Consider the following 144,179-nt stretch of genomic DNA (forward strand, 5'->3'; position numbering starts at 1 on the left):
TTGAAAAATAGGAAATTATTTATTATAATAATCTTAAATAAACCGGTACTTATGGATTATCGCTCCCACATATATCTAAAGTTGGAAATTTTTCTTTATAAAATTGTTTTCATAATTTACTGTTGGAGTTATTTCATCACTTATCAAACTAATAGATTTTATTTTATAAATAATATCCTTCAGCAAATTAAGTAATCAATTCAATTTAGCTGATTTTAAAATGATAAAAATATGTGATGGGCGATTGGCAGTAACCTACAAGTACCAAATAACTTTTTACAAAACAATTTTTTTTTTCGCTAGCAGTGCATACCTTCTAATCAAATTTTTAAATATTGTTTTACGTACTTACTAAGTTAGTCTGTTTTTTAAACCCACCTTAGTTATTTTCGTGATTATTTTTTGCATTACCAAGACCACTCCATAATTCTGTCCGAAACGTTGATTAAAAAAGAGAAGCCCCACAAAACAAATTGGTGATAAATAAAAAAATAAAAGCTAACTTTTTAAAACATTAACTTTACCAGAAAGCCCCTATGGGAAATAAGTTCGGAGACACAAGACACAAAGATGGTAATTTTAGTAAAAAGTGGTCCCGGCAGTGGTATATTTATGGTCCCGGCTAGTTGCCAAAATAATAAACATTGAAGACACAGAACTCAGAAAAAGTCACATTTTTTTGTAAGCAGAAAATGTTTCTTGCGCAATAGTGGTATACTTACTACTTAGCCAGCAGCGGCTTGGGTGGGAATCCGACGCAATTGTAAATTCGGCTACTAGCCGGTTAAGTTGATATGTCTAAAGGTTTCCGTTTTAAACAATACCAAAATATTTCCGTTTAAAAATACTTAAATTTACATTTTTCACTAAATAAGTTAAGTTTTTGTATTATAGTTTATGCTTTCAATTGGGAATACTGAGTTTAAAATTAATATGTCTTAGAAATTTGTGACGAATTTTTTCGATTGAATCTGAATGTATTTTAAAATGGGGAGACCAGATCGAGGAGTTATATTCGACTTATTCAAACTGAAGATTTATACAAAATTTTCATGGCAATATTCCTGAAGCCTCTGGAGTTTTGAAGAATGAAGCCAAGCATTTTCATTTCCTTATTATTAATTGTGTTTATATGAGACATAAAGATTAATTTAGAGTCGAAAAAGTTGCCCAGGTCATTAATTTCTTCGACAGAGGTAAGGATTTAGTCATTAAGTTTATATGAATAAACAATTGGCTGAATTATTTTGTAAAATATTATTGAATGACACTTATTTATATTAAGATAAAGTTTATTTGAGTACACCAGTTAATTATCAAGTTTAGGTTATTTTGTAGAGAGATACAATCTTCAGCGGTTTTAATTTTTTTAAATATTTTGAAATCGTCTGCGAAAAGTAATGCATTTAAATCATTATCAAATAAATTAACAATATTGTTTATAAACAGTAAAAACAAAATTGGGCCTAAATGAGACCCTTGTGGTACACCACTTGTAGCTATAAATTGGTTGGGAAGGAACAAATTGATTTTTACTAGTAGAACTCTTTAGATAGTTTAATAGTTTAACTAGTATATCTCCAAATCACAATTAGGTGGCATAGCACTGTCTTGCATGAACCCCTTCAATAAAATTATTTTAAAAATGTGGTTTATTGTTTTCTGTAAGTTTACGGCTTTTAAGGGGGCCCCTAATCGTAAGACTTAGTATGCCCAGAGGCCCCTTTACGACTTAACAAAACCCCGAGCAACGCCGGGTACCCGTCAGCTTGTATGTAAATATTTTGAGTTTATTCTGACTACTTCCTTGTGAGAGGGTCGCAGAGGGCCTGGTAGGAGACAAATGTCTTGGCTGCGAAATATACGAGAGTGGATCGGCATTAGAAGTGTGGAGGAGCTATTCCGGGCAGCGCAAGACAAAGAGACATTTTCTAGAGTGATCGCCAACGTCGGGGGGACCTGATACGGCACATAAAGAAGAAGAACTTCCTTGTTCCTTCCCTGCAAGCTCTATAAAAAAATATGCTGCCCCCTTAGCTTGGAAACTGGCGAGGCCCTGTTTAGACTCCTGTGACTGCAGTGATGAAGAATTTTTTTTTTAGCATTATCTCCACACAGGAGGTCCTGAGGAAAATAATTTCCCTTAGGGTCTATGTCATCTCTGGGGATGCTATGTGTGGGGCTTGATCATTGATTGACTCCAAAGATATTAGATCTTTGATTGACTCGATCGACTTGATTGTCTTATCTGACAGATGTTACTTATTTTAATTTAACTTGCATGAAAACGCTCATTGTCAGTGAGTGGTACATCTACGTCGACTACATCGTTTTTAGATGGGATAAAAAAATAACAATTCAACACACCGTTAAAAAGTGATATGAAGTAATGGAAAACGATGAAAAATAATAATATTTAAACCTTACTTAGGCAACCTATTAAATCTAGTTTTTGTTTCATTATTTTTCATGACTTTTTAATTGTGTGTTGAATTGTCATTTTGATGAGTTATCCGGTCACCAAAAAACGATTTAAAATAATATACACGGTATTTTTTCAAATAAATTTTATTCACGTTGCAAAAATATATCCATCAAACAATAATTTAATTCAAATATTTGATTCACTGGGTGAAAGTTGATCGAGGGATTCGGCAGTGGATGCCGAGTGAACAGAGACCGAGGGGGGGCGGCACTCGCAGTCTCTTGGGGGCGGATCCTCGCCCTGGTCCGCCACCCCCTCCCGACCCAGCGTGGCCAGCACGCGGCGTAGACGGGCGTGCTCGGGGCGGTGCTGCAGCAGGGCAGTGGTGAGGGTGGCCAGCGCGCGCTGTACGTGCGCCTGGCGGTCAAGCTCGCTCGCGCCGCCCCCGGACCCGCTGCCTAACGCCCCCCGCCCTGCGCCCGCTGCCCCCCACCGTGCTGCTGTGCGTTGCCAGCTCACCAGCCGCTCCAGGTTCTGAAACAAGGGAGAGTTCATCAGGTTTTGCGGCTTCCTATGATTATCTCTGTCTGACATCGCTAAAACGATGGTTTAGAAGATTCTAAACTATGTTAGTAACAAACAACATATTCGATGAATGCTTCGGTTTTTTATACCATTTTACATATCAAAAACCCATAACTATTTAACTTAACACATTAATCAAATTACTGTTAATCATGAAGTCCCGAAATACAAAGTACAAACGGGAATCTGGTGGATCTACATCACATTTAGAGTCAAACTATTTTGATTTGCGCTTTCGTTTTGTCTAAAGTTTTAGGTCAAATTTGAAAAAAAAACGGTATATCAGCTGATTACTGTTTTTAAAATGCTGCGAAGCGTAAATCTGATTCCATTTTTTTAAAACCCTTTAGCTAGTAATTTGCTGAGAAGAAAGAAAAAAAATCACAATTTCATTTTTTTGGGTTCTCAGCGTGATGTAGATACACCAGTTACCCGTTTACACTGTGTGTTTCTGGTCACTGTTTAGAGATTATAAATTGTACGTATTATAAATTGTATGTATTAGTACTTTAACACATCACTAAATAATGACATTATGTTTAGGTAAAAGATACCACACGTCATGAAAGCCAGTGACGGGGGTGTGAGGCTAACCTTTTGCTTGGTAAGGTGTGCCTCATCCAGTTCAAGTTTGATTTGGCTGATGCGGCTGTCCAGATCTGCTATGGCCATCAACTTTGAGTTCAGCTCATTCTGCAAGAACTCTTCTTCCTTCGAGAGAGTCTCCAGCATGCTTTTGTTCATCTCTATTTCCTGCAAAGGTTATTGAAATTATTTTATGGACCATCTACCTATCAATCAAATGTAAGGAAATACATTGTGTGGATATATCTTTTTACCAAAAGCTCTCCTCTCACCTGGCATGGAACTACATATTTATTTTTGTCACTTTCAGATCATTTATTGTTGTATAATATACATGGTGTATCAGAATGTACGGGAAAAATATGAAGGTAGTGATTTCTGAGTTTATTTGAAGTAAAAAATATGGACATCATTTTGCGATCTGGTGATAGGTATTACATAAAAAAATCCATCACATGTCCCCAGTGAGTACATACTAGCGCATCACGTGATACAAAATCTATCTTGTTTCAGCAGCACTGTATAGTAGAGACATGGCGCGTATCATGTGATCCGTTTACAATCTACTTTTTCATTGGCCAAATAAGATGCAACTTATAGTTTGATGACTTTTTTCTTAACTCATCTCTATGAAACCTATTTCTAGACGTCTTCGAGGAGCATATTGGCACAATATTGAGGAATAAACTGTATAGGAATAAAAAAAGATTGACAGCTATTATGACCGCCAGGGCACTAGTGCCAATGGAAGATTTGAGCATTCCAAATTACCTACCTGTCATTTCATAATGATGAAACACAGTCTCGTATTGGAAATTCAAGATCCGATTTGCAAGACTTTTGGATCACGAAATAAGCTTGTGTCGCATTTCTCGTTTTCTTCTTTACTCTATGGATTTACCGGATTTGGTGTTTCCACCTGAATGGCATAAATCAACTGCTGTATGGTAGTATAATGTAAGTCTCTACAAGACGCAGGATCACCTTTCCCAGTAGTTCACTTTCCAACTAAATCCTCCACACAGTGTACCCGAAGATGACAATATATGATCCTCGGATTTTCTTCACCAACTCCTGTATGGAGTTATTCTTCACATTCATATTATAAGCCCGCTGTTCCACGGTCCGGTAAGTATTCGGCATAACCAAGTAACCAAGAGCTCTAAGATCCTGCGCATAAAAGTAAAGTTCTCTACGGTTTGCAGCGCAGCTATTACTTTTACTGCGCATGTTTTTGGTTTATGTCGATTCCTTACTGTTTCCTTCCCCTACCGACCCAATAAGATTTCAGAGTTAGATATTTGAAAGGGGACGAACCATGGAGGAAAGAAGCGAGTTCCATTTTTTAAAGAATAAGTGGATCCTCAAAACTGAATTTTTGTCACTTTCTTTCTTTCATATTTTATTTTAAAGCTAAATTCTTTTTATTTGATTATTATTTTGTCTGAGTTGATTTATCAACACCATAATACGGGCAGTGCCCAGTTTGGTGACCGAGAAAACATAAAATGATTGTAAAGGTAAAATAAATTATTATTATTATGTAATGAGCAGGGAGCATTCTGCTGATGCGCTTATATCTGATTTCACAACAAGTTTGACAGTAATTGAGTTGTTTTAAGTTTGAACTAATTCCTTTCTTCTCTCCAAATGTGAATCCAATAGAGCTTTGAATTGATTTATATTTGTTGCATCGATGACATGTTGTGGGAGTTTGTTCCAAGCATCCACTACTCTATTTGCAAGGAAGTGTTTTCTAGGATTAGATGCAAAAGGGGTTTTGGTAATTTTTTTGAGTGTCCACGGAGATTTATATTTTTATTATTAGTGAAGATTTCTTGGATGCTAGGGCAACTGTAATGTCCAGATAAAATTTTGAAAGTCTCGATCAAGTCACTCCTTTCTCTTCTTTCTTGTAAGGTTGGTAATCTTAGTTCCTTGAGTCTATCTTCGTATCGTAGATCTTTCAGAGCTCTTGGTATTTTAGTGAAACGTCTCTGTACTCTCTCTAACAGATTTATATCCTTTGCGAAGTAAGGACTCCATATTTGGAAAGCATACTCCAGGAGAGGTCGCACATATGTTTTATATATTTTTAACATCATGTCCGGTGTTAGGTCAAGGAAGGTTTTCCTGATTAGATATGTTAGTGAATTTGTTCTTTTCACAATTCCAGCGATGTGTGGTTCCCATTTCAAGTCCTGTGATATGGCAACTCCTAAGTCTTGTTGTAATGTCACTGCTTTTAGAGGTGTTCCATTAAGTTTGTAGGCAAGTGTAGGGTTAGTTTTTCCAACATGTAGGACAGTGCATTTTTCGACATTGAGTTTTAGAAGCCAATCATTTGTCCACTGATATATTTCGTTTAAATCGTTTTGCAGTTGGTTGTGATGAGTGTGTGGGTTGGCAAAGAATTTTGTATCATCTGCAAAGCAGCTGGAGTCTGATTTTATTATAGTATGGAGGTCCGTGATGTACAAAATAAACAGAACTGGACCCGCTCGGATGACAGAGGTTGCCAATTCGAACTTGTAATTTTCTCTCAGTGAGGAAGGATTTGATCCATTTGAGAAGTCGTCCTCTTACGCCTAGGAATTTAAGTTTAGCCAACAGTCTATTGGTTGGAATAGTATCGAAGGCTTTCTCGAAGTCGAGATAAATTACGTCAGTGGGAATCCGTTTGTCCCACTCGTTTGTTAATTATTGATGAATAAATGGGACAACGGCTGTTGGCGGGATGATGGGTTGGTGGGATGGTGGCCGGCTCACCTGCAGCTTGGCACGTATGTTGGCCTTGCGGTCACGCAGGGCGTGCGGAAGCGCGAGACGGCGGCGTCGTGGGTCTGCCAGCGCGCGCCCCGCGGCTGCCGCACGGCGCGAAACACCCTGCGCCATCTCCTCGGAGAGTCGTGTGGCTAGCCGTGACAGCTGCGCCTGTCGTACCTGCAACAAAACAAACGACGCTAACAAACTAGTAGTGACCTTTCGCATGGTGATGCTAATTCTGATTTTTTACTGTAACAGACCTGCATTCGATGAATTTCTAATTTCATCTTCTCTGTTTCGCTTCCGGAGCCCTTTTCATCGATGATCTTTTGCTTTGTTTCCATGGCTAGAATCACCTGCAAAAAAATGTTTTATTATTAGGAAACTGTCATACGTTCCATAGACTGGAAATGAATCTGATAGTGAAGCTCTGCTTTAACTCAACGGTTTTGTATTTCGTCTGCCAGTAAACTTGTTTGTACATTCTGTTTCCATTTCGATGGTGGCCGATTTAATGGTTCAGTAAAATTATTTTTTTTAAATGTGAAATCGTTGTTTTTATTTGAACTGTCTTATTCGTATTTTTTTCAATATTATGGCACCTACCTGCCTGAAGAAAGTTTAAAAAAAGAATTGTCATTGAAAAAGTGACGTTTCTTAATAAACATTACGGTTTATAATTAAGAAGGTAGGAGTTTATGTTCCTACTTACAAATATTATTATTTCAGAGAAAATTTTGGTTTTATTTAGAGACATACTTTTATGGATACAATGTCTACTATTCACAGAACTATGTACTAGTTTACAATGGGTACCATTTTCTGCCACGACAAGGCCTCCTTGCGAATGTGGTGCAGGTCCATCGCCAGTTGCTCCTTGTCCTCCTCCAGTTCTGTAATGCTGTCTTCTATCCCGGTGGTTTCTTCTTCAGCATCCTGTAATTATATTCAGTTTAACTTGGTTATAACGAGTATACTTCAGGATAAACCTAGTGTAATTAGATAAAGTATCAGTGACCTTGAGCTGCGCCATATAGTCCAGCGTGAGGTGGCTATAGGCCGCCTGTAACTGCTCGTTGTGCCGCTGGTCATTACTCCGCTGTTGGTAGAGCTGGTCCACACGAGCTTGTAGCACGTCTACCGAGCGCTGGATATCTGCCTCCTCGCGCGACAGTCGGCTGATCTCGTTCTCCAGCTTCATGTTCTTACCCTCTAGCACCTGGATCTCTGAAAAGGAAAATTAAAATGTTGGTCAAACGAGTGGGTTTCAAGCAGTAATAGGGACTAATGGTGAAGTCAGGGCAGTGATATGGACTGGTGGGGTTGGACAGAGTGACATTGGGGCATTGAGAGGGACTAATGGTGAGTGAGAAGGACTGATGGGATTGGACAGAATTTGGTCGGGGCAGTGAGTGGCATTGATGGGATTGGACAGAGTGGTGGAGAGAAAGGATATCTTACGCTTCCTGGTGAGGCTGATGTCCTGTGCCTGTTTCTGTCGCTGCTCGGAGAGGAGCACGACGCGGGCTTGCGCGCGCAGCCACTCTTGCTGCAGCTCCCGCACCTGCTGGCTCGTATCGGCTACGTTCTTCTCCAGTTCCTCCACCTTGCGCTGAGCGGCTGTCTTCTCCACACCCTACACATATAATACAAACACATGTACCATTTTACTTGGAAAATTACATTTTCCTGGCTAAAGAAGGACAAAATCGGAATAATTGCTTATTTATTATTATACGTATTTAAAAAAATTTCATCTGCATTGTGGTTCATGACTTTCATATGATTCACAATAATAATAATGGATGTTTATTTCAGCTGAACAGAGTGGTGAGTTCAATACTCTGTATAATATCATACATCTAAATAAATTATATGAAAAAAAAAAAAAAAAAATCCATCAATCATTTGTGTTGCAAAAGACCTTGAAACCAATTAAGGTTTCTTTAAAATATCAAATATACTAATTTCGGTTGTGACTGTGTGTGATGTAACTCTGATACAATCAAATCAGATTTATTTTGAATTTATGTGTCATTTTAAAAATTGGAACTGATGTGTCAAGAATTCAGACATAATTATTTATGTCTTCTACAGCTGATCTTTAAAAAGTATTCGCGAAAAATATTGTTATTTTTTATTTTTTTTTTTTACATTAACCTTACACGGGAGGCCCTGAGGAAAATAATTTTCTTCAAAGCCCATGTTATCTTTGGGGATGCTGCGTGGAGGGATAGACCCTCTTTTAAGAAAAGGAAGAACAGAAAGTTCTGATAAGAAAAAAGGTATGAGGGGTGGGTAGGAATCTAGGGATTAGTGTGTCCAGGAATGACGGATGTTTTAATATATCCCTCCCGCTGCGGCACAAGGCGATGGGTTGAAAGACCAGTTGGAGATATCAAAGGGTTTTTCATGCCACGCCACGTCTGGCACCACGCCACGTCTGCACCCACCTATCGATGAACCTGGGCACCCCTTGGGTAATACTAAAAGTTAAAAGCACCATTGAGGAGATATTGTTGAATAAATGGCGAGTATATAAATATATTAATGTGTTTGTCAGTATCACCTGCAGTTTCTCGAGCAGCGCATTGAACTTATTGGTGGCGCTTTCCAGGGCGTCTTGCTTGTGAATCACTTGCTGCAGCGTGTGGTCCATTGCGCTCTGCACGCCTCGCACAGCCGCCTCCTGCTGGTCCGCCTCTTCTCGCGCCTCGCTCACCAACCCCACTTGCCGCAAGTTCTTCTCCCGCTGCTGCTCAGACTGCAGTGCCAGGCGCGCCTGCTGGTTCTCACCGCTCAGCAGAGTAATCTCCTGTAGAGTGCGTATTCATTACTACCCATTATATTCTATTTCAAATAAATATCATTCATATATTCAAGTGTCATTTAATAACTTTTGAAACGTACTGTGCTATTTTTTTCTATCAATGGAATTTCGTATAATTACTTTTAGGCTTGGAAAATATATGGAGATTATCTTCAACTGCTTAATTAATAGCTTAAAAAATTTAAGTATTCAAGGGAAATATGTTATAAATAATCGGGGTGGAAGTCAAAGGTGGAATAAATTAGATGATGAAGATAATCACCGGGAACATAATTATGGACAATACATAGTAATTTTAAAAGAAAGGTGCCTTTTCGGTGCACAACAAAAGATTTAAAGTATGTTTCGTTACTCACCAGCTTCCTGGCGGTTTCCTTGAGCTTCCTGATGGCCGCTGCGGTGGCTTGTGTGGCTTTGTCACAGACCATGCGCGTCTGCAGCTGTTCGAGCGTCTCCCACTCCAGCTTCATCTTTGCTTCCGTCAGCCGCTCCATCTCGCGCACTATCACCTTCAGCGTGTTGGTCAGACCCACGTTCTCCTACAAAACATACAGCAGGCTACAAATCAGTCTTAAACAGTAAATGAACTTTGTTAGAAATGTGGGGGAACAAATCTAATTTAACTGATTATTGATATTGTATTGTATATAATATTGGTTTTGTGTATACAGGCTTTGTAAGATTACAAAAAATATAAAGCTTTAATGTATCTATTTAAAATTATACATGGAGGATAGTAATTTTACAGATTTTGACTACCCCTGTTGGAAACGGGACGGTTAACAAAGCGGAAGCAACTACGCAAGCGATCAATTTACGCGGAATTTTTTCAGCTTTTATTTTTCTATTTATAAACGTTTGTTAAAAATAACGACTGTTAAAAATAATGTTTGTCGTTAGATGTTTTATACAAAGATTTTACATAATGGACCATCGGTAAATTGAAATAAAAGTATTACCAATTTAGCTTGGTGTAATTCTTTGTCAGTTATCTCCAGAGCTCTGTTAGTCTCAGCCATGGCTGTCTCTAAGTGGTCTCTCTTTTTCTCCTCCATTTTTACTGAAAATAACAATTAAGATATTTAGTAATCTCTTTTGTATACCTCCCAATGACGACCAGTTTTCAAGGCGTGAGATGCCAACAGTTCCCAGAGGACTTATGCCCGAGGATACAAGGTCGAGCACGAGCATTCATGCGTTTTGACTGCTAGATAGTGGTGCAATTTCGGGAGATATTCTTCACAGACAGCAAACAACCGTAGAGTCTTTTTTGGAGATATATATTCCAGCCTCACACAGTCTCATAAAAGTTATGCTATCTCATTTTGTATTTTGGTGAGAAATATGACTTAATTGAGTGTTTGAAAGAGAGAAAACCGCTTTCAGTTTTAATAATAATCTGATAGTATTATTATCTTAATGACATATATAGTTGCAGTATGTAATAACAATAACAGACTATGTATAGTATAATGTTGCCCTAACTTGACCTCTGGCAGCTCGCCAGGTCGTAGGCCGTCCTCTCCCTCTGCACCGTCATGTCCTCGTGGCACTGCATGGCCTCGTCTATCTCCTTCTTGATTCCCTCCATGTTGGAGTTCAACACGCCGTAGTCGGACTGCAGGTCTCTGGAACAGTTTCAAAATTATGCTGTATCCATTATCTCATATCGCTGTATCCAGTGGGACAAAGACATCTCTATTCTCATCCAGGTTCTGTCTAATGGCAGTGAAAATATTTTAATTTTATTTATTTATTTCTATACTATAGTACTTACAGTTTAAAGATGTTTATTTATAATAAGTGCCAGTACCTAATACAAAAATGTTTCTAATATATAAAACATGGTAGTAGAGTGTAAAATAATCAGTAACTGTAAAGGGTTAAGTACTAATGTTTTTTGAACACCTCACTAGGAGAACCTGCATTGAGGTGAATAATAAACTATTATTCTACCGTCAAGTAAAAACACAGCATCGTCCTTTAGACTGTCAAGGAAGATACTGTGCTTCTACCCAGTAGCAGTTAAAGTACATCGTAATAGTGTATAGACATTAACGCTAGTGAAAAGAAAAGATAAGAATTCTATTTGAAGTGAACTTAATGAAGCAGTTAAGATAAAAGAGAACAAAATTCAAAATACAAAAAAGTAGTGGATAATTGAGAAGAAACAAAAGGACGGATTGTTTAATAGTATTTGAATAATTAATCAATTTTAAAGTTTTGCGAAAATTCTATTCAAGTTCTGTTATTATTTCAAGTATGTGAAACAACTGGCTAATAATGATATAATAACAGAATTTGAATATAAAGCTTTACAGAAGTTGAAAATTAACTTTGAAATTTGATGAATTGTTCAAATTTTGTGAAAAAAATGGCTCTAAGCATTTGAAAATATTACCAAATTATTTAATTTAGCCCTATGACCCAAAAAGAGTGTGTGCTGAAGTAGACATTTTCGTCGATAATTTATAATGATTATACTCATCTAAAATAGTTAATAATTTAAACACTGATTAAATTGTGTTATGTTTGGTGTGGGGTCTTGGAAAAATTGGGTACAATTCTCCCATTTCATACCTATATAACAATATATACGTGAAATGAATATGCTTAAATAGCCAGAAGAAGGATTTTCACTGACTAAGAATTTCTATATAAAATTCTAAGTGATGCATTTTATAGTCCAGAATTGCTTGCGATGATAAACTTTCAGATTCCACTACTTAATACTAAAAGTCGGGATTTATTTCAGTGCAGAAATTCTGGTACTAACTATCATATGTATTTTCACTGCCCAGAATACTTACGGAGGGAAATAATTATATAGTCTTTGATTTATTACTTGACAAATACAAAAAATTGTTACTGAGACAGTATAGTTATGTATAGTAAATATGTACTGTATTAATATATAATTTTTACTATTCATGTAAACACTCCTAAAAAGGGCGTGAATAAAATAATAAATTAATTTTTTATTTTTAAAGTAGATCTAAGGGTGCTTATAAACAGGACAAAATTTCCTCAAGACGAGCCGCGAATTACGCGGTTTGCAGAAATTTGGTCCTGTTTATAAGTAGCATAATATATTGATACTCATTTTTGTTCAAATTATAGACCTTGTCTACACCAGTCATAACCAACAAAGCACAGGGGAGAAGAAATGAGGAGACTCACGCATACTCCTGGCTGAGGTCCGTATAGAGCTGGTCGCGGTGCTGCACGAGCGTGATGACGGACCCCCAGGCCTGCAGCAGGCGGGAGTGCTCAGCCCGGAGCGCCTCGAGCGCCGCCCCCTGGTCCGCTAGCTTCTCGCTTAGTAGCTCGCGCTCCTCCCGCTTGATCTGGTCCTGCTCTGCCAACAGGGACAGCTTGCCCTCCAAACCCCACACCTCCGTCATCAACTTGTACATCATCAGGTCCTGCAACGATATTATCACACCTGAGATACCTCTTGAATGATTTGAGTCCTTTATCAGTCTTGATTGTTACATTACAACTTACGTAACATTTTTAATTTATAATTTAATAACTATCTATGCCTTCATTAATTAAATTATTTTTTGAAAATAAACTTTTTGCAATCTTAGCTTTAAAACATTAGAACAAATTATTTGTTTGCGCCTATACATATGCAATACGAATATATACTTTTATCCCCATAAAAACTCAGTGCTTTCAAGAAAGGCATATAAATACAATATTGGATTGAATCACTGATAAAACCCTTTAAATATATTTTCTAGGAACCTTGGCCAAAGTCTTTTGGTTCGCTCTACTGCCGCCAGAGGTGCGCTCTGTCGGCGAACAGGAAAACTACTCCAGCTGCCGAGCTGGCCGGTGAATCAATACTGTGGCGTCAATATTTAAATATGCAGCTAACAATACTTTATTGCTTGCCGGATATGACAAGTAGTTCCAATTTAGAATTTAAACTTCAATGAACTTGAATAATGTTATGCATTACGCAGGAATATTTCACATTACTAACCAACTTACTCAAGTCTCCAACAGTCAAAATTAGTATGTATAATTACTACATGGGTATGTACTGGATGTTTTGTACCCGTCTCTCCAGAAAACTCTGTGTTGCGAGCAGGCGTAGTTTACAACACAATATAACAATAAAAAATAAAAAGACAGTCAACATTGTACCATTGATATGTACAAACTCATGAGGAGGTTTAAAAAAATCATTACTGTTTGATCTGTCTTGGCTGGTGATACAAGACTTGGTGTTTTTATGTTTTGTCTAATGGGCAGTGGAAGTGCAATGTTTAGCTTAGTGGCTTATAAAATTTCTTTGGCCAAATGTTGTTTTAACGAAAGCAATAATTAAGGAATCATTTGAATATCGCAAGCAGTTTAGACATTATCAAGTAGAGTTCTGGTTTTGAAGAGTTATGCTAGCATATTTTTGGCGTAATGTTGCCTAATATCCAATATACAGATTCTCCTAAAGATGTCATCGAAACTGCTAGTGATCGGTAGTTTTAGAATAATCTTTATAATTGGTTTCTGATATTTAAAGATGGGACAATGGGCTTATGTTTCTGCCACTGAGACCTCAATTTATGTTACATGTATCGTTTGGGATAAAGAGGCTATAAAGCGTCTCTCAACTTTTTATGTACACAATCCTGTCCTTGTGCTATCAGTGTTTGCATATAGTGTGGCGTGTGTTTGCTGTCACGTCTGATGTCACGTCTGATGAGCGTCTGATGAGCGTCTGATGAGCGTCTGATGAGCATGGACTCTTGTCAATCACCAGGGCTATTATGGGGCTAAGGCAAGAAGACATAATGTGTAAAAGCATTGAAGAACCTTGATCATGTTGTCACGTCTGAAGGTGTTTTGAGAGTCCGCCAGCGGTGAGCAGGTTGCGCCGGGTAGAGATTCGTCGGATGGAGTGCGCGAGGCCATCCTCAATTAAACAGCATCCATTGAACGTTTAACGGAACAATGATGATTCATCTTTGTGTCACCTCGACAGCATGCTTGGTAATCCAGTGTAGTCTCCAAGGAATTACGCTTCACAAATAAAACCATTTTTTAATCCAAATAACCGATTGTATATTTTCATCTCTTCAAGCCACAACACTCGAACAAGCACAGGCCGATCTTACACAGGAGTCGAAACGTTGGTTATGTGTTTTGTAAATTTAAACGGAAAGTCTCCAAAGGATAAGTTCAAGGTATCCGCGCGATCTTTTTCTCAAAATTTCAATCTCCATTTTTTCTCGCCTAACGCCACGCGCACCGCGGAATCGTCCTCCCGCGTATTGTTCCCCAATCTACCTACCCGCGTAATTTTTTGCTCGCCCGTCAAACCGATCGCAGGGCAGCCACCCGAAAAACCGTCAACAAAACAATCATCAGGCACTACCGTGGCAATCCAAACTTGCACAATTCTTTGACGTTACATTGCAGCTAGTGCAGGAGTGTGTCTGAGAGGTAATATGAACCCACCAGCTGCTTCTGCTGCAGGGCCAGCTGTTGCTTATCCACTTGCATCTTGTCAGCCGTGCGCTGGTTGACTGCCAGCTCGCAGTCCGTCTCGTTCTGCCACGATTCGTATTGCTTGCTCAGCAGGTTCAGAGCGTCCAGCTCTCCCAGCAGCTCCATGTCTAGGGAACAAATCAAATACAAATCAAGGGAACACTTTCAATACGATGAACACTAACAATCTATTCAAATCACTGTGGAAACTGAAATCTCATACTCATATATACTCAATACTCCACATGAAACGGACACACAAGCCACTATGTAGCAATTGCTCAATAATAGCATGCTTTCGTACTAATAATGAGCATGTCTGTCCGTACCATCAAGGCTTAAGGGGAAGTATTGTGTTAATTAAGTTTGAACCTTCGGCCTTCTTGGCGGCGAGCTTCTCACTGCGCTTTTTGCAGATATCCCTGTTCTTCTTGACGGAGTTTTCCCTCTCTTCCCGAAGGCTCACCACACTTTCCAGCGTCTCCTCGTATTGCTGAATGGTATTCTGGAACATGAATTATTTGTTACAGTAGAGAACTGCTTATCTTTAACATACATTATCCAGAAAATAAGAATACGCAAGATGTTATTTTTAGAGTTACTGACCCTTTGCACTTGAACTTCCTGCTCTAGGGAGTACATCTCCTGGGACATTTGCGTTGCGTAGTCTCGCTTGTTCTGCTTCAAGTTGGCTTTCTAAAATACATTATTTCACACAGTTAAGTATAAACAACAAGCAGCAGATTCTAGGAGCCAATCAAATGGTGTTCCAAAACGAAAGGCATGTTATCCAATCTATTTTCCTCATAGACATTCATATTAATAGACAAGCCAATTAGGAAAACGGGAACAACCAACTTGCGCAGAGTGCGTGAGGCGAAGTGAACGTCCCACTTTCGGTGTCAACAAATGAATCTGACAGTATACAGGCAACTTGCATTATAATATCAACATTCGGTCCTCGAAAATAAAATCTGCTTATAAATTAACAGTGATTTTTACAATAGCGCGCAAACTGCTGGTTCGCAAAAAACTTGACCACAATCAATCAAATCACAAATCTGGTAAATATAAGTTTGTACTTGTTTTTAAAATTTAACATTTTATTGCATTGTTTAGCTAGACACTTTTACAAATGTGTTATAATTTACCGACCTCACTCAGTTTTAGCGTCACTAAGCCAGGCAATTCGTTTAAGAATGAATATTCAGATCCTCCGCAGAAAAATCCCACAATGGACACCGCTGCAATCCTTTGCAGAACTTTACTTCTCTGCGCATAGTCTGGTTATTTCAATGCGTACTCTTTGGTGGTCAATATACGGCCGATATCAAACTCAAACCTTCCTGATACCAAAAATATTGTCACATTGTTTAACTCCAGCTCGTCGAAATGATACCCAGATTTCATGTTAGCGTAAGTCTATTAAATTGGAAATCTATGATTTTCATCTAAAGACGATACCTATAATCTTCTTATGATATCACTAAGCACTGTATGTAAACTGAAAAACCTTTGTACTAATATAAAATAAGAGATTTGAAACATTTGTTTTGCTTGAACTGCAAAATTATAAATTATTTATTTATTTATAATATTGGATGTCCACAAGGGTGTTTTAAATATATTACTAATAATATAGTGCAACAATAATCATAGAGTTAATTTAGCTAATACAAATATTATGTAGAACCCACAAGTGATACAAAATAATGGTATGTTTATATTAGTAATTATATGCTATAATGCTATTATTATCATAGCCTTCTTGTAACTATATTCCGTATGGTTGAACACATCTACCATTTCTGTGAGTATTACCAACTGCCTGCAATCTAGGCACAAGCGAGTATTTAAATGACTCAGTCGTGATATTATTAATACAATTAAATAGATTTTTGTATAGAGTAGTTCTACTTCGTAAATGGAAGGCAATTATGCTAAGTAAACTAGGGCTGTATATAATACCAATAATGCAAAAGCATTGAATTCATTGTAGTAAGAAATGTGATTTTTTACCAACTCCAGGAGCTCAGTGTGGACCCTTGCATTTTCCTTCATCAAGTAGTCCTTGAGGGCCTCCTGGAAGCGCTGCATGAGGGGGTGTCCTGGCTGCAGCACGGTGGGCGGCTCTGGAGCCGAGGGCGCTGCCAACCATCTGCACATCACACAGTTCTTCATTAATCATTTTCATGTACATTTGTATAATTTATAATGGTACACCTCACAAGAGCGACCCGTCTGCATAGAGTAAAGATAGGGGAACTATGTCGCCATCCAGTTAGGCAGCGTTGTGGAGCGGGTTGAGGTAGGGAGTATAGGAAGAGATTTATTAATGTGTGTTCTAAAGAGGCCCGGATTATATAAAAGAAAAACAAATTCCGCTAGATCCTTTCGCGTGCGAGCCGACATACAAAAAACTAGTCGAAGAAACGACCCGTTCTCGTGAAGCCAACATCAGTTAGTCCTCAAAGCATCCACCAAGCATTTTTAGAACAAGGTTAACAATGTCAGAACAACTCGCCATTTTGAAAAATCACCATGTCGCCAATCGCTAACAAAACTTAATTTTTAATTTTCTTTCTTTTTAAAAAAAAAAAAAAAAAAATTATCAGAGAAAAACTTTGCTGACGTATTATTGCCAACACTACTAAATGCATGCTTCATTATCTATAGAGCCATTGGCATTTAAAATTTGAAACCCAGATGTCACCTGTATGTCCGTTTTTCGTTTTTAGGCCGACAGACTTCAGACCTGGTTTGAGTTAGAGACAAGGTTAACAACAGAATCTCAATCAGACGACCGCCCCCCTTTGTTAAGTTTGAAGGTTAGGAAATATGCATTAATTATTAAAATAACCCAAACTAAACCCTGAAAAGATATTTTGTGTTTACATAAACCCCCGACTTAAATAGTTGTCTCCATTAGATATTTAAGTTAAAATTAAGTGTTGTTTTTTTAAAGAGCCTTTGCATGCAGCGGAATTCGACACCTTTACCCATTCGACGAGTTGTTTTGAGCTGCCACCAGCAGGGGTGTAGGGTGGAGATTGCCCTGATGAAAGCCAACCCTCCAATAGGAGAGGGCGTCAGACGAAGAAGAATGTGGAGCTTCTTTGAGAATGTTGGGTTTCGTAAAGGAATCTAAAGATACTCGGGATTCCTACAAGATAAGACCTTACCTTGTAGTGGAAGTATTAATGATGGCAGCGTCTCCCTCTCCAGCTGTGGTACGCTGCAAGATCTCCTCCAGGAGGCTGGACACGTAGCGCCCCTCACTCCTCCTCGGGCCCACCGTGTCCTCTGGGCCCACCTGGTCCCCCCCATCCTCGGACTCCAGGTCTGACATACTTCAGTCAGTGTTCAGTCAGAGGAGCTGGATTGTATTTTTATGTTATTGTTGAAGTTTTCTTTGACAGAGTAAACAGAATGAGGCTAAAAAACCATGGCAACAAGTCACTGAACCATTTCATTGATTTACTGATCTAACAACTGGGTAACTAGGGGACGACTCTGCGACAACCTCGGAGTAATATGACATGTATTCCTCCAACATCAAAGCGATGCACAGATAAGTACCTACTTACAGTGTATAAAAATAATTTATAAATTTAATAAAATGGAACTAAAATTATCTATTACAGTAAAAAAAACTTTGATTTTACTCGTTGATTTTTTTGTATATTTTATTTTGACAAACTATTTGTACTTGTTGTATATCTGTACATATTGTAAACCGTGTACAGAAACTTTTAGTACAAGCGGGAAACTGGTGAATCTACATCACATGGAGAATCGAAATATAACTATTTACCGACATGACCATTGAAATGGTACGACCAAGTTATTCAAATATTTAAGTAGTATAATGTCAAGAGTCAGAATAACAGAAGAGGATACATATGTTATAAATGTGAATGAAGCAAGGAAGATGTGTCGAGACAGAGTTATGTGGCGGTGTGATGGTTAGTGAGTTTGTTACAAAATATTTACTTATTTGTAAGCGTGTACAGGCAAAACTTCCTAGATCACAAGGCGTCCTAACTTGTATGAGATTCAACAAAAAATTTCGTTTTGATTATTTTCCAATTAATTCTTATTTATTAAAACATTTTAAAATGTTTCAGTTCATTTAAAAAAAAAATTCTTTGGAGGTCCTCATACAAGTTAGAAGGCCGATTTTATTCAGTGTCCGGCCTTGTGATCTAGGAGGTCTTGGTACAGGTGATCAATAAAACATGGCGTTTTTTGCGGTTTGTTGGTGTTTTTAGAGCAGCTGTGTTTCCATGGCAACCGATTGGAAATGACAAACAAAACAAAGTGACAGTGGTTTGATTGCAACAAACAGTACATCTCTGCAATGGTAAGTTGCTTTACCTATTTATTATAATTAAAAAAACCCATGGCTACAAATGTCAATCAATCAAAACATAATTGTGAATATTCCATCAAACTATGATGACATTATACGACAGTGTCGTATATTTTAAAAACCAAATTATTAGCTATAAAGTGATATATTGTGTCGTCGTAAATAGTAGTGCTTGAACATAATATTTTTCAAGTAGTTACAGCCCGTGAAGCCCTCTATGAAGCTAATTGGCTCAACGTTGTTGGCCATATTTCGAACGCTGATATTTATTCTATATTTTATAATACCTCAATGACTCTTAAAAGAATTTAAGTTATTATTTTTTAAGATAATCTCTATTCAGTTGCCGAGTTGAATCCTTACATGAAATACCTTTGTTATTTATTATATATTAGCGTGCTCCCTCTATCATTTGTATTTAGATTATCGTCCTTTCGAACTATCTCCACAAATCTTCTTCTTTTTGAACACTTATAACAAAGCCGTGTTTTCAGATTCTATCTCGCTCGAAGCCCGCAACAGACGGTCTACAGGCGGCCGGGCCGGGCAGGCTCCAGGCTAAGAGGAATGCCGTCCCACTCTTCCAGGACTTCATCGAGAACCGAGATTACACCGGGGCTCTCACCTATCTGGAGGTGAGTGGTCAGCAACCAGCATCCAGTGGTCAGTGGCGGTTTGTGGTCACTGTTACACATCTCATTGGGAGTTCTGTCGGAGATTAAAAAAGGGAGAAAAAAATTTCTCTCACATATGTGAAAAAATCCTATGATGCTCATCAGTGTACATTGTACATCGATGTATGTTGGTCTTTTCCGTATATGTTTTACCCTAGATTAAAAAAATTTCATCACATCATGCAAAGTACTAGGGATTAACCACCAATACATATACCCACAATTCGGGGATTCATTAAAACATATAATGATAATAAGTATATAATTTCGTTATAAAAAATGGTATTAAATCCGAAAACCACAATTTACACAATAAACTGTACGTTTTTAATATAAAAAAAGAACATCTTCAGTAATTAAACAATTTTATTTAAAAACTTAAACAATCTCTTGATGCTCGCAAAATACTATTTCGCAGAAATTTGGTGTAAACGATTCTTATAGGTGCTGTGCACTCAGGCAGCTAATAGATTCCTAAGGTTTGCAGGTCTATAACTCTGGCGCCTCAAGTATGTTTTGTGTAACCTTAAGAAATATGAAGGAAAATCCCATTGGTGCTGATATTCATAACGCACCTATGGGATTTGGGATTCGTTTCAGAGTCGTTTGGGTAGTACAAGTATCTTCGGACGGGTGGGTTTTTAGCACGGAATTTGAATGGCATGCTGTTAAATTTGGTAAAATTATAATACAAATTTGTCTTATTTCCCTAAATATTTTTAAGGACTTCAGAGAATACAGCCACTTGGTCTAACCTAAGCCCTTCTAATTGCAGTTTCTGCAAAATGAGCACGGGCATGAGCACGAGCAGTCGAGCAGGGAGTGGGCGCTGGTTTGGAGCGGCTATTGCGCCTTTCACCTCGGGGACTACCGACGCGCGCTGGAGGCCTACCGCCGCCTGCCCGAACTGGAGGATGCGTCCCTCAACATGGCTGTCTGCTACTTCTATCTAGGTTGGTACATCAGTTGCCTCTGGTAATGACACCTACATAGGAAGGAGAAATTTGATTTTTTAAGTATATAAACCACTCAAGTAGTAGCAAAACAGTTTTAAAGCGATGCAATGCAAAGTAATGCAAAAAATTGTATTTGGTTTGAAAATTAGTTCACTTAGAAATATTACAGATCCTTCAATTATATACTACAAGTAGAACACATCTTGACCTTTGCTACCATCGAGTAAATATATTATAAACATAGTAAAAATAATGTACCAGGCCTATTAAAATGCTTTAAAGTGCAAAATACTTTACTTACTTATTAATTAAGTTTTTTAGGTGACTATAGGAAAATATTTTAAGTCAAAAAGACGGCCGGTTTTAAGCGGGCATTTCAACCTTATTGCCATCTGCATAAGGAGTAAAATATTTCACCCAATTTCGATTGTCCAGAAGAGCCCTTAATATTACTTTTTTCTGCTTTCCAGGAATGTACAATGAATCCCAGGAGTCTGCAATGAAGACTCCGGACAGCCCTTTGAAGGTATGTTGTAAGCTCTTTGATTTTTTGCCTAAGCTGCTTGTTGAATATGGATGAGGCATAGAAGGGATGTGTCAGATGTGCGCCAACTAAGGTCAGTTTTCCAGGAATGTACAGCGAATCCCAGGAGTTTGCAATGAAGACTCCGGACAGTCCTTCGCAGGTACTTTGTAAGCTCTTTGATGTTTAGCCTAAGCTGCTTGTTGACTATGGATGAGGCATTAAAGAGATGTGTCAGATGTGCGCCAACTAAGGTTAATTTTCCGTTAAAGTCCGTTAAGATCAATTTTCAATTAAGCATCAAAATTCTTTCCTGATCAGATAATCAATTCCGATGTGTCAGATGTGCGTCAACTAAGGTCAGTTTTCCAGGAATGTACAGCGAATCCCAGGAGTTTGCAATGAAGACTCCGGACAGTCCTTCGCAAGCTCTTTGATGTTTAGCCTAAGCTGCTTGTTGACTATGGATGAGGCATTGAAGAGATGTGTCAAATGTGCGCCAACTAAGGTCAGTTTTCCAGGAATGTACAATGAATCCCAGGAGTCTGCAATGAAGACTCCCGACAGTCCTTCGCAGGTACGTTGTAAGCTCTTTGATGTTTAGCCTAAGCTGCTTGTTGACTATGGATGAGGCATTGAAGAGATGTGTCAGATGTGCGCCAACTAAGGTCAGTTTTCCAGGAATGTACAGCGAATCCCAGGAGTTTGCAATGAAGACTCCCGACAGTCCTTCGCAGGTACGTTGTAAGCTCTTTGATGTTTTGCCTAAGCTGCTTGTTGACTATGGATGAGGCATTAAAGAGATGTGTCAGATGTGCGCCAACTAAGGTTAATTTTCCGTTAAAGTCCGTTAAGGTCAATTTTCAATTAAGCATCAAAATTCTTTCCTGATCAGATAATCAATTCCATAGACTGTTTGGGGCCTGGGAGTCTTGTGTGAAGTGACTACATACATCAGTTTTCCATTACAGCGATGATGTAAGCTATTTTATGAAATTTCTACACTTCGTAAATTTAAAACTTGACATCCTTTAGTGCACATAAATTACCTATCGTTGATGAATATTTTAAATATTCCAAGTGTAGAAAGCATATTAACAATCTAGTCTTTTTAAAACTCTAAATTCGATTGTTGTGAACTCCTGCATTTAATAAATATGTATTAAATATATTTTTATTATTGTTATTTTGTGTTACTTATTTATTTTTTATATTTTGTTAACTTATCATTTTCATTGTAATTAATAAAAGATGTACTGCATTGAATGTAAAAGCTCTTTGAATGTATAAAAAAAATGTAAATGTTCATTTGTTCAAAATCTTAAATCTCCAAAAGTTCTTCACCGATTGCTTTGAAGTTTTGATAAAACGTTGCATTCGAATATGCGTGTGTTTTCAGATACCTATATTATATGGATGTCACCTGTGACAGGTAAAAACAAGCTTCAAAAACAGCCGCATCTGTTGGACTTGTTGGAAAAGCAACACTCGCTATTGTTTCTTTGTTTGCACAGACAGACGGAACCACAGCAATGCGTGGCGGGTTACAGCTAGTATAAAATAAAAATAGAAATTACTTGGAGAACCTAGCACAGTACATGTAACTTATTGAGTAAATGCGATTAAGGTATGCTGGCAAGGTAGACCGGCATGCCTGAAGCATAAATATTAACATTTGAGGAGTAATGAATATTACAATAATATTAATATTACATCAACAATGTTATTAAATATTGTTCCGCTACTACTTTCATAGTACCTGAAGTACCTATCTTGTACTCTTATATTGTCTGTACTTGGCCTATTATGCTATGTAATGTACACTCATTATTGTACTCCTGATCAGCTTACCTTAAACATTGTAAACATGTAAAAGCCTTTATGGGGTGAATAAATAAATAAATAAATGAATTACTATTCTGAGGAAGCTCACTACTCATGTGTGTTGCAGAACCGGCTGCTGTTCCACCTGGCGCACAAGCTGGGGGACGAGACGCTGCTGATGGAGCGGCACCGCGCACTGCGTGACGTGCGCGAGGACCAACTATGTTTGGCCTCCATACACTACCTGCGCGCGCACTACCAGGAGGCCATACACATCTACAAGAAGCTGCTCTTGGACAACAGGTATACTTCTAATCCAACCAACCGGATAATATCCACTCGAGCCATTGTTTGTATTTATTAATTAATGAATTAATTAATTAATGTTTCAAAGACCCAATCCTGTCTGATTACGTCTAAAAGGGATCCAAATGATAATCTAGTCTCCTTCAACGGAAGCAATCTTCCGAACAGGCCTTCCATTGATATGCTTGGTATAACTATAAGTGACCAGCTCAGGTACGGGAGCTTCATCGAAGCCAGAGTAAAGTTGGCCTCTCAGAAGCTGGGCGTACTGTACAGGGCCCGCAGATACTTTAATAGTACACAACTGCTGACCCTGTACAAATCGCAAGTGCGCCCTACTGTCGAATTTGGCAGCCATCTCTGGTCCGGAGCCCCTAAATACCTGAAAAAAACCCTTGACTCTGTGCAAAAACGGGCGGTCCGTTTGATAGATTCCCCAATCTTAACAAACGGACTGCAATCTTTAGAGCACAGGCGTCAGGTAGGTATGCTGTCCTTGTTCTATCGGTATTACAATGGAAGATGCTCTGAGGAACTAGCGTCATTGATCCCTTCGGCACCGGTGCGTAGTCAGGATACACGCCAAACGCGCGCCCAACATTTGTACACAGTTGACATTTGTCACATGAGAACGGGTCGCTTCTACGATTCGTTCTTAAGTTCAACAGCTCGGCTGTGGAACGAACTGCCGGCCTCTGTGTTTCCTCCCTCCTACAACATGGGACTCTTCAAGACCCATGTTCACTCCTTCCTCTCCACAAAAAGACCCCCCACACAGCATCCCCAAAGATGACATAGGCCCTGAGGGAAATTATTTTCTTCAGGGTCTCCTGTGTGGAGTTAATATAAAAAAAAAAAAAAATTAATATGAACTATTTGCTGAGTTTTAAAGCCAACGAATCCACCTCAATTTTGCCATTTATTCTATATATTTAGGTTCTATAAATTTGGCATTTTATGACAAGCTATCGCTCAAAAAATTTTGCAAACGTGCCATAATGTGCCAAAAATAGCTTGAGTGAATATCCTACTGAATTTCTCTTGGATATGCTCGGAATGAACCATGTACGGGTCAGGAGGGATGTAAACATTGCTACACATTTCTTCAGCCTGATTCGTGGATGGTTTGAAAACTCGGTTATCGTGGACAGCATTTATTTCTTTGTTCCCGATGGTTATCTCCGTCACTGACAGAATTTATTTTTTTATCTTCCAACCTATCCAATGGTCATGTCGGTGGGGAGGGCAATCTTGCTGTTGAACAGAATTTATTTATTTTTTTTTTATTTATTTTTATTTATTTGCAAAAACAGTACAAAAACCAATACATTGCAAAAGCGGTAAACAAATTATTGAAGAAAATTTTATACATAAGTATACAGTTAAAACATATGCAAAAGCGGTAAACAAAATATGGAAAAAAAATTATACATAAGTATACAGTTAAAACAAATACAATATTTCGCGCTTAAAGTCGTTGTAGGACATATGGAAAATATCCAAGTTAGCTGGAAGGGAGTTAATTAACCTAGTGAGTCTTCCCAGGGGCATCACCATTGGTAAGTTAGTTCTGGACCTGGGAAGAATTAAAAGCCTGTGTTGGCGGCCTCTTGTGAAATTATCCGGGACATAAAGTCCTATTTTTGACAGAATGTCTGGAATTGATACTAAACCATTCAGAAGCTTGTAAGCCATCATCAATAATGCGACGTCCCGTCTGGAACTAAGGCTGCAGATATTCAGCATTCCCGAGATAAATGCTGTTGGAAACAGCCATGGGTAAAAACCAAACTCTCTCATATAGAGGTATCGTAAAAATTTCTTTTGAATTTTCTCGACCATTAGTACATAGACAGTGTCCTCTGGCCCCCATACCTGAGATCCACTCTCGAGAATGCTACGCACTAAGCTAAAGTAAAGCAGCCTAATGACTGCAAGGTTTGTCAGTTCCTTTGAATTGTGTATGACAAAACCTAACATTCTTGTAGCTGATTTACAGATCTTTTCAATGTGAGCGTGAAATGTTAAGCGAGCGTCATACACAATTCCTAAGTCCTTATAAGTCACCGTATGCTTTAGTGATGTATCTTTCATTTTGTAATTAAAATATACGATCTTTTGTGACCTCGTAAAACACATAACTGAGCATTTTTGGAAGTTGAAACCGAGTTTGCTGTCAATACTCCAGTCAATAATTGCATTTATATCTTCCTGGAGCTTTTTACAGTCTTCTAATGATCTTATTCTTAAGAACAGTTTAATATCATCTGCAAAAAGTAAAAAACGGACGAATTTGATTTTTCCCCGAATATTATTTATAAAAATTAGAAACAATAAGGGTCCTAAATTGGAACCCTGCGGCACACCAGAGTTTGTAGGATACGCGTTAGAGTTAAAACCACCATAGGAAACGAATTGTTCCCTTTCTTTTAAATAGTTAGCAACGAGTTTAATTAAGTTTTCGGAAAAACCAATTTCTTCAAGCCTACTTAAGAGCACTAAGTGATCAACCTTATCGAAAGCTTTCGCAAAGTCATGGTATGACGTGTCAACTTGCTCATTATTATCGAGCGCTCTCGCCACGTAATCAGTATATGCCATCAAGTTTGTAGTGGTTGATCGGCCACGTCGAAATCCGTGTTGTTGTTCGATCAAGAATGGTTCAACCTTGGCATATACATATTTATGAATAATTATTTCGAATAACTTGGCAGGTGCGGAAAGAATTGCTATAGGACGGTAATTGGTTGCCTGACACTTGTCACCATCTTTATGTAGAGGGGTAACTTTTGACAGCTTCCACAGTTTAGGAAAAATTCCGTTTTTAATCGTAAGATTAAATATATGTAGAAGTGGATTAGACAGTGGTTCAGAACAACCCTTAATGACGAAGGGTGGAATGAAATCAGGGCCAAATGATGTTTTTGGTTTCAATTTTCTTATTGCTAAACTGAAATCCATGTTATTAACGTTTTCTATAGATATGTTTTGAGCTTTTGTCAATCCAATCTGTCCTGGTACGTAAGAATCAAAATCAGCTTTTTCTGGATTATAGACAGATTGGAAATATTTTGCGAAAGCTTCCGGTACGTCAGTTCCTTTGTAAGTACAATCATTCAGAATAATATGATTTAAGAGGCCTCTGTCATTTTTTTTGTCAGAAACATATTTCCAAAATGACTTTGGATCGTGTTTAACATTATTCTCTACCTCCACAATATATTTTTTGTGTGCTATTGAAATGCTATGTTTAATTTTTGTACGATAGGATTTGAATAACTCGTGTTCACTATCCAAACCTGATCGTTTCCACCGTCGATGGTATACAAGCTTCGTCTTTATGTCCTTATGTCTTCGTCGTTATAATCAATTCAGATATTATAACGACGAACATAGCATCAATAAAGTTTGTTTTTAAACAGCAAGCTTTGTAGTTGCTGGTACAATTGATACTTATTTTATTTTATACTTTTGCTACAAATAATTAATTATATTATTATTAACCATTTAAAATTGACAACTTTGTTATATATATAATAAATTGAATTGAATTGATTTTTTTTTATTGAATGTTAATGAAATTGCTGTTGTAGTCATCCCTCAAAATCTTTCCAGTTACACGAAGTAACTAGTTCTTGTCTCCCAACCTTCCTCTATATTTTCATCTCATTCTCTCCTATTCAGGAAGATCTCATTGTCATGCAGACTTGCATTTAGTTCTTACTTTATATCTTATTTGCTTGCTTAAGTCATTTCTGTCTTCTTCTTCTGGTGTCGTCGCCTATTGGAGATTATCTACCATCAGGACATTTTTCACCGTGCAAGCTGCAACACAAATAACTCTGCGTAACTATACTCATTCCACGAAGTTACGTAGCCACGAAGTTCAATTAAAAAAATGTCTTTTTTGTATATATTTGCGGCCAGTAGGTATATTATTCATGTATAGGTACACCCAACTATTTATTTATTATTGGTAGTGGTAAGATGTTCTAGAATAAGACGTTTTTTCATGACCATTCCAGGAACCTGCTAGCCCTCAATGTGTACGTGGCTCTGTGCTACTACAAATTGGACTATTACGATGTGTCTCAGGAAGTGCTGGGCGTGTACCTCAACCAGCACCCCAATTCTACCGTCGCCATCAACTTGAAAGCTTGCAACATTTTCAGGTAAATTATGAACCTGATTTTTTGAACGTGTTAGTTCCTATTGAATCTGGTATAAATATTTTCACTGTCACCTTTATGTTTTTCAGACTGTACAACGGTAAAGCTGCAGAGAATGAGCTGAAGAACATATCTACGGATCAGCATACGCTGGGACATGACCTGGTGAAACATAATTTGGTGGTCTTTAAAAATGGAGAAGGCGCACTTAAGGTGAGGAAGATTTTTTTTTTAAATTTCTTCTTGCATCATTATTACTATTGGTCACTTTTGTAAAGCTCCTGATTCAAGAGTTAGGATGGGTTGTTTCAGAGAATTTGAACAATTCATCAATCTTCAAAGTTGATTTTCAAGTTCTGTGAAGGTTCTATTCAAGTTTTGTTATCATCTCAGTTTTGTGAAACAACTTATCAATAATGATATAACAACAGAACTTGAATAGAACCTTCAAAGAACTTGAAAATTAACCTCGAAATTTGATGAATTGTTCGAATTCTCTGAAACAACCCATCCTTAAACTCCATTCCTCATCTAAATATATAAAAATCACATGTCACTGTTTTCGTACATGCTAATCTCCGAAACCGCCCAACCCTTTTCAATGAAATTTTGTGAATGTGTATAGAAATATAGGACAGTTTTGGACCCGGTAGATGGCGCCGTTGTCAAGATCTAAAAAACATAATTTTTTCAGCCATTTTTGTTTTCTGATTTCTCATCCAAAAATACTTATAACCACAAATTTTAACTTCCCTACATAGTAGGCGTTCTGTGGCAGGACAACGTCTTATATTATAAAATGGGTTCCGATTGGTTTATTTAAATTCTAACTGGTTTCTAATCTTTATATATAAAAAAGCAGCCTGCGTATGTTTGTGGTTGCAAAACTCGAAAAGTAGTCTACCGAAATCGCTAAAAAAGTTTGTTGATATTAGTGCGAGTAGTGTTTAGAGATGTTTAAGTAGTAAAATAAGTCGAGTTAAGAGGAAGCTACAAGCCAAAAATGTGTATATTCTTGGCATACCTTATATTGTATGTAATAGGCATTCGAATCGCTTGACAGACGGAGTCTAGAAACTTTCGATTTCAAGCACAAAACTGGTTTTTAAATATTTTGCAAATAATTTTATAAGAAAGCAAAAAAGTTAATCAAGTGAAACTGTCACAGATAATCTTAGCTATAATACTGTATTTTTAAAAAGGTGTTTCCTTTACGCGTTCATACATTTCATTGAAAAAAAATTTTTTTTAGTAGCTTACATTTATATTTTTAATTGAGTAATTTATTATTTTATTTGTATTCTGTTCAAGCGAAACAAAAGGAAAACCTTCAATTTATCTAAAGCATATTTTTTTGGATTCATAATGTACACCAATTCGTTATAAAGATTAATCAAAATAGTGATTTGGGGACAAAAGCGGAACATTGCGGGGGATTCACTAGTAGTATGTAAATATATAAAAGTAAAACTTATGTAAGAATCGTGGCTCCCTTATCGGGCACAAGAACTCCTATTTTCTGACAAGGTATACATAATCAATGATGATCTAAAATGTAATAATGTTAAATATTTATGTATTTATATTCCTTATATTACAATAATAAAATAAAACAAGTAAAGGTATTATTAGTGACGCAAGGAGTACCACAAGGTTTCAAGTTAAGTAGCTTTTTCTCCTTTCATGATCCCTATCAATTCTTCATGTCTTGTAACAGTTTTATTTTTATATCGATGAAGTTTTCTGCTAGAACGACTTTCATATATTTTTTACAAATTTACCATAAAAATTAGAGAATGCTGAGGATATAACTTTCATTTTTAAAAAAGACCTAATAGTACCGAAGATGTAAGCCGTTAACCACTGGATTGCTTTTGGTAATATAAATGCCTCCGATTGCTTTATTGAAAAAAATTGTAAATTATCTCGTGATTCGGAAAAATATTTATTTTAAAATTTTGGCAATTCCCGCGTCTATTATTTTGCACTATAAAATGTTGATATTGCAGCCAGCCGAAAAGATTGTGATATCACAGTACATGTGCAGCGGTATTTCAGCACTACCATTCGAATTATGAATAATTGTGTTGAATCATGTCTCGTGTGATGTCGCAAAATACCATTGCATTCTTTATACCTTGTTCACATACCAAGTTTACTTTAAAAGCTCATAACTTATAAAACGACATAATTGTTATAAAACGTATAATTGTTTTGACTCTTTTACGTAAAGTAATATTTTTTGTTAGTTTATATAGTAAAAAAACAAAAACAGTAAATAGGTGATGACCTCACTGATACTAAAACTGATGTCGCCAGTTCAAACAAGAACTTTCGACTCCTGGTTTCCTAGCACGATCGACCGATAAAGGATTCATCAATAATGTCGGTAACTTGTTATCGTTTCCGAGCACGACTGCAGATCACTAACGAACAAACAACGGTTCATGTTGAATAAATTAAACATTTATTCGTTGTCAACGGTCATGCTCGGGAACGATGACAAGTTACCGACATTATTGATAAAATCTTTATCTATCAACCGTGCTAGATGCGATACTGTTCTACTTAACGATAAATAATTATAGCGCGTAACCTTAAAATTAACTTTCTTTAGGGGCGATTCCGGCTTTACTTAAAAAAAGGGATTATCATTAAACTTTAAAAAAATAACTAATTTTTCGTTAATCTTGTATGACAGTAAAAATGTTGTTAATTTTCAATTCCTTATCCGTAGATCAGGAACAGGCATCTGAGGGGTGGGCCTCGACACAGCAATGAACTTGATTAAGTGAGACGTGTGTTATGGTTACAGGTTCTGCCCGGGCTGGTGGATGTGGTGGGGGAGGCGCGCTTGAACCTGGTGGGGCGGCGGCTGCGCGGTGGCGAGAGCGCCGAGGCCCTCGCCCTTCTGGAGGGGCTGGAGCCCGCCGTGCCACTGCAGTACATCCTCAAGGGCGTGGTGCATGCTGCCCTGGGTCAGGAGACGGATTCGGTCAGTAGCTTTGCCAAGCTACCTAGAATATTAAGTATTTTTTTCATATTCTCCATAAAAAATGGAGACAGGAATGGATAATATATTATATGTATATAATCCCCCATATACAGGAAACGCATTAACCTATTTTGTACTCTTATTGAGTATTGGTTGTTTGGTTGGTTGCAGGAGGAGCACATCAGGACGGCGCAGCAGTGCCTGCAGCTGGTGGGCGGCTCTGCCAGCGAGTGTGACACCATCCCGGGCCGTCAGTGCATGGCCTCCTCTTACTTTCTCTACGGACAGTTCGAGGAGGTGCTCGTCTACCTCAACTCCATCAAGAGCTTTTTTGTCAATGACGACACTTTTAACTACAACTATGGCCAGGTAAGTTACCCATCTCCATTTCTCTGGAATTACTGGATGGTGGCCTATGTTTGGTAATGAATTTGACGTTTAATCTGGAAGTTATCATAATTTGCTTGTTTGCGTATTAATTTCAGGCGAAGTGCGCCACAGGCTACTACAAGGAAGGCGAGGAAGCCCTGCTGACCGTGCGGGATGAGATGACCAGGAGTTCCTTCACCTATCTGGCCTGCCTGTGTCGCTGCCACGTCATGAACAAACACGCGCACCTGGCCTGGGACCTGTGCCAGAAGGTGACCAACAGATTGCATTATATACCTGCGCTAGTGCAAGTGGCAGTAGTTTGGATGTCGTGAATAATTCCTTCCCTTGTTTCAGTCGGCCGGCAGTCCGGAGTACTTCAGCTTACTGCAGATAGTGGGAAATGATTCCTACAGGATGGGAGAGTTTTTGGTTGCTGCCAGGGCCTTTCATATGTTGGACAGGTATTCATTTTATTCATATGACTTCGCACCATTTGGCCAGGAGTGCTTTAACTTTGTAGATATGTAATTTATGAAATAATCAGAGTGATTGGACTATTTTATACTTAGAGTCAGTACTGACTTTGTAATTTTACGGTCACGTGCCCGGGTCTGTACTCTTGTCGGCTCTGTAACTTTGTATAATCACGTTACAATAAGCATTTTGGTGGGATTATTACAACGGGAGTTTTAACCTGTCTTCTGAAGTTTGAGCTTACCGCAGAAGTTCCTCTCTTTCTGTTAGAAGGGTTAGGTTAATGGTGTATGACTGTGTGTGTCGGTTACAGGTTGGAGCCGAACCCGGAGTTCTGGGAGGGAATGCGCGGGGCGTGCGCCGGGGTGTGCCAGCAGGTGTCTGCGGGGGGCGCTGGCGGAGGGGGCGGTGGTGCAGCGGGGGCTGTGTCTGAGGTGCTGGGGCTACTGCGCGCGTCCCCGCACCCGCCCGCTGCCACTCTGCACACCACGCTCTCTCACTGGGCGCACGATATGCACCTCATTCTCAACTAAAAACCATCACTTACATTCGTGAAATATAGCGATGAAAAAACAGCAACCAACAACTAATAATTGTTGAATGCAAAATGGCGTATATCAATGGACAAAGGATAGGCTTTTAAAACTTAATGTCGAGAATGCACTGTCCTACATTTTGGAAAACTAACCTTAAGTTTGTGTACAAACTTAATGGAACATTTCTGAAAGCAGTGACGTTACATCAAGACCTAGGAGTTACCACACTAGAAGTCTTGAAATGGGAACTGCATATCTCTGGGAACATATTTAATCAGGACACCCTTACTTGATCTAATACCGGACTTGATGTTAAAAATATATAAAACAAATGTGCGACCTCTCCTGGAATATTCTTTCCAAATATGGTGTCCATATTTTGCGAAAGATATACATACATATATCTAATAGAGAGAGTACAGAGACGATGTACACAAATATCAATAATTTAAAAGGTCTGCAATATGAAGATAGACTCAAAGAACTAAGATTACCCAATTTTAAAGGAATAAGAGGGAGGGGTGATTGATTGAGGCTTTAAAATTTTTATCTGGACATTATAGTTGTCCAGGGATCCAAGAAATCTTCACCACTAACAAAAATATAAATCTCCTTGGGCACTCAAAAAAAATGAATATAGCACCTTTTATATCCAATCCTTGGAAAAAAATCTTTGCAAATAGAGTAGTGAATGCATGGAACAAACTGCCACAACATGTCATCGATTCTACTAATGTAAACCAATGTATAGCTCGATTGGATTCTTATTTGTAGAGAAAAAATGATTAATTTATTTTATTTAAAAGAAAAAACTCAATTACTGTAAAACTTATTGTGATATCAGATATGAGCGCATCAGCAGAATGCAGCCTGCACATTAAATAATAATAATAAAATAATATGTAGTTATAAATATATACATAGTTATTTAGGGTGAATTGCCTAATACAAAAATATATATAGTTAAAGCTATAAATACCCCAAAGAGAGTTATAAAGTTTACTAACTTTACTACTGACGGGTGTTGCTGAGGGTTATTTTTAGGATATACAGTAGAACCTCGTTAATTCGAAATCCAGCGGACATAAAAAATCAAATTTCGAATTAACGAATTCCCACGTAATTCGAAATTTTATAAAAAAAAAAAAAAAAAAAAACGCCGAAAATCGATTTTCTCGGCCGCCTCTTCAAATCCGGGTGGTATTTTATTTGTAAATTCGTATTAATACCAATTATTTCTTTATTTTCGCGGTCGATTACCGTAGCGGCCGGCCCTTTAAATTCAGATATTCGCAATAAATTCGTAAAAATGCTATATATTTACGCGTAAATCGAGATTTTGCTGCGGATTTCGGTCGCGGCCTACCCTTTAAATTGAGATATTTGTAAAAATACGATATATTTCCGCGTAAATCGAGATTTCGCGGTAATTTTCCGTCGCGGCCGGCCCTTTATTTCAAATATCTGAATTTGAATTCGTAAAAATACGATATATTTCCGCGTAAAACGAGGATTCGCTGCCGTATTCCGTCGCGGCCGGCTCTTCAAATTCAGATATTCGAAATAAATTCATAAAAATGCTATATATTTACGCGTAAATCGAGATTTCGCTGCCGATTTCGGTCGCGGCCTAACCTTTAAATTGAGATATTCGTAAAAATACGATATATTTCCGCGTAAATCGAGATTTCGCGGTAATTTTCTGTCGCGGCCGGCCCTTTATTTCAAATATCTGAATTTGAATTCGTAAAAATACGATATATTTCCGCGTAAAACGAGAATTCGCGGCCGTATTCCGTCGCGACCGGCTCTTCAAATACAGATATTCGAAATAAATTCGTAAAAATATGATATATTTCCGCGTAAATCGAATTTTGTCGGCAGTTTTTCGTCGCGGCCGGCCTTTTAAGTTCAGATATTTGAAGTAAATTCGTAAAAATATGTCATATTTCGGCATGGATCAAAATTTTTCGGCCGATTTCCGTCGCGCCGTATTTTTTCAACTCGGATATTCGAAGTAAAGTTAGTAAAAATACGATATATTTCCGCGTAAATTGAAATTTCGCGTCCGATTTCCGTCGCGGTGATGAAATACGGTATATTTACGCGTAAATCGAAATTACGCGGCCGAGTTTCGTCGCGGCCGACCCTTTAAATTCAGATATTTGGCGTAAACTCGTAAAACTGCGACATATATCCGCGTAAAATGTATTTTCTCGGCCCTTTACTCGGATATTCGAAATAAATTTGAAAAAATACGACATTCCAGTGTAAATCGATTGAGATTTACAAAATAATAATACTAATTAGGACGATGTATAACCACGTAAAAATACATTTTTCGGCGTTTTACCTCCACGGCTGACTTTTAGATTCAGATTTACGAAATATTATGATTTATTTTCGCAAAAATCAAATTTTTTCGAATTACACGAACAAATTTTCGTGCGCGGACAAAAATAAATTTCGAATTACGAATTAACGAATTTCGAATTAAAAAAAATTTTGTATGAAAAAATTTTTCAGCGGAATTTTTTTTTGCGAAAATTTCGAATTACGCGTTTTTTCGAATTATCGGGGTTCGAATTAACGGGGTTCTACTGTATACATATACCATCGTGAACTTTTCTGTAAGCCTTTTCAAGATATACAATTCCGTTGTACATTATTTTGATGTATCTAACAAGGTTTAGATTTTCTCTAATTTCTATAAATATAATTTGCATATATGTGAACCTTCCGGAAGAAATGTTCTAAATTATAGTGAAAACCCTATCAAAATCCGTTGTGTAGTTTAGAAGAACTAAGCGAAACAGACGCTAATAGCAACTTATACTTTTTAGAGATTCATTACATTCTGTCCAAATCCAATCATATGACTGTGTCGGTTTGTCATTTATGATTAAAATCATGTTTTTATTTTAATGACCAATTCCCTGTTATATTAGTATAATTCAATGTATTTACTATTATTTGTATATTGTGAATAATATAGTTTCATCTTAACGGAAAAAGCGAGGATATTTCCTACTAATTATTTTGAATTGACTTTTACCGCAGGAATTTAATAAAACGTCAATGAAAGTGATGTTGTTTATTAACATAAATGCCTTAGGCATGTGTGGGTAAATACAAAGTTTAAAAAAAAACAATTTTTATATTGATAGTAAAATGTCTGATTTTTTGGTTATTCTCTGGGAATTGTTATTATAATATTTAATCATTTTTATTTGTGCGAACGAGATAAAAAATGAAGTGACCGTTAACTTGAAAAATCTTTAAATAAAAGGACTGTGTTATTTGAATTTTTAATTCTGTGAAATTTTTCGATGTTTAGATTAAAAAAAAATTTTTTCAACTTTTATCATGTTTAAAATTAAAATATTGCAATTTTCAAACATTAAAGTATATTGCAAATACAAAAATGAAAAATGTTATTTTATCTAGTTTCCAAAATAGTATTTTTTTTACGACATCTTTAAAATTATGAAAAATGTAGAACCTTTGAAAAAGCCAAAATTCAACAAGAAATTATTGTTATTTGAAGTTTATACAACAGCTAAACAACACTCTTTGACCGGATAAGCAATGTAAATATCTTATGTATCTTTCCATAAATTATTTAATGTCAGTTTCTTTTTTATCTTGCAATTAGTAAGGTTTTCACATACACGGCCGTTTATCAATTGAATAAAATGTTCACCACTTTTTTTAGTAATACGGTTAATGTTTACTATACTTTTTGATCAAAAAGTTAATTATGCAGTTTGGTTTGCTATTTTGGCCTCAAATTCAAATTTATATTTTGTATGAAGAATACCGCAGCTTCGGATAAAATTTGATCAAACTTTTCAAATATCGAATTCTTTCTTGAACAGGGAAAATCACTTTCATTGGCCTGTCTGGAGTATTTTTTCTTTTAATTCTGCATAAATCACATATCCATGAAATATGTATTTATTTGTTCCTTGTGAAAGATAGTGAATCCAATTACATTTCACAAAAATGACAATTAACAACATTACATTTATTACATTAGTCGAGACATAGAATTGTGTTAAAAATATATTTGTTGTAATCTTGAAGTCACTGAAGTTTAAATGAAACTGCCTACCTCAGAAGAAAATTGGTTTAAGAGGGTAGTCATTTTCTCCAAAGGTATGACTTTCATCAGGGCTGCCCCTGAGCCAAACGACATTTTGACACCCCTCGTCACAACCAGTTAACGCCCAGGTAGGTGATCACTGTAATCAATAATATTGGGGTGATTTATATTTTTGTGTAGCGCTGTTTTTGTGAAAAAAATCTCAGGGGCGATGTGTTAGGACTGTTAGGTGTTAATTATCAACTCCTCGGCGCCTTGGCAAAACGGCGCCCGGAGCGGACTGCTCCAATTGCGCCTGCATAGGGCCAGCCCTAACCATTGTTAAGTTTGTCCTGTCCCTTGAAAAAAAAACACATACCTGTGCTGCCGAACTCTGGTGAAGTAATGGGGGACACGTTCCAGAACATTGTTTGGTGATCAGATTTGAAAAGCCACGTTCTTTCCCACCTTCCACTTCCTCACCTCCTTCCCCTCACCGCTACCGTCACATACTCCAATTGGGGACGCAATAGTCTCACTGGCAGGGCCGACCCCAAGCGGGCGCAATTGGAGAAGTCCGCTCCGGGCCCCCAAATTGTCAATGCGGCAAGGCGCTGATAATATCTAACAGTTAACTGTCCTAACACATCTCCCTTGAGATTATTTTCATAAAAACGGCGCCACACAAAAATACAAATCATCAGGAATATTATTGATTAATGTAAGTTACTTTTCAAGGATATTCAACAATACGCTGTGATTCCTACAGTAGACACACAGGGGGAGCAATAATAATTATCAAAAAAGACATAATATTTGAAGTTATTTCTAACACAAAATACGAAAAGAACTGCTGGATACTAGCGATCAGGATAACTTCTGGATATAAGAAAGGAGTATACGGAGTAATTTACCATTCTCCAAATGCAAGTACAAAAGACTTTTTATCATTTATAGAGAACTGGTGCACCCAAAACCTAGAAGAGGAAGAAGATAATATCCTAACTGGTGACTTTAATATAAATTTCAAAAATTTGAATGATACATATACTAAAAGACTTAAAAAAATTATCCAAGCATCGGGAATGAAACAACTTGTTAAAAGTGAGACACGAATAACGGATAAATCCAGGACGTTAATTGACCTTGTCATATCCAACAGATTAGATTTGAATGTAAAAGTTCTAGATGAGCCAAAAATAACCGACCATAACCTTATCCACATTACAGATAACACAAAAAGAACTAATACGAAAACCAGCAAAGTAATAAAATACAGAAATTATAAAAAATATAACAGTGAAAGGTTAATTGAACTTCTGGGTGATATGAATGAACTTCATCAAATGGAATTTAATGAAAAGGCTAAATCATTAATAAATAACCTTCAAGAAGTAATCGATCAGTTAATACCAATCCAAACTACTAAAATAAGAGGAACAAATAAATGGTATAACATAGAACTACAATCAATACAATATGAAAGAGATAAACTGTACAAAATTGCAAAAATCTCAAGAAACTCACAAGACTGGAAAGCATTCAAAAATGCAAGAAATAAATACTCAAAACAACTGAAAGTTTGTAAGAACGATTACTTCAAAAATAAAATTATCTGTGAAAAAGGAGACACTAAAAAAATGTGGAAAACCATAAAAGGATTAATGCAAACTGAAGATAAAGGGATGAAACATGACATTGAATTTCCACATCAGATACAGGGTAGCATACAGAACTGCTTCAACAAATATTTTGTAAACAGCATAACGGAATTACATCAGAGTATACCAATACTGAAGGAAGACAACCGCGTGAGAAATGTTCCCCTAAACCGAGAAAAACTTGTGTTTAAAGAGATTGATGAAACATATCTTTTACAGATTCTAAACAGCACCAAATCAAAAGAGAGTCCAGATGGAATAAGCTTTACAGTTTTAAGGGATGCAATGCCAGTGATAGGACCTCATCTACTGAACATAATAAATGAATCGTTAAGAAGTGGAAAATTTCCAAACACATGGAAAACATCTATTGTGATCCCGATTCCGAAAGTTGTTAATACCAGAAAATGTGAAGAATTTAGACCTATAAATATGTTACCAAAATACGAACAGGTACTAGAAATTGTAATAAAGAAACAACTCGTTGAGTATTTGGAAAAACATCATATATTATGTGACGAACAATCAGGATTCCGTAATAATAACTCTTGTGAAGCTGCAATAAACATTGTGATTAATACATGGAAGAAAGAAACAGATAATAAAAAAATCACCATTGCAACATTTTTAGATTTTAAAAGAGCATTTGAAACGATAGAAAGGAAAAAACTTTTGGAAAAATTAGAAGATATAGGTCTTTCTGAAGTAGCTCTAAATCTTTTCAAAGAATATCTCCATGAAAGAAAACAGGTAACAAAAGTGGAAAGCTCAGAATCAGAACCGATAGAAAACAACCTCGGTGTTCCACAAGGGTCGGTATTAGGTCCAATTCTATTCATTATTTACATTAATGATATAATTAAAACCATAAAACATTGCAAAATTAGATTATTTGCAGACGATACATTAATCTATATTTCATGTGAAGAATACATAGATGCAATCAATAAATTAAATGAAGACCTACAAAATATAGCGAAATGGCTGAAATTAAACAAATTAAAACTGAATGTCAAAAAAACAAAATATATGGAAATAGGCAACAAAACGCATAACACAGAGTTAAAATTGACAATTAATGGCGAAAAAATTGAAAAAGTAAATGAAATTAAGTACCTGGGTGTGATACTAGATTCAAAACTAACTTTCGCAGCAAATTTTGAATATGTGCTAAAGAAGGTATCTAAAAAAGTCAATTTTCTTAGAAGATTAAGAAATAAACTAAATGGAAACACTACAGAGCTGATTTATAAAACTATAGTTGCTCCACATTTAGATTATTGCTCTACTATGTTGTATTTGGCCAATGAAGGAAACTTGAACAAGCTAGATGTTATACAGAATAGAGCTATGAGATGTATACTAGGAAAAGGAAAATACGCAAGCATAGATCAAATGAGAGAACAGCTAAATTGGATTTCTATAAAAAAGAGACTATTATTGTGTTAATTTTTGTACATAAAATCATGAACAACCAAATGCCAAAATATTTTAAGGATGAAATTGTTTTTAATAGAGATGTTCATAATTACGAAACCAGAAATGTAAATAGGATTAGATTGCCACATATGAAAAAAACAAAATCACAGAACTGCCTAATGTACAAAGGACTAAAAATGTATGATGAAATGCCTGAAAGTCTGAAGAATGAAGGAAGAATGAATGTATTTAAAAAGAAATGTTATATTTATTGTAAAAATATGTAAAATTACAAAATGAAATATGATCTTGTTTATATTAGTTTATATTCAAATGTATAAACTAACTCAATAAATAATAAAAATAAAAAAAAATTATGTACCTATATCGGCGTCTACTGGTTTTGACAAAGGGCGTAAAAAATTTACTTCGCTTGGCGCCGTTTGGCGCCGTTTGGCGCAGGGCCGGCCCTGCTTACTGGCTCCAGACGTTTGGGAGCAGCTGGAACTCTGGGAAAAAACTGTTTGGTCCTAGTAAGATTTTTAGATAAGTTGTTGTATTATTTTTCTTCTTTTGAGTACACAGGATTTAGGATATAAATAAAACTTGTCACTATTTTAAATTACATTTATTCCATGACAATGTATGTTTGATAAATTATAATATATTGACATCAATTATTCCGATAGATCCCTTTAGAAGGAAACCCTTAGTTATTTTAAAAGAGATTCTAATACGATTAGATACCCATTTGTACAACTATTTCCTGAACATAATAATATTTTGGCAGTTTGTAAAGAATTTATTCAATGTTCATTATATCTGATTAATAAAACATTTCATAATTATTATTTCACAACACCTTGTTCACTGTACACTTCCTAACTATAGATATTTGATGATTGAATGATTTTTTAAGTAATTGAGCATCTCTCTCGACTTGCGAATACATGTTTTAGCGAGTCATTATTACTAAAGCTGCCAGTAAACGTTGGGCCAACGTATTGGGCTAATGTTTGGCCAATGCGTTGGGCCAATTCTGCATTGGCCACTTGATCAAGATGGATGTGGCAACTATCGCAGCTGCAGCAATTTATTTGTACAGCACGTTTAATTATTACCTTAATTTGTACCAATGAAGAGTAATCTATAAAATGGGCCCAGAAGAAGATGGCGGATGCTGACTATGATGAGGCCGGTGACTGGATAAATCATCAAAATGATAATTCATCACATCTTTAAAAAGTTATATAAAGTCATGGAAAGTGATGAAACAAAAACTTTATTAACTGGGTTAAGTAGGTTAGGTTAGGTTAGGTTTAATTTTTTTTTATCGTTTCTAATGACTTTATATCACTTTTTAAAGGTGTGTTGAATTGTCACTGTGTTGAGTTATCATGGAACCAATGAGGCCAGCGTGTGAACTCTGATGGCGGGTTGGCGCAAAGATCCTTTGACGTGTTCACTAACAGCAGACACTAATAGGTTACAACAGCCAATATACTCCAAGTGGTCCTGTATACGTTGGCACAGCCCATTGGCCCAACATGTACTGGCAGCTAAACACTTTTTACGATTCTATTTATTACTATTATGAAGGTGTTACAAACACTCATTTATTCAACCGTTTTACAGTGTGACATCTATATAAAATTATAGTAAAAAATTCTTAAGTTTTATAGTATATCTCCCAACCCCTTTTAAATAAAAATGATTAATTGTTTACAGACTACAGAAAATGGGTTTATTTCTATAATTTGTCATTCCTAAGATCACATATTTTGTAATTATTATTGTTTAAAAATTTCTATCTATGCATATTAAATAATTTAAACATTTCATATTGTTATTTTGACATGCAGACTTTGAACACAGTTCAATATTTTAATATAATTATTAATTTAAGGTACGTTTAATTTTATACACAACTCGCTATAATTTCAAAAACATAACTACATATTTGATATGATATACATTTGTTGGTAAAAATATTTAACAATATGGGAAAAGATCATCGAAAAAGCTATTTTTAATAACCACTACAAAAATATGAGATATGCCATATCTTGCTCGATGAATGGAAGATCGTATTTCACGACACAAATTATACATTTAGTGGAAGCAATACCAATTGAGACAAAAAATATGTATGTATTCCACTGTGGAAACAAATCGACAGAAGTGTGTATCCTTATTCCCGAAGTAAGAGTCAATTTTTGCTTACATCTGGTGAAATTAAAACATTTTCAAATTTATTTATTTTTCTTTTCGGCCCGTCTTCCACATGGATACGCAAGTATCCGATACTCGACGATTCCAGTATCTTTACGATTACATCGTTACATTGCCACACATACATCTGCGCTGGGGTTCGTAACAGGCACACATTGCAGACATTTTGTAAACGCCGTTTTTGTAAAGCTGGTCGAAATCGTTGCCACGTCGTCGAGACTTTAAACATGGCGGAGCAATTAATAAATGTGATAGTATCGTCATATGCGTCAGATATTTTGTAACACATGTGCTTTAGATCAATGCTAGGAACAAAACAAACAGTCAACAAAAAACGACAGCTTCAGAGCTGCAGTTGCGAGTGAAGTTATGAAAGCTTGTTTTAACTATTCGAGAGGTGGTGGTGACGAGGGCCTTGTGATTTCAGTTGCTACGTGTACCTACGGATTGTGCGCCAAAAATTGTTTGCAATTGTATGGGATTCTTGCGTATTCCTGTGAAATAAGGGCCTAACAGATAATCAATTTTATTGGAATCTATGAGGCGTTGGTGTTGAAACAGGGCTGGCTCTGAGCCAAACGGCGCCTTGCGCTAATAAAAACCTCAAGGGCGATGGGTTAGGTGTTGCCTTGGCTCCTTGAAGCCTTGGATAGTCGGTGCCCGGAGCGGTCTGCTTCAATTACCTGCAGGGCCGTAGGTCGAAAATCCTTGTAAACTTTAAATAGGCTTCAATCGTTTTCTTTCGTCTCTAGCATACTTCTAAAGAGTACCTGATCAGTGATGTGTTTGAATTAGTTTGAAACTATTATTATTACTGTAAGGTCGACAGTGGTAAAAAATATTGTTTACATTACGGGAATTTTCATAATTTTGTATGTATTATACAGTAAAATTTTCTTGTAAGTTATAACGAGGGTCTAGAAAAAATCGAAGAAAACGTTTTAAGTTTTTTTAAATAAAAAAGAGAAGAAAGGATTAACTTATTTTAAATTTAAACTCAATTAATTTTACTTATTGTGAAATCAAATCTGAAGAAATCAGCAGAATGCTGCCTGTTCATCAAATAAAAAATAGTTAAAAAACACATATATTACGTGGAATAAATCGGGTCATTTTAAATTTATGTCTTCGAGAGACCGAAAAGAGAACTTCTTAACCATTAACATTTCTTATGCAGGAACTTATAAGAGGGTTTCACCATGTTTAAAATATTTGTTTAAATCTGGTTGGAAGAATTAAAAAGAAAACATTAGCATAAATTTATTTAAAAAAAGTAGAAGTTGCTTTGAACACAATGGATAGTACCACAATAAATCTGTGTTTACAAACTACTTTTCTCTTGCATTTTGTGAGAGTAGATTTGATATTAAATTATTTGGGCATACTATTGGCACTAACCAATGGCTATTGCCTACTACCCACTTGGTTCTGTTTCTCTATTATCCAATTTCCCTTTAGTTAATGTATGTTTTTTTTTATCTTCCATTCCCGATGCTACCGGCCGGTGCCACCGGACCTTCCTACGATAAGTAATGATTCAGTCTTACGATTTACAACATTATTAGAGCCAAGTTCATTCTTCTCCCAGCTTCCCGCCCTCCTCCTCCAACTACATCTCTGTATCTGAAAATACAACAATATTTACGCATTATAATAAATTTTCTTAATCTCATTGCGTGTCTCATAAAGATTTTTTTTTACAACCATTAAGTTAAAATATCAATTCAAAATAATTTATCAAAATTTTGCGTGGGTATAATTATAATAATTATTTTATTTTAAATTCTTTAAACAAGTAAGATAAAATATGACAAAGATGCATCAAATTTAAAATGATAAAAAAAATGCCGGTAGTGATCTACAATGAAATCTGGACAGTGAGGTAAAAATCAATGGGATTTCCCTATTGGGTTTCTTCTCGCTGATGCAAAATTTGTCCATATCCGAAAAGATTTTTTTTCATGGGTTATGCCTAAATACTTTAAAGATTACGTTTTAGATGTATTTTAAAGTGTCCTTAATGTAATAGAAATAATTTGTTAAAAGGTTTATGCTAGATATAAAAATGTATTTTTAAAATAAAAACATACAAAAAAGAAGCAATATACTCCTCTCTATCAAAAACATTGGCAGGTTAGTTCTGCGGGCAGGAAGATAGAATAATCTCTAATGGATGACTTCAGTAATGTCATTAATGAAAATAGAGAAGAGAAGTGGCCCCAGGGTTCACTCTTGGGGAACCCCATAAAAAAACGAAAAACTCAGCGGATTGGTAAATTCCATGTGTGACAATTGTTTTCTGTTTTCGAGGTGATTGTTAAAAAATAGATAGAGACCTGACGAAACTTTCAACGAAACAGGACTTCAATATTTTAAATTTAAATAATAAATTGATTCTACTTCTGTGTTTGATTAAATTGATTCTTCTACTGGAGTACGTGATGCACAAACGGGGCCCAAAGGAATCTGAATTGTGTGAATAAGTACAAACACAAACTAGAGAACACATTTTGCGAGACGAGGAGTGTTTCCTCCTGACGCGTCTGTGCTTTATTAAGTAACTCCCGATGCTGTTGACAGGCTGAACAACCTCAGGATTCTAATTCTGCTCTACCATACAAAGATGAACTTACATATGGAGGTGGCGACGTTTCTCCGGTGTGGGCAGTGCACGGGGGGCGGCGGGCTGCCCTCAGAGTCCTCAGAGCTGCCGCCACCGGGGGCGCCCCGCCCGCCGACCGGAGCCCCGCGGCCCCCGTTCGATGCGCCGCGAGCCCCCCGCCGCCCCCGCCGCGCCCCGCCCCTCTCTGCCGTACTCAGGGAGGACTCTTCTGGAACACACAACCAACAAATACTCAACATTAATATCTCACTGTAGTGTGGTTTTCCTTACAACTATTACTAGTACCTACTAGGAACCAGTATTACACAACGCACAGATAATCGAAATTAGTATTTTTGAGGATTTGTGTTAAATTCATTAGTTAGTACATTTGCGACCCGCTTCAGAGTTGAAAAGTCTTTTATTTATTTATTTATTTATTAACGCCGATTATAGCGGCTTTTACAAAAGAATAACATTTTTTTTTACTTATTAATCGAAATTAGTATTTTTGAGGATTTGTGTTAAATTCATTAGTTAGTACATTTGCGACCCGCTTCAGAGTTGAAAAGTCTTTTATTTATTTATTTATTTATTAACGCCGATTATAGCGGCTTTTACAAAAGAATAACATTTTTTTTTACTTATTATAAATACAGAATATACATAGATAAAAAAAATATAAATACAAAATACATAAAAGAGAACAATAGAAATGGTTATTATATATAAATACAATGCAACAATGTGTATATATAAATATATAAACAATTAATTTACAATAAATCCCGGATAAACTAATACTTTAAAACTGTATTTGGTTATATTCAATCAGAGAAGCGCTGACATTTAGTTTTAATTAAGTGGTGTTTGTATGAGGATAAACTAGCAATGTTTATAGATTCATCCAAAACATATTTATTACCAAGTACATGTAGGCGATTCATTATGGAATTGAGTTCAGCGTTAGATCCTGTATTGTTGCAGTGATAGGGTAATTTGAAACGAACTGATCGACTAGGTACACGGAAACATATTAGCGAAAGAAGTTCAGGGGAGTTCAACAGGTTGGTAACGATTTTAAATAAATAAAATAGGTCAAAACAAATTCTTCTTTCTTTTAATGTATCGAGTCCCAATAAATGTAACAGAGAGGGGTAATTAATGTTTTCGATAAGTATTCCCAATTTAAAATTAATATAACGTAAAAATTTATGTTGGACGCGCTCAAGGGAATTCTCATGTACACTGTAGTAAGGACTCCAAATGGTGGTGTTAAATTCTAGTTGGCTTCTAACAAGTGAAGTGTAAAGTAATTTGACAGTTTTTAAATTTTTAAAATCCTTTGAAATCCGTAAGACAAATCCTAACATTTGCATTGCTTTACTGGTTATATTATTAATATGTTTAATGAATGTTAATTTAGTGTCAAAGGTTATACCAAGGTCTCTTATTTCATCAACAGATAATAAAGTGTGATTATTGAGAAAGTAGGTGAACAACAATGGGTTTTTTTTTCTGTGGAATCTCATAAGTTGACATTTTTTTACATTAAGTGTTAATTTGTTTTTAAGACACCAATCGTTAAAGCTATTAATATTAGATTGAAGTGTTAGACAGTCCTCTATATTGTCAATAATTCTATATATCTTCATATCATCAGCGAACATTAGAATGAGAACACGGGTGAATATGTTTGTTACGTCGTTAATGAATAAATTAAAAAGTATAGGACCAAGATGCGAACCCTGGGGTACGCCACTGGTAGCTTCGAACATGTAGGATAAGTGATCATTAATAATTTTGATAATTTGTAAATACCACCATTCAGAACCGAAACGTTGCTATTCTTGTAGTAGGTGGGGGACAAGGGCGTAGCTATAGCATTCACATGGGGGAGGGGAGATTAACTGTGGGCTATACAAGATCTCTGGGGAGCAGTTCACGATGAGTTCACGACAGATAGGAGCGCAGAGCGGTTGAATGACGGATTCGCCGAGAATGGAACCAATAGCGATATGGCGACGCTAGCAGAACATTTACATGAGCATTTGGTTTTACCATTTTAATCTGAATTATACTTAGGTACTTGAAATATAGTAATGGTTTTATATTACCCACACTCAGGCAGTGCCTTCGTGGGTTTTCATTTCTTGTGTATACAATTTGGTAATATATATTATGTTATTATTTACTGTCTATTATTATGTATAATATATGTAAAGAAATGAAAATAAATAAAGTAAAAAAAAAAAAAAAATCATTATGTCCAAATGATATGGCGCCCTATGAAATCAATAATTTTTATTTTATATTCAATATTGACTTGAGGGAATTAAATTTATTAACTGACAAAATCTCTTTGAGTTTTGTCCACTCCCTAACTGATAAGAATAATTGAAAAGGATCTTCAATTCAATTCTACACCATAAGAAAAAGAACTTTGGAACTGTAACTTCGTATTTATGAATAAACTTTTAATACCATATGATCTACATTTTTTTATTTGATTACCAGTAGAATTTATACTCATGCCACATTTTGACGCCCAATGTGGTGATTGATGGTCATAAGTTACCGCTATCTACGCGGATAAATACTGGCACTGTCTGGATAAGGCATTGTTAGAGAAGAAACATGCTAATTGACTCACCCTGCTTCGGTCGGTAGGTGTACCCCCGGTGTGATGTGGACGCCTCGTTCTCCTGGTGGCCGAAGGTGCGGAACTGCAGAGTGTAGTCTAGCGTGGAGGCTGACACGCCACGCGCTCGTCCGCCCCCGCTGCTCGCACCACCCCCGCTCCCAACAACCGGGGGCGCGCCGCCCACGCTGAACGTGGCGTACGGGGATATCTCATACAGCTCTGCAAAATAACCTAATTGTTATGTAGGACTGTGCACTGGGAATGGGAGAACTAATCAGCCAATTATTATCCAAACAACTAAGCGATGCTAGTGAAGACGTTGCACTAGGACTTATGGTTTATGGAAAGCGGCCATTATGGCATCGGTATTTTCATCGAACAGGTGATGGGTATCTTAATTACCTGAAGAGTCGTCTATGATCTTGGTGGGTTTGTGAGGGAGAGGGGTATAGGCCTGCTGACAGTTCCTGCAGTTGTCTTCCTCAGACTTCTCCTCGTTTGGCAAATCTTGTCTGAAATCATTGGCACTTGGTAAATCTTAATATTTTGAGGGTAACAACCGTAGTGTTTAAAAATGCCCTTTTCGGACTTTTACGTACACAGAGTTTTGGTAAATGCTTAGAATCAGTAATATTAGGTTATAAGTTGTTTTAGAGTAAGGACGGGTTGTTTCGGTGAATTTGAACAATTCTTCAAATTTCAATGTTAATTTTCAAGTTTTGTAAAAGATTTTTACAACTTCTGTTTTTATTTCAGTTCTGTCAAGCAGCTAACCCATAATGATGTACTAACAGAACTTGAATGGGACTTTCACATAACCCGAATTTTGAAAATGGCAATTAAAATAATTTTCTGTTAAAACTTACAGGCATGTACTTATCGCTTCTCTGAATTCTCGAACTAACACTTTTGAATACTTAAAATATTGAAAATGATAAATAATAAAATTGAAAGTAAAATTTGTAGACTTCATTAAAATGGAGTTAGAGGCCGACAGATTGAGTCACAAATGAAATTAGTATTTTTATGATAATGTTAGGTTAGGTCAAGAGAGTTACGAGAGTTATGGACAATGAACCGACCTGCGTTTCCTCAGAAGCAAGTAAGCCAGGATGACAGCGAAGATGGTGATAGAGGCGCACAGTACAGACACAATGATGGAGTCCAGATAGTCCTCCTCCTGATCGTCTTCAGGGTAGTTGGAGGGAGCCGCGATACGAGCTGCAATCACGTTAAGGGAAACCATGTCAAAATCAAAGTGGTTTCAACAATTCCATTTTTCTAAAAAAGAAATATCCCCACTTATTCAAATGAGAATTGGACATTGTTCCATTTCCTTTTGTGCTTGACTCCCCTCATTGTACTTTTTGTCTTTAATCGGTAAGCAGGAACTTTAGATCACATATTTTTTGGCTCTCCCTCTCTAACCAAAAATCCTGTTTTCTATCAAGCCTTATCTAAAATTGCCTCCCCTTCGTTCAACACTTCATCTCTTCTAAGTCTGAACTCTAATCATCCCTTCCAATCTTCTATATAATTACGAAATTTGCCCATTTAAACAGAATTAAAATATGGGATAGTTAAATGATAACCCAGAACACCCTTGTAGGGTGAAAGCCAAAAACACTTGAAAAAAAGAACTCATAATCTGGTGTATTTATTTATTATTTATCAGGAAACCTTGCTCTAAAATTCTGTAACTGAAAAATATTTTAATCTGTCGGATATCATTGTAGAATAAATACATTTAGGGGAATAATTACTTTCTTATTGCACTTGCTGTTCCTGCACTGTCCTTAATTTATTATCCCCTATTGCTCTCCTTAAGACAACCAACTTCTCCAGGATTTATGCAGCGCCCCAAAAGGATGTGATATCGCGTACTTTGGAATTTGCTGTGCTAAGAAAATATTCTTATAATATTGACCTCCAGTGAGCGTAGTGGTGGCGAAATTGTATGTGACCGACGTGGTCCCCGCTTCGTTGGTAGCGCGCACTCGCACCTGGTACCACGTCGCAGGCGTCAGGCCTGCCAGCAGGGCGGCAGGGGCAGGCGGCGCGGGGACGGGCAGTGCCGCCCACGGCCCGCCGCCACCGCCCACGCCCCCACCCAGCCGCCGCCAGTGCAGCGCCACGGCCTGCAGGGGGCAGCCCACGTCCTCCCAGTCAGACAGTAGCACGCGCAACACCGACGAGTTGCTCTGTAGCATCTCGGATTCCGGGGGTACCCGGGGTTCTGCAATAAAAAACTTGGATCAGGCTACCTGGAAAGCATTGGACTATGTTATAGTTCGAGCTACGTAGCATAATATATATGGCTCTAGTGCTAGTAGCTCATAGAGTTTATATAGATTTCCAATAGGTGTCTCTAGTAGATAGGTTCGCCCCTCCAGTGGCAACGTTTGGGACTTCAGCTGGTAAATAAATAAGAGGATAAATTAACAACGTCTGGAATGAATGTATAGAATAGGGGTATTCAACCTGCTCCCTTGGTGGACACGGAGAGGACTTCACTAGGAGTGCCGGTCCCCACGCGATTGTAGGCGGACAGGTAGAGGTGGTACAGCGAGCCGCACCGCAGCTCCTTCAGCGTGTAGGAGCTGGCGTCCGCCAAGATCTCGATGGTCTGCCATTCCTCGGACTCGTGCTTGTAGTTCAGTATGTACCCTGGAGAAGACGGAAACAAACCTATTTTTTTAAACACGTCTGGTTTTTGGCTGCTTGGTAATGATTGACGATAACTATGATAAAAGACAACTCCCAAACCGACATGAGAGTTCACCAGATTCTTCTACTAATTAAAGTTTTAATTTTAAATTTATTTTTTGTTTAAAATCTGTATTCATGTCCTCCTCACTAGAGATTCTTGTTCCGAGACGGATGGTAGATTGTTGTTTTGATATATTTTTTGATTCATTTATTGGTTTGATATACTCTTCTTCATGTTTGTAGATCTATCTTTATATTTGTAAAATGTTGGTTGTTGTGTCATCCTCATGTTTATTTCCATCGTATTTTAATATATTTTGGAAGGGCATTATATAATTTTGTTGCATGGAATCTATGATTTTTCTGGACAAAAGACGTATTTAAAAGACTAGAATATTTTAAAATGCATGCCAAAAAATGTATAGTAATTAAACCAACAAAAGGTTTTTACTGATGTGTCTTAATTTTGTGAATACTAGCTGACGTGTACCCTGCGTTGGTCGACTTTCTCTACTTTCTATAAATATAATATGCATGTTGTTATTGCAAGGGCGAATCAAGAGTGGACTGTAAAAAATAATTGTGAACTTTGGAGTTGACACAACTATGGTTAGAGATGGTGAACATGGAGTAAGGAAGGAAGCCGACTTACCCCTTTAATGTTCTTCAACGATGTTGATGGTTGGTTTCACTCACAGGAGATATGAGATTTTCACTCACAAGCTTCCATAACATCCAGGTTGGATAAGAAACACACTGAGGGAACCGAATATGTTCACTGCACAGCCTTCTACCCCGAGTTGATATCAATAAAAAGCACTTATCACAAAAAGATGTTGATGAAACAGGCTTCATCAATAAACTGGTTTGATAGTTACGTTTAATTTTGTAAAATGTCACACAAACGTGGATATAGTCGGATAATGACAGGTACTTTTAGGAAGAATAGGATGGGAAAAATTGCAAGGACAATGTTAAAGGAAGATAGTTCAACACATGTGTTATATATAAAACTTTCCATTGAGTAGTTTAATAGAACTAAGTGCACAAACAGACCGACGCGGATAGCGACTTAGTTTTATACTATTTAAAGATTAAATATAATAGAGAAGAAAATAAAATAATTACATTGGCCTATAGGGATGGGATGGTGGGAGGGAGGGGAAGTCTAAACTAGTCTGTGTGAATGTATTGCATTGTGTATTTGTTATTTCGTTATTTGTTCATTTTACGTTTGAAAATGTGAGGTGCTGTGTTAAACAAGTTGAATTTACTGCATGAAGTATTAAAAATGTATGAAGCGCGGTGAAAGAATGTGTTTTGTTTTGAGTTATGTTGCATTGAGAGATGTTTAATGTGTGGTTTTGTCTAGTAACGTTAAGTATAGTTGATATTTTGGTCCTTGTGTGTAATAGGCATATCAGTTACTGACCGACACACCTCACAGAGGTATATTTTTTCTTTTAAAGTTGAGTAGAGCATTTTCTGAGTAACATTCTATAAAACTAATCTTCGTTATGTTTTAGTGTTTGACTTGTACCTTTTTCGGAAGCGGATAACGAAGTGAGTGGCTTAAATGTTTAATTATTTATTTATGTCTATTCTTGAATACACATTTTACAAATGATTACAGTGGTTTATATTGTAATACAGAAAAAAGGTACAAAAAATAAAGAAAATAGGTTGATATAGGTAAAACTGTGGGTGATATTGTATGTTACGTGAACACCTCACTAGGAGAACCTGTGCTGAGGTGTTAACGTATTTGTGATTAAGTGTGACAGGTATTTATGTGTTGTAGTAGAAAGTATTTTTTTTTCACAGACATGAAAAAAAAAAATTACTTTAATAATTAATTTAATTAATTCAAACATGAAAACACATATTTCTATGTGAATGTATGTATTTTTGAATAATTCTTGAAAAATTGAATAATACTTAATTTTACTTATTATATTTTGGTTATGTTTGGTTTGGAATTATAATCTTTTGAATACAGTAATTTATTCGTGCTTTTTTATCCAGGCTACGATATGTTTTTTGAGAAAGTTTGTAGATGTATTTACAGCCATTAATTGTTTCAAAGTAATGAGCATACTGTTAAAAAGTTTGGTTGCGTAGTATTGAAAGTGTCTTTGTCCGTGTGTGGTGTGTGTCATCGGAATGTTCAGTGTTTTATTTGTTGAGGATCTGGTTTTTATTATGGCTTTTGGTTGATTTGTAATATGAAGATTATTATGGATGAGGTGTAGGAGAGCAGTTTTGGCCTAAAGTTATTGACATGACATGTATGAGGTTTATTATTGCCTTGTGAATTCACAGTTTGAGTTTGCGAAAAAGAATTTGATATGAGGATACAAACCACGAATAGGCGATACGTCAGCCTTGTGGGGCGGTGGTTCGATCTGCAGTGCGAGGGAGTGCGCGGAGGACGAGGGCCGCAACAGCAGGCGGGGCGCACGCGGCGGCAGCAGCACGCGCACGCTGTACGTTACCGAATCCTCGCCGATGGAGTTGCGCGACACGCACGTGAAATTGTCCGCCATTGTGGGCTCCAATCCTGCAAAAGAAAAATATAAATTATTTAAAGAAGATAATTAGTAATTTATTCTGAATTCACAGAAAAGTATTATGGTTAAAAATGGGATGCAGTTGTTACGAATGAATCAATTTAAGCCACATCCAAATGTTATCAATAATATCAAGAATATGGCACAATATTATTATTATATATTAAGAACCACGCCAACATTACAGTTCTGTACAAATGAGACCCTAAAAAGATTTACATTTTATTGTTACTTTCATGACGTCATAAGTACCCAATTATATGCCTTTTGAATTGTGCAACTATCACGACATCATGTTAAATAAGCAGAGTGTCCGATAGCGTAGAATTATTTAATGTTTCAAGTTTGATTCGAAGAACTCCTTTTTTATTTGAAGTTTCTTTTTTATATATTCACTTGTGGATCTCCCGCAATGCTTCGCTATTACTAGTATCTTTCTCAGGCGCCTCCCACTTCTTCCACCATTTACTGCTGTATACCATAATGTTACTGTTAAAAAACTACATTACATTCACTTTAATTCAACTCCGTATATCATTACGGTGCGGAGATATTATGTTACGTATTCCTCGGGCGTACCCGACTTTTTATACCATTTAAATATTTCTAAACACTCCTGGCATTAATAAAAACATACCTTGAAATTTTCAGCGATATCGGTTAACTACTTTTCGAGTTTTGCGAGCACAAACATACGCAGCCTGAATTTTTATAAATTAAGATAAGAAACCAGTTAGAATTTAACTCGACCATTTGGAATATATTTTATAATGTAGTTCTCCTGCCACAGACCACCTTGTATGCAGGGAAGTTAAAATTTGTGGTTGTATGTTTTTGGATGAGAAACATGAAGAAAAAAAAATCAACCAAATTTTTTTGAGTCCTAATCTATCCTATATTTCAAGCTGGAACCAACGATACACATTTACAAAATTTCATTCAAAAGGTTTGGCGGTTTCGAAGATTAGCGTGTGACACGTTAACATTGACACGTGATTTTTATATGGAATAATAAAATGATTCAATTTACAAAAAAACAAAAGCAAACCTCCCGGAGGGAAAACAGTGGTCACACATAATCATAATTACACAATAGAACCTATTTATTTTTCTAAATTGAATGATAATATTATCGAAAATAAAAATAAAATAAACAAAAATATGGAATTATTATGACGTTGAACGGATACCATATAAGGAATTTGCAGAATACAATATTATCAGTCATAAAATTTTGTACGTATAATAATATTGTTTTTGTTTTGCATAGGTAATTTTTTTCGATCGTCAAAATATATTATTAAGACAAATCGATAAAACGTTTGAGTACTTTTTACTAACTCAAAATCTTCACAGTTTTTTTATGGGTATATGTTGGAATTGGGAGGGATATAAACAGTTCCAATAATAGTTTTCTTAAAATCACCACTTAACAATACGAACATTTGTTACACATCAGTATTTTTGACTTAAAGTATTTTCGAAGTAATATGTGTCCTCTTGTATTGGAGCTGGTATTCTGACTCCGGTCTGCTCAGTGGACATGGTAACTATGTAGTCCAAGCTCCGCTGAGAAGATTAATGATGTTAGCCAGGTTTAAGTGAGTATGCTAACATCGTTTGAGAAAGATGGAGCATTTACTCTGAACTCCTTTAGTTTTGTTCTGATGCGCCTGACGTTCTGGTAGTAGATGATACTTAATTAATGTTTTATCAATCAAGCCTGTTAATTTATCGATAAATAAAAATCGATTTCCTTCCGTTCACGCTCCATCCTGGGCTGAAAGAGCTAAAGGGCTAGAGCGATGTGGTGGGATTGTTGATGTTGACTGAAGATAAGCACTCACTCGGTATGAGCAGATCACCCTGCTGGGAGACGGTGAGGCCGTGCTGGTGCGTGACGGGGCTGCCCGAGGCTAGCCAGCGAGTGCGCGGGGGCGGTTGTCCGGTCACGCGGCAAGGCAGCTGCAGAGATGCGCCTGCGCCCGCAGATACCATACCGCCGAAAGAGGCTATTCGAGCCCCACCTTTAACACAATCAAACAGTCCTGTAATTAGTTAAGACGAGACAATACCCTAAAATAAAGTCAGAATCATAAGGACATCAGTGAAGCAGTCGTTCACAAAAATATGCGATCCGAGTGCCCTGTTGTATTGAACAGACCGGCGGTTGAATTTGCCCTGTCAAATCTCTAAAATAAAATGGGAATCTTAACCACATAAGTGATGAAGTTGCGTAAAAATAATATTCGGCTCAAGGCCCTGTGTAATGGATGTACTTACGGTCGACTTTGCCATAGCAGGCTCAGAAAATCGAATTTCCGCGGGGATTATTTTAAATATTTCTGGTGAAAGTATTACTAAAATCTCAAACATTTCTAGAGGATTCCTCCGGGAAGTTACTAATTCACCGTCTAGAAAAATAAATTCTGTTGCTTAAAGCTAATTTTATAGTTGAAAAACGTTTTATAAAATTTTAAAACCGTTTTATACAAAATATTTTAATCGTAAGGTCTCGTTTTATTAATATTAAATATAAATAACTTACATCCGAGTCGAGCAAACCCACGTTATTAGAGTCTTATGTCGCCTTAAGTTAACTTATAATATTAAATTGAATGTAGTGAGTGTTGAAATGGTGTGATGTACGGTAGGTGAAGGAGTTTTGCTGAGAATTAGTGTGGTATCGAGAGTGACTAAGATTTTGTCAGATTCGGTTCGTCTGTTGAGAACTAGTAGTTAGGTCCGTTGAAGGAGTTTCGCACAATGTACAATGTACTTGGAAAATTTTCTGCAGTAGTAAATCTGGAAGAATCGAATCATGGAGATTTACGTGGGGATACAAATATCTTAGTACAGTAGGAAACGATTTTGAATTACGTTCCAAATTGTAAGTTGTATTTATTTTTACAGAAAAATAGCCAACTCTCTGATAGATTGCCTTGAATTACTTCCCCCTTCAGAAATTGAAGGACTTATGTAACAGAACTTCTATTATAGTACTCTCTTGTATTTTCACTTTTTATATACTATGCCTGAAAATGCACTGTTTTTCTCCATCTTTTACACGCTACATACTTTATTAACACTTCTCCATCAATATTTATATAAATTTAACACTTCCTAAATCTGTCAAAAACATGGCAATTAAATTTTTTTACTGCACATTCCTCTCACTTACCTCAGAACAAAACAGGTTAAACCTAGTGAAGTAGATAATGTAAAGCATATAATTGAAAAATATATATCAATAAACGCCGATTTATCGGCACTGAACTGAAAAAAAACAGACAAAACCACACACAAAACATCCCTCAATTCAATAATAACTAAAAACAATTCACCGCTGCATTTGTAACATTTTATACAGTAAATTCGATCCATTTAGGAGGAAGCTACAAGCCAAAAATGTGTATATTCTTGATATAGCTTATATTGTAGGTAATAGGCATTAAAATCGCTTGACAAAAGGAGTCTAGAAACGTTCGATTTCAAGCACAAAACTGGTTTTTATTTATTTTGTATATAATTTTATAAGAAAGCAACAAAGTTAATCAAGTGAAACTGTCACAGATAATCTTAGCTATAGTACTATATTTTTTAAAGTTGTTTCCTTTACGCGTTCATACATTTCTATTGAAAAAATATTTTTTTTAGTAGTTTACATTTATATTTTTTATATTGAGTAATTTATTTTTTATTTGTATTCTGCTGAAGCGAAACGATAGGAAAACCTTCAATTTATCTAAAGCATATTTTTTGGTATTTATAATGTACACCAATTCGTTATAAAGATTAATCAAAATAGTGATTTAGCATTAAGCTTTGCCTTAAGTCAGCATCTCACCACTTCAAACCGAAAATCAATAAAAATCATTTACACAATATACATTACTCTACACAGACTACATGAATCCCGAATTTCCCTTCCTCCCACCATCTCAACCCCATATGCTATCATTATTTCTTTTATGATTAGTAATTAATTATTGAGAAACATCAGTGAAAATCTCTGATTGGTTCAATAATTATGATACATATTTTATCAGACTTTATAAAATATTGTAAACTATTGGATTTTCAAATAAAATATAAATAACATTTTGCGTTTTCCATATTTGCGACGTGTATTCTAGTGAGCAAGCAGACTGCAGAATTTTCATTATTTTAAAGTTATTGAAATTTTGTTGAAATGTGTTGAGAACGAATGATGTATGTCATTGTATATATTTTTTTACTTTTGGAGAATAACCCACAGTTTCAACAGTAAATGACTAATAGTGGAAAAACACGCACTCTTGGAAGAAGGCTCCTGCGTGAGAACGTCAGTAGCCTTGCCCTCTCCGAAGGCGGTGGTGGCGCTCAGCCAGAACTCATAGGGCAGCCCCTCGCGCAGTCCAGACACGGCGTGGCGCAGCTCCGGCCCGGCGCTCTCGTTGGCCGCCAGCGTGTAGGCCTGGTGCGCCCCGGCGTGCGAGGCCTCGCGCACGTACACTGTGTAGTGCTTGATGCGTCCGTTGGGCCGGGCGGGCGGCAGCCAGCTCACCAGCACGGAGGAGGCGGACAGTGGCGAGGCCTTGATGCCCGCGGGAGGCCCTGGGGCTGCGAACAAATAATCGGTACAAACTTATTTACAACAAATTAATGATAAATTTACTACATCCGTTACCATACCTACGAGTGCTTAAATTAATTAAAGCTTGGTTAAATAATTATTTAGGTACATCGTGAATCATATTACAACTTTGACCAGTAAAGGATTACAAATGCTTCGATTTATTACCAGAATCGCAAAAAACTTTAATAACCTAGAAAATATTAAATTATAATAAACATCTCTGATTGGAAGTCAGGTTGAATTGTACACATCTCTGGTTAGAAGTCAGGTTGAATTGTATAGATCCCTGTTAAAAGTCAGGTTGAATTTTATAGATCGCTGTTAAAAGTCAGGTTGAATTGTATAGATCCCTGTTAAAAGTCAGGTTGAATTTTATAGATCGCTGTTAAAAGTCAGGTTGAATTGTAGACATATCTATTAAAAGACAGGTTTAATTGTACACATCTCTGGTTAGAAGTCAGGTTGAATTGTATAGATCCCTAATAAAAGTCAGGTTGAATTGTACAGATCTCTGGTGAAAAATGTTTGATCTTCTTTTATTGTAAGTATAAAATTGTTAATTCTAGATTGGACTGCCCTGGTGCCATACATTTGTTGTCATTACATGTTTCACAACAATAACTTTGGGTTATTTATTTATTGCTGTTTTTAACTTACCTGTGTTAAGTTTAAGTTACTGCTGTTTAATTTAATTTAATTTAGTTGTAATTTAATTTATAATCTTTTTGTAAAATCCCATTAGGGCAAATAAATTAATTATGATCATCTTCATTTATTAAAATGGGATATTTTCACAAACTACGAATAGGTACATTTATATTTGTAATTATAATATTTTCATTCATAATAACTGTTGATTTTGAAAACTACATAAAACCGCACATTCAGGAACGGTTCCGACTTAATTATATATTTTCTTATTATAGTACTGTAACTTATTACAATTACTTTATTTTTATAGATTTTTTGATAAAGTTGGCTTCACTGACGTAAATGACTTTAGCCGGTGTTATGTCAACATTCACGAAAAAAATATCGTCTCGGCGTCAAATCAAAAATGGCACATTTTAAATGGTCATAGAAAAGTTATTTGTCAATATAAGAAATACATAAAAATGTCTCTATTATCGTATAACTTTAATTTGTCGAGAATTAAAAAGCAGCGAAAATAACACATTTTTGCATGTTGGATGGTTTCGATACCATATTTCAATTCATCATGACCAAAGTAAAACAGTTTATTGGCTGGTGAAGGAAGAATAAAACGTTCGACAGTAATGCACAAATAAGTAGTTCGTTTGTGGTGCTCACCGTCCTCGTGCGTGGTGCAGGAGAGCGGCGCGCTAGGCACGCCTTCGCCCGCGCCGGTGAGCGCTCGCACGCGCAGCACGTAGGTCGTGTGCGGCAACAAGCCCTGCAGCTGCGTCTCTAGACCCGCGGTGCGCTTCACGGACCCCGCGGCTGCCGCTGCCTGCTCCGCTACAAGGTCAAAGCATACTGTTAGAGGCAACCATTTATCATCAGAGTTACCGTCCAAAGATAATCCAACCCCTTACTTCCTCCAAATTCCATGACGCTTGATCCCGCGACAGTTCATCACCCGGGATTCCCCGAACAGTTGATACCTCGGACACTTAATCCCCCAAAGGTTTATTTATGTGGTATTTCCTCGCTGGAAAGTATGCGGAAAGGATATCCTATGTATATATACAAGGTTGATGAGTGGAAATCGGTCAAAAAAATATTTTTGCTAACCATAATGCCAAGTCCCACAAGTAGTATGCAAAGAGGATATACCTACAGCTGAATAGCAAAAGACAACATTATATAAATGTGCAAAATACGATACACCTCACAGCATATGTGATACATATAACTAAGTGTATGCAGAGAGGATAGAATATTCATAATTTCCTAGTTAGCGTTAAAAAAATTAAATTTTCAAAAAACTGAAAATTTCGAATCTTTTTATATCGTATTTTTCCTAAGACATCTGCACATATAAGAAAGTCGTCTTTTGTTATTCTGTGGTATATCCTTTCTGCATACCTACTACTGCGGCGTACATTTGATATATAGCCAGAAAGCAATGTGTTTGATAACGTCAGAGCAATGATGTATTTAAATAAAGTCATCTAATTTATAAATATGATTTTTCCACAGGGCTCTGATTAGAAAATAGAAAAGTACCGATTTAAAAGAAAAGTGATGTTATCAATTCGCATAAGACCTTTTGATTTCTAGGTCTCAAATTTCAATTAGCGGACAGGGCACACACTCCTTGTTTGAACCACAATCGGATTGTGAACAATCAGATTAGTCACATTTCCTTAGACATACTCGATCTCTCATTTCATTTACTTTCACGACGTACTATAACATATCATGACAACATTTTCTCCACAGTTTTACTTAACTTTTCCGGACCATCTGCATGCACTGAGAAAAGAAAAACTTATGGCTAATTTATCAGAAATCTCTTAACGAATGAATTGATAGGTTTCCTAATTAACTTTTTAGTAAGATACGAATGTATAATCACGATGTCGGAACACGTATTCATAAAAATCGATTTGCTTGTCGGTACATACCGTCATCAGGAAGATTATAAGGTTGGTAATGAAGGCGGTATCCTTGCAGCACACCGCCCAGCGAGGCAGGGGGCGGAGGTCTCCACGACACTCGCAGGCTCTGCGAGGACAGCGCGGAGCACACCACGTCTTCAGGAGGTGACTCCGGCACTGAAATACAACCAACCAGTTACTTATACGTCCAGTTTAGCGTAAAATTTAGAGGAAGCTACAAGCCAAAAATGTGTGTATTCTTGGTATACCTCATATTGTAGGTAATAGGCATGAAAATCGCTTGACAAACGGAGTCTAGAATCGTTCAATTTCAAGCACAAAACTGGTTTTTATTTATTTTGTAAAATAATTTATAAGAAAGCAAAAAGTTAATCAAGCGAAACTGTCACAGATAATCTTAGCTATAATACTGTATTTTTTAAAAGCTCTTTTCTTTACGCGTTCATACATTTCAATTGAAAAAATATTTTTTTTAGTAGTTTACATTTATATTTTTTGTAATTATTCGGAATCGCTGGACAAGGATTATATGAAATATTTTTAAATAAAACCTTCTGATTTACCTTAATTACTATTTGATTACGTAAATCGAAAATTAAAAATTAAAATGCTAAAATTAAAAATATCCCAAATGCAGTCAGATTCCTTTTATAGAAATTAAGGTAAATCAGAAGGTTTTATTAAAATATTTCGTATAATCCGTGTCTAGCGATTCCGAATATTTACCTGTATATATAATATAAATATAATATTTATTTGTATTCTACTCAAGCGAAGCGATAGAAAAACCTTCAATTTATCTAAAGTATATTTTTTGGTATTCATAATGTCCACCAATTCGTTTTAAAGATTAATCAAAATAGTGATTTAGCATTAGGCTCGATTTTAGGTAGGCGACACATTACGCTGTACGCATCATGGCTTAGCCCGTTTCAGCATACCGCTCGCCACACACTACCAATGGGAATGTATGGCGAGCGATATGCTGAAATAGGCCAAGTCACGAAAATATAATGCGCTTATAGCGTGGTCTGTAACACATTGCTACAGTAGCTCCCAAACAAGCAATAAATCGGGTGAAATGCAGATCACGCCAAACTCTGGGAATTGAATAAAAATGCACTTTCTAGATGAGAAAAGTGTGTAGAAACTCATTAAAAAAAGAATTAAGGCGCGGAAGAATAAATTGAGGGAGATACAGCCGATCAAAGTTTAATAAAATTGCACTTCGCGATCTGAGGGTAAAATTCGGTTTATGGGAGTATAACCGAAATTGAACTTGATTTAGACTAATTTAGGGCTGGGGAATCCGAATCTGAAAGAATTAGGTGGGGGTCGGCACTATTAACTGAGTTATAGGGTTTTGAAACTTCGTACGCGATACATAGAAACCATGTTTTATTTATCAATTATGACTTAAGAAAATCAAATTAACAACTATTTACTTTTGAAATTTCAGTAGTGCCAACCAAAAAAAGAAAAGTGTTGCCATATAATAATAATATTTTTTTACAAAATAGGTTAGGTTTTTAGTTTGGGTTAGAGTATAATATACATTTCACTTTCTTAACTTAAATAATATATAACATTAAATAAATAGTTTTCTAATATTGTTCTAATAACTTAAGATTAAAAAAGTTTTTTTTAAACACATTTATACTCTCCGTTTTAAGTTTATCTGGAAGGAGATTGTATATTTGTACACCCTCGTGGCCAATGCCTCTTTTGCCACTTTCAGTCCTTACAGCATGTGTGTACAATTTGTTTTGTTGCCTAGTATAATGTTCGTCTACTTGTGACGTTTGTTTAAATGTTGTGTTTGTGTGTATAAGTCCATTTTGGATTTTGTAGATTAGGAGGCATATGTTGTATTCGTACAATTTTCTTATTTTCAAGAGTTTCATTTCCTGATACAGTTTTTTTGTGGGAGTGTCCGGGTTATAATTGAAGGGTTTTTTTAATAACTTTGTTCTGTATTGTTTGTAAATCATTTATGTATGTAATGTATGTGTTACCTCATATTTCTATTAAATAATTTAGATGGGACTGGATTAAACTGAAGTATAAGCCAAGTATAAGTATTTAGTTGCTTTAAAATTTTATTTACTTTTGAATATCTATTCCGTGTTTGGTGACAAGACCTGAATAGACCGATACTAATCCTCACATTACTATTTCCCATCTTTTCGCCCCACTGCCTTTAGTCTCACAATATACTACAATTAAGGATGTCTTAGTCTCACTGGCTTCAGACGGTTGGGAGCAGTTGGGATTCATGTGCGGTTTCTAATAAAAAAAAATAAAAAAATAAAATAAGAAGAAGATAATTAACTTTGCAGGATGCGTCTTGCTTCCATTTTGTATAAATTACTACACAAAATGGAAGGAAGAAGCATTCTACAAAGTTAACTGACTTAAAAATTAAAGTTAATTCATTTTATTAAAAGGTGAACAACCAACCTGCCAGGTCAAATTAACAACTATTTACTTTTGAAATTTCAGTAGTGCCAACCAAAAAAAGAAAAGTGTTGCCATATAATAATAATATTTTTTTACAAAATAGGTTAGGTTTTTAGTTTGGGTTAGAGTAGGCAGAAGAACATGGGAAAAGGTATTAGAATTAAATCACAAACCAGTCTATACAAACCTAGCGTAGCCCACAAACTACTTGAAAACTGGGATATAACTCTAAAGGGGACGCGAGCAGGCGTTATTAAAGGGGCAATTTTGTGTAACAGGAAATAACATGGAAAAAAGGTATTAGTATTAAATCACAAACCGTCTATACAAACCTAGCGTAGCCCACAAACTACTTGAAAACTGGGATAAAACTCTAAAGGGGACGCGAGTGGGCGTTATTAAAGGGTCATTTTTTTGTTATAAAAAATCACAGTTAGGTTAGGTTATATATATACATAAATTAAGTATTTACAAGATTTTAAATAATAAACTACCAATCTGGCAAATGATATTTAATTTTCAGAATTTTCCATGCATTGATATTATTATATGGCAACACTTTTTATTTTTTGGATGGCACTACTGAAATTTCAAAAGTATTAAAAGTTTTTAATTTGATTTTCGTGACAAAATATGGCGGCGGACTGTCCGAATATGGTGATAATATCAGATCGCGAAGTGCAATTTATTAAACTTTGATCGGCTGTATCTCCCTCAATTTATTCTTCCGCGCCTTAATTCTTTTTTTAATGAATTTCTACACACTTTTTTCATCTAGAAAGTGCATTTTTATTCAATTCCCAGAGTTTGGCGTGATCTGCATTCCTCCCAATAAATCATTATTAATGAATGATATAATTACGTATTATCGGTCATCAACCAATAATTAATTTCGTTTGTGGTGCTGTCTGCGAGAGATTATAACTCTGGTTCAATAAACTCGGATTTGTTTTGTATTAAAGCGTCATTTTCAAAATTGGAACTAATTGTGTGAAAATTTTTGACAAAAAAAGTACCTAGGTACATATAAAATCATACTTTTTACAAGAAAACAATTTTACTCTTTATTTGAAATGTTTTTACTCTTTAGTCGAAATGTTTTTACTCTTTATTTGAAACATTGTTTTGGTGCATTAGTAGGTGTGTAGGAGTGAGTCAGAAGCTGGGGAACCTAGTTCTGCACGGTTTAAGTTAAGGACGCACTAGGCCCACGTACGCAACGTGTGCATTAGGTACTACGTTCCCAAGTCAACGTGCACACTTGTCCTAGGCACGTAATGCAAATTTGAATCACAGTATAGCTATACTAGCAGTTAAAAACCCGCTCCGCGGGTTTTTGCTGCTAGGCCCTGCGGGCGGCACTTGCTTGGGCTGCGCCCAGTTTAAGTGATATTAACAACAGTTACATTTAATAGATAGATATTAGGTCATTCACAGAGAGAGGGTGAGTATATATTGTTAAAACACGGAACAGGAAGGAGTTAATGAATAATAACATGCTCAATTTAGGCATAATAAGAATGACAGTTGTTTGAATAAATGAAATTTTACGTATTTGTGATGGATTATTTCAAATGAAACACTATTATTGACTACATGTCTACAACTGATATTAACTGTTATGGTACCTAATATAATTTGCTCATAGGAGACTTGCAGTGCTTAAATGTTGACTGAAATAATACATTATTACATATTGATTAATTGTACCCGTGTTTATGGATAAAAGGAGGGTAATTGTGCAATGTGATTAGCAGTCGGTTTAATTAAAAGGTGTGAATTTTACTCCAACTGGTGGTAATTCTTTTCCTAAAACTGTTACTGTATCTAATAAAGTTTAAAGTTAGATTATATATACACCTTCATCAGGAGAGTAAAAATCTATATATATATATAAAGGTAGATTATTACAATATAGCGCCCCTGAGGTGATATCTCACAAAAGCGGCGCCATGCAAATTGTCCAATTAATAAATAAATATAATGTTTACATTTTATTATGTACGTATGCATTGATATACAATGGAAATAGATAAAATAATGTTATCCGATTAAACTTTATTTTATTAAAAAACAAATAACTTTTTTAACTTCACTTTATTATATACAACCAATACATGTTTCATGAACAAAGTATACACCGAAGTCAAAAATTAAATATAGATTACAATTGGAAAAAAGAAGTGGAAGGAGGGGGGAGGGGTAAGAGTAGGCTGGGTTTATAAGAATTATGAATTACAATATGAAAGACCAGTTAAGTGGGAAAATATTTAAAAGAGAGTTTATAAAAAAAAATTCTTGTTAATTACATCTACTTTTATAAACATGTTCTCTTATTTCTAAAATTTCGAAATTATTTATTTGTGATGCTTTATATCCTGTGTGAAGTATTTTAAGACCTGAAATTTTTTTTTGCATATAACCATAAAACAATATATTCATAAGACAAATAACATTTAATAACGGTTATTCTAATAAATTGATAGTTGAAATACTAAATAAAATAATTAAACATATTATCTTCAAACGGTATTTTTACCCTAGTTCTTAAGATATAAATAAACAATGGCGTAGAATTCTGTTTGTGGATAACGACACTTCTAAAATAATATATGTATATAAACATTCCTGGTACTATTCAACCGGCGTTTTACACTAATAACAGAATGAATAAATATATTCTTAATAATATAGATTGCGAAAATCAAACAAAAAAATCAGGAGTTTATAAACTCAATTGGGCTGGATTGTAATTTATTTTACAAAGGTAGAACCAATAGAAACTTTGAAGTCAGAACTAAAAAACATCTCAGGGTTCTAAATGGAAATAGTGAATATGAGTTTGCAAATCATCTTTTGAATCACACTTTCGATAAAAATTCAGGTCTTAAAATACTTCACTCAGGATTAAAGCATCGCAAATAAATAATTTAGAAATTTTAGAAATTAGAAAACATGTCAATATAAAATCAGATGTAATTAGTAAGCAAAAAAAAAATTATAAATAATAATGAAAAATGCCATTGCAAAGTAGAACTAAACTTCCAGAAGAAATCTTATTATTAAACACTTGATGTTCAAGTAATTTTGCATATTTAAATATACGCGCCAGTCATTTGATTCGTTTCTTCACCGCCAGAGGGGCGCTCTGTCGGCCACCTAGCCGCGATGCGTATTCGGGTATCGGCCATATTGAATTAACGCGTGCTTTATTCGTCAAACGTCAAACGTAATCACGTAATTGTGGATAATTTTCACTGTAATGTAATTAATCCAATGGATTATGAACTTTCTAAGACATATTTTCTTCGATATTATCCAAAAATTGTATAAGCAGAAACGATATTTTTTAAGAAATATCGTATTACATGTGGCGATTCTATTTCAGTATGAAATGGTGTCTTAATCTTTAAAGTCTTATTTAAACACAATTTGAATTTGACCAATCACAGGGCCTACACCGTCCAGACGCTGGAGTAATAATATTATCAGATTCAATGGATTATACGTTATACTAATGTCAGTAAATGCCAGATAACAAAACAAACATATCCGCTGTTCAACGCTGATCTGGACAGCGCAGATCAAGTGTGTTTCTGAAGCATCTATTTATTGTCACAGAAAATGTATGGATACGTTGTCCAGATATCTTAATGCGATGCGCACATGGGCCCTGTGTGTCGTCACCTTTATCGTTCCTCTTAATGATTGATTGCATTTATTGTTGGTACTTGCAATGCAGACAGTTGTACGTAAAGCCACGCAGTCACTGCAGTGGGTGACTTATTTTATTTTATTTGTTTTTATTTTTGTTTATTGCAGAAACAAACAGTACATAATTACATAGATGACAAAAGTTACAAAGTTAGTACAATAATTGGTACCAATGACATGTCGCTGACATATATACATATGAGGTATATTATGCATTTTATGGTTAAGTTACATTTTTAAGTTAAGTTAATTAGTGTGCTGGGGAAGGAGAGAGGTGTGTGTGAGTGTTTGTGTGTGTTTACGTGTGCATGTGTGTCTGTGTGTGGTTGAATGTGTTATGTGGGCGAATTCACTGTGCTAAAAAAGTTTTTCTTAAATAGAGGGAGAGAATCAAAAAATATATCGGTATTTGTGCTTGTTTGAATTGAGTTGAATGTTTGAAGGATGCGAGAAATAGAGGAATTGGCTGCAGCGTTTGTATTATTACTAGTTGTGTAAAAAAGGTTGGTGTGTCGAGTTCTTTTAGATGGGGTGTTAAAATTTGTTTGTGATAGAAGTTCTGAGCAGTCTATTTCGTTGTGTATTATTTTATGGAGAAATGTCATGTCAGCTACCGTTCGCCGGATTTCAGGAATTGGAGAGTGCAGATATAATTATTGTTGTATTTATAACCTAGGTAAGTACTTAATAAATTTATTTATTTATTATTTATGAAGGCAAAAGAGAGTAAAGTCAAGTTCAGACTGACCTCCCTCGAGCGTGGTGGCGGCGATAGGCGCGCTGGGCGGCCCCTGCGCCGCGGAGTTGAACGCGGCTACGGTGAGCAGGAAGCGCGAGTGGCGGGGCAGCGCGCCCACCGTGAGCTGCAGGGCGGGCGGCACCACGCGCGCCTCGCCGCCCCCGCTAGCGCCGCCGCCCCCGCCCTCGCCCGCCCAGCGCACCGCGTAGCCCAGTAACTCGCCGTTCCATGTGTCGCGCGGCGGCGGCTAAACATACAAACACGATTAGAAGGAAGGAATCAAACCGATAAAAGAGAAAAATAATACGTTTGCTAGTAAAAAATATAAAATCATAGTATTTCATCCCTTTATATAGTATAATATTCTGAGTATTCGCCTTGTCCTTTTTTGGTAGCCTGATTTCATTGCACGTCCTTCTTTTATGTTTGTGTATGTCCTTGTTGTATACAATTCTATTTGAGAAATATTTGGGTAGCAGGTTGTTTACTATTTTATGTACAAATATCATTGTGTTCAAGGTCAGCATCTGTTTCACCGTTAGAATTCTTTTTTTGTTTTACATATTTTTATTTTATTTATTTTTTAAGTTAAAAGAAATATACATTTCACTTTCTTAACTTAAATAATATATAACATTAAATAAATAGTTTTCTAATATTGTTCTAATAACTTAAGATTAAAAAGTTTTTTTTAAAACACATTTATACTCTCCGTTTTAAGTTTATCTGGAAGGAGATTGTATATTTGTACACCCTCGTGGCCAATGCCTCTTTTGCCACTTTCAGTCCTTACAGCATGTGTGTACAATTTGTTTTGTTGCCTAGTATAATGTTCGTCTACTTGTGACGTTTGTTTAAATGTTGTGTTTGTGTGTATAAGTCCATTTTGGATTTTGTAGATTAGGAGGCATATGTTATATTCGTACAATTTTCTTATTTTCAAAAGTGTCATTTCCTGATACAGTTTTTTTGTGGGAGTGTCCGGGTTATAATTGAAGGGTTTTTTAATAACTTTGTTCTGTATTGTTTGTAAATTATTTAGGTATGTATTGTATGTGTTACCCCATATTTCTATTAAATAATTTAGATGGGACTGGATTAAACTGAAGTATAAGCCAAGTATAAGTATTTAGTTGCTTTAAAATTTTATTTACTTTTGAATATCTATTCCGTGTTTGGTGACAAGACCTGAATAGACAGATACTAATCCTCACATTACTATTTCCCATCTTTTCGCCCCACTGCCTTCAGTCTCACAATATACTACAATTGAGGATGTCTTAGTCTCACTGGCTTCAGACGGTTGGGAGCAGTTGGGATTCATGTGCGGTTTCAAATAAAAAATAAAAAAATAATAAAATAAGAAGAAGATAATTAACTTTGCAGGATGCGTCTTGCTTCCATTTTGTATAAATTACTACACAAAATGGAAGGAAGAAGCATTCTACAAAGTTAATTGACTTAAAAATTAAAGTTAATTCATTTTATTAAAAGGTGAACAACCAACCTGCCAGGTGACATGAAGTTCCCCTGGGCCAATCGCCTGCACCTGCACATTCCTTGGAGCTTCCAAGGGAGCTAAATGTGGACAAACACTCTAATTAAAGCGGCGTATATAAGGAAGGGGTAGGGGGGGGGGGGTTCCGTTTGAAAAAAATGTACTTATCCTTACTTAAATAGAATAATACAGGGTTTTCCAATAAGAGGTGTTATTTTGAATAGCCCGCTATTTCGGTAGATGTTACTTTTGAAGCTGTCATTTTTGACATTTGAAAAGTAGAAACTAAGCCATTTATAAAAATGGAACGATGCACACTTCATCAAAGCATTGAAATTATTAAAATTCACTTGAGTGAATCAAATGCAAATCATCTTGAGTGATGAGGCCCATTTCCACCATCCGGGGCTCGGAAAACCCAAGATTTATTGTTGAAAAGCCTCTCTATCCTCAACGTGTGACTGTTTGATGCGGTGTATTGTCCGGCGGAGTAATTGGACCTTACTTTTTCGAAAATGAGGCTAGAGAAACAGTTACGGTGAATGGATTGCGCTATCGAGAGATGATTAATGAATTTTTACGGCCGGAATTGGATGGTATTGATCTGGACAACGTTTACTTTCAACAAGACGGCGCTACGTGCCACGCGAGCAACGAAACCATTGATCTTTTACGATTGAATATCAAAATAACACCTCTTATTTAAAAACCCTGTATTATATGTGTTGTGACGATCCCTTTTGGTGATGTGATGTAAATAATAAAATGAGGCGAGTAGAGGTCCCAAAAAACTTTTATAAAAGGGTAATGAATGTTTGAATCATTCCTTTGAAAATCACTTTGAGGGTATTAAGACACACTCTTAAATACGTATTATTACCAAAAACAAGGAAATTTCAAGTGTAAGAAAAAATATTGAAAACAAGAAAAATGGAAGATAATACATATAAATAGCAAACAGTCTATTATAATAAATTATTTTCAGCTTTTATCTCCAATTCCGTTATATTTGGCAGTAACTGTAAAATGTAACTGAGAGTATATCATATTTCCAGATTTCAATATTCAAGATCCCTCACCCCCTCCCTCCTCCCCAGGCGGAAACCCTCCCCCCATATGAATGCTATAGCTACGCCATTGACTCTGGTAGATGCATATTTATAGAACATACTATTTATCAACGGTACATGTAACTTAATTTCAACAAACGGCAACAGGTTAAAATTTCCGGTAATAGTTGCTAGTACGTCACAGTCGAATAATGCACTAAATTGCATTAAGGTAAGAACGAGAGGAATTGAGTTTATTATATTTACTTAGATCGTACTAAGATAAGTAAAGTTTATTAACCTTCTTCCTGAGTCTTGGCCATGATGGAGTCGGAGAAAGGGCTGCGATCGATCTGGTTGATGGCGACCAGCCGGAACACGTAAGGGCTGGCTGGCTGCAGTCCCTCCACCAGCGCCTGTTCCTTTACCTCAGGGCGCGCGGGGTACTCACTAGAACAGGGAACATCACGCAAATACAATCAGAGAGGAAAGAATAATATTACACTTCGAAATTAGACTAATGGAGTCAATTGCTTTGTGTTATATACAGTAGTGTGAGTGGTACTACCTGTGGCCGTGTCCGTCCGGCTGCGAGGGCAGCACTGTGAGGTTGCGCGCGGTGTGGGCGGTCCAGTCCGGCGCGTGCAGCGGGCGGTACTGCAGCAGGTAGGCCTGCAGCGGGCTGTTGCCGGAGTAGGGCTCGCTCCAGCCCAGCCGCACGGAACGGGACCGCACCTCCATCAGCTCCAGACCGGAGGGTGCCGAGGGGCGCTCTGCATTAATTTTTATTATATTCAGCCTAGTAATAATAGTTTTTTTAATGAATTCAAAAGAAATACGGCAGAAGATAACATACATTATTGTCAATGGATATATAGTCCAAGCGAAGACCGTAAAAATCCCATCCCATAGGCCACATGAACCAAATTAGTACTGGGCTTTAACCGCAAATAAAATTAGTTAATTAAATTAGTAACCTCCAGAGGCAGCAAAATATCTCATCGGCCACAAAAATGAAACCGATGTCAGAATTTAGATAAAAATTGATATCGTCCTGATATCGTTTGGCCGAGGAGAACCTTGTGGTCTACGCGGGTAATTTAAAAATGTCTCTAGAAGAAAGGTATTTTTCGCTCCAATAATCGCGTAGACCACAAGGTTCTCCTCGGCCGAATTTCGGCCGAACGACATATTCGTAAACAGGGACATTTTATCTAAATTCTGACATCGATTTCATTCGTGTGGCCGATGAGATATTTTGCCGCATCTGGAGGATACCTACAATGTCATTTGTTAGGTACTTCTCCCCACACAAAAGTTGGCCGAACGATTTTTTTTTTCATAACAAATTTGCAATCAACTTTTGCCGTTAGTTTTGGTAATGTGGCACGTCGGATATTTTCATCCCAAAAATGACACCGGAAGTCGTCGCTTTCCAGGACTCCTCCCGGGCCGAAATCTGGATGAATGCGTTTTTTTAACTAATTTTATTTGGGATTAAAGCCCAGTACTAATTTGGTTCATGTGGCCTATGGGATGGGATTTTTACGGTCGTCGCTTGGACTAATAGCAAATCCTACAGCATTTCCAAAAAGGTAATAATATAATTAAGTTAAGTTAAATTAAGTTGATATGCTCGACTTAAATTATTGGTCATAGCACTACCCCGACAAGGCAGTGGTTCTGGGTTTAATTCCCAGATGCGACCATTTTTTTCTGTCTTTTCTGTTTCTCATTTTACGCTTGAAAGTCAATGGTTAATATATTATTCAATGATTGATTAAATATCTAGGTTTTTTTAAACTTATTGTTTGTGGTACCTTTAAGACTCTAAGCACTACTTTAATGGTGTATAAATGCTTTTTGAATTTGAATTTGCATCGATACGTCAAGCCTTATAAAAATGATTTTATTCTTCTTTTTTATTCATCCAAGAATAAAGTACAACATAATTTAATTTGAGTAAGTTACTTCGTTTATTTTATCTGTCTGCGAACTTCTGTGAAGTGAGCATTTTTAAGAAGTTCACATAAAAGTTAACAGTAAAATTTTTAAGAATCCGGTTTGGGGAAATTCTTAAAAAAACTGTAAAAACATTTTATGTTTACTGTACCTACCTAGAAAAAAGTTTTAATTTATTCACATTCAACTTTTTGGAATAAAAGTTTTCGTTGTTTGGATTTTATCGAGTGGAGACAGAAGGGCTGGAGTCTGGGGGTAGAGAGGTGTTTATTTCCGGGGAATTCGACAACACTTGTATATTTACAAAGTTTCGCTAACCTTATTAAGTGAGCACAACAATTCCAATAGACTTGACAAAGTTTTATTATGTTCAATTCGACTTTGACCTACATAATATACTGTGTGTACAGTGAATATGCACACAATTATCGGAAAGAATTTATTGGATAACCAACACTTATGCCATAGGTCACCTCAAGTGGTTCGCTACGTTCTATAGGGTTTTCCAATAAGAGGTGTTATTTTGATATTCAATCGTAAAAGATCAATGGTTTCGTTGCTTGTATGGCACGTAGCGCCGTCTTGTTGAAAGGAAACGTTGTGCAAATTAATACCATGCAATTCCGCCCATAAAAAATCATTAATCATCTCTCCATAGCGCAATTCATTCACCGTAACTGTTGCTCCAGCCTCATTTTCAAAAAAAGTAAGGTTCAATGACTCCGCCGGACCATAAACTGCAGCAAACAGTCACACGTTTTAAGAAAGAGAGGCTTTTCAACAACAAATCTTGGATTTTCCGAGCCCCAGATGCGACAATTTTGCTTGTTGACGAAGCCACAATGAAATGGGCCTCATCACTCAAGATCATTTGCATTTGATTCAATCAAGTGAATTTTAATAATTACAATGCATTGTTAAAGCGTGTATCGTTCCATTTTTATTAATGACGTAGTTTCTACTTGTCAAATGTCAAAAAATGACAGCTTCAAAAGAAACAACTACCGAAATAGCGGGCTATTCAAAATAACACCTCTTATTGGAAAACCCTGTATTATTATGCGTAAAATGTAGTGAAACCTAACTAACAAACCATCACGCCATTTTCCCGCAGATTTTTCCTAACATATTTTTTTATGTGGAACCAGTGAAACTCTGGCAACACTAATTGGGGTATTTTGCGAGATTGAAGATAATAAGGAAGGGAAGGAGATGGATAAGAGGAAAGTGGGTGGGAACTGGCTATTCTGCCCACTAAATACGGCTAAAGTCATTTCACGCAACTTTTCGATTTTGAATGGTGGTCATTCGTCGGGGCGATACTAAGAGTGTCTTCCACTCTGGAAATTTTACTCCAAACAAGCAGGAATCGCTGGTTAAGGTTTGTTAAGTATGTCTCTTAACACCCTGTAGACGATTAAAACAGCAGAGTGTATCATCACGTAACCAATGGATTTTAAACAAGCAATTAGTAAATGTGGAATAGCAAATGTTTTTTTTAAATTGATAAAAATGTACAGTTAGACAGCAAATAGATACCTACATTTTAACTACAACGTGCCAGGAATCGCTGGTTAAATTCCTACGTGTACGTGCTGTTACACCCTGTATATTCCAAGCTTCAAGTGTTTTTGTATTTTTACAGTGGCCAAATACTTTTTAAGGGTTGTGAACATTTAGTTTTTAGTTGCGTCCCCCGCGTGTAGTTTGTATTGCGAACAACTACAAAGTTTCTTATTGGGATAGTAGCAGTTGAAAGACTTCCCAAGAAACTTTACACAATGCTCAATTCGTGATAATATTGCTTAATATTATCTCATTGACATTCCGGGCAGGATCTGCAGTTGCTGTTGTCGGAACAAAGTACGAGTAGCAGTAGAAAGTTAGTATGAAAGAATTAAGAAGGCGTGTGACCTTGGACAGCCAGATAGATGAGCAGCTCGCTGCGGCCGAAGGAGTTGCTGGCTTGACATTTGTACAGCCCGGAGTCCTGACGCTCAGCCTGCCGCACGGATAACTGCGAACGCGCACCTCCTTCCGTCTTGGCCTCCGATATTATTAGTCTGCAATCATTCCTTCAATAATAATTAACTAGTGCTTCACAAGTATTACCTGTATGTGAGAGTCATCAATGTTTTCAAATAAGAGTTATAAATTAATGATATTTTATTACGATGGACCTACTGGTAATAAATAACTTCTGTGGGGTTCGTAAGCAATCAGAAAGATACTAAATTTGTAACAGTTTCAATTGCTACCCCAGGAATCTAATGTTGACACATCAGTAAGTAGGAACTGATGTTGACTTGCAATTGACCGCCTAGCATCTCGGTTGTATAGAATGTATAGCCGCTCGTTTTGGGGGAGAAGGGAACAGCGTCTTGCGGAGAACGAACGAACGAGTGCTCAACGGAAAGCTCGCGGGAGCGGTCTCTTAAAAGGATTTTGATGGGTGTATCTCCGGACGACATAGCTAGCGACGAGTTAGCTAGCTTGGCATTTTTGTATACGCCTTCTTCACTTACGTCGTTAAGAATCCCACTTTATTTTAGAGTATTTTCTAGGGAAAATTCGACAGTAGGTCGCTTACATGATTCAGATTCCGATATTATTTTAGTGTATTGTATCGTCTTTCGTTCACACGCGTTGTGTGTATCACACACCGTATGTATATTTCTCAGCGAGGTGTTATGCACTCGAGATAAGTCCACACAACAAGAGCCATTCATGCCTCGCTACATATGAACGAACCTATTAACGAATGTTTGGGTATATCAGTATTGTAAGGTTGTTTTTGACCTGTAGTTGTTGGCATCCAGCCGGTGGAGATTGTGTGTCCAGACAACCTGGATAGGGTCGTCTCCGAACACCTCGCACACTAGATTCACCGAGTCCCCTCGTCTGGTGGACACATTCCTGGAGCCGTGCTCGAAACGTGGGGGCTCTAAGGAAATACAATGCCTTGTTAATGCCACTTAAGTGCTCCGACAAAAATAAAATGATTTCAGTCAGTGACCTCTAACAACTGTAAGAGACTTTAGTGGAACTCCACACCATAGAGTTGATCTGTAAATATATAGCACCACGATTCCTTCGGATTTTAAGTTAAGGCACCTGCTAGTATTGTTACGTACCATTAACCCTGACGAAGATGGCCTTGCTGAGGCCAGGTCCGATGTTGTTGACGGCCTTGCACAAGTAGAAACCTTCATCCCGCGCGCTCAGTGCGCTCAGTGACAGGCTGCCGTTTTCGGCCACCGAGGCCGCCTCCAGCGCTTGGTAGTTCTGGGGCGATGGACCTGAAATATACTATGTTAAGACCGTCCAAAAAACTAAATAAAGAGGTAAGATTATATTTCGTTTTCACCGGATTATTGGGTAAATTCTATTCAAAAGACTATCAGAAACTCAGAGGCAAAGAAGAGGTGTATCTTATAGCTTATAGGCTATCGAAAAAAGTAAAATAAGTTAGCACCCACCTTGGCTTTTCATCCAAGTGACCTGCGGCTCCGGAAATCCCCTGGTAGAGCAAGGTAATGACAAAGAGCTCCCGACTAAGGCGGAGACGTCTTGAGGCTCCTGTATCCACTGTGGGGCCACTGGAACGGATAAGGTTTTTCACGATTAGTTCAACGTCGACTGATCTTTGGGATGTTTTTAGCCTGATACTCTTTCTAAAATCAGAGTTACACTATCCGATGTCATCTAACGCAATGATGTTCACTGCGAGGCAGTCTGAAACGTTTGATTCTAGGAGGAGAAAGCGACATCTTTTGGACCGTGCCAAACCCCGTAATCAGTAAACATTTCACAGAAAACATTGAAATTATCTTAAAGACTATTCCTATCCGTATGTATAAATATTTTGTGCATATATTTAAGAACAAGGCAGGTTGGTACTGTTATGTAAAACTTTAAATATTATACCTCTTACAACGAGGGGAGCTGAGTAGTTGGATTTAGCAGCGGCATTACTTGCTACGCAGCTGTAGGTGCCGCTGTGAAACGATAATACTTTCTTAATGATGAGGATGCTGAAAAATTCCAAGTTCTTCATTTCAACCTGTAAATTAGTAAAGACATTTTTTTTAAATATAATTACAATTTATTACAGAGTGTATTCAATTTACAGGGTGATTCCTGACTTTGTTTGGAGTGGAAAGTGTGAAAGAAATTTTGGAAACAAAACCAAACAAGCCAAAAAAAAAAAATTTACACATGTCGTCACTGGTCCTTTAGCAAAATAACTGACCAACTCATCACCCAGACCTTTACTGTCTGATCCTGTTTTTTTTAAATTTTAAGTTGAAAAAAAAAACACCATAAATGTCACCGGAGACCAAAAAAAGACTTTTTTACTCTGAGTTACGTTAGGAATCACTGGTTAAAGTAAGTCAAGTACGTTCCTTAACACCATGTGTAATTTTTTTTTCCGGCCCGCCTAGATTATTTTTTATTTTATCTGGCCTTTTCCTTAAAAAGTTTGCCCATCTCTGTCCTAGTTGAATTTTATGTGAAAAATTATGATTTATGTACATTGGAAAGTAGCATTGCAAATTATTATAAATAAAATAAAATAAATGTAAGATAATTTTGTCTTTACTTCACTCATTTATTATGTATGGGGTGGCCATGAGCTAAACAGCGCCTGGCGCTAGTAAAAACCTCAAGGGCACTGTGTTAGTTGTTATGTTACTATCAGTGCCTTGACCCTGTACCTACTTTTGTACCGTTATTATTATCATTTCGTGTTATATGTAGGTAATAATAATAATATATTTGACAAAAAATTATACAATAAAACATATGTGGAAACTTTGACTAGCCAACTAGGAATGGGTCCTGTTTTAGGCCAGTCAAATTGACAAATTTTAATCATAATTTCATATTACATTGTTTAATTATAAAACGTATTAATTTATAGAAGGAAAAAAGTGTTAAGATTGAATTCCTGTTAGAAGCTTTAGTTAAATATACAATTTTGTACTTATAAGAATAAGAGAAAAGATAAAATAATATATTATATAAGTATTTTATAATTTAAGAGTAGTCCGTTAAAAAAAAAATAAAGTGAGAAACGAGGAAATAAGCAAAAAATAACTCACATCAAGAGTGGTGGGGATGGGCAGATTGTTTTTAAACCAGGAGAAGTAGATCGGCTGGTCTCCGGACATGACGCTGCAAGTGGCCTGGATGTCACTGCCCTCCTCCACATTGGGCGGGAACTGGAACGGGGCCAGCTGGGGAGGCTCTGCAACGAAACATACCACAGTCTTCAGCAGGTCACCTTACTTCATGGAGTAAAATGTTGCACTGCAAGCCTTCCCACTTCCACAAGTATTATGTAAGCGGGAGAAAACTCACTAAGCACCATGAGCTGTAGCTCGCGGCGGGCCATCTCCCCCTGCGGGCTGCCGGCCGAGCAAGTGTAGGCCCCCGCGTCTGACGCCAGCACGCCCCACACGCGCAGCCCGCCCTGCGCGTCGCGCCCGTGCCGCGGGTCTGCGCCTAGCTGCACGCCTTGCCGTTCCCACTTCACGCCACTGGAACCACACACAACAAACAATGATGAATCAATCGATTTCACATGGCTTATGGGCATATTCACAATCTGTAGTAACATTAGTGAAGTAACATATTTTGCTACCCACCAAATGTTTAATTCCTTAGAACAGGCAATATTTCTGCCTAAGAATTAGAATTGACGGCAATTCAGGCAATTCGGCAATTGACGGCATTAAACTTGCATGTACTTCAATTTTATAATAAATACAAATGAAATGGTTTTGCAAATACAAATGAAATGTATATGTAACGTAAATGAAACGTAAATATAACGTAAATATGGCGCAAATGTACAGTAAATATAATGTTATTGTGTCGCAAATATAAAGTACATGTAACGAAAATATGAGGAAAATGTAATGATATAACGGTAATGTGACACAAATGTAACGTATATATAACGTAAAGGTGACGTAAATGTAATGTAAATTAAACGCAAATGTAACGTAAATATGGCTGGAAATGTTATGGAAGTGCAATTGTACGAGTAAATGTAAATGTAAATGGAAATGTTAATGTAAATGTATACGTAATCGTAAATGTAAATATGAATATAAATGAAAATGTCAATGCAAATATATTCGAAAATATCATTATTATTACCAGTGTAAATATCATTTGTAAATGATAATGTAATAGTCGATGTAAAAATTTCAATGTAAAAATCAATCTAAAGGTCAGTATAAATGTCAACGTAAATTTAAATGTAAATATTGATGTAAATGCCAATTTAAATGTCAAATTGTAACAACAAACGCAACGGTCGATGTAGATGTAAATATATGTGCCAACGTAAACAGCTTTTTAAATTTATTTGTAAATGTCAATATCAATGTAAAATTCAATGTTTATAATAATGTAAAAGCCAATGTAAATATCAATTCAACCATCGCCGTAAATAACAATGTAATTTTCACTGTAAATATAAATTTTGATAATAATGTCAATATTAATGTAAATTTTAATGTAAAAGCCAGTGTAAATATCAATATAAATATGGCCGTAAATAACAATGCAACTTTTAGTGTAAATAAAAATTAATATATAAATGTAAATGTCAATGTAAATATCAATGCTAATATCAAGGTACATAACAGAGTAAATATTATTTGTAAATATAAATGCGATAGTCGATTTGAATGTCAATGTAAAAGTCAATTTAATTTTAATTGTAAATACAAATGTAAATATCAATGTAAAATTGAATGTATGTTAAATGTAAATTTTAATGCAATAGTCGATGTACATGTCAATGTGAAATTAAATATAAATGTAAATTTCAATGTAAACATCAACTTAAATGTCAATGTACATATCAATATAAAAGTATATGTAATTATAATGTAAATGCCATTGTAAATGTTAATGCAATAGTAGATATAGATGTAATGTAAATGTCACTTTTAACGTCAATGTGAAAGTCAATAAAGTAATAATCATGTATTACATTTTTATAATTATACACAAATTTCGACTACCATAATACGGACATGTGTCTAGTGTGGTAGTCGGAAAGCATGTAAAAAATTGTATTCAATTATATTTTTTGAATAAAGAAAAAAAATGTAATTTACATATCGATATAAGTGTCCAGGTAAAAATAAATATCAATATAAATGTCGATGTATATATCAATGTAAATAAATAATTACACATTATATTTCTCAAACAGGACGCAGTAATTTATATCATGAGCAGAATTAAATTTTTTTATTTTATTTTAACCTAATTGCAAATGTGTTGTCAATAGGCAAGCCTATTTTAAGCCAAGGACTGCTATATTTTACGGTATTGTTTCATCCTCATAAAGTCGAGCTAGATGTATTTACACGGACCGCTAGATAGACTGCGTAGCAAAGGGTGTAATAAGTACTTACTTGATGGGATATCCAGAATACGGACAGTAGATTGTGATGTTATCACCAGCAACAGCGCGGATGGGAGATACGAAGCGAATATAAGGAGGACCTACAAAAGAAACTTGTATGAATTATTTAATTTAATTTAATTTTTATTGGACATGGCTTACACAATATACACGGTGTCTGGAGAGTCGTAGTATAAGCGGGAAACTGGCGAATCTACATCACATAAAAAATCCAAAAAACTTTTTTTAAATATTTTTATAAAAAACGTTTTTTTTTTTTGGAAAATGAAGAGTCAACAATCTTTTGCAGCCGAATCTACGCTTCGACGCATTTAAAAAAAACACATTAAACAGCTGATCCTTAACCCCCTAGCAACCGATTTTTTTTTGATTTTGATACAAAATTCCAACGATTTATTCGACAGTGAACGGTCAAATCAAAAAAGTACCGCAAAATCGAATCCAAATGTGATTGAGAGCAAAATCCTGTTTTGACTCCATCGCTTTGCATTTCATCTGTCTGTAAATTTATTTGTACGTTCCGTTTTCGTTTCAAGATGGTGGTCGTTTTAATGGCCATTAAAGATTATTTTATCAAATGTGAAATCGGCGTGTTTTTTTTATTTTATGGTACCTACCTACCTGCCGGAAGAAAGTTTGATAAAGAATTGTTATTGAGATAGTGACGTTTCTTTTAACAAAATGTAAAATTCAAAATTTGAAAAAAATAAATATTGGGATGTATTTAAGTATGACAATGGTATTTATTAGTCCTCCTCAATAGGGAGTCCTGTGCAGAGGCGGACTGAGGTACCTACTGACTTTGATATATAGATAATATACTTGGTCGATGCTTACAAATCTTATAATGATTTCGGTAAATTTTTGTTTTGATTTATTAAATGGAAAAATACTTTTTCGGATGTGAGGTCTACTGTTCACAGAATTTTTAGCGTAGATTCATTTTTCTACTTGTTCTACGAGTTTCTGAACACAATGTATGGATGTTATAAAGCAGAGAGAAGGGTGTTATGTGTTTACCATAGATGTTGAGTCGCGCTGTGTGTGTGGCCTGCCCTACCGAGTTGGCAGCAGTGCACGAGTAGAGGCCACCGTCCTCTGCGCGGCTAGTACTAAGGTTGAGGTGTGCAACCACCTCCCCGCGCTCGGTGTCCAGCGTCTGCCCCATGGCGTAGCGGTGCGAGGCCAGCAGCTCCTGCCCGTCCAGCTGCCATGAGAAGGCGGGCGCGGGGGACCCCGTTGCCGAGCAGCGTAGCGATACAGCGGGCCCGGGGCGCAGCGCCTGCTCGATGAACGTGTACTGTAGTTCGGGGGCGGTATCTAAAATTACGACAACGTCAATGTCAAACTGTCAATTTTAATGGTGACAATTTACCTACAGTCATTATTATGGACGCAATGAGTCATTGTCAAACATTATTCCCGTATCAGTTCTGTGGTATTAATTATATGGTTGAATTGTTATCTTTTATGCCATGCATAAAACCTTGTCTTTTAAACATTAGTTTATCATTAAAAATAATAATATTTGACAAGTCAAAATATTTCCCCAACAAATGTAGATATAATATGTCTCGACGCCATCTAGTGGGAAATTTAGCACTAGCAAAACCTTTCCTACAAAAATAAAGTTGGTTGTTTACAGGTGAAAAAAATATAATAAGCAGTAATTGTTGATTGAGATACTAGTTCATATTGAATTATTTGGCGGGTTGGAAATAAGCCGATATAGCTCAGTGGTTCAGAGCACCTGACCGGACATCAGAAGGTAAGGGTTCAATTCCCGTTGGCGGCATTTATTTTTACTCGGGAAATATTTTCAATTTGTATTGATATTTCAGGCGACTAATAATTTATTGCTTATAATTATTTGTCAAAAATACTGTGTTCCATTTAGATAAAAATTGACAAGTTTACCCCAAAAAGAGATCTTTCTGATTTTTTAAACTTATTTTCGTTGTTTATATTAAAGTTTTTGTTTATTTATTTATTGTTTGAAACATTTACAAAGTGTTAACAATTATTACATTTATATTATTTGGGTGGGAATGTGCACAGATATTAACACTCAAATTAAAAATGTTCACAGCATGCGTTAACAAGGTTTAGTTGATATTAGGCGGAGATGCTAGTAGTGAAAGAAAAAAAAACATATATAATAATAATTAAAAAGAAATATAAAACATGAATATTATATATGAAATATAGTAAATGTACAGATAAAGGATAAGGAAGAAAAGTAAAGAAAATAAAGTAGTAAATAATAAAGTAGTACAATAGTTTTCTGTCAGGTGCTCCAGAAGGGTTAACTGAGGTGAAAAAAAGGTAGGTACCTCCCAGACGCAGTTCAGCCACGGCCTGAGCGGAGTCCCCGCCCTCCACGCTGACCAGGCACTGGTAGAGGCCGGCGTCCTCGCGGCTGAAGTGCGGAAGGCGCAAGGAGGGCCCCCCGCCGCCGCTTGCGGCCCCCCCCGCACCCAGCCCGCCACGTAGCGCCAGCCCCTCGCGTACCCACTGTACGCTGAAGCCCGAGCCCGATACGCTGCAGTTCAGCGTGGCTGTGTCGCCTGAGTTCACCACCTTACAAAGAAGAATAAGGATTAAAACTTTACTGACATTCTCAGGAATCCCAACCATCTGGAGCCAGTGAAATTATGACATCTCCTATTCAGGTATGCTTTGAAGCTGAAGGTAGTGGGGAGGGTTTGAGATGGGAAGAAAAAGGCGGAGGGAAATATGTGTAATAACTTCATGACTGACTATTTACAATTCCCACTGGTCAATAGCGGAGAAATACATATGGGGCAGGTTAAATTAATGGAAGAAAAATAGCCAAGCTCTAACCATAGAAAAAAATAAAATAACGTTGCTGGTTTTTGTTGTTAGCTAGAACGTGTGACCTAGGAGTGAGGCTGACAGTATTCCTTGAACATGCGATCCAGGAGTGAGGCTGATGGTGTTTTTTGAATATTTTATCCAAGAATGAGGCTTTTTTACATTAGCTCCACACAGGATGCCCTGAGGAAACAATTTCCTTCAGAACCTTTGTCATCTTTGAGGATGCTGTGTGGAGGGATTTTAAGGAAAGAAGGGAGAGGAAATAATGGTATAAGAGATAGGAAAATGTGAATTCATCCCTTCCACGGCAGTGCAAGGAGGATGGATCGAGAGAGACCTGATGTAGAGGTAAAAAGATCTCCCTCAACCAGTTTCTCCAAATCCGGCCCGCTACACAGTAGGCGGGCAGAGGCATCCGCCGCAAGGACCCAGAAAACCCTCGCCCCATGAAGCCAGGCACCCCTACTAAGTTATCAAAACGCTTGAGATGACCTATGGAAGAAGTGTTGGTTATCCAATGAATGGTTCCCGGGACGGCGGTACCCATACCCGCCTCCTAAAGGGAGGCTGATTGTATATGTGTGTTTTTTTTAATATATATTCCCGAGACTGACAGTGTTTTTCGAAGAGTTACCTGTAATCTGGGAGTGAGATGGGCGGTGTTTAGGCAAGAGTTAACTGTGATCTAGGAGTGATATGGGCGGTGTTTTTGCAAGAGTTACCTGTGATCTAGGAGTGAGAGTGAGTTTGAGCGGCTCCAGCAGCGTGACGGTGGTGTGCGCCTCCACCTCGCCCAGCGGCGAGGCGAGGCGGCAGGCCCAGCGGCCCGCGTGCTCCGGACCCGCCTGTCTGGCCGTCAGCCGCGCGCCCGGCCGCTCGGGCCCCGCGCCCCTGCGCCACGAGACCGCGGGAGCGGGGGAGCCCTGCCCCGCGCACGTCACATCCAACGGCTGTCCGCGCACTACCGACACCTCTGCTGGGGGGCGCAGCACCAGGCGCGGGGGCACGCCGCCGTGGGACTCTACAACAACGTACATTAAATACACGTTAGAGTGCTTTTTAAGACCCCGCATTCCGAATTTCAACCGACGTACTATAAAACATACTTATGAACTCTTTAAAGTCTTAAAAAATACATGTTATTTAAAGATGTTCTATATTCAGATGCGAAGTTAAAAAAGTAAATTTATTAATAAATTGAAAAAAATCGTAATGTATGATCTGAAGATTATAAAAAACACACCTGATTCTGTTCTTTAACATGCTATAGGAATAAAAAAAAATCACAACGTTTCTTTAAATGGTACTTAACTCAGAGGTCAAGATTTTTTTTGCTTTTTCTTAAGTAAATTGGTTTATATTAAATATTTTCACAACAGCCTTACGTCCATAAAGACAAACATGCACAAGGAAAAATCATTGTAAAGCAAGCGAAGGCAACGATTTGTCCGTAATTTAAATAATTATTATAACGAAAGCAATCACAGATGTGATAAAATATATCGCTTTGTTACTGCTAGCTGATAGCGGCAAACCGCGGTAACAAGATAACTTTTAATTTGGAAGTACTAATAAATTAAAACTAATTGAAAGGAGTCGACACTAAACAGATCTATGATCACCTGTATGCTTAAGTTACGAATCAACATTATGTTACGTATTATTCGAATTAATCCGTGGTAAATTTACAAAAAAATAGTTAGAAACACTTACTGTGGTGTAATATGAATTTACAATAAAATATACCACAAACGATAGCGAATCTAGCTATTATGTCTTTCAAAATTTGAAACAATTTTATCGATAGCCTATTCCTCTTGGGATGCTATGATTTATATGTACCAGACCACTACAGCCGAAGTCGATACCATGACCTATTCAGAGTACCAAAAGGCAAAACCGACTTCCTAGTAAAGCATAGCATGACGAGGGGAGTGGTGCTATTGAACGAGCTAGCAAAGAATTTAGATGTCAGTGACTGTTCTCTAAATGACCTAAACAATTATTGAAGAGTCACTGATGTGATGTAAAATTATACTGTAACTGAAATAAATGTTCTGTTGTACAGTAAAAAAAATAAAAAAATGTAATTTAAAAAAAAATACATTAAAAAAAACTTGTTTTTTAATGTATTTTTGTCTAAGATGTTGACTTTTTGCAGATTCGCTACTGTACATGAGGGACATAAGCGCTCATGGCGAATAGCGAATTAATCGGTTTCAATTGCGTGTTCTAATTATTTATTGAATAGGGACAAAATCATATATTCTAATCTTGACGGCCTACCTGGTCAAGGGGTTGCGCTCTCAAATCAAAGCAAGCTCAAAACCGGCGTGTGCAATTTGATTAATTTATGTTATTTCACAGCTTACTAATTTGATTAATTTATGTTATTTCACAACTTACTCATTTGATTAATTAATGTTGTTTCACAGCTTACTAATTTGATTAATTTATGTTATTTCACAGCTTACTCATTTGATTCATATGTGGGATTGAATGTCTATAGCGGGATCGTCGGGAGAAGGAATCAGAAGGTATTTGAAGGAAAACACAAATGATTGTCGATCGATTTATTTACGTCTCAGGAGAAGCTCTGAGCGCCAAGTTAAGCTAAGTAAACTGTTGACCGCGGGACGGGTACGTGGCTTCTGGCGGCGTGGTACGCTGCGCGTTCTCTCCTCCTGGCGGCGCTGTCGTCGCAGTCACGTGATGGTTGGGGCCGTGTGCAAGACCTCCAGGGTTGTCGCAGAAAGGTAGGGTTGCCCCCTACAGTACTCCGCCCCCAGTAGCTGAGTCGGCTTGAGATTGAAGATTGAAGATTGAAGACGCAGCTGCGATACCTTTGAAGTCGGGCGTTGAGGTCGATCAGACAAGGTTATTGTTGAATCGGGTTGTTTGGTGCGCCTTCTTTCAGGATTTGTCTTCTAATCCTATTGCGGCACCATCTCCACGTGAGGTATACTATGCCGGCGGTTACCAAGATGCAGAGTATGACGAGTGTAGAAAACGAGAAGTGCTGTACGGTCGTATTCCCATCTTGGGTGACAAAGATCTCTTCCTTGGTCTGTTGTGAACCCATTGTTGGTTATTTTCGAACTGAAGATTGTTTGACTAATGCAAACTATATAGTACAGCCTAAGGTACCTACTCAGCGAATTTGTCGGCAGAAGCAATTTTTGCTAAATCTGCTTTTCGTTATACTCGTGTATATGAAGGGATTCTGCGAAATGCGCTGTGAATGTTTTGTTTATGTAAGCCGTTATCAGCATGATGTCATGCCGTCCATTGTTCTTGAGAATGTTTTGAAATTCCTGGCGTCAGCGCTTATCGGAATGTGGTTTGTACCCGTGTTGTTGATAATAAGTTCAATACAGGGGTAACCAATCGTTGGTTAGTGATCTGTAAAGATCGTAAACATCCTGCCTTCTACCATGTGCTTGAAGTGTTTGACGGCAAGGTATATTGCAAGAAGTTCTCTGTCGTACGCTCCATATTTTCGTTCGGCTGGGCTGAATTTCTTCGAGAAAAATCCAAGTGGCTCCCAGTTTCCGTTGACGCGCTGCTGAAGTGCGGCTCCAGCTGTGGTGTCAGAAGCGTCGCTAATGATGGATAGAGGAGCTTCGCACTTTGGGTGGGCGATTAAAGTTGCCTGAGCAAGGGCTTCTTTGCATTTGTCAAAAGCTTCTATGGTCTTCGGTGTCCAGGGAACGGGTTGTTTGCTTTTTAGGTTCCCTTGTAGGAAATCGTTGAGTGGTGACTGGTCCTCTGCAGCGTGGGGCAGAAATCTCCTGTAGAAATTTAGTGCTCCCAGAAAGCGTCGAAGATCTTTGATTGTTTGGGGTCGGTTGTAGCTCCTGATCGCTTCCACCTTCTCGGGAAGGGGTGTGGTACCCTTGCTGGACACCAAGTACCCCAGGAACTTGACCTCGTGTACACCGAAGTGGCATTTTGCGACGTTGATGACAACACCGTATTCCTGTAAGCGTTGGAATAATACTTCGAGGTGTGCCATGTGTTCCTCTTCTGATGATGAGGCTATGAGGATGTCATCAATGTAGGCGTAGCAGAAGTCGAGTCCACGCATGACTTCGTCGATGAAACGTTGGAAGGTTTGGGCTGCGTTGCGGAGGCCGAAGGACATCATGGGGAACTCAAACAGGCCAAACGGTGTGGATATGGCCGTTTTCGGGATATCTTCCTGTGCCACTGGAATTTGGTTGTACGCTCTCACGAGGTCGATGGTGGAGAATATTCGCGTGCCGCTCAACGACTGAGCAAAATCCTGAATGTGGCGAACAGGGTAGCGGTCTGGAATAGTCCTGGCGTTCAGGCTCCGATAATCTCCGCACGGTCGCCATTGGTCGTCTTTCTTGGGTACCATGTGTAGAGGCGATGCCCAACAACTCTCAGAAGGACGAGCTATTCCAAGGTATACCATTGTCTCAAACTCTTTTTTGGCCAGCTTCAACCTGTCGGGGGCAAGGCGGCGTGGTCGTTCGCTTACTGGAGGTCCTGGAGTGGTTCTGATGTGGTGCCTAGTCTCGTGTCGAACTTCCCTCCTGGTACCGTCCGGGCGCGTCAGGTCAGGAAATCGTTGCAACAGAATGTGGTAGGGTGACGTACCTGTAACTATCTTTATGGAAGGAGTGTTATCGTTGCTCCTGGTCCCTGTCGTGGTCAGGTTCGTCACTTGATCGAGTAGTTTTCCGTTGCGGACGTCAACCAGCAAGTTGAATTTTGCCAAGAAGTCCACACCGATGATAGGCTTGGAGACATCAGCGATGACGAAACTCCAGGTGAAGTCACGTCTAAGCCCCAAATTGAGGGTAAGTGTCAGGTTTCCGTAAGTGGCGATGGTGCTTCCGTTCGCGGCTGCCAGCTCGTAAGACTGTTTAGGAGGTCGTCCTCGTACTAAGGTCCGTGGGTATACGCACAGGTCCGCGCCCGTGTCCACGAGGAATTGTGTGCGTGTTACCCGGTCTGTGACGAAAAGGCGACTTAATTTCGGTGGGCTGCAGGTACTGGTCGCCATCAGTTGTAGCCCTGGGCGTTTCCCTGTGCGTATTTACAGGGCTCCCGGCACCGTTGGGCATTAGCTCCGAACGTTGCGTGGTACCAGCATACGTCAGATGGTTGCGTACCCCTGGCACGACTGCGGCTACGGAAAAGTCGTGACCTAGAGCGGTTATCGCGGCGAACTGGGCTCATATCCCTGGGTTGACGATCCCTGACTTCGAGAGCGGCGATTTTCCCGCGCAGTTCGTCTATCGCATCCATTAAATTTGCCTCCGTGATCGATCTTGGAGAGAAAACTTCGCTGGCGGAGGGCATTGTCGCAAGGTCGTCGATGGCATCGGCGAGGTTAGCCATTTTATCCAGCGGGGTGTCCTGTTGTGTGGCGAGGACCACCCGTGTGCTGTGAGGTAGTCGGCCCATCCACAGAGTCCTCAATACTTCGTCAGACACTGTGTTGCCGGCGAGGGTGCGCAGGTGCCGGAGGAACTGGGACGGCCGCCGATCTCCTCGTTCCTCGTGCTCCAGGAGTCTCCTCGTCTTCTGCTCTTGCGTGACACTGAGGCGTTTAATGAGCTCACTCTTGAGCAAAGCGTAGGCTCCGACATCCGGTGGTGCCACTATTATGTCTCGCACTTCCTGGGCGTAAGCTGGATCTAGGGCTCCCAGGACGAAACCGAACTTGGAGGCATCTACAGTCACCCTTGCCGCCTCGAAACTGCGCTCTACCATCGCGAACCACAGTTCCGGATCCGTTGGGCAAAAAGGCGGGATGCGAACCGCCACGCGATCCACTTCCGGCGCGGCGGTAGGTGCGGGCGTGGGTTTAGATGCGGCCGTGGCGGTCGGTGCGGGGGTGAGGGGATCTGTCGGCTCAGGCGGCACGCTGCCGCCTTGTTGCGTCATCTTTTTGCTGCACAAAATCACTCACTTAATCAATAAACAACTGATGTAAATGTTCGTCTGATACTCCTGACGCAGTGATCGTCTCTTTGGCACTCGGGAATGCGCCAGGAGGAAAGTTCAGATGATTACACTTCACTAGATCGCGTGTTCACTGTCGGAAGGTCACCAATGTGGGATTGAATGTCTATAGCGGGATCGTCGGGAGAAGGAATCAGAAGGTATTTGAAGGAAAACACAAATGATTGTCGATCGATTTATTTACGTCTCAGGAGAAGCTCTGAGCGCCAAGTTAAGCTAAGTAAACTGTTGACCGCGGGACGGGTACGTGGCTTCTGGCGGCGTGGTACGCTGCGCGTTCTCTCCTCCTGGCGGCGCTGTCGTCGCAGTCACGTGATGGTTGGGGCCGTGTGCAAGACCTCCAGGGTTATCGCAGAAAGGTAGGGTTGCCCCCTACACATATATGTTATTTCACAGCTTACTCATTTGATTAATTTATGCTATTTCACAACTTACTCATTTCAAATAATAAATGTCTAGTATACTCGCGGGACGTTCCATAGTGGAAGACGACACTATCAGTATAGCCCTGGTGTAAGACTATTATTCAGAATTGAAACGTTGCTTGAAATGGCTTTTACCAAGTTTGTTGATCAGACCTGAATAGTCTGATTCTTCCCCACCTTCTTCTTTCCCATCTCCTTCTCCTTGAGACTAAATTCAGCCTCACAACATACCCTAATTGGGTATGCAATAGTATCACTGGCTCCAGACGGTTTCACATAAAAAAATCCCTACGTTTAAAAATAAAACTTATTTGTGTTTTCATAAAAACACATATATGATCTGTGTTAGGGTGGTCCGTGTTATCGTTATGGTATTTTGTTGTTAGACAGGGTGGGGGGGAGTGGGTCGGTTGGCTTTAATGGCTAACCTCAGTGAGCTCATCAGACGGGATCTGTACCCCCCTCCTCCACCCCCCGACCCAGGCGGTCCCTGTACGGGATCAGATTTCAGACATTTCAGACAAATAATGGGGAAATAACTTTACCTAAATTTGACTGTTTTATAATGGTGAAAAGTCAAGCAATAAGCTTATGTACGCACACTGAAGACTTTGTATTATTTTATGTCAACTTAAAGTGTACTTTCGAAATGCTGTGTTGAGGGTATTTTTAATGAAAGTTAGGGATGTAAATCAGTAGAGAGCCGAGCTGTTGAGCTCAAGAAAGAGATGTTGGGTACGCTTACGAGTATCTGTTGAATGAACACCGTTACCGAAGACATCAAGCACTATCATTTATTGAACTGAATTTTTATGTTTGTTCTTTAGAACTTTAATAATAAAAACAATAATATTTTGATGATTTGTACAACGCCGCTTTTGTGCGAAATCACCTCAAGGGCGCCGTACAAATATATGAGACATTTTTATAATGATCTATGTTATTACTAACTGTAGAATAGTCAAACTATTATCAACTTATGTGTAACAGATTTCATCCACCGGTTCGTGATCCCTAATACAAAACTATATGTACAATGTCTTATTTATTTATATTTTTAAAGGCAGATAATTTACAGTACCATACTAACCTGGTATGTCACTTGAAATTAAAACTATTTATTGTTTATTAGAAAAATTTAGATACGGTTTGCATGCACAGAAAAAAAGTGGAAAATTGGACATAATTGGAGTTTCCGGTATTTATTTTAATAATATATATTTATGTTCTTTAAAGAGCGTTTTTAGGAAATGAAACGCAAATTTTATGCTGCTGTAGTACAGTGCAAGGTTTTGATCAGAATTCACTTTCCTAAATGTGATTCGTCCCTTGGTATAAGCCAAATTTCAAATAATGTAAATTTGCAATACAAGAAAGCTACTCTCAGGAATTGTATATTTAATTTAAGGGCATGACAGCTTAAATAGGTAAGTTTTTAGTTTAGACCTGAATTCTGTTGGACTTGTTATGAATCTTAGTTCCGGAGGGAGTTTATTCCAAGTATTTGGCCCAGATGCTCCAAAAACGCGATCACCAAACTTAGTATTTGGATTGCGCTTATGTTCCATCAGTCTACCTGTATAGCTGATGATGTTTCTGATCTAAGAGTTGACTGCCTCACATCTAATTATGAATTTGAAATATGAGATTGACAAAAACGACGTATAATAATTGGGTCCCAATAGTCGAGTGGTCAAATATGTTATCCTAGTAGGACAGAAATCATGGATTTGATTCCTAGTTGAGACCGTTATCTTTTTACTTGGCTGCGTCTTCTTCTGTATCATGTTTCTTTTAGGTTTATTAGTATCATCTTTTTCTTCAATGATATAATATATTTGACTGCCTCCGTGGCTAAGTGGTTACGATCCTCGGCCCAAAATCCGGTGTTTCAAATTTCGGTCTGCGCGAGTAAATTTTGTTTGATTAATCTTAGCTATTTAAAAATTATTTAACTAAAAATAATATATTTTTGGCACGTTCCAGAGCGTTGATACTTTCAGTATCTGCCCTTTAAAAATGAAACGTTGCTTGAAATGGCTTTAGCCGTGTTTGGTGACGAAATCTGAATAGCCAAAAAACACTTCCTCACATTCCTCTTGCACATATCCTTCCCCTTTCCCTACTTTCCGCCTAACAATGTACCCCGATATTGGGAATGTCATAGTCTCTTGGCTCTAGCAGTCGTGTACTCTGCTGTACTCACATTAAAACTAAAACAATAAAATGAAAATCGATAAATTATTTATTTGAGGCATTTTCTACTGTTTTAACCTGTTTGTGGAAATGGTTGTTTGAATCGTAGTTTTTAGAGAAAAAATAGCTTCTTCGTACTACAGTTGAATGAATATGAATCTAGAAGAAAAAATAAAATATAGTTCAACGTGAAAAAATAATCAAATTTTACCTATAAATGTTGTTAAAATCACAAAAATTAAGAACAGTGGTCTCTGCACAATAAATCGTTACCCCAGTTGCTCCAGCTAACTAACGAATAAATCAATCAATAAAGAGTACCTACCCAACAATCGGTACTTTTCTTTCCAAGTAATTCTTTTGGGGGTATTGAATGAAAAAGCTCTAACATTTTCTTATTTCTTTTATTTTCGCCACAAGGCATAAAGCACAAGCCACACAGAAGTAGTTTGACTTTCCCCGGTGTTAAATAATAAAAGCAGTAAATTGTCATCGAGGTGCGGGCGTGTGCGTGAGGCGGTTTCAGTGGCGGACTTAAATTTCAGGTGATACATTAAAGAACTCAATAAAAGATTGCGACAATCAAAATTATTTTTCTCAATTCAATAAGAACTACATATAGATCACAAGATAAAGATAGTAGCCAATAAAAATGTGCGGTGAGAAAATGTAGACAATGTTAGCAGTTCTTTTTAGGAAGTATGATAAAGTTTTTTTCCCATCAGCCCCACACAAGAGGCCCTGAAGAAAATAATTTCCTTTAGGTCCTATGTCATCTTTAGGGATGCTGTGTGAAGGGTATTTTTAAGGAAAGGAAGGAGGAAGGAGAGGTCAAAGGGACTCCTCAAACCAGCCTCTCCCGATCTGGCACGCCACGCAGTTGGTGGGCAGCCACATCCTGCACACACCTTACCCGATGAACCCGGGCACCCCTGCTAAATCGCCAAACGTAGCGGACCACTTGTGGTGACCTAGGCAGAGGTGTTGGTTATCCAATAAATGGTTCCCGGGGTAGCGGTTCCCAAACCCGCCTCCCAAATTGAATTAGTTAAATATGACCAAAGGGAATAGGGTCCTATCAGTTTAGTTGGTAGATAAGGGCCTGGGTTCACGTGCTAGATCAAAACCTCCTAGATCGAAGGCTTTGGCCATATGTGACAGTATTTTTTTTTCTGATTTAAAAAGAAAATCGTACTTAAATACTAAGAATCTCTTCAGATTTCCTCAAATCTTCGCTATTAAATGCAATCTAGAGAGTGTCTTGGAGACAAATATATCCTATTTTTATTTGAATGTGCGACATCTATTGACCTTATTTGGCCATTTAATATTTGTTGAAATTATTTAATGAGCTCCAGCGCATTGGAATCTTCAATTAATCACAAAGCTAAATTAATAGTTTCAAACTCTAATAAAAGATGTCTCGCATCTCTCCAACTTATTTGTTATTGCCATTCCGTGAACCGAAATTATTGATTGATTGTTTTTGAGTTTAATACGTAGACATCGTTTATTAAAAAAAATATTTAAATTAAATTTATTAATAATATTATTAAAGTTTTATGAAATTATTTAAATATTTTGTCTTACAAATCATTGAAAATGTGTTAACATATTTTTAAAAAAAATCATGTAAGAATTTAAATTTATGACAGTGCTTATTAACTAGGCCATAGACAACATACAGTAATAATATTTAATATTGCTCCAAGTAGGTAATACAGACGGCAATTTTAAAGTAAATAATGAGCAAAATTCACGCATTATAAATTTAAATTTTTTTTGATAATTATTTCATGAATCTAAAAAAATATGCGATAAGCAATCAAATATAGGAGCATTTAATGGCTCTCTAGCACTATAAGGACTTTATATGTCTTGATATTAAATTTCAGAGACATAATTTTTTGAAGAAGGACGGGAAATTCCCATATCAAGCACTTTAAAATTTACAAGCGCTCAGGGCTGAAATTGATTATATAGCAGTGGATAGACTAATACATTTAATGTGTAAATATGAATGAGTAAAATAGTTAAATGAATTACATGAAATTCGTTTACATTGAACTAGTTCATTCACCTCTTTCCCATGGAATAATTGGTTGGGGTGGAATCTACGATAATCACGTAAAACCCCTGGAAATTGCACAATAATTAACTATAAAATTATGTATAATAAAATCAAAACTTACGCCTTCAAGAAAGTAATATTTTGGACTTAAGACAAACCTATACCATTCATTGTCTAAAGTTTGTTTACACATGTGCAAACAATTTCACAACAAACTCAAACTGTTCTAGACAAAGATACCACAACCGGCACTTGTGTATATGCAGTACTTATTGCAAAACCAGAATTGTCCAGATACATTTTAATTTGATTGCCCCTTAAATGTACAAAACATTAACTATTATAAAAAATATCAAATCTTGACTAAAATACACCGAAATACTTACTAAAACTTCTTTTTATAAAATACATTATTTTTATGTCTGGTTTCCAATGATAATGTATTTATTTTTAATTTAATTTATTGTTTCTCTTTATAAAACTTTTTTTTTTAAAGAAAGTTAAACGTTCCAGATTACGAATAATCTTACAATATTTGAAAATGTCATGTTGCTTGCGTCATGATGGAGGCGATTGAGGAGCCGAGGAATTGGACATAATACGACTGGGTAGGACTCTGACTTGACCACTGACCGGTCCATGTTACGATATTTATGTTCAAAGAAAAGGTACACCTTAATTTTATGTTTTACTCTTACCGATAGAATTGTGATAATAATTACTATAATACCAACACAAGGCTTTTTACCTTTGTGGAATTTTGTTCTGCCCAATACACTGTAATTTTATTTGTATTTTATCCATTCGAGTGATGGGTGCTCGGTTTCCTATTTGTCCATTCGATTCAATTAATATGATTCCTAAAAATATTAATATCGAAAACAAATGCGGGTTAAAGACAATGAATCCATCTAGATTTCACAGTTCATTCCATATTTTTATTAGTTCTATAAATTTTGGCACATAGTGGTAAGCGCTCGCTCAAGACGTTTTGCAAACTTGCCATAGTATGGTATGGTAGGTACGTAAATGTATCAAGACCTTTAATAAAATTTTTGTACAGCGAAAACTTGAAAGCTTTTAATACTGTCTGTTGGAGTTCTTGAGAACAGCAACTTTCAAAATGATCTCAAGTATTAATTGGACATTATATTTATTTTAGTGCTGCAACGTACTCTAACACCTTAATAAGAGCCGTCCCTGAATGTGAGAGGTGTGTGAGGTGACGGCGAGGTGAGTAACTAGTGTGAGTGTGCGGAGTGTTTTATAGCCCGCCCGACCAGTCCCCGGAGAGTAGTTCGCGCCGATACCATCTCCACCCGTGCGGTGACATCCCCTCCCCCTCCTGGCTCTGATCCGTTACCGACATACACACATCTCCTCCGTCGTGCGGTCGGCCAGGGGTCTTGTGGTAAAACTTTTCAGGAAATCCAAGAAGCGTAGCAAAACCACTTGGTGCTCGCGCTAAGTGACACCTTTGTTAAATAATTTTGCACCATTGCGAGTATTTTGGTATTGGTTTCCATTAACACAGTTCGAAACAGTTTGTTGATATTGCAATGCGGTACTAAATTTTCTCAGGTTGTGGAATCAGATTTATATGTATTGTTGTAAGATACAAATAATATATGTCTTGTTTGTTATGTAATACCTCACAAGAGCACTCTTTTCTGTACAATATAAAGGCAGGGGAGCTATGTCGCCACCCGGTTGGGCAGCGTTGTGAGGCGGGTTGGTATAGGGGCTGTAGGAAGAGATTTATTATTGCGGGTTTTGAAGAGACCCGGATTATATGGTATGAGGAAAAACAGATGCTGGTAGCTCGTTTACCCAACCTTTCAAAGTTTAGTACATAATAGCTACACAAAATAGAGGTGTTTCTTATTGTGAGCGCTTTATTGTTTTATTTATTTTTCTTATATATATTTTTTTTAATTTTTCGTATTTCGTCTTATTAAAGGTAAAGTAATGAGTAGAAAATCCATGTCGGTTATATTTATACATGTAAATTAATATTTAGTATATTAATTAATATACTGATAAAATGTAAATTATTAATTTCCTGAAAATGTACAAATAAATAATGAAACGTTAAAAGAAAATCGTTTCAAGTGTTATTATTTCGTTGGTCATTTTAAAATATTTAATCTTACGCACTGTACATATTATGAAATATATGAAGAAGAAAATGCTTCGCATTATTGATGTTTATACATTGTGTGTAATTATTGCAGTTTAATAAGATTCTCGCTTTATTGGCGGTCACTTATAACTTTCTATAAACCCTCTAAAAGGTTTATTGAAAGCTATAATAGAAAATATTTCCCTATTGGTGAAGTGATTAGGTTGGTGATCTCTGAGCTGTACTTCGCCCGAGTAGGGTCACTGGACAACACTAAAGGGAGCCAGTAAAGGGACGCGCTAAAGAAAAGTGCCGAGGAAACAAACACTCTGCCGCAATAATTGATTTAGCCAGCACACTTTCACATCAAACATTTAACTAAACTGTTGTAAATCTGCGAGAGAAAGATCTAAATTATGCTCTACGGCTTAATTGAATCTTCAAGCTGCGGTTCTTGCGGAATATAAGTGTTGAAGTAAACAGTTAATTGAATCACAATTACATAACTATTCACTTAGTCCCGCCGCAGAAAGCCTGTCGCCACCTTGTCGCAGCAAGAGCAGTACTAAACGAATAGGGGTTTCAGTTCTCGCTTCTTACGAAACTGTCGGAAATGAGGGATGAACGGGGAAACTTTCAACAAATTGCTTTTAAATAAGTAAAAAAAAAACATTATCGAAACCAAATTGAATTGGCCGGGATAAAAGCGCTCGACGAATTATTCCGCGGCTCATTATTAGAGAAGAAAATAAATAAAGCTCGAGGAGAGGACGACCATAAAGGAAAATAAGGAGTAAACAGAGAAAAGAAGGGAAGAGCACTTAATGTGAGACGTTTCCCTCAAAGGGATTTACTCCGCCGTAAGACGAAGGAGCTCTCGACTTATCTACGCATCTAAAGTCCGCATTCGCTTTCCCGTATTGTGTTTGCTAAATATTAAAACCTTTCTTTTGTTCCGTGCTTTTTATTTTATTTAAAACATCAAACAAAGGACTAAAATGTTGATTCACCAAGGAATTATCTCAGGTGGTAGGTAAAATACTCAGTATTCAGGTACCTGCCAGAGAACTGAGCTCCTCCCAAGCAGCCGAATTCAGTCAGTCTGCTTTTATAATTATTTCAGATGCCTAAAATGATTTTATAGTGTTCAATATCAAGGGCTGATAAGTAGGAATTTCATAGTATTCGTGACGGTTGTACGCTTATTTAGATAGTTCTTTATCAGCAGCTCGCGCTTAAAATAATTTCCTGTTTCAAATCGGTATGCAGTAGGCAAAATTTTTTAGGAATTTTTTATGAATATGAACGGTAGGATGAAAGCTGTTGCTGTCACCGCGGTGTGACGTGTGAAGTTAGCAGTAAGCTGTTAATACACGGACTGTACGGTGGAGGCGGTAAGTAGGCAGGGCGTATGGAAATTAGGGCGTGAAATGGGGTAGCGGCAATCAACTGGGAAGTGCTAATTAATTAAATAATTTACCTTCCTTGGGCACTAAAATGTGCCCGACAATTCCCATCACTCGCGGGCGTACTCCCTAAGGGGGGGTATCACTCCCCGCCCCGCTACCATGAGGAGGTTCCCCCTCACTAGGAGGAGGACGGGGTGCACAGGGGAAACTCACTTTGCATATTTTGAGCAACAATATCCTCCCGCATGGTGGAGGTTCTACCTTCACTTTATGTGTAAAGTTGAAACGAATAATGCTTTATATCAGGCATCGCTTAATCCTTTGAAAAGCGTAAAAAATTCAGTTCATCTGACGACAGTAATTTTATTTATGAGGCAGTTATAGATTATCTGGAATTTTTCGTAAATAGGTATGTGCGCTACGGAAGCTTCGCTTAGCTTCAGAAGAAGAGAAATTATGGAATGGAGCGAAAAGACATTCTATTCCAGCCAATTTTGCTTTCCCCAAACTCTGATCATCGCGTATAATATTACAACATTATCAATCTATTCCTGTTTATTATATTTTTGTGGAAAGTCTACAAGAACTGCACATCAGATTACATGTGATAAGTTTTTATTGAACATATGGTTTTCCAATAAGAGGTGTTATTTTGAATATTAATTAAGGAATTAATGATTTTTTATGGCCGGAATTGGATGGTATTAATCTGGACAACGTTTACTTTCAACAAGGCGGCGCTACGTGCCATACAAGCAACGAAACCATTGATCTTACGAGAAAAGTTTCCGGACCGTGTTATCTCTCGAAGAGATGATCACAATTGGCCACCGAGATCTTGTGATTAAACACCTTGCGACTTCTTTCTTTGAGACCACGTGAAAGAAAAAGTCTACCTCAACAGCCCAGCGTCGATTCAAGACCTCAAAGATGGAATTCGTGAGGCTATTGAGGACATAAGGCAGCCACTTTACGATTTGGTTATGGAAAATTTCATGAAAAGGATATGGTCCTGTAGGCGTGGTCGTGGTGGTCATTTGACTGATGTTATTTTTCACTATTAACGGCATACCTTCTTCTTTATAATGAAATAAACATTCGATCATTTATATTAAAAAATGGTATTTTTCTTTGCATATAAAAATAACACCTCTTATTGGAAAACCGTGTAGTATATTAACGCGTTTCGACAAAAAACTTTATTTTCGAACGAATTATTTAAAATTTCGAACGCCGTTTTGCCCAGCGAACATGAACCATACGCAATAAATTTCAGAACATACTAAAACTCACTCACTACTAAGTACACAAACAAGGGTGTAGTAAAGGTAAAATGAATGTAAATAGGTCGACTGTAAGTGGCCGAAGAGAATTTGATAATGCTTCCAAAGGGTGAAGCGGCTGTCTGGCATATAAATAATATAAATCAACAGAACCTAAGTATAAATTTACGCCCAGTGAACCTTTTTTAATCGACCAGCCGTGTTTGAGAGATCTACGTTGTCAATTTTATTGCTACAAAAGTAATGTGAATTTAAAGATTATGACTTTTTTACGGATTAAAACACCTTTATAACTATCAACCGCTTTTTTATGAATGACCGGACCGGTTTCACCCTACGACGCGCATCTTTGGACTGGTAAAATTTTAACTAAATCTATGGTATTTACAGCATCTGTCAGGAATTAACGGTTTGGCTCTGCGCAATATTTCACATTAAAGACATATTTTGTTTCATTGTTGGCGGTTGCGACTTATTGCATTTAAACTTGTGGGTTTATTGCCTTTTTACATTACCACAGGAGGCCAAAATAGATTCCTTCAGGGCCTATGTCATCTCTGGAGATGCTGAGTGGAGTGGTATTTATGCGGAGAAGAAGGAATGAACATGTGGAAACACAGAGGCCGGCAAATATTTCCACAGCCAAGCTGTTGAAATCAAGAACGAGACGTAGAAGCGACCCGTTCTCACGTGACAAATGTCAACCATGCAGAAATGTTGAGCGCGCGTTTGGCATGTTTACCGATTATGCACCGGTGCTGAAGGGATTAATAACGCTAATTCCTCGGAGCATCTTCCATTGGAATACCGGTAGAACAAGGACAGCATTCCTACCTGTGTTCTAAAGATTGCAACCCGCTTGCTAAGATCTTATGAGAGATGGGTTCCATTGTGTTGGGTTGATTAAATTTATGTTTTTATTTTTTATTTTATGTAATACCGTTATAGTTTCAGCTTGGTTATTTTCTCAGAGCTCCCCGTCTTGTTTGCAAATGTATTTAATGGTTGTTTTGTCTTCTAGTTATAATATGAAGTTCAGTATGGCCAAGTATATTGAAAAAAACAGTCTGTAAAGCTCTAGTGGGTACCAAAGCCAACATTGCGTTCAACTTTAACGCTTAGTGTCAGTTTTTCTTTAAACAATATTTTAAGGATTTCGGAATTACGACTAATTCCCACTTGACGCAACACGGAATTAGTTTGCACTTGTTAATTTGTTTATTTACGCTTGTTCATGTACATTTACATACTTTAGGCAATATACTCATAAATAGTGCAGTATATTAGTATATGCCTGATGAAATTAAAAAACAAAACAAATTACAAGAACATAGTGGATAGTAATATAAAAGTGTCAATACAATTTGATACCTTCAGCCATCGAACCAACGCTTTTCGCTCATCCAAAGTTAAAAAATTTCACCAAATAAATCAAATGAAAAAAACCGTAGATATTAACACTCGAAAGACCGTAGCCGTCATTTTGACGGCTGCCCGATGTAACTTGACGAAATTGTACTCATTAGATTTTTTTTCTTGATTGACGACTGTGGTGAAAAATAGGTACCTACGTATCTTATTTACTTTTTGATAAATAATGATTTATACTTACTAAAACCGCAGCCGTAAGTGTGACGGTTAGGGCCATTGAGCTGAGTTTGTTTACAATTTTTTTCCTCCAAGTTTATAATATACCCATTTCACCTCTCTAAATGATAGTTATAATTTTTCTGTCTCTTTCTTTCGGTATCGCATATCAATTGCACTCGATCTGTATGCTGACTGGTTCCTGTATTTTGGTGTCAGTTATTAGTTGTCTTGTTATCTCATGTTGATCTCTCTGCACGTATTTAAAGTACCGAATATTCGTTTCATTTGAGTTTTTGTAGATTATATTCTACCGTTCTTTATTAAATAAAATAAGCAATTTCATTAATTATAGTTTTATCTATTTCATGTTATACCAAAAATTACACTCACGTGTGATCAGTCGTCAATATGACGGTCGAGGTCTTGATTGGAATGGAGCAGTACCCAGTCGTTAAATTAAGCCTCAATGATAACAAAACCCATTAGTTTACCTTCGGGAAAAAAAGATGACATTAGCATGAATATCATTCTTGGAAATGAAAAGTTCCAATATGTACAAGTAACGAAATATTTGTTGTTACTCATAGACTCTAATCTGTCATGGGACTTCAATGTTGAGTATGTGAAATCCCAAATTTCCACGATAACCGGTGTACTCATCACACATCTTTACTTCTTACAACATATTATCATATGAAGAAGAAAATATCTGAATTACAAGTCATCAAAAATAGAGCCGTAAGGAATATGAAATATATATATAAGATATGTACACACAGACAAAAATACTTGTTTTTACGATTCTACAAAAAATATTACATCACAACTGCCATTCTACAAATAATGCAATACTTCTCACATTAAAATCACACTCAACACTAAAACAGCCTTCAATCGATATATACACCAACACCAAATCAAATACACTTATTGTCGTCTACTCTAAATTTGGAATTAGCTCTTTGAAATACATCGCATATACGTAATACAAAGCATTACCTAGTAACCTAAAACTTCCAGTAACAAACAAAAAATTATTTTTTAGAAGCTTTTAAGAGATATTTCTTCAAAAGCTTTATTAACTGGTTAACCAGTGACACAATCTCTCTTTGAAACTCTCTTTCTTCTGTATATATTTCTAACTGTGTCAAAATCTATGTAAACTCTTCATTGAAATCTCTTTCAAATTCGTATTCTTATGTAAAAATAATTTTCTTTTATTTTATTATTGTTAATTACTGTTGTCTTTCCCAAAATGAGTTTCATTTAACTTACTGCAAAAAATATATTATATTTGTTATTATTTTGTAGTATATTATCAAAAAAGGCAGCTTCTATTGAAACATTAATGAACTAAATAATAATACAACAACATCGAAGTAAATATATATATATTTTTTTTATTTTATTTAGGAAACAAACAGTTATTTACATATTTAGCATAAACAGCAATTATTTAAAATATTAGAACAATAATGTTCCATTAATGATAATTAATGGAACATTAACATAATTTCCTCTTGCCCTTTCCTATTCCTTCTTCCTTCTAATATATTTAAATGATTTTTATTTTTTTTTGTTAATTTCATTTTCATTTTCAGTTAATGGTTATAACCAATTACAATCTTGTATTATATCACATTAACCAACATTAGCATAAGAAACTATTTTGGCTTACCTCATATGTAACCTCTTGTATAACTAATCCTGTAAAAAAATGCTGTTTGTTTCTTACAATAAATAAATAAATAAATAAATTAATTCTAGTCGTTGATTCAATATTTACACTTATCCAATATATTTATAAATGACGAAGAAATATAAAGAAAAAACATTATAAGGAATTACAAAATGTTATAAAAACAATTAAAGACAGTTAGTAGTAATACAGTTTTCGCATGATTATAATAAAAACAATAAAATAAACTAAGATGATAGGATTATTTCACAAAATAAAAAAAATGCATTTCATATATTTTCAAGTTACACTTGAAAATGTCTACATCTCGTATTGTGAGTTTTACAGATACGTCCTATTAAATATTAACAAATATTGAACTTGTCTCACATCATTGTATAATAATGCAATGTTGAAGAAGAAATGTTACAATAATATTAAAGTGACTATTATTAATTTATTGGACAATTTTTATAGCGCCGATTTTGTGAGATATCACCTCAGGGGCGCTTTACAGTTGATGCAGTTATTACAAAAAAATATATAAATATTACAAAAATAAAGTGAAGTTAAGTAGAACTTGAACAGGTGACTTTGGAGACTCTGCAGCAAGAATCCTAGGTGGTGAAGAAACTGGACCAGCGAGAGTCTACCGCGTCGACCAACAGTGCCAGCACGAGGTTCGTTATCCGTCCAGGTATGTTAATAAGCAGCAGACAAGTTTTTTTATTTTTTATTAAGCGCTGACACAATATCCTTACATAGATAAAAGACCTTGGCAGCACCGCTGTGACGTTTGACGAACATAGAACTTGTAATTGTCCTGTCGAGAACATGATACAAAAAGGAAATATAGCAATTCAGGGGTATTCAACATCAAATTAATAATTTAAAACATTCCATTAAAACATAAGTAGTTCTTCGTCCCGATAGTATAAAAAAAATTAAAGAAATGATTGAAATTGAAAAAAGAAGGTAGTCATAATCTCTATTTGACATTCTCTAAAAATACCTACTCTAAAAATAAGTATCTTAAGAATTCAATTTGAATTCTTAAGATACTAATTTTTATTTATTAATTGAATTTTTATTTTTAATTTAATTAATCGTGTGTGTGACAGATTGCTGTTGTTTTTTATTAATTCATAGCATTCCTGCCTTTTCACTCTGAATATCATTGAAATCATTCGCAATTATTAAGGTCTGTTTAAGATACCTACACGAATTCCTACAGTCTTTGCTAATATCCTTATTCCATTGATTACCTTCATTACATCCACCGGCCTTTTTTTCAGAGTGCCGGGTATTAGTAGACGTCCAAACGGAAGAAAACCCCCGTCTTAATAATATGCTAGGAAAAGTACCCGTTTACCTTAAGGTTCTTTATTCAGAGAGACGGCGAATATAATACTTACCATTGATAATACCTCTCGTATTGCTGAACGATTTTACCTGATTTCCGCATTTTCCACAAGAACGCAAATTTTAAAATGGTACCATGTATAAAAATGTCAGTACAAATAACATTTTATATAACGTTGGGGTTATATATAGTTGTCGTTTTCGTCTTTTTTTATTCTTTCCATAATTAAAAATACAAATATCGATTTTGTGTCTGTCTGTTATTTTTTTTAAATGAACTCTACACTGAGAAAAATGAGTATTGCTAATTAATTAAGAATATCTCCGAATGATTGGAAATCCGGTTAAAACGGGATTTACAGGGTGTTTTCTGAGAAAAAATTAATAAATTCCTTATATATCAGAACACGTGTTCCTGCAGCTGCATTTGCCTTAATAATATATAATGACGAAATGGGAACATATTAGGATTTTCACTATCGCACTATTCAATATGATATCTTTCTCCGTGCATTACTGATAAGATTGTATGTAACTTTGGGGTTATAGTTGTCGTTTTTGTATTTTTTTATTCTTTCATAATTACAAATACTAATTTCAATTATGTGTCTGTCCGTAACTCTGGTTTAATAACCTCTAGAACTCGGATGTGCCATGAATTTAAGTATCTTTCAAAATTGGAACTGATTTTAAAAAGCGATAAATCGATAGTACTTGTCTATAACATAATATTTTTTTCTCAAATTTCTTTTACCTTAACCTATTAAAAATTGTAGTATTTTTTAACAAAAAAATATTTTATTTAAAAATTACATTTATTTGAAATTTTTAATGTTAGTCTTATTTTTTTATTTTTTTATTTTTTATTGTTTATTTAGGAAAACCAACCGATTTTTTACATCCTTAAATTATCAACTTATAAAAAATACAAATAATATCTAATGATAGGTTTTCACTTAAAAAAATAATTATAATAACAAACTAAGGGTCCAGTACCCGTGGGCAAAAAATATTTACAGAAAATACAAAATACTAAATAAAGTAAACATAACATCGGATATAAGAACACAAGTAAATTACAAAATATCAATTTATCCTCACACAACACCAATAATCACCAATATATGTATATACCTACAACTAAACTGAACAGATGTTTATAAAATGAGTCACTTGTAACTGGACAGGGTTCATATCAACAACATGATAACTTGCAGTATGTTATTAATTATTATTTAATAATAGCTAAGGTATCTTTTTTAAATGTTCCTAAACTCCACGAAAATATGTCAATATAATTAAAATTCTTATTGTATAGGGTACAAGCTCTGAATATAAAAGCGTTTTTTCTGAGATTAGTAGAGCATTTTTGAAGATGAAAAAGTGACTTATCTCTAGTTCTAAAGCTTGGGACTCTAAAATTAATCTCAGACAAAAGGGGCGAACAATCAATAAGGCCACTGATAATTTTATAGCGATATATTATATCTGCGGAGTCTCTTCTAGTTTTTAATGGCATTAGTCCATAATATTCCATCGAGCTGTTAATCCCGTGGTTACCAATATTCATCTTAAAATTTAAATGATTAACAAATTTTTTTTGGATGGCTTCAATGCGCTTTACATAAATATTATATTGAGGATTCCATATCTGAGAAGCAAATTCAAGATGACTACGAACATAAGAAAAATACAATATTTTAAGTGTTTGAATATTATTGAATTCTTTTCCAATTCGGAATAAGAATCCTAACATTCTAAGGGCTTTCTTCACAATCATATCAACATGCGCCTCGAATGTAAGTTTACTGTCAAGCAGAACACCTAGGTCACGAATTTGTGTAACCTTTTTAAGTACTTGACTGGCTATGTAGTAGTTATGTTCAAATTTTATTTTGTTTCTAGTGAAGGTAATCACATAACATTTTGAGGTGTTCATGTTGAGATGATTGATAATGCAGTAGTCATCAAGTCTATATAGATCTTCTTGTAATTTATAACAGTCAATAATAGAATTAATAGGAAATAATATTTTCATATCGTCGGCGAAGAGTAGAATATTTGCATAATTAAAGCATTTTATAATGTCGTTGATGAAAATTGTGAACAGCAACGGTCCCAGGTGAGATCCTTGGGGCACACCTGAAGGTATATTTACAATCTCAGATATGAAGCCATTAATAGTTACTCCTTGAGTGCGTCCATTAAGATAGGAGACCAGCCATCGGTACAAATCCCCGTGAATTCCCAGAGCTAGTAGTTTAGATAAAAGAAGACTGTGATCAATTTTATCAAATGCTTTGGAGAAGTCTGTATAGATTACGTCAACTTGGATTTGATCATCCATAGATTTTGAAATATTTTCAGTAAAAATTGCAAGATTAGAGACAACTGATCTTTTTTTCATGAATCCATGTTGGTTAGCAATTGTTACAGACTGGACACAGTCATACAGTTGTTCATGAACAATTTTTTCAAATATCTTACTGAATATCGGTAATTTAGATATTGGACGATAGTTACGGACTTCATTTTTTGCCCCAGATTTAAATACTGGTGTAATATGAGCACACTTCCAGCGATCCGGAAAGACACCTTCTTTCAATGAGGATTGAAAGAGCAATAATAGGGGCTTCGAGATTACCTTGCTACACATTTTGATAAAGAATGCCGGAATTTTATCGCTACCTGCACCCAATGAGCAAGAAATAGTATCAATTATTTTTTCTATTTTTTCTTTGGAAACTGATACCGAAGATATGTTAACTTGATTGTCTACGTGATAATTGGTAGAATGAACATCGGAAACAGTTTTGTGATTAAAAGTTGAGACGAAGTGTTGTGAGAACAGGTTGCATATTGCGAAGGGATTCACGGCAGTTATGTCACCCAGTTTCATAATATGCGGTAAACCAGAATTATTTCTCTTTCCTTTAATATAGGTCCAGAAATGTTTCGGGTCACGGGATATATTAAGTTTGGCGTTTATAATAAATTGTTTAAGACATTCCCTAGACATTTTCTTTTGCCTTGATCGAAGAACACAAAATTCACGGTAGTCCAAAGGATTTGACCACTTTTTACACATTTTGAACACTTTATATTTTTCTTTAGTGAGTTTTATCAGGGCTGGATTAAACCAATAAGGATAAGAGTTGTTAATATGAACTTCCTTTGATGGGACGTTCAAACGAATAATTTCATTAAAAATAACATAAAAACGGTCAATGGCATTATTAGTTGATAGGTTTAAAAATTCTGCATCCCAATCAATATTATTGAGGATTTTATTGATCGTTTCAAAATTAGCATTCCTGAAGATATAGATTGTCCTTTTGTTGTCCACCATAGGGGTTTCCAGAGCTATATTGATGTCGAAAATAATGGTTTTATGATGTTTACATTCAGGTATGAGATAATCATCAGTATTAGACACATTAAAAGGGAAAAAACTAAAAACAAGGTCTAGGAATGTACGATTATTATTCGGGAAGGTGCAGTATTGCGAGAGATCAGTAAAAGAAAGGGTGTCTGATAGTTTGGAAATAATTTCAGATTGATAACCATTCATAATTTGCATACTGTTACCGTTACCAATAGACCAGTTAATTAGTGGTAAATTGAAATCACCTGATATGACGAAGTGATCGTCGTGGTAAAGTTCTCGAAGTGCACATAATTTATCCATGAATTTATTTATGCTTTGAGAGTGATTGACTCCTGGTGGTATATAAACACAACATAAATGAATATTTTTGAAATTCTCAATCGAAATAGTCACCCAGATGTCTTCAGCACTCGTATTCCAGTCATTTTGTTCGTGAGCTTTGAGGTGCTTTTTCAACGCAATCATTACTCCACCTCCTCGTTTTTGCTCATTGCGATCACGCCTAAATACCAGGTAACGGTTGTCAAATAGCTCTTCACTAGCAATACTGTCTACAAGCCAAGTTTCAGTTATCATAATAATATCATAGTTGTTATTGGTAACATTAAAATAAAATCTATCAGTTTTAGAACGCAGTCCAGTCACATTTTGATAATATACATTCAACATTTTAGTACATTTAGTTATATAAAATATAAGACTGATAAAATAGTTGTAAGCATGTTCTAGTAAATTATAAATATTAGAGTGGTGTTGTAGTAACGCAAGAAGAGTAATTGTAGGATAATTTGGATTAAAGTTGGTAGTATTAAAAGAGTTAGTTGTTAATATTATACAAATAAAGAAAAACCAGTACAAAGGATGATATTTTAAAGTAGGAAAAAAGATAAGGTAGATAGGAAAAATAAATTGATTATAGCTTATAGTCACACGAGACGAGACGATGCTAAATCTAAGAAGATTATCAGCAAAAAACCTGAGTCACGTCAGATTCCAATGTCACCTGAATAATGGGACTAGTTTCATTTTTGCGTATAAATATTTTTCCGTATTTGATCCATCTGATTTTAAAGTTTTTATCCTTGCTTAAGTCTCTCACTGTCTTGAAGAGCGCACGGGAAGCTTCAAATCACTTGAGTTGAGACTGCCTTTCTTCCTTATAGCAGCAAGAAAGTTATCTCTACTGCGGCTGGCTGTGAACTTTACTACAATTGGACGAGTAAATTTAGGATTTTCTCTGGGTAATTCCTTGACCCTTGTACGAGAGATTCCATCAATATCATTTGGGAGAACATCAACACCTGCCTTGGCTCCTAGCAATTTTATGATATCTATTAAATTTTCATTTCTTTTTTCCGGTATGCCAATAATTTCCACGTTGTTTTTTAATGAGGTTTGCTCAAGACGGTTTAATTTGGACAATACCAGATTATAATTAGTTTGAAGTTCATTGTTTTTGACTTCGAGGTTATTAATTTTGGAGTGACACTCTCTTAGCGTATCATTCATTGTTTTTAATTGCATGAACAATTTATTAATTTCTTCTTTAATTTCGTCCTTGAACGAAATTCGTAAATTACCAAAGTCTGGCTCTGAACCAGCCTCGGCAGTGGGGCTCTCCACGGCAACATTACGTTTTGACTTAGTACCCGCTTTAGTAGGTAGAACAGACATTATGAATAGGTACTGAACTGTCAAGGTTATGAAACAATGAATTGAAGCACTCTGTAGAGTCAACGAAATCACACGATCACTTACGATGTACAATATACAAGTGGAATAATTAATTGGGCAACAACTTTTTGTGGAATTGATCACTTTTATAAGCCCAAATAAACATTAAATTAACAACGATTTTACAGTCGACCACTTGGTTCAAGAGTATTGTTAAGATGACATGACTAATAAAGTCGGATTACGAAAATTAACGAGGGTCTACGCATTTTAGCTAACATGCGATTATTATTATCAATCGTGCAATTAAAATATCCCGTGATTTTTCTGGGTCATCGCGGGTTTGCGCTAATATATTATAAATACTACTAGTTAAGGTTTTGTGATTGTTTGTTACAAAATTTACTAAGAAGATTGAATGCTGTAGACATGAGATTTGTGAGGCGTATGTGTGGTAAATTGTTTTATCATGTTGAAAATGTGGAGATCCGAAAAAGATGCAAGGGTTATGTAAGCGTAGTGGTTAAAGCGGATAAACGATGAGAGGAGTATACGGAGACAATAATGAAGCGGAAGAGAATGGTAGAAAAGTTGGGGATGCCTAAGGAAGACATGACACGATTAACTGATTCAAATAATTGAGTCGGCTCATGACAAGAGTCAGAATAACAGAAGAGTTTATGCATGAGACAATATATGAATGTGAATGAAGCAAAAAGTGTGTCGAGTGTGTGATCGTTATCCGAAAGTTGCGAGTTAAAATATAAACATAGCGATGTTTTCGTGAGAAATCAACTCAAGGGTGCTGTACAAATATATGTATTTTTTTTTTTTTTTTTTTTAGTAACAAAATTTTTGATACATTTACAATTCAGGTACATACATAGTAATATAGAATGAAAGAGTAACAAAAAAATCCCACAAAGGCGAAGCCTGAGCGTGGGTATTATAGTGTAAGGATAAAACAGTGGTGTTTAAAATATATATTTTTTTAAACTTGTTAAATGTATCTATAGAGATCAATGTGATTGGTTTTTTTTTTTATAGAAGTTTTTATTTTTTCTTCTTTTTTTTTAAATTTACAAATATATACACACACACACACAGACACACAGCCACACGCACACACAGACACACGCACACACACTCACGCACACACACACACACACACACACCCACACACACACATAAGACATAGATGCATGTATATATTTCTTTGATTTAAAGAAATTAATCTTTAATTTACAGAAAGACATGTGGTTGTTTAGTTATTTAGAAACAGATGGCTTAAATTATAGAAAAAAGTTACTCGCTTCGAAATTATTTCTTATCCAACTTTTAACATTTTTCTTATATAAGTTCAGGTTTTGACACATGTTGATGGAATTGGGTAAAGAATTGAACAATTTTGGGGCAATATAGTTGATGTGCCTTTGGCCCAGCCTAGTTTTGCAGTGAGGGATTATATTATTGAATAATAAATACATCTGGCTTACGACTAGAAATCATAATAACTAATGAATTACATCTAATACATATTAATTTTTTATTTTTTTTATTTTTTTTTATTGAAACATATAAACAAGGTTACAATTTAATAACAATATAAACACCAATATTTCAATCACTCTCCTAATAAAGCAGCTGCTTGTGTTTAGGAGAGGACAACAAAATATTTATACATTTGTTTAAATTAAACTAAAAATATTTGTAATTTAACAAAAAATAACAATAAAAGTAATAAAAATATTGGTTAGTTAATAGATGATTCAAAGAATTGAAAAGGCAAAAACATATTTCTAAACAATAAGTGAAGTTATGAGGTGGTACGTGATCGTATTTTTATTTAATTTTTTTTAAATATTTTTCGTAGTTTTCTTCCGATCGTATATCAAGGGGTAATTTATTAAATAATTTTACACCCTTGAATATATAGTGATGCTGTGCTGTTGTGGTTCGTGCTAGTGGCACGGTTAGTCCCCCAACAGATATTATTCTTTTGCTAATATTCAATTGTGGTAAATTATTTTTACTAAAGAAGTCTTTATGTATTTGTAGAAGTGCAATTTTGTCATAAATTTTTGTAAGTGGGGGAACCGGGAAATCTTGAAAAACATTTATAGTTGGGTAGTAATATGGCTTTTTTAAGATGATTTTTATTAATATTTTTTTAATAGTTTCCAATAGGAGTAGGGATGATTTATATGCACCCCCCCAAGCCACGATTCCATATTGTAGTACAGAGTGCGCAAGTGCATAATAAATATATTTTAGTATTTTTAATGATACAATATTTCTTAGTCTAAAAAATATATAGATCAGTTTTCTCATTCTGTCTACTGTGGAATTTATTTGACTTTTCCATTTGATGTTATTATCAATAATTATTCCAAGATATTTTATTTCTTCTTTACTACTAATGTTTATACAGTTTAAGTTACAGGGTGCGATTCTAAGGAGGCAATTTCTTTCGTGAATTTTTATGTTTAGATTTACATTTGAGATATTCCCTGTTAGGCTATAAGGTATAAAATGGGTTTTTTCGACATTTAGTGTCAATAAGTTTTCGTCAAACCATAGTTTAACAATATTTATGGCATTATTAGCTGATACTTCGACCTCATTCCAAGAATTTCCTTCAATAGTTATCACTGTATCATCTGCGTAAGATATAATGTTTCCTATGATTGGGAGTTCAAAAAGTTCATTTACATATAATATAAATAGTAAAGGTCCCAAAACAGTTCCTTGTGGAATTCCAAAATCTATATTTTCTATTTCACTTAATTCGTTGTTTACTTTAACCTGTTGAGTTCTTTGATAGAGATAACTTTTTAACCATGTTTTAGCTTTGCCAGTAATTCCTATATTATTTAGTTTATTAATTAATTTTGAATGTGAGACACTATCAAAAGCTTTACGGAGGTCAATGAATATACTTAAGCACTTTTTGCCTATATCTAATGTTTTGTAAATAAGCTTAGTTAATTCTGCAATTGCGTCTTGTGTGCTAAGTTTATCTCTGAAACCGTATTGACTAGGGTTAATACATTTTTGGTTATCTGTATAATCAGTAATTTGTTTTTTTATTACTTTTTCGTATATTTTTGCATTGTTGGATAATAAGGATATTGGGCGGTAATTGTTTACTTCTTTTGAATCTCCGGATTAATATACTGGGATTATAATGGCTTTTTTGTAGTTAGACGGGAATATTCCGTATTTAGTACTTACATTGATTATATGCGTAATCGGTTTGGTTAGAAAATTGCAGTATTTTTTCAAGATTTCTGTAGTTATACCGTCGTATCCTGGCGCACTACCATTTTTAAGTGATTGTATTATGTTTTCAATATTTTTTTCTGTAGTCGGTTTAAAAATTGAAAGATTGCTAATTGTTATTTTATCTTCATGTATGTCATCAGGTTGATAATTTTGGTCAATTTTATATGCAAGTTTTTGACCGACGGTAGCGAAAAATTTGTTGAAAATATTTGCGCACATTTTTGGTTCACGGATAGCATTTATTTTAGTTCCATTATTGTTTATGACATTTATTGTAGACTTATTTTTATTCATTATTTCATTTATAGTGTTCCATGTTTTTTTAGGGTTTTCCTTTGTGAGGATTATTTTCTCCCTGTAATATTTTTCTTTTGTGTCTTTGATAATTTTAATGAGTTTTTTCCGGAATATTTTGTAATCGTTTTTTACTTGGCTATTGGTAGGGTTTTTTTTGTATCTATGAAAAGTTTTTCTTTTTTCCGGATAGATATGAGTATATCCTTGCGTAATCCATGGTTTGATTTTCCTTAATTTAGAACTAGGTTGATTATTTATAAAGGTTGTACAGTCTGCGATATGAGCATTTAAAGATTCTTCAAAGAAGTTTGCGCACATGTCTGGGTTTCGGCAATTTAGTATTGAGGACCAAGATTCGTTACTTAATTTATTATTTAATTTTACATTGTTCAATTTGGAAATTATGTTAATATTTTTTCTAGAGTCATTTAATTCTAAGTTTTTATTTAAATCATAAATAAAAATATTTGTATGGTGATCTGTTATATCATTTTTCCATATAATAGATTTAATTTTTTCTGTGTGTTTAATATTGCTCCATATGTGGTCCAGGCATGATGGCGATTGGTTTGCAAATTCTCTTGTGTAATTATTTACACATGTAATAAAGTTCATTTCACTCATAGCATTTATATAATCTATTTTATTTTTACAGTGGTTATTTGGACCAATATTAATATTTAAATCACCTATTACGATACAATTTAGATGGTTTTTGTTACATAGTATTTTTTTTAATTCTTCTATAAATAAAGATACATCAGAGCTGTGTGTTCGATATATTGCGATTTTATTGAATGGCATATTATTTAAAACAAAATTTAATGACAAACAGTTTGCTTTGCATATGTGTATTTCGGTAATATTGATATCAGTAAATTTTTCTTTAGCGTATACTACAATTCCACTATTTTTATTAATCTTATAATTTGTATTGTAATTTTTGTAGTTTGGAATGATTGGTATATTTATATTTGCATGTATGTGCGCCTCGGATAGTATTATGAAATCTGGCTGTGAACATAATGTATTTAGGGATACCAGAAGTTCATCCATGTTTTTATTTATACTTCTAATGTTTAGGTGCAAGATTGTTAGTCTATTTATTATATTGTCATAGATCCTATTGCATTCACTGGCTGCTTCACATAAGTATTCTTCTATATTTAGATTTTTATCAATTTCGCTTAAGTTAAAATTTTCCATTGTATTTATTTAGGTGTGATAAAACATGTATATATAATTCTACGAAGAAATGAATAAGTAATAATGCTCATAATTAGTGTAACACTATTCTTGCGCGATTTCAGTTCATATCTAAAATTGTAGGTATTGATTTTTTCTATAAGATTTATTTTATGTTTAGATAATACTCGGAGACATAGTAAGTGTTTGTTTAATTGACAGCAAAAATTAATTTGATTCGTTCTTCTTTTTATAATAATTACAATAAAAAATAGCTTGTGTAAGAATATATCAATAGTACAAGTGAACATATAGTGTAGAGATTTATTGCATATAGAATATTGGCAGCATGATATATGGGTTAGTAATGTATATAATAATAATTTTGACAAATTAATATATCTATAATTAGACTTTAGTATTCTATAATTTACTACCCTTCGATAAACGTAGTTGTGAATTGTTGTTGTATTATCTATTTTCTGGTAGGAATATACAAATGTAGAACGTAGATGTAATGTATTGTAAAAATAAACATAAAAGTGTAGTATGTAGAGATGTGTTATCATGAAGAAAATATTTAGGTTTTTTATCTTCAATATAGAGAATGATTTAAATTTTTTGGTTTTAAATACATATATCCTGACTTTAAAGTATGTAGAATGATGAAAGATTTGTCGGTTTTTTAATGTATAGACTATAGAATTATTATTTTTTATATCTTGTGGATATTCAAAAATACATGAGTATTTGTAAAACATTGAGAATAGACATGAGTTATTTTTATAGACATCTTTAAAATTTATAATAATTTTCCAATATTTGTTGCGTAAGAGCAAGTATTTTTTTGTAATATTGACAGTTAGTTTGATTATGGACATTTTTTTTTTAATTGTTAGTATCATTTTTGAGTATTTCTTAGAATTTTCAGTTTTAATCGTAAGTATACTTGTTTTATATACTGGAGATTGATAAGAAACATCAGGTTTTTTTAAAGCATGTCATAGCATTATTAATTTTGTTAGTTTTTAAATTTTTGAATGTTCAGGTACATGCATAATATATTGACAATAAACATGAGTTACTATGAAAAATATACCTTGAATCCAAATTAGTATTCAATTTTCTGTTGCGCGAATGCCAGCATTTTTTTAATAATATAAACAGTTGGTTTTATCATTCGCATTATGATTGGTAGGAAATGACAGTTGAAATCTGTCATTTTGAAAAGTGCAGTTTGAGTACAGTTTTTACAAGTGAGCAGCTCCACAGTGCGAGCAGGAAGGCAAATTGTTTTTCTCTTTCTGGTTGCAGTTTCTTGATGTATGTCCGTAGCGTAGACAGAAGTAGCATTGTATTACTGGGCAGGCGTCGCCAACCGTAACTCGCTGGTAGCCAATGTTTATTTTTTCTTTATTTAATAGAATCTTCCTGGTTGTGCTATCTACTTCTACTATGTAGTTAGCGGTGTCATTGTATTTGTTTTTAATTATTGCTTTTATGTTAAAAATAGAATTTTTTTCTGTTTTTTGCGTTACAATTTTGATATCCTCATTTTTGTCCAAGATATCGTCAGTAAAATCTTCTTTGATGAAGTCGTTGAAAATTTCCTTGAATATCATTGTTGGTTTTTTCTTTGTTAATTCTTTGCAGTCAATATCATGTAGATCTTTAGAAATTAAAGTTTGTAGTTTTTTAGCATCTTCTTTATTAACACAATCGATTAAAATTCGATTTTGGGAGATTTTTTTAATGCCTTCAATGCATATTCCTAATTGGCTGGTTTTAAAGTGCCTTTGAATTTTATTTTGTATTTCTGTTGATGTATCTTTATTTTTTGGAGTAATTAAGATACTGTACTTGTTTTTTATATTTTTTTGTTTTTTTATATCAGTATTTGTAGGCTGATTATTCTCCAGAAAGCCCATTTTGGTAGCAACAAGGCTTATATTCCCTAGCAGTTCTGTGAGTTTTGGTGACAATTTCCCCATTTGTTCTTTTGTAAACTTATTGCTTGGGTCCATTATAGTATTTTGTAAGGAATTTATAATTTGGTTTGCCACAGAGATGAAAGAAAAGATGTCACTGGTGTACATGGTACTGCTTCGAAATGTAGAGCGGTAAAAGGTTTAGCGGCCCTGCGTGGACGATGTTGGTCGGCGGTCGAACGTCGTAGCACGTACACACACACACACACAAACTGAGTTCAACACTGGCACAGAGTTCGGACCGAGTAATCGGTGTTTATCAATTGTTTTGAGAGCATCTTTTTTTTTTAAAATTCAGATGTAGGTTTAATACAGATGTACTAGTACAGCTTGACACTTCTTTACTACACTGCTACCGCAATTCCGTATATATTAGTGCACTATTTTTTTGTCAAATACGTTTAGAATATTTACTTGTTTAATTTTAAGCAGGAACGAAATTCACAGCGTGTTTCTGTACAGCGGATTATTGTTGTCAATTAGATTTATTTATATCTAGTGACTTACGACTAAGGTTTATAACCACTGTCAAAGTGAGCCATCTTGTCAAAGTTCAAAATAAAGCTTGCTTGAATAATAAAGTGGATTCAGCAAATTATTGAATATGGAAACGTGGCACATTAAATTCCAAATGGTTGAGATAAAACAGGCTGTTAATAAATATTACGGATTTAGTAATTCTTTGTATGTTTTACGATATTATGATGGCGTAGAGTTATCTTTTCTTAGTAATTTGAAGTTAGAAAAGATAATGTAATGTACCTATATATTGTATTAGTGGTACGTTCATTGTATGTTAAACCGTGTTTTTCATCCAGACAATAACAAAAAGGTCTCTGATCTGATATGCGGCGACAAAGTTGGTCATGCGGACTAATCCACGATCTCTGAGAATTTCTTACCGGTCTTTCTTTGGGTTGAGCCTAAAGTTCTGGGAAAACCCAAAACCTTTCAGGCTCACCTACTAAACAAGGACCTTGAAATGAAGCACTGATCTCAAAATGATCAAATTACCAAAAAATATGCAAACATGATTGCAATTTTAATAAAACTTAAATTTTTTCACCAATCTCTCAAATTATTTCTTAAACCTACTCTACTCATGAGCTACAACGTAAAAGGAAAAAAATAAACAATTAACAACATTATTAATCCACGTAAAATAATAAAAATAATTCGTTCGATAAATCTTAGACTGTATACATTAAAAGGTGTTTGGAAACTCATAGTAGAAGCGGAAAATTGGTTGAAACAATCATGTACCGAACTCAAAAAACCATTTTTTTCGATAAAATTTCAATAAAATTTGAATAAAATTTCAATTTGTGTGTATTTTAAAAGACCTTTTTACATATTTTCGGCAATTGAAGGATAAAAAAACAATGCAGCCGGGTTTGCGCTTCGACACATTAAAAAACATTAATGTTATTACATTATATTACCTATCAAAATCATTTTTACAAATTTGTCTAAAAAAAGTTCAACTTATAACTCGGTTTTCAGATACCATGTAAAATGCGTTTTTAATAAATATTTTTTTGTAATTCTAAAAAGTCTAATCGTTTTTATTCTAAATTTTATTTTTTTTAAACTTTTTGTTTTTTCCAATTTTAACACTACTATTTAGTTCCAAACAAACCAAAATCCAAAAACTTTGAAACAGGTCATTGACTTGACACCTGACCCGTAAAGATAAACACTGCACGCGCTTTCAGATGATTCAATCCATGACCTGTTTCCGCGTTGAAAGAGTGTTTAATATCCGGCAGTTCGGTGCTGTGTGAATTGCCTATCGCCAGGAGCCAGGGGCAGGAGTCAGAAGGAATGACAGTCGCAAACAAATAATGACAACAGTCTTTTAAAATATTAACAAAAAAAACTAAATATGCTTTTAGCCAGAAAAAGATTTTTTCTGATTTCGTTTGTGATTCGATCTCTAGAACTTTTGCTTTGAATTAAAGTTTCATTTTGTTTGAACAAATTCAGACAAACTATAAAGCGTACCTACCTAGAATATAAAATTTATAAAATTGCTAATAAAAGATTGGAACTGATTTGTCGAGAAACTTTCCTAGTTTATGTATATATTAGTCCATAAAAGCGTCTCTTCCTCAACTACTATGTCTTGACTTTTCAAGGGGTAAAAGTATTATCTTTTATAAGGTAGCTAAAATCTAATATTTAAAAAAAAAATTTGTGCATTTTTAAGATCATCTAAGGACAGATGCCCGTTATTCATATCTTGCTAGGGAATATTCCTTACCCCTCGTTTTAGCTTTTAAATCAGAGCGAGTGAGATCTCAGTTTATGCCAAAGCTGAGGAGGAATATGTATTTTTTTATTTTGTTTCATTTTTATTGTATGTTATAAGAACTTAATATGCCTAGGGAGCTATCAAAAATTATACACAAAATTTTTGAAGCACAAACACTGTTAAACTAAATATAAAAAAATAGTATAATACGTAACAGTAAAATAAAAAAAGAAACTAGAAAAATACTACATATAAGACAAAAATATTTGAAAATAGAATATCCACGAATACGGGTAGACGACAAATAAAACGTTCAATTTTAAATTTTAACTTTTTTTTATTTAAGAGTTAAATTGGTCACCGGTTTAAAGATCTTAGTTATTTCTTTGTTGTATTATCAGAATAGATCTTTGAAATTATGTTTATGATACTTTACTTTTCTGATGCTCCGGAGAAAATTTAAAAAAAATTACTCTGTATAACCACTACAATAAAGCCAGAATCTAAACGACGTAAGTGCAGTAGCCGTGCACAAAAATATGCGATGTGCGGCCTTATTGTATTGGGCAGACTTGCGGTTGAATTTGCCTAATCAAATATCTAAAATAAAGATAAGTGTTACAAAAATTTTGCAGTACACGGCCCGGCATAATGGACGGACCTACGGTCAACTTTGCCATAGCAGGGCTAGATGATCGATCTTTCCTTGGGGTCTATTTAAATTATTTCTGATGAACGTATTGCTAAAATGTCAAATGTTTCTAGAGGGTTTGTTAATCAGTATTCTCATCGCTCATAGTTTCCGTTCAATTGAGTCAACTTTTTGAGCCGTACAAAAATATTGAGCTGGTGAGTAGCTCCCGCTCTTAATAAAATTGATCCTGAATCATTGCTAGTCCATAAATAGGTATCTCCTCATTTTATTTTGTCATAGATTCGCGTTTCCACTGATACGTTTAATTTCTAAAGAAAAAATAACCCGAGCGTATTCCGAGTTCATCGAGGTTAGTGACCGAGTTGCGTGTTGTGTCTCAAGCCTCAAAGGAAAAGAAGGAAACGGTACAGCGCTGTGAAGTGATCAAATCACTCTTTTACGCTGTCATAATTCAGTGAATCGGTGCTTTTAACGCTCGTACCTGGAAATTTACGATAAAAACTTTCACGATATACTTTTTCTCCAGTGCTTCACGCTAAAATTTTGTTACACTGTTTCCAGAGATGCGCCGATATATCCTAAGTTAGGTCGTTACTTTACTTCATTGTTCCAGTTTCAGAGAGCCATCTCCCTTCCTCTCCACCCCACCCCTCCCCCATCCCCCTAACACCCTCACCCAGTGATAACACTCCGCCCTACAATAAACACTTTATGTAGGTACTTCATTTTATATGGGGCGAGAATTACTTTCCACTTTCAGCTGAAAGGAGAAGTTAAATTGAGCTAAGAGAATTGAGAAAGGAAAACAATTATAACTAAGTAGTGAAGGTATTGTGAAGTTAGAAGCGCAGCATAACGGGCGGCGGAAGGGGGAGTTAACTAGCCGCGAGAACTAACTGAGGACTGTGAACACGTTGCGCCCCATACGCTTTAGATGCCCGGGCCCGAGGGACATCGCTCGGACCGAGTAGCCACAAATCGTGTCTTAATTTAATTACACTTTGAAGTAGTTACCTCCCTTACTAGCTGGGAGCCCCCTTACCCCCCCGCTCCAAACGCAATGAACTATTATCAGTTGACCCTTTCAGACCTGAATTGAATTGGTAGTGGTCGAATGTATTTATTTTTATTTTTTATTAGTATCTATTTAATTACAGGTTTGATGAGAGTTACAATATATGATAATCTATAATATTTCATCTGTTTGTTCTTAGTCCTCCTCACTAGGTAGTCCTGTGCTGAGGCGGACTGGTAGATTTCTTTGATTTTCTGTTACTTAGTTTCTATGATGTTTTTAATACGTTTTCTAGTATGTCTGCATTAATTTTTTTCACCCATGTTTTGATTTTTTTCTTAAGCTTATTTATCTTTTTCAAACTTGGAGGAAGGATGTTGTAAAGTTTGGTTGCCAGATATATGTGGTTTTTTTGGCCAAAACTTATCTTGAATTTTGGAACATCTGGTATATCCCTTTTTGAGGCTCTTGTATCATGTATCCGAGTTTCATTAGGAGATTTTCTGTTTTTAAAATGATGTATTAGAATTTTTTTGGCATATATTTGTTTTAAATTTAGAATGTCAAAATACTTAAAAATATCTTTTGAGGGGGTTCTGATGGGTAATTTTAGTATAGTTTTTATAATGCTCTTCTGAGCAATATCTAAGTGGTTAATATTATTTGCTGTAGCAGATCCCCATACTAGAATTCCGTACTCAAGACGGGAATGACATAAAACATAAAATACTTTTTTGATGTCTTTCCTAGGTAGTATGTTTCTTAGGTTTTTGAAGAAATATACAAGTCTCGTAAGCTTTTTAGTGATTCCATTTATGTGTATGTCCCATCTAAGGTTTTCGTCTATTTCCACTCCTAGATACTTAATACTTTTTGTCTTTGTTATAATAGGGCAAGAGCCATGCAATTTATTGTTTTGACACTCGTGCAATTGATGCTTGATATCAATTGGTAGAGTTATTTGAAAATTTATGTTTATTTTCGGTGGTTTGGAAGTTATTGCTAATTTCATTAAAAAATAACATTATGTCTCAGAAGGCGTGCGTAAATAAAATAAAAAAATCGTATGCGGTGTGCAAAAATATAATATTAAAAAAATATCTTTAAAGCTTACATTAAAAAAATCGGTCAAGATTGTCCACAAAAATTACATTACTAATATAAAAATAGCTACCGCCTAAACCATTAGCTACAATCCAATAAAAATGGTGCATAGAGCCAGTGCAATTGAAAAACGAAATTGCAATTTCAAACGCAGTGCAATAGAAAACGTCACAGAAAAAAGAATACCACCAACTGTTATTCGCTCTAGATAGGGATGAAAAAATCTTGAATTTATTTATTTTCAAATGTTCATACGGTCCGAAAGGGTTAACTGCGACCAAGAAGAGAAAGTAGCTTTTAATTTACGGCAACGTTAATGGCATCGTAAGAGTAACACTTGTAGGAGTATAGAGTGTATGGGTGGTTAAAGGAATGCTCTATAAAATGGGGCCAAAGGATGAAAGGCAGTGAAGTAATAACCAAGTCCGAGAGGTCTACTTTAATTATTCTGATTGAGAAGAGAGAAGTTCCGGGTTACGCCGGGTGGAGTTTACACCTTAGTATGAACGTGATAAATGCTCCTCCAGAGGGAAATAACAAGAAATAATATCATGAAAAGCAATTTGCATCCCCCTAATTATTATATCATGAATATTTAAATTTTTCAATTAAGCCGAGTATCAACAATTTGTTCGAAACGGCGAACAGGAAAGGAATAATAAAATACTTATCGTTTTAATTTATCTCACTTCCGAGAACACTTCGTTTCCACTTTAATTCTTTTCTCTTTTATTGCCTCTTGTCAAGATTCTAGCGAATTCAATTCTCAATTGTTCAATTTGAATCAACTACCGTCCCGGCACAAAAGTAGTTGATGATCACTGATATTATCTTTCTAGTTTTTTAATGTTCTCTTTATTCAATCTACTATTTCCAGCTGGAATTCTATGGAAAAGTTGTGACAAAAATAATTTAAAACTTTTAAGCATGTCAAACGTTTTTTTATCGAGGAGTATTATTGTCACTGGAAATGATCCTTGATCGTACAATCTGATTAGTTAGGATAAACCATTCTGTGCTGAGTTCCACTTTATATATTGGTGTATAAATGGAATTCCACTACAAGTCCAAATATGTAGCACGTGAACTATAAAATATAAATTGAATTGTTTCTAGTGTAATGTTTCTTAATTGTAACACGTATGCATTGCATAGTCCCATGTTGGAATAACAACCTTACTTTTCATTCCAAATGAACGTAGTTCTGCAAAAAATCTCCAGTCCACTGAAAAATACATTCAGAGAAATGTGATAGGCGGGATTATTTCTATCTACATAACCAATCAATGTATAGTTGTAATTTTAATTTTGAAGTTAACACAGATCTATTTTGTATTATATATTTAAGAGGGTAAATGTCAAATTTAATAGAAATTAATTGTTTTGTGGTCTTTTCTTAAAAAACACATTCAGAGAAATAAGCGCTTTTGTGATGAGGGGGATTATTTATATCTACATTGCCAAACACACTGTGGTTTTTTATTTAAATTCTGAAGTTACCATTGATCTCTCTCTGGTTTCAATCCTGGGATTGGTTTGCAGAAATTTGCAATTGATCTATAATGTGTTTAATCCTTGAGAAGATTCGTGCCAAATTTAATAGAAATTTTTAGAAATTTTATGGGCTTGTTTCATTCCGCTATCCTAGTGTTTTTCACCATCATCACTGTTGGCATTTATGCTCTATTTGGCTTTGACCTGGTGATGACCTTTCATTTCAATTGTTCAACTGGCTGTTTTCTGCATTAAATCAATTATCTTTAAAAGTAGTGAGTGTATTTCCTACAGATCATTAATGGCTGATTTTGATACAAAATTTTATAAACAGGCCCCAGATGTATTAAGCAGAACACAGAAAGAAAAATCTTAAATATGATGAGCATAATCACTATTTTATTTTTATTATTTTGTGCCCTGGTTTCTTTCTGTCGAAATACGCTCTAATCAATAACGGGTAAAGATGACGTTTTTTAATGCGTATTATATAAAAATTGATCTAGGTTCAAGCCTCTGCCATATTAACCGTAATATTTCTAAAATATGCTTTCAGAAAGTCGTAGATTTTGTGTTTATTTCCGCTTCTCAATAAACACCAAATAAATGGGATATATCTGAACGGATCCGAATACTAAAAACTATTTTTAACAGCTGATAAAATACACTTCAAAATTTTATCAATACAAATAAATATATCAGTTTCAAAGTGTTCAAATTTTGAAATCAAAAATAAAAAAAGTTTAAAAAATAGGTTTTTCCGTCTAAAAACTAAAATAAAGCATAATATATTAGACAGGTATATTATAAACATTATGGTTTGCTCACTTTTTTATTGTTACGTATAAAAAAAAAAAACTAATGTTAAATTCACCATTTTTTTTTCTCGATTTGCGGTTGGAAGCTATGGTTTCATAGAGGTGAACAGTTTAATATATATTCTGTTGTTAACTTCTAAAATTGAATATTGGAATTTTTTTGTTTGTAACACTTTGTAAAGGAGACACAGTGATTTTCATGAGAGCGGTTCCGAAAAGCAAACAAATTGACTCTGCGGGTTATAGCTATTCCTAAAGCTGAACAAATTAGCCGAAAGAGTTAAGTGCCTGGATTGTTCCTCTACCATCTCTTTTCTTCATAATTCTAGCAATTATACGTTAAAACACTACTAAACCACTTTTTTGACCAAAAAAAAACAAATTTCAAGATACAAAAAATATCACTAACAGACCAGTTAGACAAGCGTACAAAGAAAACATAAAAACTCTGACGGTAAATACAAGCTTTGGACAAAGACACTATCAATTCCATGCTATAAACGCATTTAACAGTCTAAAACTTGAAAATAAAATTAAGGAAAACAAAAATAAATTCAGAAACAAAATTACTAAATGGATTAAAGAAAAAAAAGACAATATTAAAAAAAAATCACAACAAAAAATAATAAAACCTACACGTAACACACAACACCAATATAAATCACACAACAAATTATATAAATATACCGATTTTAACCTTATTTCATTTTATTTAAATTTTATTTTTCTTTAATTTTAAATCTATGTTTTTAGTTTAAATTAATCTTAATCATTTTTTTTTTCTTCATCAAAATTATTTATGTTTTATTCTACAGTAAGCTGAAAATGTTGCTTGTGTTGTGATGGTGGACTTATCTAGCCGAGGAACTGAACACACTACGCCTGAGTGGGACCCAAGCGCGATGTCAACTCGGCTAAGAAATGTTAAATATTGTACCAAAAAAAAAAAAAAAATATAGCTACCCAAATGTTAAAATGCCGGTGCCTAAGACATTAAACTTTATAGCCGATCATTAGTCTCACATCTACCTGTCTACAAGAGTGTGGTAAATAAAGTACACATGAATATAACTGAAATTTCGTTTGTAATTGTTCACTGTTCACATTAATTGTTCAATGCGACAAAATATCAACCGTTTTCTAGCGGAGAGTTGTATGGGTAAGATGAACAAACATGAGACTCTAATGCATGCCCATATTAATGCATAAGTATTTGAGATGATACATGTTGTGTCGTGCACTTCATGCTGAAGCCCGGACCTCTTTTGCCAGGTGTGGGTGGTTGGGCGAGGGAGCCTGGGGGAGGAGGAAGTGAAGGGTGAATAAATCAATATAGAAATTTGTGTTGACAAAATAAATATTGGACCAATCAATGGATCAATCGGGAGAACAAATTGTATTCCCCGAGGAGAGAAAGTTGTTTTAAGAAAATCCAATTTCTACGGCAAACAGGGCGCCATCTTACGTTGCTTGATCCGCATTGGTTCGGGGAGAGGTGGGAGGGGTGGGGGTGTTAGGGAAAAGGGGAGTTAAGTTCAATTCCTACGCATTTGAGTTCAAGTCAGAAGGTTGCAGGTTTGTTTCTCGGCACGACACTAAATACATTGACTTATCTAAGCCTTGATTCACGGCGTATATGGGCAGTATCGGTTTGGGTGTCGGGAATGTAATTATTGTTAAAGTTGAAGAACCTCACTAGCAATTACGTCTTGCACCAACCTCAATTTTGGAGACGGGTATGAAACATTTGTTGGATAACCCTCTGCCATAGGTCACAAGTGATTCGCTACATTTAGTGACTTAACAGAAGTGCCTGGGTTCATAGTGTTCAGTTTGTATAGGTCTTGCGTGCCGGATCAAGAGAGACCGCTTGAGCAAGGTCTTTTGACCTCTCCAGCAGGATTCTCTTGACCTACCGCCTTACACCACAGTTTATGGAGATTCAACACAGATTCAGATAGATTCATACCGTCCGTCACTCCTGAACACACCCAGATTCCTACCCACCCCTTACACCTATTTTCTTTCCAGAACTGCCTCTCCTTCCTTCCACTAAGATGACACAGGGGGGACTGTGTGGAGCTAGTGTAAAACAGCATAAATTAAAAGCATTCTACAGTAGACTGCAGCAGAATCACATTGCAGGATGTTCAAAAGAGCGATTTCATAAAATAATAATGTTTTAAAAGAACACCCTTTCAACAAAGCTTTTGAAATATGAAATATGTTCTTAAGTACTTAAGAATAATTGGATACCGGCATAATGTAACTGTAATAATATAATATGATATGATAATATAATATCACATGTAACTGCTATAATAATAAATTTGCAAATATAGACACTCATGCTGACATATTCACTGCTAGTTACTATCACTACAGAATTTCATTGTATCACATTCTAACTCATATTCACGACTGTTAAATTGATTGTACCTAATATTTTAATATTACTTGCGTGGCAACTTTTCCTTATCCCTCTCCTCCCCTTTCCTGTTCCAACCTAAGTATATTTAAGTATAGTTATAATCACTTTTATTTATTGCTGTTTATGGTAGGCATATTATAGGTTTATCGTTTGTTGAATTTACATTCGTATTATTATTTTTCTTATTTGCTGCTTTATTCTGTTTTTTTTTTTCTTTCTATTTTTATTAAATATTCTAGTTTACAGGTTATTTTTATGTTTCTGAATATCTATCTGTGAACATTAATAATTGGTCTGTTTTTTGTTATCCTCTTGTGTATATTGTATAACTAAGACTGTTTATGTTCCTCAAATAAATAAATAAATAATCTCATTGTTTTTGGGTTTGGTTACAAAATAGCATCAGACGCCACTCCAATATAACATGTCAGTCGAAATAGTTCCAGATTTTTGTTAGTAGTATTTCGAGTAAGGTACCTTCCGGCCTTCTCGTCTCCCGCCATTCTCCTTTTACCATTTCCTTCCACCTCACGACCTTCCCCAATTAGAAGAACTTCAGTGACTGGTAAAGAAAAGTCTCTTGTTAGTGGAAACAAAATCTCAGTCAATTGCTTCCGCTCCATACCGATCTGTAAGGAGCAAGTAGCTACTCGAAGTAAGCGATGGTTGAACCGAGTCAAATTTTCAAAACGTTTTTCGTTCTCTCTCTATTTTTAATTTTTGTTGAATTCCACAGTTAAATATAACGCTAAAATAAACAAGACGTAGACGTTCCAACATCATAATATATTTATCAAGAAGATTCTGTTCAGCCGTGAACCATTCTTCTGTTTCTTCTGAGAGCACTATGCTGAGAATGACAAAACGGAGGGAGGTTTTAACCCCTACCTCTATTTCTCTTCCAGCCTCCCTCCTTCCCTGCCAGCCCGAGGCCCGAGGGATGACTTGTGAACAATGTTTTCATACAATCGTCACTGAAGATACTGTAGAGTGCAGGGTGAAGGGGGTATATCAAACACTGGAGGACAGGAGGTGTTGATATGGTGTGGCACACAACTGGATACCGCCAAGCGATCCCTAAAAATCTCAAATTAATAGATTTTTGTGGATATTTACACGAATGCCACGAATAAATGCATTCTATATATAATGCCTGAACTATACTATTTTAAATTGTATTCCTGAGTAACTTATTCAAGTACAATATACTTTTAATTTTCTAAATTGCAAGTATAAAGCATATCAGACATATTAGTAGGTACCAACATTATTTAATTAATTGATAATTTTTTATTTGAAATGTGTATTTTTTTGTTAAAATGTTTGATAATTTTACAGATATTTCTTACAAATTTATCTGTCGAAAATTAACAGATCTAAATCTAAAGCAGTTATTATTTTTTTCAGTTTACTAAGAGTGTTTATTTGAAAGGTAATTCTGGTCGTCTTTCTGACAAAATAAAAATTATATCTCAAAGCAAATTGAGTATATTTGTTTTGAATAGGTATATTTTTTATCAATAAATACTTTCAACTTCACAAATACCATAGTTTCAACATCCCATGATTTTTTAAGATTTAGCGCAAGTGCAAAAATATTTTAAAAAGTTCAATAATTAAACACCTAGTAGATAAACAAAACAAACATCCGATTTAAAAAAATAAACTTCATAATCACACAAAAGGCGTGCAAATTGTATGGCTAGGAGAAAAAAAAGCAATTGTTGTTGTTAAAATGAAAAAAAAATAAATAAATGTGTTGTTGAAGCAAAGAAGAGAAGATATCATTTGTGTAGTTGAAGCAGATAACAGAATATGTCATTTATGTAGTTGAAGCAAAGAAGAGAAGATATAATTTGTGTAGTTGAAGCAAAGAAGAGAAGATACCATTTGTGTAGTTGAAGCACAGAAGAAAAGATATCTTTTGAGTTTTAAATAATCATGATTTTTTTCCACATTTTTTTTATTTATTTGGTTAATAATTACTATTGCAACATTTTCTTTACATAAAAACGCTAAATCATTTAGTTAAGAGTTTGAATTATAATAAAGTTCTATTAACAACATGTTTAAAGGATCCTAAAGTGAACGACAAAATATAAGCATCAATAAGTTCATAGTAAGAAAGAATTTTTCCTGAAACTCGTTGAAGCAATTTCGCTTTTTCTAGTTGTCATCATCAACATTTATTTGATTTTACATCCGTGTGGGCTTGTATATATATTTTGTTTGGAAACAGCACAACACACATAAATGACAATATCGTGACCTCAAGTCATCTAAACCGACCCGTTCTCATTCGGAAAACGTCGATCGTGCGCACATATTGGAAATACTTTTGGTAAGTATTTAAGTTAGCCTGTGCGAGCGTCGACGATAAATTTGATGCTTTTTCTTTGGAGCATGTTTCGTTAAAATACCAGTAAAAGATTCAAAACATTCCCTCCTGATATCTAATTGTGGAATTTACCCATTATTTGTCTCTGCCGTCTAATCATTCAATCGCCCCATCCCCCGCAAAGCGCCTCGCCTTGTTGGCATTTTAATTATTTTAATAGACTCGCGAGAGTGACAGGCGTGATTGAGGAAATGATTATACGTAATTAATCACTTTTACATTTTATCGCTTTTTATTTAATTTTTAATTAAAAATAAATGACAAAACGCATACTTATTTCAGGAGCACAGCTTCAAATAAACCATCTTAAAATGTGACAGGAGCCGTCTCTCGGTTTGGCAAAGAAAATACAAACACAATCATTGATCATATACTCACTGACATAAAACCATCATACTCACCGATATAAAACTATCATACTCACCAAGATAAAACAAATAAAAGTAATTCACAAATATACTAAAAACACACCCATAAAGTAATTGAAAAAATATATACATATTAATCTTGAGAATCTAAAGAATGATATCAACCAAAATCCCTTTCATCTTAAGATGAATGATGAATCGGTATTAATCTATAACAATCTTGTAAACTACCTCACAAGTAAAATTAATTAAAATAGCAACACTAAAATTAACAAAAATCATAAATAACCCAGACTGGAAACCATAGACCTTATAAAATGATTCAACAAAAGAAACAAATTACACCTGAAACTAAAAAAACAACCAAACAACACATTATTAAAAACAAAATTCCTAGAAGTAAGAAATAATATTACTACGAAAAAACTAAACTTAAAACAAACACACTTCGGTAATCTTTTAAAAAAATGCGAAAATAACAGTAAAAAAACTTGGAAGTTAATTAACAACATCATATAGAACCAATCGAAAACTTTGAATACTTTTTTTAATAAATTAATCATTAGTGGTACGCCACATCCCTGACCTGCGCTCCTCACGCGACATAGTTCCTGCGACACCTTTGCCGATCTGAACACATCCACGAGTCCGGTGTCCACGGTTTCGACTCACTGACCCGCTTCGTTCACTCCACTGCCGTCATCGCCGCGTACACCTGGTATCATCATCACCGGTCTGGAGTCAACTCACAACTGCGCTACTGACTCACCCAAATAAATGCTGTGACACAACAACCACATCTTTCATTTGCCTCGCTACCAGATCCCCAAACATTAATAACAAAATAATCACAAACAACAAGAGATATGTGACCAGTTCAACAATTTATTTTGTAACATTGGCTTCTCCTTAGATGATAATATGTATAGAAAAATCATACAATATATAGCCAATGAAATAAAATTAGTGCATGATAGTATTGAACCGTTATATACCGACAAATTACACACGATAATATTAAAAAATAATATTACTGATCATCACACTTGCATCTATATACAAAAACTTAATATTAATAATTATATTGATTCAAAATGCAATACTTTTACAAAAAATTCACTAAACCATCATAAATTAAGCCTAAAAATAAAAACAGAAACATGGCGTTCCGTATTAGAATCAACATGTGCTGAAACATGCGCAAATATTTTTGATAATATACTATGCAATTATATTACAGCATCAACAGATATTAAAACCATAAAAATTAAATCAAAATTCAAAAAAATAAAACCATGGATTTCACATGGCTTAATCGTGTCTATTAGAAAAAAAGAAGAGTTATATCGCTTGACAAAGAAATTTCCCTTAGATAAAAAAATATACACAGATTATAAAAAATTTAGGAACAAATTAACCTGTTTACTAAAAACAACTAAAGAAAACTTTTACAAAAATGAAATTGATGTGGCTAAACAAAATGTAAAACATATATGGAAAACAATAAATGAAATAAATAGTAGAAAAAACAAAAAGACTCAAATTAAAAAAATTAATATCGGAAAAAATTCTATTAATGCCCTAATGGAACCGACAAAATGTGCTAATGCCTTCAATAAATATTTCGCTAACGTCGGACAAAATTTAGCTACACGGATTGATGAAAATTATAAAATAGATAATTTCGAAAAGGACTGTCACAAACAAAATAATCTGTCAGTTTTCAAACCGGTAACAACAGATGACATAAAAAATATTATAAGTGAATTAAAAGGTGCATCTGCACCAGGGTTTGATGGAGTCACAGTAGAAATGTTGAAAAATTATAATGAATTATTAATTCCAATTACACACATTATAAATATTAGTTTAAATAGTGGAATATTCCCCTCCGTTTATAAAAAATCTATTGTAACACCCGTTTTTAAATCTGGCAGCCCTGAAGAAATATCAAACTATCGACCCATATCTGTTGTCTCAAACATTGCAAAAATTTTCGAAAAGATCGTAAAAAAGCAACTTTTATACTATATTGAAAATAATAAAATAATTAGTCCTAGCCAATTTGGATTTAGAGAGAAACTAGGCACTCATGATGCCATTGCAGAACTAACTTCAACTATATACCGTGCATTAGATAAAAAAAATAAATGCCTTGGCATTTTCATTGATTTACGTAAGGCTTTTGATAGTATCTCCCATACAAAACTAATTAATAAATTAAATGATATCGGTATTATTGGTAAGGTAAGGTATTGGCTGCAAAGCTATCTAACTCAAAGAAACCAAAAAGTAAAACTTAATAACTCACTTAGCGTAGATGAAACTTTAGAATTTGGAATTCCCCAAGGGACTGTTATTGGACCAATTTTATTTATAATTTACGTTAACCATATGTTTAAATTATCACTTAATGGTAAACTTATATCCTTTGCTGACGACACTGCAATAATTATCGAAAAAAAGACATGGAACGAAATTACCAATGCAGCGAATCAGGATATGAAGGTTATAAAAAATTGGTTCGATGGCAATTTATTATCACTTAACACAGAAAAAACATATTGTATTCCTTTCACTCTACAAGAAGATGTGCCAAATAACCTAATTAACATAACAATTCATTCTAAAAACTGTGTAAATGACGGTACATGTAATACGGACTGCGCGAAACTAAATCATAAATCCAATATAAAATATCTTGGTATCTTAATAGATAAAAATGTTAAATGGAAAGACCATATTAATCTCACTGTTGAAAGAATAAGAAAACTTATCTATATTTTCTATAATATACGAAATATTTTAAATAAGAAAACTATCAAAATTGTCTATTATGCATTAATTCAGTCCTTATTGCAGTACGGGATTATTGGGTGGGGAGGGGCTTTTAAGGCTTCTTTACAGCCCATAATTACAATTCAAAGAATAATTATAAAAATCATCCTTAGAAAACCATATGACTCCCCTACTTTAGAGATATTTCAGGAATTTAATGTACCATCTATGACAGAATTGTATAAGAGAATCGCCTTATATCAAATTTATAAAGAATATTTTATTTATAAAATTCACCCCTCAGATAGCATAAGCAATAGATTCAAAACAAATGGCTTAATAGCCATTCCTATGCTTAGAACGACCACGGCTCAGCACCACTATTCGTATTTAGGTGTGAGATGGTACAATATATTATTGTCCAAAAATAAAATTAGTGTAACCGAAACTGTGAATTATGAACAATTCAAAAAGTTAATTAAGTCCCTAAAATTGGATAATGATATATTGTACCCCTAATTTTCTTACACTTACTCAATCTGTAAAAAATATATATTAATTTGATTGTCTTTAAAAAAAAACTACTTTTCTAAATTTTTCTTGATATATTGTACCCTTAATTTCCTCACGCTTACTTAATCTGTAAAAAGATGAATTATTTTAATTATCTTTAAAAAAACAATTTTCTAATTTGTGTACCTATGTTAATATTATGTTTGTATTTATTTCAAAAGTTTTTGATTATTGTTTAAAAAATCATTAGAACTAAATGTAAAGACTCCTCCCATAAACACGAGCTCCTGGAGCTCAACTTATGGAGAAATAGAATAATAATGAACAAATTATTTATAAGTCTGCATATTGTTATCATTTATAATGTTCAATAATAAATAAAAAAAAAAAAAAAAAAATATCTTCGACCTACTCCGGAAATAGAAATAAGTAAAAAAATAAAATCCTTAACACTAAATACAAGTGCTGGTTATGATACACTCAAATGATAGACAGTTCTAAGTCTCTCCACAGAATTGGTTCCTATTTTATCAAAGTTAATTAATCAGTGTCTTAAAGTGGGAACTTTTCCAGATATTCGTAAAATTTTCAAGGAAACACCAATTCAAAAAGGTGGGTCGAAAACGAATACCTCAAACCACAGACCCATTTCTGTGCTTTCTATCAAAAAAATTGTTCTCATATGAAAAAAACAATGTTTATGCTTTAAGAAAAAATCGAACACACTTACGGCAATAAATGACTTAATCAGTAAACTTAGAAGCAGAATTGATGGTGGAAATTATATTTTATCTATACTAATCGACCTTCAAAAATCCTTCGATACAGTAAGCCATGATATACTTCTCAACTCGAGAAAATTGGCGTAGTTGGTCCTGCTCTTAATCTATTCAAATCCTATCTTAGCAACAGAAATTCGTTAGTTAGAAAATGTTTCGTATCAATAATCAAAATAGCAACCACATTCCAATAAACTATGGAGTTCCGCAGGGATCCACACTAGGACCACTACTGTTCCAAATTTATATAAATGATATCTCCCAATTAGATTTAAATGATTTTTGAATTTTTTTATGTGCAAATGATCGCTTTTGAGGTGATTTTGCAAAAAAAGCGCTATATAAATCATCCTAATATTATTATTAATATTATACTGCAATTTTCTACTGGGGTCAAGATTTATACATCTTACTAGAAAATGCACAAAGATACTTAAAAAATTAACAGTTGGCTCCAATCAAATATCCTAACTATGAATGTAAAAAAAACAGGATACGTGATTTTAAGCTCAACCCGTAAAATCGATCCCCTCATGTACCCTTAAAAATTGAATATAACAACCTGCAAATCCTGATTCAGGAGAGATATCTTAGGCTGTGCATTGATAAACACATAACATTTAAACAGCATATTCTATATATTTAAGATAAAATCACTCCCTTAATTAGCGTATTAAGCCGGTTACCAAATAAAATTAAAAAAGTATATATATTATATATTATTATAGCTCCGTATATTCACATGTAAACTACTTGATTGAAATCTGAGGAAACGCATATGAAACATATAGAAATAAACGACAGGTTACACAAAAAAGTAATCAAAAAGCTATTTCACTTCAAACCTAGAACATCCACAGAATATATTTATTTGGAAACAAAAGTGTTAACATTTAGAAAATTATATGAATATAATACATGTCTCCTTATATACAAAATAAATAATAAACTCATACATACAAACACAGAACTCATTAAAACGTCCTAAGTTCACACACACTTTACACGGAAACACGATAAAATACATTTAAACACCATACATACTCACTATGGCAAGCAATCCATTGGTTACAAGGGGGATATGTATATAATTGCCTCAGACAAAATTAAAAATGATAAAAATGTAGGTACATTTGGAAAAAAATTGGTCACTTTATGCTCAATCAACAAAACAATGAAAATGAATAATATTGTTATTTAATGTATTTATGTGTAATGTATTAGTTATTACTAGTTAAATCTAGAAAAAAAACTTTATCGCTGAGTGAAACAAAATATATATTCATGGTAGGTTTTAGTAATCAAATCTGAAGAAACGCTTAGGTTTGTTTGTAAAAGCTACATATGAGTGTTTCAAGAATTTAATTTTACATAATTTCTGTAAAGCTTGCTCACTTAATCAAAATATCTACGCAGAAATTATTTTGTCGAAGCGGATATATATTTTCAGATAATTGACAAACATTGCCCATGCTTTATCACTATTGTATGCATAAAACCACAATATTTGCCATATTTTATAATGATGATAATATCTACCCGGACGTAAATTAGTCCTAAATCGGTGGTTTTAATCATTAAAGTGTACTGCAAAGCAAACATTTCGTTCAGCTTCAAATCTTAACTTCACAGCAGTCGCCACACTGGTAGGTGAAAAGGGCAGCCAATATTACCAATATTATATGCCGCCAGTGTATCATTTTTTAAATTTTTTTTTTAAAGACAAACATTCCTGGGTTACGAATAACCTGACAATATTTGAAAATCTCCTACTACAACCACAGTAAGCGGAAAATGTTGCTTGTGTTGTGATGGAGGACTTAGCCAGTCGAGGAATTGAACACACAACGCCTGGGTGGGACCCAAGCAAGCGCGATGTCAACTCGGCCACCAACCGGTCAAATATCATATCCTTAATGGAAGATTTATGGAATCTTTACTGAACATATTGTGATGAAGATTACTCGCTCTGCAGTGTTCCTGGTTCCATGGAATTTATAATTTATCAAACTAAATTTCATTGTAAAATTTTAAATATGTGCTAAAAAAGGTACCAAAGAAAGTTAATTTTCTTAAAATACCAAGAAATAAATAAAATAGAACACTACCGAGCTCATGTTCAAATCTATAGTTGCTCCACATTTAGTGTTGTGCTCCACGATATTAAATTATTCTCAATGAAGGAAACCTGTACAAGCTGGAAACTATTCAAAATAGAGCAAGGAAAGACAAATTTGCAAACGTTAATCAAATAAGAGAGTAGCTGAATTGAGTTCCAATAAAAAATAAGTGCCATATAATGTGTTTATTACATAATTACGAAGCCAGAATTGTTAATAGAATTAAATTGCCGCATATGAGAATAACAGAATCGCAGAATTGTTTATTGTATAAAGGATTAAAGATTTATGATGAAAAGGCTGAAAGTCTGAAAAATAAATGTATTTAAAAACATTATTATGCTTACTGCAAAAATATAATATTTGTATAAAACGAAATGTCACCATGTAGTTGTAGGTACATATTAATGTATATACGTAAAATGTTATTTATTTATTTCACGCCTATTAAGGCTTTTACATACATATATATAAAAAATATTTACGAAATTGTACACGAAAATAGTGCAGGAAACGACTATTTAAAACAATTGCAGAAAAATAAATATAAAGTCAAAATATCACTGAACTTGATCTACACAGAAGCAGGCACTAAACATAAAAAAATCCAATATATTTGTTTCTGTTTCAGTTGACAAAATTATTATGTGTTAGTCAAGTGAAATTAAATACCTTTATTAAAATATTCCACTACTTGATGAAAAAAACTTCAATAGGGTATGCAAATTTGAAATTGAAATTGTTGTACTAAATATATCAACAACATCGTAGTATTTGTTTCCTAGCTGTTGAATCCGTCGCATAGGAGTGTGATATTGGGACATTGATATAGAATTGCTACAATAATATGGTAGGTACTGTCTTGTAACCGACCTGCTTGGAGTATTAAAAGAGACTAGCAGTTAAAAACCCGCTCCGCGGGTTTTTGCTGCTAGGCCCTGCGGGCGGCACTTGGTTAGGCTGCGCCCAGTTTAAGTGATATTAACAACAGTTACATTTAATAGATAGATATTAGGTCATTCACAGAGAGAGGGTGAGTATATATTGTTAAAACACGGAACAGGAAGGAGTTAATGAATAATAACATGCTCAATTTAGGCATAATAAGAATGACAGTTGTTTGAATAAATGAAATTTTACGTATTTGTGATGGATTATTTCAAATGAAACACTATTATTGACTACATGTCTACAACTGATATTAACTGTTATGGTACCTAATATAATTTGCTCATAGGAGACTTGCAGTGCTTAAATATGTGTTACAACCGTCAATGTCTATAAGTTGAATCAATATCGTATAGTTTGTCACAACAATTAAAGATAGTTACAACAAAGTTGACTGAAATAATACATTATTACATATTGATTAATTGTACCCGTGTTTATGGATAAAAGGAGGGTAATTGTGCAATGTGATTAGCAGTCGGTTTAATTAAAAGGTGTGAATTTTACTCCAACTGGTGGTAATTCTTTTCCTAAAACTGTTACTGTATCTAATAAAGTTTAAAGTTAGATTATATATACACCTTCATCAGGAGAGTAAAAATCTATATATAAAGGTAGATTATTACAATATAGCGCCCCTGAGGTGATATCTCACAAAAGCGGCGCCATGCAAATTGTCCAATTAATAAATAAATATAATGTTTACATTTTATTATGTACGTATGCATTGATATACAATGGAAATAGATAAAATAATGTTATCCGATTAAACTTTATTTTATTAAAAAACAAATAACTTTTTTAACTTCACTTTATTATATACAACCAATACATGTTTCATGAACGAAGTATACACCGAAGTCAAAAATTAAATATAGATTACAATTGGAAAAAAGAAGTGGAAGGAGGGGGGAGGGGTAAGGGTAGGCTGGGTTTATAAGAATTAGGAATTACAATATGAAAGACCAGTTAAGTGGGAAAATATTTAAAAGAGAGTTTATAAAAAAAAATTCTTGTTAATTACATCTACTTTTATAAACATGTTCTCTTATTTCTAAAATTTCGAAATTATTTATTTGTGATGCTTTATATCCTGTGTGAAGTATTTTAAGACCTGAAATTTTTTTTTGCATATAACCATAAAACAATATATTCATAAGACAAATAACATTTAATAACGGTTATTCTAATAAATTGATAGTTGAAATACTAAATAAAATAATTAAACATATTATCTTCAAACGGTATTTTTACCCTAGTTCTTAAGATATAAATAAACAATGGCGTAGAATTCTGTTTGTGGATAACGACACTTCTAAAATTATATATATAAACATTCCTGGTACTATTCAACCGGCGTTTTACACTAATAACAGAATGAATAAATATATTCTTAATAATATAGATTGCGAAAATCAAACAAAAAAATCAGGAGTTTATAAACTCAATTGGGCTGGATTGTAATTTATTTTACAAAGGTAGAACCAATAGAAACTTTGAAGTCAGAACTAAAAAACATCTCAGGGTTCTAAATGGAAATAGTGAATATGAGTTTGCAAATCATCTTTTGAATCACACTTTCGATAAAAATTCAGGTCTTAAAATACTTCACTCAGGATTAAAGCATCGCAAATAAATAATTTAGAAATTTTAGAAATTAGAAAACATGTCAATATAAAATCAGATGTAATTAATAAGCAAAAAAAAAATTATAAATAATAATGAAAAATGCCATTGCAAAGTAGAACTAAACTTCCAGAAGAAATCTTATTATTAAACGCTTGATGTTCAAGTAATTTCGCATATTTAAATATACGCGCCAGTCATTTGATTCGTTTCTTCACCGCCAGGTGGCGCTCTGTCGGCCACCTAGCCGCGATGCGTATCGGGTATCGGCCATATTGAATTAACGCGTGCTTTTTTCGTCAAACGTCAAACGTAATCACGTAATTGTGGATAATTTTCACTGTAATGTAATTAATCCAATGGATTATGAACTTTCTAAGACATATTTTCTTCGATATTATCCAAAAATTGTATGAGCAGAAACGATATTTTTTAAGAAATATCGTATTACATGTGGCGATTCTATTTCAGTATGAAATCGTGTCTTAATCTTTAAAGTCTTATTTAAACACAATTTGAATTTGACCAATCACAGGGCCTACACCGTCCAGACGCTGGAGTAATAATATTATCAGATTACATATAATAAATCAGGGGTATCAAACATTGAATTAATGATTTTATACAAACACGTTAAATCGGAAATAATTCTGCGATCAGATAATTTTATTAAATTTAATTTTATAAACTACCACAACACGGGCATTAGCCTAGTATGGTAGTTAAAAAAATCTCAAAAAATTAAACATGTAAACATTTATTAAATAATAAATAAACAAATAAATAATAAATAACAAAGTACGTTATCGTAATTTAGGTTTTCTCTAGGAATGCCCAATCTTATGTGAACTAACTAAATATACAATAAATGTTTCCTACTTAAAATCAAATTCGTGTCGCTTAACTGTTTCTCATACGACTTCCACAAAAGCTATTTTCGACGTTATTATATTACATTCACATTTAGTCTATCTTGTATGGTACTTAGACAGCATAACAACATATTACAAGTGGAAAAATAAATAAGTAGAGAAGTGAAGTTTATCCAAATCGCAAGGTTGTAACCACTTGGATTAACATCCTCGCATATCATGGACGCAGTAGCTGAATAATGACTAACTGGAATTGAAATACATTGCGATTTTTGGAAACAGGTGAACACGTTGTACAATTATCTTATAAACGGGACCAATTTTAGTTAAACTTACAATTTATTGGTATCCAAGCAAAGTGGTTCTAGTAATTAAACAAGCTAGGTTAAATAATCTCCGTGAGATAGTTTTTGGGTTCACACCAACCCCCGCCACCTCCTACTTTATACACCCACGGTTATACGACCTAGTATTATTATTAATGGATCTCTCGCAGAGGGAAAAGAGGGAGAGGTTTTGTCCCCCCACTCACCTAGTGACCATTACTTCTAATGGACGTATAACAATCCGTAAATAATCGAGAATATTCGGCCACTCGTGATGTTATGGCTGTAATACCAACAGACTAATGGCTGGTGGCTGCTTCCCGCCAACACTAAAAGGTTCCCTAATTAACTAAGCCAACGAAATATAATTTTCACAGTACTTAGGTTTTATTTATCAAAATCACTCAGCTGATTAGAAATTGCTCAGATCTTAGGTGGTTCGGACATGTACAGTTGTACAGTTTGTGTATAGCACCTTAATTTTTGATGTTCTTGGATATTTTTTGACCGAAACGATGCTATTTTAAAAACCCACTTTTTATGCAATCTAGGCGGTGAAAATATTGCAAGAAGAATATATAACATGCAAATGGTGGAAGGTAAAGTCGGGGATGTCTAAGTAAGACATGGTACTATCAAGTGAGTCAAATACGGATCATGCCGAGAACTGAAATATGGGAAGAGTACCGGCGTATGATACGATGTATGAAAGTAAATTATGAAAGAAGTTACTGGATGAAAATACAGAGTTAGTTTCTAGTGTTTCTCCCTAAGTGGGGAAATGGCATGATGATTAGTTAATTAGTATCAGAATTTACAAATATACATTTATTTATTTATACTTTAAATGTATATTTACAGAATAAAAAATTCCAATAACAAAGATACATTATACAATCATAATTGCCTAATTAGCGATTTAAATTTAATAATGCTCAGGTGGAAAATGTCGATGTCAGAGGCTAGTGAGTTTAGAAGGCCTATCATTCTTCCGAGAGGCATTTCTAATGGTAAGTTAGTCCTTCATCTCGGAAGAATGAATGGTTTGTGTCTACGCGCTCTTGCGAAGTTATCAGGGACGTAAAATAAAATTTTATTCAAAATTTCTGGATTGTTGATTTAATAAATAACACAACCTATGCATGATATGAGCGGCGACCATTATGTGACCTTTCAACGGAATAAGTGAAAAATTAAGCTTATTTTAGTTATGTATAGATATTGTCATTTCTTATTTAGCATAGATTAAAAAAAACAGTTTTTAAGTAATTCTCTTAAATGCCTATTGAAATCAAGAAACTACGATGTCTGGAATATAAAAATGTAGGTAGCTACGTTATTTCTTCTTGGGTTTGCTTTTCAAATGGATAATATCTACTCCGTTACATCCAGGTACCGTGTTCCTGAAGCGGGTCCGGTTAGGGACGGTGGGGGGTGGGGGTGAGAGTCTCCATGGAGTCTACACCCCCGAACTCCCATCACCTATCCTCCCATCCTCCCTACATCCCCCAGCCACTCGCCACTCTCCAGTCTTCTGAATGTTTAATGTTCCCGCCCCCTAGAGCTTTTAGACTCTCGTGAATTTTTATATCACACTCTTTTCTGTGCAGCTCCGAAGCGAGTTCGGGGTACCCTGTACTCTACCAAGTACTGTTCTCCGTGCCTTAGTAAGTAGTGGGGCGGCGTGTGGGAGATGTGGGCGGTGTGTTGTGGTCGGGAATTTACTATTTATGAAGTATCCTTATCTCTTTAAGAATATTACATGTACTTCACTGTCACTGACCACTGGCTATTATTCTCTAGCATTTCTGAATATCATTTAACCTGAATTTTTATTAAAATATTAATGAAACATCAATCGAGGTTCCCAACGCGTTTCAACGGTAGATACGTAATAAAAATAAAGCACCTTCTGTTGTAACAGTGCCAGGTGACGGGTGACGGGTGTTGGGTGGCGTGATGAAAGGGATTACACACAAAGCCTAATATAGTCCCTCCTGTGACCCAAACCCCCCTCCTCTCAACCGCCCAGCTGCCTAACTAACCCACGGAACCCTTTCTCGCAATTCCACCTTTATTTCCGTCCATTTCCACACTTTAAATCCATCTCAAGTGACAAACATTCGTAAGATTTCCCTTTCATCCCGCGCTCTCCCTCCCTTTCCCCCGGTGTTGCTCTTTTCCCGCCGGCTCGGGAGTGATTGATGGGGGAGAGGTTGGGGTGGGTTGGTGGGTGAGGATGGGGGGATCCTTCATGCCGCGCGATGTGTGAGAAAGCAGGAACGGGAGCGGGAACAGGGAGCAGGGAGCAGTGTATCTGCGAAGGCTTTTCATGCTGCCCACTCAACTGGCTCGGGATTACGACACGTGGCGTCACAACACAACAGCGATACTCCGCACACTTCCCCGTAATATTCGACACACTCTTATACCGCCACTGTCACTGTGACTGTTTCCATTGAATCCCCACAATAGTACACCTCATTAGTTCAATCAGCTCTACATAGGCGAGAGCACACTGTGATCTGTGTGTAGCTAAGCGTGCTGAACGAGATGGATCTGCTTTTGATTGTAGCGCGGGTTTATCAGCATACAGACACTTTTTTAAATAGCGAATTTAAGGAGAAACTAGATCCACATTTGCAAAAAAATGTGATACTTACACACAGACTCAATAGTCTAGAATATATTGCATAAATACCCTACATAATAACAATATATTAGTTACTCATATATAAAAAAAAACTAGCCTCGTTGTTTATTTTAACGTTTAATATCTTCCTTGTTTCATCATAAACTAAAACGTACGAAAATGAAATCTTAACCCAATCGATTAAAATTTTGAAAATGACCCTTGAAACAAATCCAAGGTCATTGGCTTAGAATTACGCTCACTCATAGACAGAAACACAATGTTGGAATTATTAGTATGTTTTACGATGATTTTCATAGTACCTATCAAATGCATTAGAGCCACAATTTTAAAAATTGAAACATTTTAAAACGCATTATTTTAAAGGCGGATAGTTGTAATATTGTTGTCTAGGCAGTTATCTCAAACTCTTAATAAAAACTCAGGCTTCAACAATATACTATAGACCTAAATGTGATAGATTTACAATGGACTCTGATATCATAATTAGCAGGTGGTTGCAATAATCTGGACCCTGACCTTGAGATTGCCACCAGTGACTCGTGACTTTGGGGTGTACTAAAATTAAAAAAAGGGTATTATTGATGTTGTTGTAGCCAAAAAAGATTTTTTCTAAAACTCGGTTTTTTGTATGAAGATTTTCAGGAAATCGGTGCAGCTCCTGCTAATCTGAAATTTCCTAAAAATCTTAACACAAAAACTGAATTTTAGAAAAAATGTTTTTTTTGTACTAAACAACATCAATAATGTCTAATTTATCAAACTCAGCACTCTATTACACTCAAAAGTCACAAGCCACCACTGCTTGCCTCCTTATTTACTATACTATTATTCTCGACAGCTAACGCCATATATGGGTAACTTAATAATCTACTACGAGTGCCATATATGGGTGAGCTATTACATTAATATCAATGTTATCGAAAATGTGATATGTTATCTGCTTGTAGGAAATACATATTTATTATTTTTTTTAGTTAGTTACATTTTTTATATTATAATTTTACTGGTCTTCCATTAAAAGCCTTAGCTTGTGGATGGAAGAAGAGTTAACATTTCACATATTATGTACAAATAAAGTCACGTGTACAGTTAATACAATGCAGTTAATACAGTTAATACATTTCATATAATTATAATTACTATTTACTATAATCATGTATTTCAATATATATGTATGTGTAGGTAATATAGACATATGATTCCTTAATGTACCCAACCTATTACTAGGATTGACGTTTTTGTTGAACTTTAAATTTAATTTAATTTTTGAATCACTCAACGCACGATGAGAACATTTTGTAAATAAATTGATTATCTCACTTAAATTTTCCATTGAATCACTCTATTCCAAATCAACAATTAAAAAATACAATAAAATTTACTTTTCAGATAAATGCTTGCTTCACAAATTCTATTGAAATCTGTATTGTTAAAAGGGAAATGGTGTTGGTATGAAAAATAATTCATAAAAATATTATTTTTCTACTCTCAGAATTAATTGACGTCAGCATGGTAAAGTCATGGTTTTTTTATCGATATCCGGGAATGCACAATGTCATTCCAATCTCTGCCCCACAAAACTACACCACCATTTTTCAAATAAATGTGGAAACGTCGAATAGGGTGGGTGAGTAAGTAAGAAGCTTTTCATAAAATTAATGAAAGTTGCCAAATGTGCTGGACCAAAAACGTGAAAGCTTCTGTACCTTGGTCACAACGAAAGGAAAGGCAAACATATACAGGTTACATTTGTATAATATACCGGTTAGTTGGAAAGACAAACAAATACCGGAATATTTTATTATATATTATTTTCTACAATAATAATTCCGGGTCTAACTACCACACACACGCACCTTTATCTCGCCTTCATACGCATGGAAATAAACTCACCTAAAATATCGACATATTAAATATAAGTTTATCATTAAAATAGAAATACCCGAATGATGTGTTTATGTAGCTTATATTATTATTTAGGAGGATCGATTAAATATTCTTTTCATTATCTTCTTATTGTAAATAACGTATTATATTTATTTATTTATTTTATTGATACATGATTTAGAGAGTACATGTGGTATTTTGTGATATTTCACCCTACTATAATATAAAAAATAAAAATGATGTACCTATAGCTAGTTTGGATTGCAAGAAGAGGATGGAGAAGTTAGAGAATTATAAAAAAATGAAAAATTTGAGAAATTGTTAGTAAATAGATCACACTAATGAATTGTGTACATACTATATCGCTAAGTTAGGGAATAAGGATATATTATGTTTTGTCTGAAAGGTGATTAAGTTGATAAAGTGTAGAATGAATGGGTATTATAGTTGTAATGTAATCCGTGTGTAAGGATCCATTTCGTAATTGGTTTTTTAAAGGAATGGGGTTGACTCACGGTTTTTAGGTTTTCAGGGATAAGGTTAAAGATTTCAGGAGCTTGGAAGAAAAATTGTCTTAGAAAAGCTTAAAAAGACTTAAAAACTGACGTGGTATGTGGTATACCTATATTTTTATGTCATCTGCACTTTTAAAACTGCTTTATTTATTTTTTCTTTCTTAAATTAATCACATCAAAATAGAAAATTACATGTACAATTTTTTAAGATTTTGTTAATTTATTTTGTTTTTGTTGTTTTAAAAATAAATACCTTCTGTAATGCCAATGTAGTGTCATGCAAATATGTAGCATGTAAAAGCTTAGGGCGTTTGAATTAATATTTAAAATATTTGTAATTATATAATATATCGGTCAGTTGGAGAGACAAACTTATAACGGTATATTTGCACTTATAAAATATACCGGTTAGTTGGTCGAACATTCCAATGTTTCGGATTTCTACACAGGTATTGTAGGATTCAATCCTCTGCTATCTAAGTCTTCCATCATTAGGAGATAGATTGGATAGCCAGGTACATCCCCACCTTTCTCTTCCCCATCTTTCCCTTCCCCACCTTTCTCTTCCCCACCTTTTTTTCTCCCACCTTTCTCTTTCCCTCTCCACTACCTTCAGCCTCACAATATATCCCAATTGGGGTTGCCCTAATCTCACTTTTAAAAAAAAAATCATTGCACAAGCTACTAATGGTAGTGGTAGATTTTAATAGTATTTTATCAGGTTTTTCGTAGCCTGAAAATGATTGTATTGATTTTAAAAAGTAAAATAATTAATTTACTATTGAAAAAATAAGTTTCAGTTGTGGATACGTAACATTCCAAAATATTATTTAATATAAATTTAATCTTGAAAAATACACAATAATTCTTTAATTTTTAGTACATATATTGAATTAATTCTGCCATTTTTACAATTGTTGTGAGTGGAATGGTCAGAAAAATTGCCTTCTAAGTAGTTGATCTGATTTTGATTCTTGGCCGTGGAATTAAAATTTTATATTATTTTTATTTTTAAATCCACATTTTCTTGAATTTATACCATGTGATTTTCACGGGTCTGTGATGGTATTATATAATCTTGAAAAGACAATGGTGGTTGAATGATCTGAGTCAGAGTACTTGGGTAGTAAGCTTCTAAGGACAATTAGTTTTCCTAGAGGCTTTAAACTATTCCAAGTGGTTCGGCTCATCGCGGCTCAGCGGCTCATTGGCTCAGCCGGGTGACTCAGCCTCCCCCCAAAGTCTCCCGATCCCCTCCCACTTCTCTGAATAAAGAAAACGCTTGAGCTTTTGTTACGCTGGCAGTGAAATCTAGGTTGAATAGAGCGCGCGGAACAAATAATTTTTAATGTCACACAAAGACAATATTCCTCGGGCGAAGGAGGGTGTGAAATGCGAGACGTGCAGCGCACAATGAGGCAACCAACCACTCTGCATTGTGGCGGCCAGTGTTGGTACAACATGTCCCCATATTTTTTCTCATATCACCATGTTTAAATGCCCCCATATCATCACCTCTCGGAGACTCAACTACCTACGGATTGTAAACTTTGAAGTGTAGACCTCAGTTGGGAATGCCGTCCTTGTTTTACTGGCAATTCAATGGGGGATGTCCCGAGAAACTAACTAACCATCGATTCTTCTGGCACCAGAAGCTTGCATTTGTCATAAGAAAACGGGTCGCTTCTATGACTCGTTCTTGAGTTCAACAGTGCGGAGTGATTTGTCGCCCGCTGTGTTTCCTCATTCCTACACAATGTGGTATCTTCAAGACCTAGATTAACTCTTTCATTTCCTCAAAAATACCTTCCACACAGCATTCCAAAAGATGACATTGACCCCGAGGAAATTTTTATTTCTGGGACTGTGGATGAAATATTTTTAAATGTGCGTATCCTATCGTCTTGCGTGTACTAATAAAGCACCACTAATAGTTTGTATGTCTTCTAGGACCAGTTGTACAAATTCAACCATTAGAAAACTGCCCAGACTTGGCAATGGGAATACGTCTTATACGTTTACGTGTACCAACACAGCGTTTTATAGCTCGAACTAAAATTCAGATACTAGTTGTTAAAATAAAAAAATATTGTGTTTTTCGTCATCCATAAAATGTTTACTTTTGTTTTTCGTCCATCGTACAGAGTTATGTGAAACTTTTGTTAAATTTTATCTGCCTACAAGTTTTTTTATCTGGAGAACAAAAAACTTTTTTCTAATTTTCAGCGGCAATGTTTTTAAAAATGTATGAGCCCGGTTCCTTGTAAAATTAATTAAAAACACTTAAATAAAAAAATATTAAACTAAAATTTGAATTCTTTTATGTATGTAGCCACGGGCAATTCAGAAATTTTACAAAACCGTAGAGTTAAAATATGTATAATGGGCTATTAAGGATTCTAACAAAGAATGCCTGAGAAAAATTTTCCAGCAATTTAATAACTAAGGTAGGATTGACTTCATGTATTTCGTAGATACGGTTTTATTAAGAGTTGCTTTTAAAAGAAATCAAGGGAATAATCTAATCATTGAATGGTAATTCTACGATATTTGCTACAATAAATGGTTCTACTCTCTGTAATATTTATTTATGTTACAGTTAAATGTTTTACTAATATTATTTTATATTCATCAACTTTAATTTTTTTTGTATAATTTTCGATCGCTTACTAGATTCTGTTTTAAAATGCATGAAAAAACCTCGTCTGGGCGTAAAATCTAATAAAATAAATTTAAATGTATTGATTGGATATTCAATACAATTTTTTTTATCAATTGTATTTTTATTTCACGGTTCAACAGATTACCAGAGACCGATTGAAAGGTTAACAATGACTAATACCGTCTCTGATTTAAAACAAAATAGAAAACTTTTTCTTTATTGGCAGAAAAAAAACACCTCTATGATAATAATATCATATGCCAGGAACTACTTTTTACTAGGTTTCCAATAAATTAAGAGTGCCCATCAGAAACCAGAGAAAACCACACATTAAGACGATGCCATACGTAGTAATGCAAAATCATGTGTTTTTGGTTTTCATTTGGACGCCTAGAAATGTTTCAGATGCTTTAATTAAATACTGCGAGTAGAATACATCTTGGCCTTTGAAATAATCGAGTATTTTTAAGAGGTTTTTATAAGCCCAGAAAAAAATAATGTATAAGACCTATGAAAACTGCTTTAAAGTTCAAAATCTCCTACTTACGAACCCATTTTCTGTTATGATTTTATTGTATAATGTGGAAAATTAAGTTATTTATCAAATGATCAGAAAAAAATTACATATTTATGCCTAAAAATCCACAAAATAAAATAAAAGGCACTTTTTGGCCATGTTTTTTTCTTGCATAAATCAAAACAGGTGGATGGTGTTAAGCGGAAATTTAAACCTTATCGCCATCTACGTAAGGGGTGTTATTGATAGCGGCTCGATTTAAAATATTACACGACGTAGTGCATCGCCTTAAGACGAAGCATAATGCTAAATCACTATTTTGATTAATCTTTATAACGAATTGGTGTACATTATGAATACCAAAAAATATACGTAAGATAAATTGAAGGTTTTCAATGAGGAATCTGAAAAACTATCCTATATTTTAAGCTGGAACCATCCATACACATTTATAAAATTTCATTGAAATTGGTTTGGCGGTTTCGTAGATTAGCGTGTACGATTACAGTGATACGTAATTTTTATACATTTAAATAAAATAGCCCTACTAAACTTCTGTGAGGTTTCGTAGGTTTATTGGGTTTATTTTCAATTTAACAATTTGCTGCCTTAACTTTGCAACCGAGGACCTAAATTAATAGTCGAAGTTTGAAGGTTGTTTGTATATCCTTTTTGTGGAATGACTTTAAAAAAATATTATTTATACATGAATTTTAGTTCTGCTTGGTGAATTTATCTTTCTGTGTGACGACTGTTTCG

At 35.3% G+C, this 144,179-nt stretch overlaps 4 protein-coding genes across 5 annotated transcripts; 1 reads left to right on the forward strand and 3 right to left on the reverse strand.

The window, feature by feature from the left end:
• Positions 1 to 2,611: 2,611 nt before the first annotated feature.
• On the reverse strand, positions 2,612 to 18,042 carry l(2)41Ab (lethal (2) 41Ab). The gene is made up of 17 exons (XM_089637937.1): positions 17,876 to 18,042; positions 16,713 to 16,851; positions 15,300 to 15,389; positions 15,066 to 15,198; positions 14,664 to 14,821; positions 12,372 to 12,616; positions 10,677 to 10,819; positions 10,151 to 10,251; positions 9,548 to 9,730; positions 8,931 to 9,176; positions 7,823 to 7,997; positions 7,380 to 7,588; positions 7,178 to 7,297; positions 6,622 to 6,717; positions 6,365 to 6,538; positions 3,605 to 3,763; positions 2,612 to 2,959 (listed from the first exon to the last, which is right to left on the reverse strand). Exons 1-17 carry the CDS (start codon positions 18,040 to 18,042, stop codon positions 2,612 to 2,614), a joined length of 2,886 nt encoding a protein of 961 aa, XP_089494063.1.
• Positions 18,043 to 18,511: 469 nt separating this feature from the next.
• Positions 18,512 to 31,891, forward strand: Ttc26 (tetratricopeptide repeat domain 26). The gene is made up of 12 exons (XM_089637938.1): positions 18,512 to 18,526; positions 19,560 to 19,700; positions 20,515 to 20,692; positions 21,166 to 21,221; positions 23,170 to 23,345; positions 27,374 to 27,520; positions 27,607 to 27,730; positions 30,333 to 30,512; positions 30,684 to 30,881; positions 30,998 to 31,153; positions 31,239 to 31,345; positions 31,672 to 31,891. Exons 1-12 carry the CDS (start codon positions 18,512 to 18,514, stop codon positions 31,889 to 31,891), a joined length of 1,698 nt encoding a protein of 565 aa, XP_089494064.1.
• Positions 31,892 to 39,681: 7,790 nt separating this feature from the next.
• LOC149419159 (cell adhesion molecule Dscam1-like) lies at positions 39,682 to 83,244 on the reverse strand. 2 transcript variants are annotated; one of them, XM_089638127.1, is made up of 28 exons: positions 83,138 to 83,244; positions 81,454 to 81,752; positions 80,227 to 80,473; positions 78,914 to 79,213; positions 77,883 to 77,973; positions 75,805 to 75,983; positions 75,546 to 75,691; positions 74,368 to 74,503; positions 73,920 to 74,039; positions 73,575 to 73,739; positions 73,240 to 73,384; positions 72,355 to 72,503; positions 69,047 to 69,251; positions 68,780 to 68,928; positions 67,439 to 67,509; positions 65,941 to 66,178; positions 59,025 to 59,174; positions 57,745 to 57,912; positions 56,112 to 56,417; positions 53,663 to 53,842; positions 51,608 to 51,805; positions 49,018 to 49,203; positions 48,464 to 48,772; positions 47,619 to 47,757; positions 46,939 to 47,048; positions 46,546 to 46,755; positions 43,924 to 44,121; positions 39,682 to 42,913 (listed from the first exon to the last, which is right to left on the reverse strand). In XM_089638127.1, exons 1-28 carry the CDS (start codon positions 83,139 to 83,141, stop codon positions 42,900 to 42,902), a joined length of 4,812 nt encoding a protein of 1,603 aa, XP_089494253.1. In that variant the 5' UTR covers positions 83,142 to 83,244; the 3' UTR covers positions 39,682 to 42,899. The 2 variants fall into 2 exon arrangements, with proteins under 2 accessions (XP_089494253.1, XP_089494252.1); XM_089638126.1 differs by having other exon boundaries at positions 53,663 to 53,863.
• Positions 83,245 to 85,765: 2,521 nt separating this feature from the next.
• Positions 85,766 to 86,653, reverse strand: LOC149419160 (uncharacterized). The gene has a single exon (XM_089637939.1). It carries the CDS (start codon positions 86,651 to 86,653, stop codon positions 85,766 to 85,768), a length of 888 nt encoding a protein of 295 aa, XP_089494065.1.
• Between the last annotated feature and the right edge of the window lie 57,526 nt (positions 86,654 to 144,179).

Source organism: Hesperophylax consimilis, chromosome 12, assembly GCF_061612785.1.
Source record: "Hesperophylax consimilis isolate HC1 chromosome 12, BYU_Hcon_1.0, whole genome shotgun sequence".
NCBI lineage: Eukaryota > Metazoa > Arthropoda > Insecta > Trichoptera > Limnephilidae > Hesperophylax > Hesperophylax consimilis.

Coding starts and splice junctions, on each gene's coding strand:
- Ttc26 (XM_089637938.1), top strand. Junction 20,693..21,165: donor TGTCTGCTACTTCTATCTAG/GTTGGTACATCA, acceptor TCTGCTTTCCAG/GAATGTACAATGAATCCCAG. Junction 30,513..30,683: donor TGGGTCAGGAGACGGATTCG/GTCAGTAGCTTT, acceptor GGTTGGTTGCAG/GAGGAGCACATCAGGACGGC.
- LOC149419159 (XM_089638126.1), bottom strand. Junction 75,692..75,804: donor GCTACAGCTCATGGTGCTTA/GTGAGTTTTCTC, acceptor GTTTCGTTGCAG/AGCCTCCCCAGCTGGCCCCG. Junction 74,504..75,545: donor CCATCCCCACCACTCTTGAT/GTGAGTTATTTT, acceptor ACTAATTTACAG/GTTGAAATGAAGAACTTGGA.
- LOC149419160 (XM_089637939.1), bottom strand. CDS start 86,653: ATGACGCAACAAGGCGGCAGCGTGCCGCCTGAGCCGACAGATCCCCTC.